The 144179-nt window shown below is 40.8% G+C and overlaps 3 protein-coding genes and 1 long non-coding RNA gene across 4 annotated transcripts in view; 2 read left to right on the top strand and 2 right to left on the bottom strand.

The window, feature by feature from the left end:
* Positions 1–17208, bottom strand: part of dachd (dachshund d) — a 134562-nt gene extending 117354 nt beyond the window's left edge. The window contains 1 exon segment of the mRNA XM_088010401.1: positions 16520–17208. Coding sequence (XP_087866527.1) covers positions 16520–17070 — 551 coding nt within the window. The 5' untranslated portion in view covers positions 17071–17208.
* Positions 1–18181, top strand: part of LOC148160390 (uncharacterized) — a 143210-nt gene extending 125029 nt beyond the window's left edge. The window contains exon 2 of the long non-coding RNA XR_015764662.1: positions 17214–18181. This is a non-coding gene — a long non-coding RNA (uncharacterized LOC148160390). The remainder of the gene's footprint in view (positions 1–17213) is intronic.
* Positions 18182–79596: 61415 nt separating this feature from the next.
* klf5b (Kruppel like factor 5b) lies at positions 79597–85355 on the top strand. Its single transcript, XM_015003933.2, has 4 exons — positions 79597–80422; positions 82202–83078; positions 83168–83227; positions 83615–85355. Exons 1-4 carry the CDS (start codon positions 80246–80248, stop codon positions 83791–83793), a joined length of 1293 nt encoding a protein of 430 aa, XP_014859419.2. The 5' UTR covers positions 79597–80245; the 3' UTR covers positions 83794–85355.
* A 3590-nt stretch (positions 85356–88945) lies between these two features.
* klf12b (Kruppel like factor 12b) lies at positions 88946–143190 on the bottom strand. The gene is made up of 6 exons (XM_015003917.2): positions 142773–143190; positions 123306–123388; positions 114031–114580; positions 107161–107296; positions 96179–96336; positions 88946–94835 (listed from the first exon to the last, which is right to left on the bottom strand). The coding sequence occupies exons 2-6, from the start codon at positions 123369–123371 to the stop codon at positions 94654–94656; spliced, it is 1092 nt and encodes a 363-aa protein (XP_014859403.2). The 5' UTR covers positions 123372–123388; positions 142773–143190; the 3' UTR covers positions 88946–94653.
* Positions 143191–144179: the final 989 nt, after the last annotated feature.

The raw sequence follows: 144179 nt of genomic DNA, 5'->3' as shown, positions 1-144179 counted from the left end.
CTGACAGAGTTTATCTCCGGGGGTCGCCTCCACTGTGCAGAGACCCACAGACAGACAAAGCGAGGCCCGATAAGATGTGAAATTAAATACAGTTAGCAGTTTGAGACAAAGGAGGGAGAGTGTCAAACCGAGCTTTGTACGCCGTAAACGGCTGCCTGTATAGTCAGTACAAACACACACACACACACACACACACGCGCGCGCGCGCGTACATGCATTCCAAGCACTCACAAACGCCAAAGACAAGCCAGGGTGATTCATTTCAGGTTTCCTCTCACATTTAGCCTCATTTGCATCCTCCACTGTCAACATATCGCCTCTCCCAGATATGTTCAAGAGCTCTCATTAAACGTCCAGGGGATGACATCCTTTTTCTTTTCTTTTTTTTTTTTTTTTTTTTACCCGGATGCGCCATTATTAATCACCGGCTCCACTCCTATGCGGACTCATCTCCATCACGGATCAAACGCTATCTTCCCGTGTTTCCTTTCATTCAGCAGATATCCCTGACACCAGTCATCACCGCAGCTAAGGGAGACTTATGGGAGCGCGTCGGGGCTCCGACGACCTTATGAATGCCGTGCATAAGCGTTTAGCACAGAGAGGATATAAATGTGGGGATTTGCTCAGATCTGTCTGCTATAACCTCCCGCCTGTGCCGTACGGGACACGATATACCTGCCCCGTTCGCACTAACCCAGATATTTGGCAAAGCAGGAGAACTTTCTTGCTCCGTTTATGTCGACCAGCCAAAGTTTTCTGTGACAAAAGTAGGTTTGCAAAAAAAAAAAAAATCTTTTTGGAGAGGAGCGCTTCCTTTAAACTTCTGAACTAAGCTGAGTACAACAAAAGAGATGCATCGAGAAACTGGCAAGCGCATGGAACAAATTAACAAATTCTACCGAACCGGATGGTCAGAACCTGAAAAATCGTGCTACGTTACAGCAAAGTGGCTTAGTTTTGTGTTGAGCCGCAGCAGAATAAAGGAGCCTGGGATCAACAATTGACACTGGAGAAAATATCTAAGAATTTCATTCCTTCACAACTCTGGCAATACAGTGTGACCATCATGCTACTTCAAGGCAATTTTTCAAGCGTGTGTAACATTTTGCAACGAATACTACCTCTCCTAAAAATGAACATGTGCTTTCTGACTCAACTGCACAGGTGAGGACCACTCAGAGCTACAACAATGAAGGAAAAGCAAACCATCTCTGCATGCCTCACTCAAAAAACAGTTGGGAAGACGAAAAAGTAGGCATAACCCAGATGTGACAGTCTTTGTTTTGTATTATAGCAAAAATACTTCCATGCTTTAAGTGAGGTAGCCTTCTTTCGGCTATCAGCAGTGCACAGAAATAAGTTGCACTTCTTCTCTCCGTCACTCCGACATTTCTCTGTCTTCTCATTCAGTCGGGTTTAGACCGTTGGGACAGTGCGATATGGGACATCCAGAGCTTTTCAGAGTCTCACATGTGTTTGAAAGTGATCCCTGTGGGCTCACAATCAGCCAACTGGGTGGATCTGCTGATCAAGCGGATCAATACAGCCTGCAGAGTCAACCAATGTAACATCAGCATAGGAAAGGAAATGGAAAGAGTTGCCATTTAATATCTGCTAACAAATGGCTGCATTCGACTGACACAAACATTTTGCGTTTGAGTATTGCTGAAATGTCTCCACAGCGAAGTAGGAGCATAAATACAAGTTAAGGTACTGGGTACATTTCTTTGCGTGTTTGTTTTCCTTTGCTAATTTTTGACTTTAATATTTTCCTAGAAACATTACTAGAAAGTTGCCGATATCCTCTGGAGGCCATGCCTCTAGCAGAGAACACACTTACAGAAGTTGTGCTATAGAACAATTAGTGGCACTTTGAAAAATGAAACATGCTCTGTGTTATGAAGGGGGCATGATTGCAATGCCTCCATATGAGTGCACAGTAATATTCTTTTCAATTAACTGAGGTCTCCAGTTCACATCAGGATATGGCCGACCTCAGCTTTTTAAAGCTGTTTTCCTTTTTTTTTTTTCCTTTATTTTTTTTTTTCTCCTTCCCTCCCCACTCTGTAGTTAAGAGAAAGCACAGTCAGGTTTCCAGGAAGACGTAGCGCTGGTCACTTAATGGGCTTAGCCTGGTCGGCGGACCTGACCTTTCGCTTTAACAATGCCGAGGCCAGCGAGGCTCGCGGCCTTCTCTGGGAACACAGTGACCCCCGGGTGAAGCCTAATCTCACTCCGACACCGTTCTCCCTCTCTCTTTCTCTCTCCGCTGTCCAGACAGACAGCCTTCATCCACAGCCTCCCTCTGTTGCTCCGACTGATGCCTTCCTGCTGAGACAACAGTGCCAAGGAGCTGTCAACAGGCCGGTGCTCAGCGGGCCCCGACAGGGTCTCACACGCAGAGCCCCTCGGGGTCCGCGCAGGCACTGACACTCTGCGCTCGGGCTTTGAGAGCCCCCCCCCCCCCCCGCCTCCCCGGAAGAATGTCGAGAATGACAGGAATGTCGGGTGCCATCGAGAATCACGATAACGTTCTACCATCTAAGAGCATGATTAGCGCGTTCTGTCGTCAGTCCGTCTATGGATGAGAAAGGGGGGACAAAAAAAAAAAGAAGAGGTTTGCTGGATACTTTAAGCTTGTCAGTGCTCTGCAGTAGCTTGTCATTTTAAATAACTTGATCCTGCACCTCCCACGTCACACATATAACCATCAGCCACACACTGGGCGCCAGTTAGCCATACTGACAGACATTGATTATTTATTATTAGTAGTATGTGCGTTGTGTGCATTTGGGCTTCAAAACTTAAGCTGACAGTTCCAAACATTCCCCAGTTCCATTCAGAGAGCCTGCACATTCACTTCATCTGCTGCTCTTTGCTTCGGCTTTTCTCATTGTGCATTTTGAAAGGCCATTTGGGTAACAGCACCGGCTGGAAATAACACCAGTCCACATAGCACAATAGAAGCAAGCGCTGTGCTAAAAAAGATTTCTATGGCTTGTCTGTAAGTGAGAACAAGGAGAGCAAACAGAACCTTAACCGAGTGTTTACACATGTGCAAGAACACATCCAGACCGGGCATGAAATCCTCATGCTACGCTAGTTTTAGCTATGCTAAACAGACAAGAGATTTTCGGGTTTTCTCTGTAGCTTCTTAGGGGGCGACAACGTGCTGGTTTGTATCCCGTCTACTCAGAGGTGGAGAAGAAGAAAAAAACCGAATTGAAGGGAATGATTTCACACTAGAATATCAAGAACAGTGTTTGTGTCTGCGTTGTTGTTGATATTTGAATTATCCATAGTGGTTAAACGGCAACATTTTTAGAATACGCCTCATTGTTTTTCTTGTACTGTTGCATATTGTTAATGTCCCTGCTGGCGAGTCCCGTAAAAGTGCTACCAAAAAAAAAAAAAATCACAAACCTTAATGAGCGGGTACCAACGATGAAATTGACTGGGACTTATGACTTCGGCATTACTGTTTGCCGAAGTCTTAATGACAAATCTAGTCACTCCAATCTAATTTTCTGACATCTGAATAAATATACCCAGTGAAACAGTAGTAAAAATATGACCAAATTTCTTATCGATTTCTACTTTTTTTAAGAAGTTATTACCCGAACCTGGCCTGCGCCTAATAGAGACACATTCACACGGCTCGCCAGAGCCTTCCACCCCGAAAACAAGACTTACTTTTCCATCAAAGAAGTTTATTCATCTCTGAATGTTTTTTTTTTATTTTAATTTTTTTTTTCTCCTGATCAAATGATGTCCTATGAAAGGTTGCTCTTTCTTCTCCCTTGCAAGTAAACCATACAAAGCAGTGTTTGATCTCCGAAATCCGATCTGTATTTCTAGTATTGTCTCCAGTCCTTACTGTGGCATCTTAAAGGTCAGGAGTGAAAGGCCATTTGATAACTACAGAAAGACCTTTCGGCTTTATTACGCTGCCTTTCATCTCCTTTCCTGCCGAGGTTAAAACAAAGCACGGCATCCTTTTGAAAAAGAAGGGATAAAATGGATCACTTTGGAGCCCCGAGCATTTTTTTGTCACTAGGGGAAGTCTGGCACCCAGTGCATGAGGGAAAACTCTAGTGGGATGCATTTCTGGAAGAGATGATTCTTCCCAAGCAGAATTAGCATATGTCCTCTCAACCTTCCACCAAACCTCTCAAAGAGACCCTGAAATCCTATTGAGATACTATTACCACTCAAACAAGGCATTATTAGAGACATCTAAAGCAGGTGTGCGCACACTAATACGGGCACACACGCACGCACGCACACACACACACACGCACACACAATCACAGCTCAATGACACCCACTTCCCTCTGAATATTCCTTTCTTTTTAATGGTAACCTTGGGAGACGGGGCCGCACCGGCGAGACACTTAACAGCCACTAGTCTGAGAAAAATGTTTTTGATATGCTCGTGTCATTTAATCATCCGCCGTTCTGCCGAGGCCGGGCAGGACAATTTTGCAGGATATTAACTCCAAACTAAACCCCTGGCTTGTATCATTTGTGGGGCCAGTCAAGCAGGAGTCCCAGGAGGAGCGGAGACTTCCTCCTCACAGTCGTAGTAATCTAAGCTTGACTGGCTTGCGCACACACAACTAATCGTCAGGTAGACTGAACCGTAGAGAAATAAAGGAATCGGCAAACGCGTGGCACAAATGAAGACGGTAAATGGAGGATGAGTGGATTTGGGACGCTGGCGAAAAACAAGCCAAAAAAATAAATGAATAAATAAAAAATTACACGCATGCGACAACGCTGCGCATTAAGCTGCAAGGCGATACTTCCACACCAAAGTTGGAGATGCGAAGAGCATTTGTACAAATGTCATCTTGGCATGATCCATTTGGACAGCCCCACATTGCTTAATGGGGTAGGAAATTCATTTCTTTCCCTTTTTTTTCTGCTGGAGGAGATGCTGCGTGATGTGATTCTATGCAAAATATATAAAGCTACTGCAAGAAAAGTGATAGTTGGAGACGGAGCAGAGGTGGACAGGAGAAGGAGAGAAGTGTCTTGTGGCATGGATGCTCTCTATTCTTCGGCAGGCAGGAGCCTCACATGTGCGCAGACAGAGCGAGAAGAAAGCAAAGGCAACTGATGAAAACCATTTTTTGTTCCTTCACAAAGAACTAGGTCACCCTCTCATAATTGTCAATCATGCAATAAATCTCTCTGTGGCACAAATGAATACAGCATTGGGAATGAGACAAAGCTTATTGGCATGCTATGTCAGCTTGACTCAATTCATCCTCCTTTTCACACAAGACCATTCATATGTGAAGTTGTGCGAGGGGGTCTCTCTCTCTCTCTGTGTCTCACACACACACACACACACACACACACGTGCACACGCACACACACACACACACACACACACACACAGCTTCTTTCTCCAAACCAAAGGCACGCCGTTACACCCAACATGTAAGTTGGATGGGGGTTAATGTCTGTTGACAAACCATGGTTTTGTCCCTACAGAGGAGATCTTAGTGTGTTTTTTTGCACAATTTAGGAATAGTAAGAATTAGGCACAGGCTGGTTATGATATTGAGGAAAAACAAAGTTTTAAAACCCACAAAACTTTTCCGCCGTACAGTTCCTATGGTTTAGATTATCTGATCATGTTGCCCAAAAGGTTCACAAAGTGACTACAGTTTTTGAGCCTTAGTGTCCGGCAGAGCCGCACTTCTCCCAACCGTTGCGACAGACTGCTGGCCCGTCGGCTACAGTTTCCATGGGATCACAGGAAAGGCTGAGACAAAGATTTAAAACTGTAACAAATCTTTTATCGAGCAAAAGCTGTTTCAAAGCTGGTAAGACATGAACAGCAAGTCTGTTAAGCTGCTGACTGCAGACTGGCTACACGAGCAGATAGCCTGACTAATCAACCAGCTAATTAACCTTTGTCTTATGCTTGTGTTATCCAATCAAAACAAGAAAACATAATGCACAATAAGCACACTGCTACTAAATTTAAATGTTTTGATACTTGTCAAAACATTTTGGGCCAAAAATACACCGATTCCAGTCAGAGGACAATGTCTCGGTCCGTTCCTATTGTTCTACTTGTGTTATTCGCTCACTTGTGTCACTAACTTTACGTGTTCTTCCTGAAGTAGGCATTGTTGTTAGCACAACCTATGAGTTATGTTTGGCATGGTGCATTCAGTGTTTGGAAAAAGATGTGATTTTTGAGTTTATGACCAATCAGTGTCAGGAAAGTTGAAAATCAACCAATTCCCGTCACCTACCAATCTCTCTGTGCATCCCTCTTTGCTATGCGGGTTTTGCGTTTTAAATATGAGCAATCAGATTGCACAATTATGCATTTTGATTTTCAGACAACGAGAATCCCCTAGTTGTAAAATCACTAAACTAACTGTTGAAGACATAAACACTGCATAGGCCAAGTAAAGCATTTACAAGTTGAAAATACGACTCCAAACTGTTCAGACCAGGCGTACTTGGTCTACAGTACAGTGCTCTGCTTTTCCTGCAGCCTGATTGGCTGCGAGCGTCAGATTGACACAGCACTACGCGGGGCTCTATCCGCGGAGGGTTTGTGTCACATCTCCGAGGACCCGACTGTCACTCTTTAAGAGGAGGGTAATAATAGCCAGGCGCCACAGCGAGTGGTGGCACAGGCGATTTTAGAGAAACATCAGGGAGACGGTGACATTTGAGTCTACGAGGAGAGAAACCCAAGCGGTGCAACCAATAAAGACTCCCGCCGATATTCTCACTTGGCTCGCCCAGAGAGACGCACGCAGAGGCAGAGAACGGGGGTGGGGGGGTGAAAGGCACAGGGAGATGTCAGTGTTAGATGAAAATGTGTTGACCTGGTGATATTGATACCCCTCCCCCCCCCACCCCGCTCATAACCTCTACAGGTGTGCGGAGCCGTCGAGAAGCAGCTCTGGGTGCGACTTTCATTGGATAAAAAGCAAGAGCCGCAGACCTCCAGATGAAGCAAGCTTCAACGCTTAACTTTAAACTGCAAGCAAATAAAAATCTGACAGCAAATATCAAACCAAATATGTCGGTCTTTCTAATATAAACGGCACCGACGGAGGCTTTTCAAGGCCGACACAAAGTTCCAGCTTTCTTTCATGTCTGACCTGTTTTTTTTTCAGTTTAGTTTAAGGACTGGACCATGCAAAGAGAAGAAAAATGTTCTACAGGTTAATTGATAGAGTTGGTTGTTCAAAATTCACAGTAAAAAAAAAAAAAAAAAAAAAAGGAAGAATGACTCATTGATTCAACTTATGAATCAAATGCAAAAATCTCCGTATTTGACCTATTCACTTATCAGAGCATTAAGGGAAAAACTGGACAATTCCAACCTCCACTTGATTGATCGGTGCCTTTACTTCATTAAAAAAAAAAAAAAAAGCTCCAAAATTCTCCAACGACCTCAGGATTAATGACTTCATTTTGATTGATTTTTAACTTGCAAAATGATTTTTTTTTTTTTTTTTTTTTTTTTACTTGTATGAAAGACAGATCTGGAGCAATCTGACAATCAGAGTCAGACTTCAAACAGTGCTGTAAGACATGTTGTCTAGATATGACCTATTTATGTATCTAATGAAGACTATCACTCACAGATATGCCATGTCTGGCAGCATTCAGAATTAGAACATGAGGACTTAACAAATATCAGTGATGACCATGATCGCGCTTCACTTCCTGATCAAAAGTTTTATTCCTTCTTTTTCTTCTGCAATCATCCGCATTGGAACCTTATGGCCATAGAGCTGATTTTTTTTTTCTTTTTTCTTTTCAGTTCGCTCATCTGATGAAACTGACTGAGCAATAGGCTTTGAACCACCTCAGAAAGTGCTGTGAGTCTCAAGTGTCATTAGCTCCAGGGCTTTTTTTTTTTCTTTTTTTTTTCCAGCTAGCACCAGGTAAAGATTAGATAACGATCAGCGCTTTAATAGATACCGTTGGAGCCGTTCCCGCGCTGTGCCCAACATCTGAAGTTTAAAGAAGAAGAAGTAGTCCCTTTCTGTGCTCTGATGTCCCACTGAACCGGCGAGGAGAGCGGCTGGCGTTAGAACCACACACCTCTTGCCCCCCCTCTCCCCGGCCCGGTTGGAGTACAGTGAGTCTGTGCTGAGTCAGATCCGACCACCGTTTAAGAAATGTCCACCAACAATGGAGATCACTTGACTTTGACAGAAAAAGATCAGCCTTCATAATTATTTGCAGCGTAAGACTACTTTTAAAAAAAAGCATCTTTTCTCACACTGAAAATCTTGTTGAAGTGAAATTGAGATTTGATTTTTTTTTCTACTTGTTGAAAACATTGCAAATTAATACTCTGACTGTAGACATGTGCAGCACATGTTTGCTTATGATTTCCTCATGTAGGAACTTTGTTGCGTGTTATCTAGTCTTTCCCATTTTGAAGAGTGACGGAGAAACAGGCCTGCTTGTCATATGTTGTAAAGGCAGCTAAGCAAAACTTCCTAAACACTTTGATCAAATTAAAAACACTAAAGTAAACCAAAAGATAAATAAACAAATGATAAAATGAGCATTCATTATTTTAATAAAGCCTTTTTAGGGAACTTGATAATTTCATCATCTGAGATTTTGCACAAAGAAAGATTTAACCATGGATTTTTTTTTTTACCATTATGCAGTTAAAGGTTGAATTCCAGCTTCTGCTATAAAACCAAAATGTATTTGAAGGTTTGCCAGGTATGCTAATAAATTGTTGCATTAAATTCTGATATTTTATCACATTAACTTAATTCTGTCTTCAGTCATCAATGCATATAAACAAAATCGAACCCTTGTCAAAATCAAATCTAAGCCAAAAGTTTAACTTCTAGATTTATCAAGCAATCCCTTATTTCTGTTCTATTATTAATATTTTATTGTTTCACTTTTGGGAGAAATGAAGGAAAAAAAAAAACCTGGATGACATGATGGGATTTAGTTAGCTGACAATCCAAGAGTACAAAGGGGCTTTTTGTTGGATGACATTCCTGTCTTGGCATACTTTAATTATTAAGAGGGACTCCTTTTGTATTGAGCAAAGAGCTCCAAAAACATTGACACTGGAGGAATAACATCTGCATGTTTACTCAGGAGAAGATTCATCCCTGATAGGCCCGGCGAAAACGACGAGGGGGAGAAAAAAACAAGGAGAGGAAATTTGTGGAATCCCATCTGAGATTGCTTCCCTGATGGATTCCTTTTCCTGTCAGCTCAGACGAGAAATGAAGCTGGGGAAAATTAACTCCTGATACAGCCACGCTGAATTAGACAGAGAAGGGAAAAGAGAAAGGAGGGGGAAGGGAGGGAGGGAGGAAGAAGGGGAAAAAAAAAAAAAAAAAAAAACCTCAACGCACTTTTTAAGGATTCCAGCCTTGTCATTTTCAATTTTCTGCTCTTTGGACATGCTTGTATTCAGATTCCCCAACATCTATTCGCCATATCAATCCTAATTAGACAATCTGGGCCCACGAAGGATGTGAGCGGAGTTATTTGCATAATTTAATCATAAATACTCAGTGATACATATTTCCAAATGCATTTGTACAATTATCTTTCATCCTTGGGGCAAAAGTATTAATATGATTAGGCAATAATTCTTTATAAAAAAAAAAAAAAAAGAAAGAAAGAAAAAAGATGGGGGGAAAAAATAGAATACCAGCAAGTATGCAGTCTTTTTTTTTTTTTTTTAAACTCCAGCTCTGGGCTATATGAAAAATTAATTAATTTCTGAGGAAAATCAATTTCTCCATGTGACCATATTAGACAGAGCCCAGCAAGGGCCGGCATTCCTTCTCCAATCAGGAAATCTCATCTGCTCCCTCTAACTTCTGTCAGTAGCGTTTAACGTCCTGGTACAAGCGGCGGCGACTTCCGCCAGTGCTCCCTAAATGTGCCGTAATGTGAAGGGGACCCATAAGGAAAGACCCAAAGTAGATGAGAAAAATCACTCTTTAGCATCTAACAGTGGATCGGCCATACTGGGCAGTCAGCCGGCATGGGAGAACTTAGCCCATGCCGGCTATAAAGTTATAAAACAAACAGAAGTCGTCTGATTCAAATCTCTGGTCTATTAGTTATAACTTTACTTTCACAAAAGTATCAAGCTGGGTGATGCCCTTAAACACATTGCCTGTTCTTAGTTTTGATGCTCGAGATTATTGGAAGGAAAATCAGGTTGTTTTTTTCCCTTCATCCTTTGCTCTGCCGATCACCGATCAGAGCTGATAACGGGGAAACCGGCCAATCCCAGCCTCTCCGCTGATTGATCGGTGCATCTCTGTTTAAAACCATTTGATTTCGCGCAAGGAATTAATTGGCAATTCAATCACCGCTGCGGATCCAGTAAAGGCATGCAAATAAGACAGGAGCACGGACAGCTAATGCATCCACAAGGCAAATTAACAATACGGGGGCCTCTTTGCCATGCAAATAGCCTCCAAATCCACAAACGACATTAGACAGTGTCAAACAAAGCCTCTCTAACAAGTGAAATCTGCGGTTTTTAAAAGAGTCTTGGCTCGGCTTCATTTAGAGCTACAGAAATATGATCCTGAAAGAGAGAAAAGCCCGAAAAAGGGGAGAGTGTGTTTGGTTAAACAAGCTCCTTTATGGAAGTTTTCCCAAAAAAAAAAAAAAAAGAAAGAAAAAAGAACAGTTTTAATTTGCTCTTTTTCCAGCTCAGTGAGTGTCAACTCAATAAAGCAATTCTGATTTTCAAGGAGGCTATTTGTTTGCACAAAAATAAATAAAGAAAACAAAACCAAACACCTTGCCACCATCTGCCAACTGCACAGTTGACTTGAGCACATGTACTGTACCTAATCAAATTTAGCAGATCCCCACTGAAGGATTAAAATGTGGGAAAAGAAGAAAAAAAAAACTTAAAATGCTGTTTTTTTCCCCCCTCTTTCTCTCTCTCTCTCTCTCTTTACTCCAATAAAGAAAAAGACGATACGAGAGCCAATTTGGCTTTTAGAGAAAGTACTTCAACAGATTTGGATTTTAAACAGCTTTGTATACCATTATCTCTTGCTCTCTCTCTCCTTTTTTTAAAATTCTGTCCATCTTTATCTGTCTCTCTCACCTCCTCCGCTCCTCCTCCCTCCTTCTCCTTCTCTAATCAGGCATCTGTCACTCTGTTTTTGAAGTTATTATCGCCCGAGCCTCCCTCTTGGATGTGGTTGCCCGGTGACGGGGGGTATCTTAGCACCCACTCTGACTGGGAATGATTTGAATGGAATCCAGAAATCTCCCCTGAGTACCTGTAAACACATCCGCGCCTTGTAGAAAACAAATATATTATAAGAGAGCTCAGCAGAGAGGAGAGGAGAGGAGAGAGGAAGAGGAGAGAGACAAGCTGGCACCCTCGGTGGCAGCTCACACTGAGCGCTAAACAAAACAATTACCGTCATTTGCAAATATGTGTGTTTAGGCATAAACACTCCTGAAGTAGGAACAAGAGAGGTGAGCGCTCTCGCTACACATCCCAGTCACATCAGCATCAATTATATATTTATATAAGTGCGTTTAAAAAAAAAATAAAAAAAAAAGCAAAAACGTGGCTTTTGCTGGGACCTGACAGAAACGAGCTGAGGAAAATCTATTTAAGCGGGGCGTGTAAGTGAAAAAAGCCGGGCCCGTTTCCCCAGCGGTGGGACACCGTCGAGGGCGTGCAGTTAACCTTCAAGGGGTAGACAATGATTGTCAATTAAAACCGCTGCCCCAGCATCGGATAGCCACACACACAGACGCAAACACACACGAAAAAAAAAAGGAGACCAATGAGAGATATGCGATATCTTCGCGCCGCCCTCGTGTTATAATAACCTTTCTGAGAGTTCAAGTGTCACGCAGCAATAAGAACCTCTTTTTTTCTTTCTTTCCTTTTTTTCCATCCCACCGCGGGGAAAATGAAAAGGGAAAACAAGTAGCTGGAACACGGGGGGCTCCTGCGGGGGCTCTTGGAGGGGCCACAGTCATATAATGTAAAAGGGGGGAGATTACTGAACCCGGATCAGTGTGGAACACTGGTAATCTGGCACAAGAGCCCTTCAGAAAATAAAGAGGTTAATAGTCACTATATTTCTGGTAGTTTTTTTTTTTTTTTTTTTTAAAGATTAGCTGTAACGACCTGTAACTGAGCTCAGACTGTTCAAACACACATCTTCGTTTTCATGGTTTTAAGTTGGGATGGGCCGCTATCAGGCGAGCAGGAATACCACCACCACTTCACCCTATTTGCACAATCAAGAGCAAAACTTTCCAGCAAGTTATAATCAGTTTTATTTCGAAGAAAGACGCTGCATTCACTACTGCTGCTCAAATAAAATAACAATAATCACATTGATTGCATTTACTTATCACGATCTTCACTTTGATGAATATAATTAAGCAAAAAAAAAATAATTAAATGAACACCTGCTAGAAACCTTTTTTTTTTGAGTTTTCAGGTGTGGACATTATTACACACATTTGCTGTTCAGTTCTTAAGAAGATGAAGCAAACAAAACAACAGAGATGCACAAAGAAATCAGCTGGAATCAGTTTTCAGCTTGAGCAGGTCTGACTGCTGACTGAAAAGCCACTGAATCACTGAACGCAGCTAAGCGCCAACAGGTCGAGTTCGTGCCAACACTCTTCAGTGAAGATGGTTTCGAAGAGGGAAGACTCAAGATTAACTGTGCTTAGAAATTTAGATGTTTTTGCTGCTCTCCACAGAGTAAAGCAAGCATAAGCAAATGATGTCAGCCGGTTTATTACTTGTGCTGTCTGCACATGTAGCCAGCCAGCAGTCAACTTGCATTTTCAAGTGATTACTGGCAATGTTTTCATAATCAGAAATGTTTCAAGCAGCCTGATTTGTTTTTGTTTTTTTTTTAAAGTCAAAACGTTGAGGATTTGTTTGAGCCAGCTGGCTAGCAGTGCACAGCAAAAGGCGTAAGAGCAGAAAGCACAATGTTAGGAAATATCTGCTGTCTCCTGCTCTTTCTCAATCATCTCTCTCTGACAAAAATGTTTTGCTTCTTAAAATGATAATTAGGTTTAAATTATTCACGCAGATGAAGACACAGCAGAAAAATTACTGCTATGAATATTATGATGGTTTTCCATGGTCAGAAATGCTTTAAAAAAAGCCAAATTTCTTGTGAGAGGAGAAATTTTATTTCAGCCAACTGACCAGCAGTGTGCAGCAGCAGCAGCAGGACACTTCAGAGCAAGCTCCAACGGAACCGGCACCTTCTCTGGCATCTCATTATATTTATTTATTTATTTATTTTTAACTTGGTGCACTTGGTTAACTTTTTAAAAGTCTTGAATCAGGTAAAACTTAAGCTGCTTAAACAAACCAAAACACACACACACACACACCACACACACACACACACACACACACACACACACACACACACACACACACACACACAAAAAGAATTCCAGCGAACAATACACTCTTTAAATGTGTTTAAACAGCGAGCATAGCAGGGAACAACTTGGCTTGTTTGTGTCCACATCAAAACTGAAACAGCAGGCTGCAGTGGAGCTCTGTGATGCTATTCACATTCACACAGTGTGCACAAAAAAAAGAAAAAAAAAAGAGAGAGAGAGAGACCGGTGTTGTTTTAGCACAATAGGCCGCCAGAAGGAGGGGGATAAACTGCATGTGAAATAGTTAGAGCCATTGTATAGGAGTATTATTCACTTCATTGTTATCACTGTGCCACTGTATAAAAAAAGAGCAGTGACACTCTGTGTAATAGAGGGAGAGGGGTTGGTGGGGTGGTGGGGGGGGATGAAAAGCTAAACTATCCCAGGCAGCAGGCTGTTGTTGTTGTAACCTGAGCGGGGTAAACCCGTGAACTCGGATACTTTTCCTTTTCTTTTTTCTTTTTTTTTTATTAATCTGACTGTAAGTTGGTGGAAATAGAGGGAACTTGTTTTCACCTCCGGGGTCAGTGGGATGTGGGTGTTTTTCTTTCTTTTTTCTTTTTTTTTTTTGAGGAGGAGAGGGGAGGGTTTGCAACCTGTGTGCTGTTTACTCAAAGTGATCATTTTGTCAGCAGCTGTATCAGCGGGGCGAGACGGAGCGTGAGGCGGCACATCCCCGCAAATAAAATCAACTCTTTCCCAAGCAACAGAAGAAGCCTTTTATCCCCGCGGATGCCTCGGCCCGTTCCATGATGTAATTCTCCAAATGGGGCAGGCAGGCAGGCAGGCAGGCAGGCAGACCCGGGTCTGAGTGATTGATTTCAGCCCAGCGCCGGGAGAACCTGGCTGCTTTCAGAGACAATTACAGTCCTGTCCGTGTGCCCGTAATAGCCCAGCACTTTAGCGTCATTAAAGCGACGCGAGGCACTGCATTATCCTTTAACCCCATCGCTGGTCGTCCCTCTTCCCTCCCCGCCCGGCCCCACCATTGACAACCCGGAGAGTTCAGCCGCATACTTTGTCACCTGAAGCTCCACGCCGAGCTTCAGAGGAGGATCTGTACAGTAGATAAAGTGTGGGGAGGGGGAGGTGACGGGGTGTTCGGGTCCCTTGATGCTTTATGTAAATGATGCTTAAGCACCAGGGTGCACAGGTGAGCTGTTGAGACAATTGCTGCTAAAACGGGAACGTGAAGCTTGCAACAGAGAGCTGCACGGAGGTGTGTGAGGCCCACAGGTGCAAAAACACAGGGTGCAGGTTATTCTAAATGTTTAAATGCAGCAGCAACACAACCGTGACGCGTGTGACGTGGGGAAAAAATGGCGAATCTGACAAGATCACTCTGAAAATTTCTAAAAAAAATAAAAAATTAAAAAAATTAAAAAAGTCCTGTCCGGGCCGTCGGGATATTTGCATTTAAATTCTGCACAGCTCAACTTACTTCATCTTCCCCCTCCCACAATAACTCGTCCGGTTAATTCTGCTACAAAAACAGAAACTGCACACTTCTAAACTAAACTAAACGTGCACTAATCAGGCTTTTCTTGGCCGATTCCAGACGAGATTTTTTAAAATTATTATATTCTTTTCTACTGTCACAAAATTAAAAAAAAAAGAAGGAAAATGTCCTTCAGGTTCTTTGAGGAATGTAACAGTTTTCAATTTAGCAGAAAATGAAGGAATAACAAGATCATCCCCGCTCATGCATGGAAACATCTATCTGTGACATTTATCTGAAACTGGAAATTGTGCACCGCCTCGCCTGCTGCTGACTGATGCATTTACAGACGGAGAATAGGAGGAGTTATCCGTTTTGATGCATTAAGTCAACAAGCGAAATGTTTTCCAGCCTTCTGAACTCCTCGACTGGTGCTTCTCTGCTCTAAACCCAGACTCAAAGTGACTTTAACTGCTTTTATTTTGCCGTTCCCGCCTCACTTGTGGGGAGGCTTTCCATCATATTTGCATTTCCAGCTCATCTCTGAATGCAAGGGGGAGCGATCAATATAGAATCAATCACAGTGACAGGTGAGAGGGTAAATTTGACCAGGCTCCACCGTCCTGAGAGACTTGAGCGATGCATCACAGACGAGGAGCAACAGGACAATAAAAAATGGCTTTTAATCCAGTATTGATCTGTGCTTAAATCAGTCGGTTTTCAAAAACAGATCAAGGTTATTTTTGCTCGAGTTGTTGCGATGCATTCATTTGTTCAAACCATTTTTGCTGTTATCATTATTATTATTCTATCACAATCAATGATGTTTAATTGAAGTAGAATTATTTGCATCGATAAGCAATAGCTTGCTGATGAACTCTTGCTTTAATAGGAGTGTAAAGTATTATTTTGTTGCTACCAGAAAGTAAGACAAAGTAATATGACAGAATTGTTTTTTTTTCCTCTATTTGTTTACATTCAGCCAAATTTTAATTATCCTAACTGAAACCTTAGTCCCACAGGACTTTAAAAGGACGCCTACCCCAGTTATATTTCGGTCAAAATAAAATAAAAGGAGTTGCGCAAATCTACAGGGAGAACTTGACATTTCAAAAGATTGCTAAACGTTTTAACATTTTCTAAAAAAGAAAGTGGTAGAGTTGGATCTGCAGTTTATTCAACGCCCCACTGTTATCGACTTACTGGCTCAGCAGCAGACAGGCTGTATCCATCATGTCACAGCTTTTGCGTTGCACGTGTTAAAAACTTTCACTTAACTTTTTAACTGCCGAGGCGCACAGCAGATCCTACGATGGCACTTTATCTTTTTCTTTTTTTTTTTTACACCCCCCACAACCACCAGCCAGCATTTTCAATTTTGACACGCATCCACGATCATACTCAAACCTTTCACACGTATACACAGGAATCATCAAATAGCAATATGAAAAACGCCGAATCCAGCTTTTTTTTTTTTTTTTTTGCATTGAGGTTGGAGGGAGGAAGAAAAAGAGACCGTCTTTCCCCCCCTCTCGCATGCATGCATGCCGCTGCGCCTTTACGCACGGCTCTCTTGCTGGCGAGGAGGGCGCGCGCACAGCGGAGCTCCGCACTCACCTCGCGTTGGTGCAGTCGTTGTAGAGCGTCTCGAAGTCCTTCCTGGAGATGAGCTTGCAGCGGTTCACTCCGGGCTGGATGGCGCCGAGCCCCCTGAGGATGCGGACCTGCTCCACGTTGCACACGACCGGCGTGATCTCCAGCCGCTTCAGCTTGGTGTAGACCGTGTGCAGTCCGCCGACCAGGTGCTTCAGGAACAGGTCGAACGCCTGCGGGAGGCAGATGAGCTCGCAGCCGTCCACGGTGAACGATGCCACCTTGGCGCCGCGCAGCTCGACCATCTTGCACTCGTTGTTCTGCGGGATGTTCTCGACGGGCGACGGGGTCGAGTAGACGGGCTTGCTCGGGGGCAGAGCCGCGGTCGGGGTCGGGATGCCCGGGCTGCCGGTGGCGAGGAGCTCCGACCTGAACAGGTTCTGGCCGGGTCCCGTCGGCGGCACCAGGGACGGGGACGAAGTTGTCGACGGCGGGGACGTGGTGGCGGAGGGAGTGGAGATCGGAGGCGGCGGGACGAGCGGAGTTGGTGGGATTAGAGCAGCCGGTACGGCCATGGTCACCTAACGAGAGGAAGGGGAAAAAAAAAAAAAAAAAAAAGGAAAGCAGTCCGAAGTTCAAAGTAAAAAAGCCAGCCTGCCGAGACACCCTTAAATGAAAGAATCCTTCAGAGTTTTAGCTCCTCAGTTAAGTTGGGAAGTAAAAAAAGAAAAAAAAAAAAAAAAAAAAAAAAAAAAAAAAAGCGCTGGAGCGAAAAAAGGCGTGCTGAGTGAATTTTTTCTCTCGTTTTTTTTTTCTGAGAGGGGACAATGATCAAAGATAGGAGGAGGAATGACAGGAGGAAAATGAGCTGAAAAGTGCAGCACCGCTCTGTGGATGAGTTGTTGTTGTCACACGGTACAGAGAGGGAGGAGCTAGGGGACAGTGGGAGCCTTTGAAGAACATAAAACTAACTGTTCTCTCTGCTTTACTGAAATGTTTCAGCTCCGCTTTAATAACTCATTAACTCCACACACACCGAACAGAGACATTTTTTTCTTTTTTTTTTTTTTTTTTTTAGATCAGATGGAGATGTTTTCCCCCGGCTCATTTCTTTGCGGCTGCAACAAAATAGTCGCTCCTGACTGATCCATCATTCTGCGAAGTTTTCTCAAATTTAAAATGAAAATTGAGAATGAAATGACCTTTTAATTTTTTCTTTTTTCTTTTTCTTTGTAAACAATTCGTGATGTCATAGTTGATAACATTCCTCATTTAATTAGCCTTGGCTTTTATTGTTGTGCTGACAGCCATTGTGCTTTTTTCTGTTGAGAAGCAGCAAAACAAAGTAAAGAATCAACATAAAGCTGGGTTGTTTTTCTGTTGTTGTTTTTTGCACTAAATGTCAAAACTGTTCACACCTCCTGTTAAAATGCTACTTTTTATGTTTTTCCACCTTTACTTTGATACATACTACATACAATTCAGCTGAATTTAAAATAATGACAAATTTGTTCAGGGGAAGATGAGAAACGGAAAAAAATGGTTTGATCTTGTTGCATGCTGCACACTCCTGAACTATATAAAACTATATTTTCATTGAATTAAGCAATCTGTCTTCTCAAGTTTACGCCTGCCATAAATTTTTGTAAATCTGTCTAATCTGAAATAAAGTTCAGCTGTCCAACACTCTGACATTTGGTCATTTGCATTTAGTTATTCTATTGTACTAAGGTATCAATAGTAGTAACTATACATTATATATATATATATATATATATATATATATATATATATATATATATATATATATATATATGTATTTTATCTGAATATGTGGCTCTGGATAGAGATGTATCTGTCTTTGGAGAATCTATTGGACAAAAGTGGAATTGCAACAATCTGAGTGTTTTTTCTAAATTTATGAACAGAAAAAATGGAAAATTGAAAAGACTGCACCAATGTCAAAACTCAATGCTAAAAAAAATACATCACCAAAAGGACACCGCACTCACAGTGAAACATGGTGGTGGCAGAATCATGATTTGGGGATTTTTTTTTTTTTTTACCTCCAGTGGATGTGGGGATTTAAGGTGAATGACATTATGAAACAGATCCAAATTCTGAGCCTGAATCTTTAGGTGTAACCTAGAAAGCTGAGGATTAAGAAGGATTTATGTTTTTTTTTTTTAGCCCCACACTGAGGCAAACCATACATCAAAATGACAAAATAATGACTGAATGAGCAGAAAATTTAACTTTTGAAATGGCCAAGTCAAAATCCAGAGGGAAAACCTGACTGATTAACTCCCCTGAAGAGGGATATGGACAATTAACGTCCTCACAGTCTGGCAGATTTGGACAACTTTAGCATGGTAGCGTGAACGTAAACTAAAGATGTAAAATTAGACTCAAATTTTACATGAGTAAAATTGTAAGATCCCTTAACAAAGTACTCGTTAGTGTAACCTGATTGTTGCACTCTTTCCCCAAAAGACACTGTATGTTTTTTTGCTTTTTTTTTCTGTTGCTTTGTGCAGAATAAATGTCCCCAATTCAACAGTGGTGCGTGTGTGTCTCTGTGTGTGTGTGTGTGCACTTCAGAGATCTTGCTTTGCATAAAATACAAGTAAGTTTTGTGCATGATAGAAACATATTCTCCAGTGACTAATTGTGAGCTGATGCAAACATGAGATCACTAATTAAACATGGACTTCAAGGTTTCGTTTCCAGAAGATTGTTTCATTAAAGCGCCGCGCAGAGCATGGAGCGGCATCGTTCCCCGTCACCTTCTGAAAGATTTAAATTCACATAATAAGAGTTGTAACATTGTGGAGGAATTAAAGCTGAACAGATGGATTTATAACGGGAGGAGACTTAACATTTAAGCGACAGGCAACACCAACTTAGTGTTTTGGGGGAATTTGAATCTCCTAAAAAGAAAGAAGAAAATCCATATTTCTGTTCTTAATCAACCTGATGAAGCTGAGTTTTGAACCAAACTTTGACATCATGGAAGAGTGTATAACGATTTCGATAGGAAAACCGAGTGCCCCATAATGGAACAGGTTCAGATCTCTGTACAGTTACAGGTCTTATAGCGACAATCAGTGTCACTTTGACAAACAGTTATCCTGGCTTCATTTTTCAGAGCTCCGTGTTTATAATGTCTCTCAGTCAGACGCATCAGATGGGTATATACCCCCCCCCCCAATCTAATTACTCTCATTTTTTCCACTTATATTTAGTGTATACATACATCTGTTTTCAATTACTTCAGCTAACAGGTGTTTCATATCAGACGGAGTGAGTTTGGTCCAGATAACGTTCCTGTTCTCCCCTTTTCCCCGTGTCCAGAGAAGCCTTAAGATAAGCAGGGTGCAATTTCCAAAAAAAAAAAAAAAAAAAAATTATCATTCAGAGAAGAGGGGAGCTTGTAGTGTAAAATCAATAGCTGCTTAAAATTCATTGCCAGGCAATCCGATTGCCCTTTATGTTGCTAACCTTTCACTTAAATATGCACCATATTAAGATTTCATTATATACAATGAATGTCACAACGGTTTGCCCACCATTTCTCCCGTTTGCGTGGGTCAGCTGCAAATCTTTGCACTTGTAAAGTCTGAAAAATGACAACTGCGAACAATTATGCGGCGCTTTGGCAACATGATAGGGATGAGAAGGCAACACGGGACGTATGTGTGATGTTTCAGATGCAAAGGGCTTCAAGAATACTGAGTGGGCCAGAGACCACACATCGACTACAACGCACCATCCCCTTGGTAAAACATGGTGGTGGCAGCATCATGCTGCCACCACCATGTTGGCAGCATGGTGCCACCATGCTGCTAATGTACATTAGGACATTAGGACATAATGTCCTAATGTCCTAATGTACATTAGGACATGACATATAACATGACATATAAACTCTATGTCATTATGTACATAATGACATAGATGTCATTATGTACATTAGGACATAATGTCCTAATGTACATTAGGACATTATGTACATAGATGATGATACGGGGAAAAAAATGTTTTTGTCCACTTTGCAATAATCTGCTACTTTGTGTCGGTTTATTAAAAACCTCAGTGAAACATTCTGTGGTTTTAATGTGAGAGAATGTGGAAAGCTTTAATGAAAGCAACTAGGCCTCTCACAATAAACGATAAATAGATAATGATAAATTAAAACGAGTTCAATAATTCTCATTTGCATGATTTATCGTTTTTCTCTTTCTACCTAAAACTGGACGATAAAAGTCTTCAATCTGGTGTTTTGGTCGCAATTAGCATGTTTTTTGTTTTTTTTAGGACAATTTTGTTTACACAGACTTCATAATTCATTTTATTTGTTTTCTTTTCTGTTGTTTATTTTGGATATTTAAAATAAACAACAACAGTTGCAGTGTTACACGTTCATTCAAATTTAAAGTTTATTATTCATCCCTGTGAATGTGTTCTTGCATTATTATGCCGTTACCATTATATTGCTTGAAAATTGTCTCAAAGCAACAATATTATCGTTTATCGCAATAACTTCTGGGACAATTTATCGTACAGTAAAATCGTGTTATCATGACCGGTCTAAAAGCAACTAAACGTCTCAATCCAGGTGGGTAAACACGCCATAACACAACACAGTTCATACACTGCTGGCACATTTTTCACCATCATCCTTTGCTGGTATAATTAAACCAAACTATTGCTGCATGACAAAAAAAAATACATAGGAACCTATATTGCAAACAGAACCAGCCTAGTGAGACAACTTTAAGTATAAAGTTTAAAAAAAGCAGTTTTTTTTTTCCAGAAGTACAGTACATGTGGATGAGATTGCAGTAAACAAATGACCATGTCAGACTGTAATCACCCTGCGTGATGAATGAGCACTGGAAAAGTGTTTGAAAATGTATGGATATGGGACAGGACTTGTGTATGATCAATGACACAGTATATTGTTTGATGTAATAATTTATTCACCCCATAAAGCTTTGATAAAACAATGTTGAAAAGCAATTTAAATTGAATTCATTTAAATGTCAATTCTCATGGTTAGGATTTTTCTATAATTGGCTATTTAATTAAAATAATTTTCATAGTCATTAATACAGCCGGCAACTTGTAGCGCCCTGACGTGTTTTAATTACATGGTATTAACAAAATTGATATGCTTTAGAAAGCATGGTGAATAAGAAATAATTAGACCAATCATACATCATCCTCTTATGGACATTAAGTGTATCACAATATAATTGATGAACTTAAAAAACGAGGGAGATAAATAACTTTAATTGTGCCGAGTTGGTGTACAGAGCTTGGAACAAAGAATCCTACTCACGATGTATTATATTTCAGAGGCAATTCATTATCTGTACCATCACTTAGCTCTCGATGCCCAGCACTCTCCCCTAACCTATGATTACATGACATTTGAAAGCAGTGATACTAAGTAGTCTTTTAAATTGTCCTTTTACCTCGCCTGCATAAATCTTTCACAAAAAAAAAAAAGAAAGAAAGAAAAGACCCCGCTTCGGACGGACAAAGAGAGAGCGGCGGAGATAAGAATCATTTAAATGCTCAGAATAAAGCCCTTATTGATCATGAATATTTGTTTGTCCAAGGTTATACCGCCGTGACCCTGTCTCTCCTCAGACAACGGCCAACACAAACATGCCACCTGGGTTGAAAGGGGAGATGACAGAAAGCACTCCGAAGGTGGAGGGAGTGGGGCGGTGTGGGGTGGAGGGTAAGGGGGGTTTCATTCCACACAACAGGTTTCTATTTGCAATCTTAAATTACGGAGCATTTAGTAACTGAATCCGTCACCTTTTGTAGACAGCAAAACAGGACGGATTGAATCCGCTACGACAGATTTCTTCTTTTTCAACAAAAAGTCTAACTTTGGCCTTTTTTTTTGCTTTTATTTTGTGCATACACTTTTTTTTAACAAAGAATGTGTGACGTCACTCCAAAAGTAAGATCGTATTTCAGCCGTTAATATCTGCTAATTTTTATGATTGCGTATTGCAGGTAATGAAATTCATTTTCTGGGAAAATTTTAATTGTACAGCCATAAAGACAGGATGTTTAATACGGAGATGTTTATGGCCGCGTTATGGACAAGACTGCTGACTTGACAGTTGTCTGGCAGAGCGTCACTGACACTCTCCGCAGGCAGGAAAGGCCACAAAAGGTCATAGCTAAAGAAGCCGTTCGCAAAGTGCCGGATCCAAACATGTTAATTAGATCTGCGCGATATTAGATTCCATGAAAAATAACAGTGAAGGTTGTGAGACTTGCGATGAACAAAACACTTCACTGGTGTTGATATCGTTCTGATTTGAGTTCATTGCAACCATAGACCACATTGTGGATATCCAGCTAATGGAAACATAAAGGGAAATTCATTGTTTCAGTCTCAAAATGGTCAAAATGATTGAAAAAGTTACGTCTACCCCGTGTCGACATAGAAACAACTCTGTTTCAGTTTCCTTAATGACATCACCAGAACATGTTGACGCTCTTCAAAAAAACATTTTCTGCAGCATTAAAACAAAAAGCATCGTCGAATGAATTATTAGCTCAGGAAGCTTGAAGGCATTGTACTTACATAATTAGCTCATATTTATTGCCTTCCAGTATTGTGTGCAGTGATAGTCCGACAACAATAAATTTCCATTACATTGTGCGGCCCTAATATTAATGGAGAGTTTAGTGGGAGAAGAAAAAAAAAAAGTTTGATAGAAGGATTGCTAATGTAGAAATGTCAGCCCACGGAAATAAATTTCCGTGCACCGGACACTGTATGCACTCAGTAACTGATCGGAGATACTTTTGGTTCAATGAGGCATGGGATGGAGGCAATCAGCCTTTGGCTCTCCTGACGAAACCCATGTTGCTGTAAATGCTTGGGCTAGACCCGCTCATCTCCATGTTGACAACACTCCACAGAGTTAAGCAGAGTGAATATGTCTGTGTGTGATAACTCTTGAAGGTATGAATTAGGGCTGTTGTAAACGAATATTTTAGTAATCGAGTAATCTATCGATTATTCTTACGATTAATCGAGTAATCGGATAAAAAAAAATATAAAATGAAATATTGGTAAATCTGGCATAATACCGGTGTTACTATCAGATATCAATATCAGTCCAATTTTTCATATTTGAGCATCCCTAACAGTTGCTTTTTTGTAGTTTAGAAAACTAACCTGTAACAATAATAGCTCACTTTCTAAGTTAACCAGAAGAAAAGTTATAGAAAAATCTGAAATTATATTGAATTTAATAACAAAGAGGCAGGCTCCCAAATAATGCTTATAAAAAATGTCTACAATCCAGCTTTTAGTTTATGTATTCATCTTCAGTGAGTTTAATAGATTAATTAAACTCACCTTGCCACCTAACCTGTCACGCTTTGGGTTTGAAAATACGGGAAATGCCGCCTGGAGTGGGAGGAGAGGGCGAATGAACGAACGTAAGATGGGGTGGAGGGGAGGAAATAGACCAGCGGACTGACGAACCGTTAGACCGGGGGACGAACACGGGGGGAAGCAATACGGGACATTTACGACACCTTCACTGGTCACACTCAGAAACTCATCTACCAGCCATGTACGATGCGCTCCGCCACCCGTTTCTTCAGACCGGGATATGAAATGTATTGTGCGGTTCGTCGGTAAAGCTACATTTACACGGTAAGCATCAGCTACTCAGCCGCCCGCCCTGTTCAGGCTATCCGCTCACCTCAGCGCTCTTCCCGCCGTTCGCTTTCAACCAGCAGCCCCGGAGGAGAAATGCTGCCGTACTCCAGGCATTCCCCCAGTCATTTTAAGGATGCTTATTGGTTCCCCAAAAACGATAAAAAGTCGGGCATTATCATCAATCAATAAAATCCCCACGGGCCAATCTTGAAGATTGGACTTTATGCCGCTCAGACTTAGCTTTTGTCAACAACTCAGAGGCGGAAGTGAGAGCTCCGCGCAACGCAAATGAAGTCCCGGCCGGAACACGGTGCGCTAACTAATAAAACATAAATTAACGAAGCTTCGAGGCAGGAAAATTTTCCTCGAGAAATTTTAGTAATCGAGGTACTCGAATCATTCGAGGAATCGTTTCAGCCCTAGTATGAATCCAAAACAGAACTTACAAGTTTCCCCCAAACTCCCAAGCGTGCTCTGTCTCAAAGCTGTGGTCCTCCTTGTTGCCTGTGCATCTTGCTCAACCTCACTTTTTCCCTCCATTCAACTTTCCGTTGACATGCCTTGAGAGACTATTCTTCAAGCAGCCGGCTTATTTAACAGTGACCTTTTGTGGCTTGCCCTTCTTGTGGAGGATCTCGCTGCTGGAAAAACGGTTGAGTCAGCAGTCTTCCCAGTGATTGTGTTGGCCGCAAAATGGCCCCATACATAAACAGATCACTCTGTGTGCAATGAATGCATTCATAAGTTTTCATTTGTATTCCAATTGTTCTGTTCCTGTTGGTTTTGGGCAGATCTTGAGCTTAATGACAAAACGACACGCGTCTGGCGCTACCCGAAATCGGTCGGCTCGAACCGAACTCGTTTCCCGAAGAGTTTAGCTATTTAGTCGGACGACCCACTTCCTCCAGTGTTTCGCTTGACGACGCCTTGCCTCCGATATACCCGGACTGCGAGGAGAAAACTGAGAGATTTGTGGATATCTAAATTGCTAAAGCAGAAACCTGTATAAACAGCGGTAATTACCGGCCCATTGACAGTCTCTCAGTGTTGTGCTCATTCTGCCACAGCCGCAGTGATTAAAATGAATCCTCATCGACTTCTCCATTAAAGCGCTGGCAGGAGCGATCCCGTGACCTTTCCCCATTGATTGAACATAACAATCACAATTCAATTGTAATGCAAAGAGAACATTTGTTATAATGTACATGAGATGCATGAGCCATTTCCTGGGAGCGGAGAAGGGTAATCAATGGAGTGACTCTTGGCGTGATGCAAGGAGAATGAGGCTGTTTGCAGGCCCTAATTCATACAGCCTGCAGTGTATGATGGAAAGCAATGATATGCATGTAAACACCCTGATTTCTCTCTGCTTGTCGTTCAATAGGATAACATAAAAAGCTTGACTTATGTAGCTGTAAAGTCCAACAGCCCCGAGCTGCCATGGCTGGTTATGATATACATTTCTGTTTAAAAAATAAAAAATAAAAATAAATAAATAACAAAATGATTGCAGTAGTATTATCACATACTGAAAAATGTAGGGGAATCTGAATGTTAAGAGTGTGGGGACAAAATTCAGGGTGTTCCCAATGTATCATAAGCCTGGTGGGCTACCAGGCTTTACTTGTGCCCCCACCAGGCTAAGCATTGCTTATTTTTTAAATGTTTGCATTTTTTAAGACTCTGTAGTTGGTGTTCAGGTATTAATCTTCCAATCTTTCAATAAAACATAATTATCAAGTGATATTTTCAAATTTCATGTCAAATTTAATTTTTTTTAACTCAAAAACACGACGGGCCGCTGGATGAATGTCTGCCGTAGCGCCCAACCACCGGGCTTAGAAAGTTTTCTGGGGGAAACCTTGAAATCCAACGTCAGCGTTCAATTTGTTTTTAGCAAAATTATAATCCACTAACAATCACCATATATGCAACACATTTTTTTTAATGTTCTAGTTCACCAAAGATTCCAGAAACTTCCAATTCATGATTTCCTATGTCCCTATTTGACAAGGACCAAGACAATCTACAAAAGTTCTCTGTTCACTGAAACACACTTTTGTTGACATTTCACTGATTTATGTAGCTGGAACACATCAAAACAGAAATTTATCCCCCCCCCCAAAAAAAACAAACAAAAAACAACATACTATTAAAATGAAATGAAAACACAGTGCAAACATCAGCATGAAGGCAAGCATTTCTTCCAGCTGCCAGGAGGAAGGATCTGCGATAACGCCGCTTTGATCATGTAAGATGCAACAGTCTGTCGCTAAAGGAGCTCTGTAGCCAAGATAACCACACCTATGCATTGGTTACAATAAATATGGCTGGAGCTTTCCACGTACACACAGCCTGACTCACCTGTGATTCAATGTGAGATCAAAGTTTGGATCATATATCATCATGTCACATAGAGATATTGCCAGTAAGGTAAAAGCAGGAACTGCTTTAGCCCTATCTAACACGATTCTAATAACAGCTGCAACAATAATTAAAGAACTATGTACCAGCACGTAAAACCATTAGCTGATCAAGCAAACAGCCACATACCTACAAATATGGCATATGTGATGTTATGTGGTACGTTACAATAGAAGCAAGGACAGGCTTGTAAAAACATAATAACTAATGATTAGCCAAATACAAGCAAAGGAAGTGACAACTTGCACAATCCATGTTGCACAGAGGAGGAGGGAGGGAAGAAAGAAAGAAAGAAAGAAAAAAAAAAGCCAGACAGACGCAGCAGCTCCACTCCTTTCAATATGGAGCTTAAAAGCTGCACTCCATCACGTCTTTCAAAAACTGTCTTATGAAGGGTGCATGCGAGTGATGTCCTTAAGGGATTTCTTTTTTAGAAATGGGAGATTATAGTTTACACGGACATTAAACAGATTAAACCAGCCGGCTCTCTAAAGGCAGTTTATCTAATGGAGAAAATGTGGTATGCTAATTGAGAAATTCTGATGGTAAAATTATATTTAAACCTCTCTCTCTCTCTCTTTCTCTTCCTCTCTCTCTCCTCTCCATCTCTCCTGCCCCTTTCCTACTAGAAGATTCAGACTTTGGCTTGATGAAATCAAAAGACTAATCACGGCCATAAGCTGCGAGACATTAGCCGAGTGAAAACGGTGTTTGCCATGCTAAAAGGTAATTGTCTCGGAAAACTCCATCGATGACAGATTCAATTCCATTCGGTAAATGTTTAATAAATGCTGTATAAACAGGCGAGCCTATCTGGCAGTGCTTAGAAAACAAAGGGAAACTTTAATTGCTTTAATCATCCCGAGCTTTGACGTTGTTATTGGCCTTAAAAATAGCAGTTAACAGAAACTGTCCCGCGCAGGAAATTGAACCACATTTGGAAAAAGATCCACAATTAAGATAGAGGGCATCCCGAGCAGACGGAGCCCCGGCAAACTGTTGTGGCCGGGAAAAAACATTCCAAGTCATACAAAGCTATTCAATTAACAGAAGGACCCAAGGAAAACAGCCCTCCCCTGTTATGTATCACTTACTTTAATCAGATTGGAAGCAATTGTGCTCATTTTGGAAAAAGAAAAAAAAAATCCCGTAATGCAAACACGTTAATTAACAGATAGAAAAGTGGAAAGATCTATTTTTCATTAGTGGGGTGAAATAATCTTCGCCTTTAACATCAAGGAAAATCAACTGCCTGCTGCAGTTAAACCAGTCAGCGGTGTAAATTCCCTGCCAGCATTTTTATTTAAAACCTCATTAATGTGTTTCAAGCCCAGCATTGCTGCAACTTTAATCTGCACTAAAAGGAAATAATGCGTTTCCTGCTTTATTTACCAGCCTTACTTAACAAGTGTTCCTGTACAATTAGAATTGTTAATAGATCTGGAAACAAAAGGACTTTGAAGGTGGGAAAGTGCTGACATTATTTCACAAGGGTGGGGGGAAAACACACACTCTAGAGAGAGCGACAGAGAGAAAAAAAAAGATCTGCTGTAAATGTAGTTTCCTGGAACACAGGGGTACTGCAATGTTGGTCCCACTCATTAGAAAAGCCACGCAGAGGACATAAATCAAGCCCCCCGTAAAACATTTCATTGCCACACAGCACTAAATTACACACTTGCCGGTTTGCCACACTGATTGTGTTTAAACATTGTAATTTTACTGTATTCCCATTAAATCCATGCCGAGCTTTACAATCCATAAACCAAGTATCTGTAATAAACGTTTATAAATGTCAGAATTTGCATTTGGAGAGGAAGGAAAAAAAATAAATAAACCACCCGGCTACATTTTTTTTTTTTTGCAAATATCAATCTATGAACCTTTCAACATTTCATCAAACAAAATGCTAATTGTACCTTTAGGAATTTAGGAGACAAGTGACAAGAAATGAGATGCAATGTCCTTTGGAATTAGGATATCAGCTAAACTGGAATAAATTAAAGGTGAGGGCGAAGCAAACTGGAGGAGGACTGTTTGGGCTGAGAACAAAAGACAATGACAGGATATACCAAAAAAAAAAAAAAAAAGAAGCTTAATACAAAGCTAATATGAAGCTTGAATGTTGAACAATAAAAAACAATTTTACCATTTCACTATACTATGTCTTTATTCAAAACATAAAAGTGGTAGGATGGGATTCATCAAGTTAAAATGGATTTATGTCAACTAAAACTGATGAGGACTGATGACTTATAATTGCTTATTTACTCATTAAAAGATTGTAAGTTTAGTAAGAAAATTCATGCTAAAGCTAACTGAGGTTATCAACAGAACCAATTCAGCTGAGAGCAGGAAAGCAGAAATGCAATATTTCTAATAACTTCACTATTAAACACCAACGTGTTTCCCCCAATTCAGATCTTTAGTTTGTTGCAGTAAATCTGGAGCTAAAGTACATCAGTAGCACAGGAGTTACAACTAAATAAAGAGTAGCACTTAATTTTCCACGCATCCTTATGAACTGTAACATCAATGTTACAAGGTTCATGATTCGACAATGAGGAAAAGACTGGGCGACAATTGCATCCTGGGAGTGTTTCAAGGCTAAAAACAGCAAAAAAAGATTCCACATTTACCAAAAAGCAGACTTGTGGAAATTCTATGGATTGGTGAGAAAAAAATGTAACTTTTTATAAGGTGAGCATCCTGGTATATATCTGGCATAAAAATTAAACCAGCATTTGAGAAAAGCAACATCCTTCAGTCAAATACAGCAGTCTCAACGTGACGGTTGGGGCATCCTTGGTCTAATTGATGACAACATTCATTCTAATCTCCAACGCAACATCCTAACAGAGAATCATCAGCTCAAGCAAGCCTTGGTTAAGCAGCAGGAAAATGATCCAAAGCAGTAAAAGAAATAAAATAAAATCCAGTTGAGATGCCGTGGCCTGACCTTACACAGTCGGTTCACCCTCTAAAACCTTTTAATGTGGCCGATTTAAAATAATTCCCCAAAGAAGAGACGGCCAAAAGTTCTCCACAGAGTTAGAAAAGACTCGACGCAAACACTGAAGGCAGTTTCTCCCTCCATGGGTGGCACCATCCGCTATTAGGGTTAGATGGTGATTACTTTTTTTTTTTTTCCCTGACACATGAAAATCGTCTTTTAAAAAACAGCTTTTTGCATTTACTCTGGTTACCACTGATATTAGAATTAATGATCTTAAACAGCTATGGCAGACAAAACAGGCAAAAAAAAAAAAAAGAGGAAATCTTTGAAATATCAGAAAGTAAAATATGAAAAACAAATTATTTCTATGGATCCAATTGAATTCTATTAAAACCCACAGTTTTACTGCAAACACTTTATGTTTAAAGTAAAGCAAAAATACACGACTTATGTCTAAATGTGATCTTATAGTGATTGCCAAGAACTACAATTGCATTTCCCTCCACAGCACAAAAACACAAACGCATCTTTCCAACACCCTTAGCAGTTATTTAATACATCAGAAAGTCTTGACAGGGCAGCACACTGTGTTATAATATCTCTCAGTTAGCAGCAGGTCACGACGCTCGGCTGACTTTATAAACTATGAATCAAACAACAATGATTATTCATGTCATTCCTCAAAGGTCCTTGAGAGGATCTTGATGCAGCAGTGATTCAACCTTTCGTATTAATTCAAGCTTGGCTGAGATCGGACCATCTGGGCCCTTGTATTCCATGATTAATGCCAAAGTGTTGATTCATATTTGCAACTGGGGGTTTAATAAACAAGGATTTCTGAGCTAAATGGCACATACAAATGCTGGGGATGAACTCATTCACAGCGTCTCATTTGTGTTCTTAGTAATAAAGCCAACGCATAATTGCTCCCCGACAATCATCTTCCAGATTCACAAATATTGGGATTTTGTGATTAACATAATGCGTTTCTTCCACAGAGGAAATAATCCAACAACTGTAAGAGGCCTTCAGACATATGTACATAAGATTCTTTATTTGGTCCAAATTAACTTACCACTGCTGCACCGTGATTAGGGCTGGCAGAGAAAAACAAAATAATTACTGTTCATCATTGTCCAGATTAGGCGTCAACAAACTTTTCCCTTTTAAAGTAATGTTGTTTGCTAAACACAAAGGCTTAGCAAACAAAATTAACTTTGTAATCCTTCTCCCACTGACATTCTTTTAGACTGTTTCAATGTCACAGCTCTTGGTGCAAACTTCATAAAGGAAGGCATTAGTGTGGCTGAGTGTGTTACATTGTGACACAGAGGCAGCACGCAACAGTGACCTCTACAGGAGCAAAGACAGACATCAGCCGAGGTCCTGATGGTCACTGAGGAGAAGTTGGCAACCTTTCTACACGGTTTGTCTATGTGAAGACTAAGACGAAATGAACGTGTGGAAATTCACGTTTAAATTAGCTCATTTTTGAAGGCTAATTCAAAAGTGGGAGGTTAAACTCTACACATTTATGAGCTTTTACTGTCTTGTAAAGGTAGCCATAACCCATTTTTGGCGTGGGAATTTTTTGTGATAAACTAACACATGTACATGAAACATAGTTTTCAATTTGTTCCGTTTGTTCTACAAGTAAAAGTCTGGCTCCACATAAAAATTCTGTGGATCCACCTTTTGCTGCAATTATAACTCCAAATCTTCAGGGAGTAACAATTTGCACATCAAAACACACAAAAATATGCTGCTCATTCTTTTTTTTTTTTTTTTAGAAAATACCTAGACTCTCTGTCAGATTGAGTAAAGAATGCCTAAAGGCATCAATTTTCAAGTTTTGCCAAAGATTCTCATCTGGATCGAGTTCTGGACTTTGACTGGTTTTTTCTGACACATGAATATGTTGTTCTGTTGGTAGGTGAACCTCTACCATATTGTCAAGGTTTTTTTTTTTTTTTTGCTTCCTTCAACACATTTTCCAGTTATCCATCTTCCCAATGAACTCTGACCAGCTTCCCTGTCCCTGCTCAAGATAAGCACCCCCACAACATAATACAGCCACAACCATGTTTCATAGTGGAGATGGTGTGTTCAGGGCGATCTATGTTCTCTCTCTCTCTCTCTCTCTCTCTCTCCATGCAAATTTCAAGTAAAAATTCTTATAACTTTTTATTTTTAATCAATAGCTTTCTTCTTGCCAGTCTTCTGACAAGATCCCTCACTGCCCCCATGCTAAAGTAGAGCAAATCTCCGTCAAACAAATGTTATAATGGCAGAGATGGTTAAACTCAATGCCTTACCCATACCAGTAGGTGGCGGTAACGCTACTATAAGTTTTTGCCAACCGCCAATAAAACTAAGAAGAAGAAGAACTCAGCGCTTTACCCCATAGACATAATATAAGCAACCTTATATTATATAACCTTATATTATGTCTATGCTTTACCCGATACATGTTTTGAGTTATTTTCGCTTTATTGGCCAACACTGAGGCAAAGACACTGAGGTAAGAAAATTCTCCAAGTCCGACTTCAGTTCTATAAGGTTATTTGCGGGTGTGAACGCTGTGTAGATGTATTTTGTATGTGTAAAGGCAAGTGAGTGAACGACTTAAATAATACCAGCTTGTGGAAATCTAGCTTTAGCAAAATGCTTAAAAATAAACATTAGCATAAAAAGGAGCTTAAACGTAAATACCACCGTTAGTGCATCAAGTTTTCATGCTCGCATGGAGCTACTACAGGAATTTACGCACATAAAAATTAAGTAGAATTTATAACTACCTTCACTTATTTATTTTTGATTTGACAATCATGCAGTGTCATCATGACAAAAAGAATGGTATGTTTACTACCAGTTACCTTTGTGGAGATGGTAGTTGCTGTTTCATTCAACTGGACATGAGGTGGGCTGCAGGCCTCGATCCATCTCTGGCATTATTCCAGACTCCCTTTGGGTTCTGGAAATGACATAAATTGTATTTCTACCTTTAAACGCTCAGGTAACGTCTGTCGGGATTGCATGTTCCTCCACTGACAACATTAAACAATAACTTCCTATTATTTCCCTAGAAATCTCTATGACCGAAGCGCGTTAGCAATGACGAATCCCGCTAACGTTGATGTTCAGTTCCTCCAGATAAGGGGCGTGTACTTCGGGACAAATAGCGACCGCTGATTGGTCAGTTGCTAACAAACCCGCTAGAATGGGTGGCGTCACGTCAATTGCCAATGTACAAACTTTAAAATAAAAGTGCATCCATTTCTCTTTGTGACAAAATGTAGAAAAGATGAAGGACTATGAAAGCTTTCACTAGGCACTGTACACATTTACCTGTGTGCAAAAATATCTTATTGGTGTAATTTTAAAACTTGCGTGGCACTCATAGGTACCTTAAAGAAGAAGATGGAAAAATAGGTGAGGTAAAATGTAAAAGAACTCTGCTTTCCATCTCATTCCAAGAACAGAGCGAACCAGTGTCTTTGGTAGCATGGAGGAGAAAATGGGTTGGTGCCAAGCCACAGAGACTACAGCCAAATGCAGGATCAGAGCAAAGGAATGAATGATGCTCAGATAAGGGACAAAGTAAAAAGAGGGCAGACCAAACAGGAAAACTAAGACGGGAGAATGTGCGGGGCGTTGCCTGTCCAAGCATGAGAACGTGGAGATATGAACTTGTCGCATTCCTCTTGGGTTTTGGTGTGTTTTTGCTACAAAAGGACCACAGGAAAGCAATTGATGTATTTTACTGCACTTTTATTTAACCAGGATAGACCCCTTGAGATTAGAGATCTATTTCAGTAGATATTAAACACATAACTCAATTTAGAAATAACAAAATATTTAAGCTCTACACAATCCTTAACTTACTTACTTGATGTCTATTTCAGCATTTTAGGAAAGTTTGTTGAGCTTGTGAGTCATTTAGCTGAAAAAACCTAACACTGGGAAAATGTTGCATCCTGGGAGGCAGCATCATGCTGTGGAGAGGTTTTTCTTTAGAACCAATGTCCCCTATATATTACAAAGTAAAAGTGGAAGAAAACCTGTCACAGGCAAAAAACAACAACAACAACAACAACAACAACAAAAAAACACATAAATACATTTCAAAATCTTGAGACTGGTTTGGAGGTTCTCCTTCCAGCAGAACAATCCTAAATACAGTATACATCCAGAACTATAATACAATGTTTCAGAGTGGACCAGTCAAATCTAAATCTAAAACTAGATTTCGTGCAGATCTTAAAATTTGCTGTTGGGGAGTGGTCCCCCGTCCAGTCAGCCTCAGCTTGAGCTATTTTGTAAGGAAAAAATGTGCAAACGAGTTTGGACTCTAGCTGTGTGGATTTGTAGCTGTAATTGTGCTACATTGTGTTTGTATCACATAAATCCCCATAAAATATCCTGTCTTTGTCATGTAGTATAAAATGTGCAAAAAGTTCAAAAAGCAGGAATACTTTTTTTTTTTTTTTTTTTTGCTTGCAAGACACTGTAGCACCAATGGCAGAATTGTAAAGCTTAAAATGCAAAATTAGTGGCCGTGAACAATGAGAATAGGGAGGGGGAAAAAAGGGAACTTGCGGGCCAATCTGCCTCCTTTCCCACACAAGAAACCAGGACGACACAGGCAGTGTTGAATCCCCCCCTTTTCCTCCTTACCCAAGTTCTCCTTTATATATTCAAATTCACTTCAGCAGCATAAAATTCTCCCAAGAGACAGCATTGTCCTCCTGCTTGTCCCTTGGGCTTCCCTTCTCTCAGTAACATCTCTTCACTCCACACAATTTAGCCCTATAACTAGAAGACAGGCTCCCCCCGCCCCTCTCCAACCCACACACAACACCCTCTTCATAAATAGTTCAGTGCAATTTAATGAAATTAATCAAAACGTCTTTAAAGCCAAGCACTGAATACATGATGGTGGATTTCAAACACAGCGCACATTATTCAAGTTTTCAGTGTGAAACAACTGCAGTGAATGGCTCTGAAAAACCCAGAGTAACAATCTCGGCCGTGTTATTATGTGTGAAAACAAAGGTGCACCCACGTTTTCTTCCCCCCCCCCCTCCGTATCTTATTGCCTTCGGGAAAACTTGGAATGGCAAATTTGACACCGATGGCTGAGTTGCAATTGCAGTTACGAATGTATGAACACTATAGTTTTATAAGCGCGCGGTCCAAATGTTTCAAAAAGCGCATAGAGGTCTGCTCTGATGAACTTGAATGTGTGATTCTTGGTGCAGAAAGTAAGCATAATGCCAACTCTATAGCGAGGAGGCTTTACTGAGTGAAATGAAAAGCCTAAGGCATTAATACAATAACACAAGAGAGGAACGGAAAGATAAAAAAAAACACACAGAGCTGAATGAGTTGTTCAGTGCAGTCTTTATGTTTCTGAGAAGTATTTCATACAGTGCCTTGTGAAAGTTCTTGTGAAAGTTCTTAAACTTTTATCAAATTGACACATATATATTTTTATATACAAACATACATAAAATGTGGTAAGCAAATAATTATGACCGTGTATTTCGCTCCATAACTCCGTCAATCCTCCTTTCTCCTCTGACCACCTTAAATGTCCTACTTACGAAGAGCACCCCACAGCATGATGCTTCCACCACCATGTCGTTGTACATTCTATTTGTACTTAAATGTTACATTTTTAATGCTTCCAACTGAAAACACAGCAAGAGTTTACCGAACATGAATATGTTGCTTATCCGTTGTAAAATACTATTGTATTTGTTTTTAATGGTTTGTATGCTGTAATTTGCTGTTTGTCATTTTAAGACTATTCTAGTTTAATCATGTTTAATCATTTTACACCTTCTTTTTCAGACACTCTGTAAAAGGTGGTATAGCAATAAAATGTCCTTATAAACTTGTGTTTTCCCGGCGCTCCCTGAAAATGGCTGCATCGCTAATGTAGGTCAGTTGCAATATAAAGTATTTATTAGCACATCTGAGAGTTCGTTTTTTCATTAACCCAGTGTCGCACAGTACCACAAAAACTGTTAACATGTTCCTTTGCTGTTGGAACACTTAAAAAATGAGAAATTTTCATTACCAACTCGCATTGCTAATCGCAGTTTGCACCAAAACAAATGCAAAAGAGGCTGAATATAAATGGATGCCATTGTTCTCAGATTTTTTATTTGGAAAAGGAAAATGCTAAAAGTTTTTTTTTTTTTCATAGTTATGTGTTATTTTGTGTTAGTTCCTCATATATAAAATTGCAATAAAATAGATTGAAGTTTATTGTTGCCGTATTGTGACAAAGTGTAGAAAAGTCCAAGGGATGTGAGCACTTTTGCAATGCACTGTAGTTTCCAATCGTTGGTGAAAAAGCAGATGAATAGAAAACTGCAGAGAGGACTGATATTGTGAGTTCTGCCAAAGGGTTTTAACCAAAGAGAGAAGGGGGTGGGGGAGGAAAAAAAAAAATCATTATCACATGAAACCACTTTTGTGTGACTGAATTTATCACACTCTAAATATCCCAATATTATCATATCTATTCACTGCTGGCATGATGCAAATAGGCTCAATGACATGCTTGCCGCTACAAAACTCTCCCACAGGGTTCTAATAAAACAGAACAATTTCCCCACTCTCCATTCTCCCTCGGAAACGGAGCAGTCTGCGAGGCCCTGTGATCTGCCGTAGACAAAATGAGACGCAGCAGCTACAACAGAACCGAGACGCGGGCAGAGTATTCCCCCGCGCTCCCTGAATAGATAATGCTTCCCTTCACATTCCTTTTATTCTTTCAAAAAGCAACGCATCAGAGGCCAAATATTAATTCTTCTCGTCATATGGAGGAGCTACACAAGTGGCATACTAGGATGGGGCCTTTTTGAATGATTAAGGGAACACATAAAGGGTTTCTTGTGGCGCTTTGAACTTTCCGCGGAGTTCTGAGCACCCTCGACCTATTCCCTCGCTCTGCAGGAGACTTGATGTTAAAAGACAACATTAATGAAAGCTCTGTAACAGGTAGAGACAGAGGGATTAATGCAGTCTAACCACAGGAAGCCTCTCACAACTAGCTCCGGCCAGCAGGTAAATAGAGAAACACTTTTCCTCACTTTGCCTCCTTCCTCCCTCCATGAATCTTCTTTAAAGAAATGCCAATAGATCTGATTGCCTAATTCTCTATTCCCTCCCTCCCCAGGCCCATAAAGATGCACATGTGGATGGAGGAGAGAGAGGGAGGGGGGAGAGAAACACTTCAAGGAATGACATTGACTGGGGAAGTGCTGACTTGCACCGCTGTTTGTCTTTTGATGTGAGAGATCAAATCAATGTACACGCCATTCTCGGAGCAAAGCGCAGGCAGATTAGCATTAGCCTGAAGGTGCCTGCTCGGCCTCAATCATTAGCATTTACATGTGACTCTCCAAATAAGCAGCATTTACTTGATAGGTGCAAGAAAAAAAAGCAAGCGTACCATTTGGGCTGGAGGAAAGTGTAACGGCTGTCATAATGAGACCTTAGCCAGACACAGGCATTTTTTAAAACAGTTTGAGCTGCATTATTTGTCACTGGTCTTGTGTGCAACGGTGCCTTCACATGGAAAATACAATGATGAGATCTCCTGAGTGCTTAAGTCAGATGGATTGAACGCTCTCGGGGCGCTGATAAAGGTTGATTTCGGGTTGGACCAACATTATTGTGGCAAAACTAGTGCAGAATAATTATCATATTTTGCCTTGTCAAAAGCCAGAACGATGACATATTTAATGCTCGGTGTGCAAGAAACGCAAACAATAAGCCTTGGTGCTTGGTATCTTTTGTAGCTGAATTAAGAACTTTTTCCTGGTACAAAAGGCAGTAGTCCTCTATGTCCTGACCTTATGTAAGGATGTGTCATCAGGGGGATGGATCTATGTGCTTCTGCAACTGATTATTAAAAGTAAATGTCTTCAATCTGCTACACTAGAAAACACAATTATTTTTGTTATTCACAAGTACACAATGAAAAGCTAAAGTTGGAGTAAGGAATGAGGGTTGATGAAGGGACGAACTGAACCTGAGTCCTAGCATGTGAAACCTTGCATGGCTGTATCTAGTCAGGATTTGGAGGCTCCCATGTTGTTTTCACAAATGCATGTTTTACAAACACATTATTTTGCATATTTACATAACACCTCACTGTGATGACGTGTTTTAATTTATTACATTTTCAAGTAGACAACCAGCATATTTAAAAATGATTCACTGCCGCACTTCTAACCTAATCCTGTTATATGGAGAAAAATATTACAAGAAATGATGCTGTATTTATTCGGATCTGCTTTTGTGATGACAAACACGAAAGTCATAATTGAAAAAAAAAATTTTCACGTAAACCTCATATCAATTTGTTGCACATTTCATACAAAAAAGTTGTATGGCTGGGGCACCAAAATGGACTCAAGCCCTGCGGCCCATGTTCTTCTAAATACGGCCCTGTCTGTTTTGAGCTTTGAGATTATCTTGTGTTTTCTCACAAAATAACAAAAACACAATGGTGAAACAAAAAAAAAATCTATTAAGAGGTGAAAGTTATTAGATTAAAAGGGCAAAAAGATCTTGACCGGGCATTTCTGCTACATTTGAATTCATACTGTTTGCCTGTAGCTTCATGCTAATGATCAAAGTTGCAAGGGGGGCCGGGGGGGAGTGATTCTCCTGAGTGCAAGTTATGAAGATGAGATGAGGAGAGAGAGGGAACTGGTTAGAGAGAGAAACGGCTTTGCTGCCCTGCTTTGAACACTTTTACACTTTCCAACAAGCTTTGTTTTTTAATTGGCTGAAATTAATCTTAGGGATGTAGATGCCTGATTTGCATTCATTAAAACCCAACCAAAAGAAAGTCATGCTTAATTCCAATCAAATTTGCTTAATTATGCATGGCGAGATATTCCCAAATGAGCTGTGGATTTTTGTTCTAGTCCTTCGTTTTTTTTTTTTTTTCCTTTTTTTTTGTTTTCTATAGCAAATAAAATGTAATGAAGCTGTCTTTTTGTGTTTCGCTGAATGTTGAAGAGCACATGAGGAGCACCTTGAGCCCGGGCTGAGACAATATTACTGCTAAAGTAATTATAAAGAATCTGCATTTTTCATTGTTAATTGTGGATGTCAGCGTCATTAATTTTAATTTACGGCAGGCAATAAAATTAAGAATAGTTTGTGCTGATGTTTTAAATCATGCCTGTGAAGGGGACACATAATGCAACTTAAGTCTCGAGCAGATATTGATTGGGGCCGATGGTCTTTTCTATGAATCTTAAGCAGGCAGTCGCTGGGAATCTGCTTGAGACTTCACTTTTACGAGTTAACTCCGGCAGCAGATAGCGCGGGCGCAATACAATTAAAGAACTGTCAGTTTATGCACACACGCGTCCGTGCGTGTCCGCACGCGCACTTAATCACTTAACTGCCTCACAACAGAAAGATGTTGAACAAGATAACAGCCATCAGAAAGGAGCAAAATGCAATAACAACACCATCTAACTAGGGCTAAGTTCTTCATGAGGAAATTTTGAATTGGTCGACGTTTCCCTTTCTCTCAGTAAGTCGTTTTGACAGTCGTATTAATTAGATTGTCGGACATTGTCAGGGTGTTTGCACAGGCAGACTCAAAGCAGAATGGAGGAGTTGGAGGTATGTGGTCTACAAGGGATGACATTATGTGTTTCTGCTCCGACACTTGATTTATAGCTTCATTTGGACCGTGCCCGTACAAAACACATCCTGCTGCTGCGGGAGCTTTAGTGCATTGTAGTTTGAAAACAAAGGAAGAATAAAATTGATCTTTCTGGACACACACAAAATCAATGAATGGCTATTTCCTGTTCCACGGCGTGTTAGTCCGACTGACTTGCTCAATCCTTGAACTTTCTGTGTGTCCTCGTTGCTGGAGAGGAAAGGTCCTCGGATATCAGAGAGAAACTCCAGATGATGTCATTTCAGATGAGTTGGACTCCTCCGACTCCCCTTGCCTTGACCCCGAAAAGACAATATTGAAAGCCCCTCAGGTTTGGTCGACATGCACGCAGTCCTTGACTGCCTGAATTCCTCCCGCTCACCTTTTATTCCAAAGGATGTGTTTGTACCTGTTGTACAATGTGTTCTCCTGCAAGGTGATTGTTTCCAGTGCAGAATGGTTTTACAACGATGTTCAATTGTTCTCCTTTAAGCTGGCTGTTAGCCAACGACTCCTTCATGACACATGGCGCTGGTACTATCAGCCCCCACCTCTTCTTCCTGCCCGCTTTCCTGTTGGTGACTGAAGCAAGTCACTCTAATGCAACAATGATGGTGATTTCACTCTGCTTATCGAAGCGAGTAAGTACTTAAGCAGCTGCTTGTACTTTGATCCAATTTACTTCCCGAATGTGTGCTTCCTCAGGCGCGGTAAACAGGCCTGCCTAAGTTGTCGTTAGTTCAAAGCCAAGGCAAATAGTTCACATGATTATTGTTTGTGCTGTTTTCATGGAGCTCTGTTAACAGAGGTGAGTTAATGCAGACGACAGGCCGTCTAAATTTAAAGCATATTGCACAGATCAGCTTGTACGCTGCGGCGGCAGCGGTTCTAATTCAATATTGTCATCGGAGCTCCGGAGGTTGAACACAAACGCCATACGCCGAATCCCCCAACCTTTAACATCGCTGTGCGCTCGACTCATCCCCAAGGACAGGACAGATAAAAGATGATCAGTAAGAAAATTGATAGCACTGATTTAATAAACATCCTCCAAATGATCTTGGTGACCTGCAGGTAGTGCTGCAAGTCTCTCGTACTTTGCCTGGGTTAAAGAATCAAGTGAGATGATTCATTTGAGTGACTGAGGTAGTTGAGTTTGATGGATCATTCCTAAAAGCATCATTGCTAATCTTCGGCTCCTCTTTTTTAGGTTATTCACAGATCAGTGAGTTTTCCGGCTAATCCTGCACCTGACGCCGCTCTTGTCTGTGTACATGGTATTCATCATGCGCTGACAGGGAGAGTCCTTCAGACGACAAATAACCTTCAGAGGGAAGAGGCAGGCGAAGCAGTAGGTGTGCAGTTATTTTGGATACATTTCACAGCGGAGTGGGAAAAGCTGCACAGGGAGATGTATGGTGTCCTTGCTGGATGCGCAGAGATGGACCCCTCCGCGTTTCCTAGCATAATCATTCTGAGCCTCAGCCATGCCTTCGACAACTCAATCAGACAACCCTCTACCTGTAAAGTGGCTGGGTTGATTTGATTGCCATTTTTATTGGATCCCGGTCACATAAATCAAACCAATGGGGACGGCTGTACAGACGTGACCACTCGTCATTCGCCAGTAGCCTTGGAAACATTGTTTCGGGGGGCCCGCATGGCTGTCAACGGAGGTAAATCAGGGGATCTGAAGTTTCTTTCCTCCAACATAAGAGCACGGAGTTAAATCATCTTGAAAATTGATGTCACTGCGCGCAAGTGTTTTCACCTATCCCTTAGATAGAGTCCCATCAACTGGTGACAATGTCAGCACTTTCACCCTTCCCTCAAAGAAAGGATGTTTCCTGTCTTCGGGCCTAAAGGCCTGTGGTGCCAGATAAGAGCTGTCCCGAGTTTTTTCTTTTTTTTTTCTTTCTGGAAGTGGTCCGTCTTAATTCTTAAAGATATGCTTTGCTGCTTCTCCAATCAGCTTGAATATCAATCATTTTCCACCCCGGTTAAGTCCTGCTCAGGGTCACTTGTGCCAGCTGTTTAAAGGAGAAGAGGCAGAGTACACCCAGGACAGGTTTCATCTGTCCATCCTCATTGTTTATGCTTATTTGTAGATTTCATGTTTTAAGATTGATAACCGTTATAAATTCAAAATGGATGCCATAATTTAAACATGAAGAAATTTAATTATGTCATTTTTGGTTTTCATAGATGTGCATAAACGGTGCCTAAAGTCATATCAGGCAAAGCATTTCTAATATACAACAATTAAACAAGATATTTGGGCCACTTTGACCTGTCGGATCTTGTACAAAAACAAAAAAAGTAGGACACCTTTGTGGGTGGTAAACTCTGCGAACGTGTCTTTCAGAGTGAATACATTGTTCACTGCCAAGCACTGGTGAGCATTTTGATTCAGTGCGAAGTGATTAAGTATATCATGTCTACCAGCGCTTACAGTGGGACTATATTAGATTAAATACAGGTAGCTAATTTCCTCCTCTGCATGGGTGAGTGGGAGTATGAATGAAAGTGATGTAAAATTAATTTAGACCTCTAAAATTTTGATCGCAGTGAGGCTATTTTGGCTCTCATCATGACAAGTAATAGCGGGCTGTTGCTTTGCAACCCCGCTATATTAACCGTGTTTGCCTATAGGGCTTTCAGGATCAATTTCATTCAGCATAAATATCGCTTGATCTGTGAAACAAATTAGAAATAATAAAAGCCATAAATGGGCCCAAGCTCTATTGAGATGTCCCTTCCAGCCATGTGTCAGAACTGAAGACATTAATGATACACGGAGGAGAGAAAATTACCATCTAGGATACGTCCGAACCAGTAAACTGGTAAACAAGCTGGCCGTTAGGAGTAGGGATGATTTGAATCAACAAGGGTGAACAGATATGGATACTCGACGCATTAGTGTTAATAGGAATAGATTATGGAGGGATTTCGTGGAGTGACCTTCAGTGCACTAATTGAAATAGTATTCCGAGTCAGCAGTGGAGTAATCAACTTAAACACAGAATCATAAATCATCATGAATAGCGCTGTCACAACCAAGCCATTAGCCTCGTGTTTTTTCCCCCAGCAACCTCATGAAAATATCTGCCACAACGATCTGTAGGTTAATAGGAACAGAAATGGCATTTAGAGTCTATTTGGATCAAATGTACTGCGAGCTTGAAAGTAGAACTTTGCTAATTTGCAGGTAATGTGAATTGATGGAGTAAGGCTTGGAGATAGTTCAGGCAATGAGTCAACACAATATGCAACTCTGTTGGAAAAACGCGAGGGCTTGATAAAGCCTCGATCACAATACGGCTTTGTGACAAGTCCTCAGCTCTTTCTGTGACCAGGGCACCCAGCAGCAGCCAGATATGTTATCAGGCAGGGGTTAGGTAATCATGTCGGCTTACTGTGACCTTTGCCTTTTGTTATTAATTACAGCTGACAAAAAATGCAATAAATTCTGGGACCAAAGAGCTGTACTTGTTTCCTCCGAGGATGTGTAGGGAACGTCTATTGTGACCACTGCACACTTCCTGACATAAACATGCTTGGCTGTGTAATAGTGTTCAACTGTCAGTAGCACGTAAAGCAGTTTGAATTGCCCCGGTACTGAAAATTATGCTGCACAAATAAATTGCCTTGCCTAACTAGAGTGGATTTCAGAAGTGTACCTGCCCTGTAATGTTTACATGATGTAACAAAAACCCACTAGTATAATTGTGCGCACCGTTTCATAAGAATATATATTTTTAAACACTTTGTTGCAGCTTCAGTAAATAGTTTTGTTTTTGCCAGGAGTCTACAAAAACAGACTCCTGGCACACATCGAGCGTGACTGCAGGACAACTGTGATACTGTAGCTAGAAATTGCAGTGGTGACATCAGTTACGATTACTCAACTTTTTGCATCCCAGCCTCTAAAAATACACATCAAGTGTGGACATTTAGGACTGTTAAAGTCCAGCCAACTTTCAAAATATAAAAATGCATCAACAGCACCAACAACTGCATTCAAACTTTCCTTACAATTGCAAATATTGCACATTTATATCGCAATGACTATTATGATTTGATGTATTGTCCAAATCTTATCATGATTTCAATCCAAACTACTTTGACAAAAGTTTTCCAAATTTATCATAATGTAAAGACATCTCATGCCTACAACCTTCTTCAAGCGGCCCTCTTCCTAGCTCTTGTTAATTGTTTCTGCAGATGGTACACTGGACGGAGCCAGAGGAGCTCGATTTCTTTGTTTTTAGTTTTTTTCACAGATTATGTGTCTCATGTTAAACTGTCAGAATAGTGACAGTTTTTTTAAGGTTGTATCAGCTCTATTGGCCATTGTTTGAGAGAGGTCAGACAGGAAATCGGGTTGTGAGAGAGAGGGAAGTTCAGCCAACTTTCAAAATATAAAAATGCATCAATAGCACCAACAACTGCATTCAAACATTCCTTACAATTGCAAATATTGCACATTTATATCGCAATAAATGAGGCAAAGGTCGTCAGGCCAGGACTCGAACCCATGACAGCTGCGTAGAGGCCTGAGGCCTTCGTCTGGCGTTCATGTGCTCTCTCTCTCTCTCTCTGTGCCGCTGCACTGGCCTCGTAGTGACAGCTTTAATAAACGTGTCAAAAAACTATTTTTCTTTGTTTCATCAAAGGTAGCTTTTGCAGCTTTAATCGTCCGTTTACTTCTGCTACCAATTTTCTTTTTTCATATTTTGACCTTCCCTTTGCTTGTATTTTTTTATGACTAATGAAAACATATTAATTGTGACATTTTCGTAGTGTTTAGTAACTATTATTTTGATCATTTCTAAAAATGATTTTATGCAACAAAAGCCCGGCATTTTGAACAGGGGGGTTGAACACTTTCAGGATGAGACTTACAATCTTTAGCAGACATGATCCTCGTAATGAACGTTTTTGTTCCCATTATCACTTAATGCCACGTCTATTTCAAACATCGACACAAAGTGCTTTGTCAAACTTAACAACATCTATATTAATATCAACAAGTGTTCTCACGGTAAATAGCTTTTTAATTGCATCTAAAGTGAGCGAATTAGATACTAAACAGTCGCTTAGCGTCAGTAAAACGTCTTTCACACAACAATACACAGCAAACTTGTCAGAAATGCTGATAAGAGGGCCGATCCTGAGCGCTTACACTGCATTAATCAAATAGAAGGTCTAATTAAAAGCGCTTTAAACAAAGATTTTTTTCTAAATGTTGCTCAGGTATGGCAATAATTTTTGATCAGCCAAGCCTGGAAGACAAATAATTAGAACTGCCACGGCGGCCTGATGAGTGATGTCAGCATCTCCAAGTGACCTTCCCCTACTAATTAATTTTCATTCCAGGGGAAAAAAGGCCCTGTTGTTGCACATTATTAATTGAGTTCATGAAAAGATGCACCTGATTAATTTTTGTTGATAATACTTGTCATTCTGGCCGCCGTTTGCAATCATTTTATGGGTTTTCATCTTAGTGTTTTTCAAAGTTAATCTAAGTCATCTTTGCTGGAGATTAATTTATCCAAAGTAGAGCTGCCCTGTCCCCAGAAGACAGCGGCATTTCACTATATCTCACTTAGATACCTGCTAAACACATATTTCCTCTTTCACTCACTATTTTTCTGTGCTTTTTTTTTTAAACACATTTATTGTGCAGACACTGTCAGCCTGCCGAAGAATATTTAACTTGAACAATTAATGAATAACTTTTCTTACTACACCACTTGTGACTGTATTGATATCTCATATCAACACTTACAAGCACTGAGGTTACTTACAGCATAAAATAAGTAAATAAATTATATTCAGTTCATTAGCTTAAAAAAATGAGTAAACAGTACTTTGCCAAACATAAACTGCCAATTTTCTTGTATTGTGCATTCTACAATGTATCGAAACACAAATGCACCCCAAACTTTTTACATTTGTTTTTGTGAAAAAATATTGAAAGAGTGAATTATTTTCCTTTTAGCATCACAGTTATGCACAAGGCTATGTTGATCTTTAAAATTCCCATAAAATTCGCTGAAATGTGTGTTTTTAATCTGGCGAAACAGGAAATACGGTATTCTGGAAATGAACATTCCCATCAGAGGACTTGACAAACTTCATCCAAACTTACAGAAAGTTTCCGAGCTAATGCTATGTTTTTTTTATGGGTATCCTAAGTGTTGTGCTGATGATGTTGTTTTCCAGCTGAAAACCAAGACATCGTTTCATCAGGTAACAAGCGTCGTCCTGCCTATAAGCGGCCTTGTCGTGTTATTTTTGGATATTCAAATTTATGCACCACTCCATGAGTAGAGAGTTTGTGCTGGGAAAGCTCTCCACACAGCGCACCGTGTTGACTGCACTGTAAATTTATTGCATCTACTCCCATTAAGCCGGTATAATAAACCACATGTCAGATTTAAACGTGAACACGTACGGTAATAGTGATCTAATTTGTTTTTCTTTTCTCAGTTTTAGTTCCAACACATTGTAAGCAATAGAGCAGGAATAGAAAATGCTTTACAAACTTGTCCATCGTTGTAGAAATGATTTGGCAGAAAGGTAAAATAGAGAAAAGAGCGCAATCTGTGAATAACTGAATAAATAAGATAGAGTTGTCAGCGGCAACGTGAGTGAGAAATTAACAAATTCATACACGCCAGCAGTATTAGATAGCATGCTGTAAATATAAAGCCGTAGCTCATTGCCCTTCACTATAAATCTGTGGTTGTTACATCGTCTTCATTTTGTGGTCACCGTGACACATTACGTGATAAAGTCCAATTTTAGAATCGCTACTTTCGGCCAGCGTTGGCTTTCCGTAGTCCAACAAAAACCTTACATCTGTTAAAGTGCTCGTATAAAATAAATGACACTTTCAGCGTATTTACCGGTCACTTTGTCAGGTGCATCTGTTCAGTTGCTCGAATCAGTCAATCACTTAGCAGTAACTCTATGCATGTTGGCATGTGGGCCAGGTGAAAACGACCTGCTGAAGTTCAAAGCGAAGAAGAACGGGAACTGAAGCGACTCTGTGGCGTAGTTCACACCAGACGTGCTGGTTTGGGTATTTACGGAAGTGCTGATCTATAGTTATTATCACTCACAATCAGTGGTATGATAAAGAAAAAATGTGGCCCTTATACAAAGAGTCTCATTTTCAGGTGCAACATTCCGACAGCATAGTCAGAAATTGATTCAGCTTGATGTTAGAATATTTCTTTGGCACCTTTCTGGCCACTCGGTACAAATTCAGCAGGATTTAAACACCACAGCCCTCCTGAGTATCATTGATGACAACATCCGTCCCTTTCCTGAGTGAGCTTTTTTTTTTATGACGTTAGCCTGAGAACCCCCACTGTAAAGCATTTGAGACGCAATTAGTTGCGTCTACTATCTTCTACTCTTTCAGTCAAATAAATTTAGCAACTTACAGCAGTAAGTCGTGTTAACTTTTTTTATTAATTTTGTCAGACCTCCAAGAGTGGAATAAACTAGTGTTTAGGTTAGCACTTAAAAAACAACTGAAAGAAGAAAAAAACAGGAGTGGGAACTATTTCCCAGAATGCTTAGCAGCATGTTGTTGTATCCTGAGATGGAAGTGCGTCACATTGATGTGACTCTTCAAAATGTTCATTTTAATGCAACCGACCGTGTGCAAAGCTTGAGGATAATATCCTGTTCACACTAAATGATTTTTTAGCGGAATTCATGGTGATGTTTAATAAAATTCATTATCGGATCAGACATTTTGTTCATGCCGTTTGGAACAAGAATTTAAATTACTCTAAAGTAAAATAAGTAGTTATTTTAATTTGATATTGTGATTGAAAATAATAGAGAAATGGGGCTCTTTAACTAGGAGAGGGAAGTTTTTTTCTTGCAAATTGTGAAATTTGGTTTAAATTGCAGCATTAAGTTAAAACTCGCAATTCAAGATTAATGAACTTAAAAAAACAATGTTTAGACAACTTGACTTTTATTGACAAGAATTCAGTATTGTAGTGGTCCAGTTCTAGGCTGAACATCAAACTGTAATTTTGCAGGACAAATTTATTAAAAATAGTCTATGGCATGTCTCAAATAAAATAAGACCTTCTAGAAAAGTCCCTTTCGTCCTTTATGTAAGACTGATGTGTAGTCTCTCATAATGTCATCCACATTCCTGAACCGTAGCCAGGTCAGTCACAATGGGTTTAAATGTAACAAGGGGAAAAAAAAGAAAAACGGGGCAAAAACGTCAGAATACAGCTGAAAGAAAAATAAAATGTTTCTCAGCCAGCAGATTTATGATACAAATTCAAAAATTAACTGAGACGAAAAGATCCTAAGAGATGAAAGGAACACGTCAAGGTTTGCTTGTTTGGTTGTTTTCAAAAGTTCAGTGCAATAGATTTTCCACCGTGGTTCCCATGTCTTCTCGAAATGCACAAACACGTTGGCACAAATTAAACTCTGAAGGGGTGGCAAATTCCACCAACACATAAAATGTAATTTGGAAGAACTGAGTTGAGGCCCAACAGGAAATTTGACTTCTGCTGCTCTAACTGAGATAGCATTGTTTCACTCCGTGATTAGTCTGGTCCCTGGCACGTTCCAACTTTTTCTTTTTTTTTTTTTTTTTTAATCGTGTTGATGTTGTTGATTTAACATGAGGTGTGCACATAATTGTTTCGAGTGGATGAATATGCATTGTTGTAATTATTGCTGGTCTGAGCTGCTGGCCAGGAAACTCTTACAAAACAAAACACTTTTGAAATGCCGTTTAGGTGCCATTCCATAAAATACGAAGCCTGCTTATGATTAAAAGAAAAACAAAGTACATTATAAATTAATACAATAAAATAAATAATGATTTAAAAAAGAGACTCTTTGCAAGTGTTAACACCCGTTGAACTAAATTGCCATTTGTTGTGAATTGGTGCTATATAAATAGATGGAATTGAACTAAATTATTATCATTTTGTGACTGTGAGACTAAATTAAACAGGTGGATCATGAAGTCTCTTCCGGTTTGCAATTACGGACTGGGTTTTGTTGTTATATGACATAAAATCTCAGTTAATTAAATCACTGAAAAAATTCTTCTACCTTTATGCAAATTTAGACAATATTAATTATAATACTACTAATAGTCTTTCCACTTTTTCGTTTACTTTTTCCCTTTCACTTATTCTCCAGCGTGTTTCAATAAATACACTTTTAGGATTCTGTGACCAGAGGAAGCCTCTGAAAGCAACCGTTTTTCACAAATCACAACCGCATAAGGCGTTTGTAAGGCGTTACCTTCACATAATTTATGGTGTTTACGTTTTGTGTCGCCGTCTCACATTTTCACGTATTAAAAAAAAAAAACACAGAATCCTTTTCCCTGACAGTGCAGGGTTATTTTATTCATCTTTCACTAAATAGGGGGGTGGAAAAAAACACCTTTACAGCCCCACAATGGCCTGCTTTCCTGTGATAAGCTGCAAACAGAGAGGAGTCTGAAAAAACCATTTAGAATTAATAACACCAAAAGCGGCCTTGTTAATGAAAATTTGTAATTGATCTGAAGAGGCACGCAGTCATCTCTGAAACGCGGGATGTCACCGAGCCGGTATAAATGCAGCCTTTAATGGACACGGTGACAGCGCCGCAGCATTGTTCTTGACAGTAGAGTTTCATGCGAATGGCGTCGCCTGTCATTGTTGTGAAACTATTAATAGATCCGTAATTATGGTGGAGGGAAATGTTGATCTCCTTTTTTTTTTTTCTTCTTTTTCCTTTTTTGTTCCTCCGTGGTATTTGATATGCTCAGCACAACGAGGAGAAGAATTAGTACTAATAAACAGGTCTCATGATTCCGTGTTTAATTGGAGGATCATTATGTCTCTTCCAGAGAGATGCCCACAGCTAAAGCCTTTAACAGCACTATTTCAAACAAGACACAAAAGGCCTTAATGAATACTCCTGTGACTTCACAGTATCTCTCACAAAGGAAATCACATATACTGTTTTTTTTTTGTTTTTTTTTGTCTTACATATGCTGTAATTGTTGGACTGAGGTGCTGGATCGTCCCCGCTTCTTTTGGAAATCATGCTAATTATACTGGGGTTGGATGTTAAGCGACAAAGCTGAAAGCATTTATTTAATGGCGTGTTAGAAACTTAAAATGGATGCAGTGTCATGATGCACCCTTCCACACTGCCAACCCTGATGAGATGAGTAAAAAGCCTTGGAATAAATTCGTTGTTTGGCGGGGGGTGTATGAAAACTTATGGGGTTCTTTACCAGTGGATTTTGGGATTTAAAAAAAAAAAAAAATCTGTCTCGCCATCCTCTTCACTGCCCTCAGTAAAATCATAAAGTTGGGTCTTTGTTAAACCTCGTCTATCAGCTCAGGTTGTTTTAAGCTATGTAAATATTCCTCTGACTGTATGGGCAAATTTAGTAGAGATGCACCGATTGGACCTTTCCTGACTGATTCTGATTTTTCAGTTTTCTGGAGTTTTGACTTAAAACTTTAAACTTAAAAAAAAAAAGAAAAAAAGAAAAACAGTACTGCAAGTTTCTTGATAAAGGTTTAGTAAGGAACTTTGAATTGCCTTGTTGAAAATGTGCTATATAAATAAAATTACCTTACCTTAAGGAATTACGAGATTCTCCTAATATACGCATGAGCGCATATGAGTCTTTAATCTTGTTCTGAATTTTATTAAAAAGGGCATCAAAGGATGAGCTGCTGGTTGATGATGTGTGGTAACCTGAACACAGGAGGGTTTCTCTGTTTTGACTAATTCAACAGAATGCAAATAATGTTTTGTATTTAAACCTGCTGATAATAAATCAGAGCCAATCAGGGAAAAGAAATGCTACTGTTGCCTTTTCCTGACTTGTGAAATTACACATATTTGCCTCACTTAAACAGCATGTTCTCTCATCTTTTCAGTTTTGAAGAGCGGCTAAGAGAACTGGACCTTATTACTGAATAACAGCAAATTGCTGATTAACAGTAAAAACGATATTGTTCTGTCTGGTCATGCACTAGAACCGCATCAGTTAGATTTGCTGTATAGAAATGATGGAAAAAGATTTACTAATAGTTGTAGCTTTGCAAAAACTTTGAACAGTTCACCCAAAAAAAAAGGATGAAATTTACTTATTTTGGATCATAGCGATAGAATATTCTTCATTTTATTCATAAGCTTAGTTTGAACCACGTATGAAATAAAACACAGTAAAAATATAATAAGCAATTCAGAGTTTGTGGGAGCCCTGGAGACATGGTGGGGGAAAAAAAAGTATTTTAAAAAATTGATTAACTCTAAAAAATCATCCATTTTAAATGAGTAGCTAGTTTGCTATTTCCTGATGTATGAAGATTAATAAGCCTTACCTTGCTTGAAAAGCTTGTTCTCTTTTTTTTCTTCCTCATTTTGTGCGGAAGCTTGGAGAAGCTGATCTCTGTGTCATATCGTACTTGTGCCTAAAGGAATATGACATGACATATGGATTGCTAATTTAAATGTCCAAGAAACTTAGTTAAACTTGAGGAAAAATACATGCAAACTATGTAATAAGGTACCTATACCACAGGGGGATTTTTTGAGTCACAATTATCACTAAACCACTGATTATGAAATAAGTTTAGAAGTGGTTGAGTTTTTCTATTTTTAATTTTATTTTAAGAGTTTTCTACTACTATAAACAGATTTTTTTCTTATTTTTTCCCCCCCACTCATTTCTGCCAACGTAACCAAGAAAGGCTGAACTCCTGTACCACGTTCCGTGTTCAAACAGGGCTGCTGAACAAGAACAGAGAATCTGTTCGTATCTGTTGAAATGAGTTCTTTCACAAAGCGCACGGATGTGCGTGTCGAGCAGATATAATGCAAGTGTCGGGAATGTGCTTGACTCTCTCGGCGCCATTTGTCCCCATCAGTGTCGCTGATGGAGTCATTAGAGGGCTCCGGCAGCACGGCTCTGGAGTCTCTCTCTTGCAAAATAGCTCTGCTGGATCGGTGAACAGCCTTCGTGTGGTTCTGTGGCCGCGCAGCACTTCAGCTCAGCTAATAGGTCACGGCTCCACAGACGGGTCGACAGAAGAGTGAGGGTTAACAGTGGTTAATGCTGTAAAAAGGGTTGGACTTATCTGGAGTTCCCAGTGAGGGGAGGGGGATAGGACTTCTTAATTTGAGCCACATCGCTTGTCGTTATTTTTATTTTTTCTGCTAAGTTTTAAACAATTACGCACTTCTTCCACCCCCCTCTCTTTTCTGTTCTCATGCAGAAATAAAAGAAAGAAGGCCTCCTCTTTTAGCGGTTTCTGAATAAAGTGATCGCTCTTTAACAGCCGGGACGCCAAAAGTGCTGAAATCGTGTAAATGGCGAGCTGAAGGATCGGCGGGGGGTCTTTGCGCATCGCCCTCCGTGGCTTTAAGTGAAAAGGTGAAAGAGGTCAGCTCAATCTGCATATAATTTGGGGTCACATTTGAAGTCCGGGTTTTAAGCCTCTTTAATGAAAGGCACCTATGAATAAATGTAATCTCTTCTCCCGCATTTGGTTTCTTATTTCCAGGAGCTTAGGGCGAAGAAAAAGTCTCGGCGTATGCATTTTGCTTATCGATACGCTTTGTGAATGATCGTCGGCTCTCAAGGTTTGATAAGACGCCAAATAAATAAAAAAAATAGCCATTTATTTAAGATCAATTAAGAAAGTTTCCTAGCCTTTATGGGTGGGGGTTATTGGGGGCGGAGGGCGGGGGGTGAGAGGATAAATAAAAGAACGTAAAAAGTTTAGCTACGATTGGGGAAACTTATTTGTTGAGCAAGGAGAAAGGGAAGAAAGAAAACAAGAAGACGAGGGCAGACTGTCAAAGGATTGAATGGCATTCATCTGCTAACCTGTTCAAGGTGTGCCTGGTTGATGTCCTCCTCTGTGGTGGGGAACATATGTCCACAGCAGCTGTGCCACCATGAATAGGCTGTGATTGTGTGCTAGCTAGCTGCATTCCTGGGAGCCAGGCCAAGTCTGAGTGGAGTGAGCTGTCCCATTTTTTGATACCAGCGTTCCACCTGATTTTCATGTCTCTCTCTCTCTCTCTCCCTCTTTTTTCGTTATTTTTTTTTTTCCTCTGAAATAGCGGACATTCATTCAGGCCAAAATATGCTGCACCTGACTTGGAAGATCCAGCGTTTCTCAGAACAAGGATGCTAAAAAGATGATTGCGTGACATATCGGATGAAGCTGCGCGAGAGAGAGAGAGGATTTGTCCAGCTGTGTGTCTTCTCTCTGTGACGCGCTTTTCCAAAAAGCTGAAGTACAGCTTTTTGGATTTTTTTTTTTTGTCCCCCCCTCTTGCCTCCTCCAAACACTTGAAAATCAATTCACTGTTTGTCCTTTTTAAGGTCATTTTCAGCTGAGAAGTAGCTGTTTCTATTCAGTTGTGAAAATATCTTTACAATATGGCTGTTTTAGCTCATATGCTGATTTTGCTTAAACAGAGATGGAGTAAAATGATACGGTATTATCAGATATGATACCATATAGCAAGGTAAAACACGATAACACAACGTGTGACAGCAGCATGTAATGTGACACAACAAAATGAGATCAAATGCTCTACAGTACGGTCAAATGTTGTACAAAAACACACGATGAGATGCAGTGTGGTGTCATGTGACACCCTGTGATTCGATACTGTAAACTGTGACCTGATGTGTTATAACACAATTTGTTATAGTGCAGTGTGATGTGGTGGGACAACATGATGTGATGCCACAGGCACAGTGTCTGCTTATGCTTCAGGCCGGCTGCCTGAATGGAGAGAAATGAACATTTGCGAACTCCTGACTGTCAAAACCTTTTCAAAGTCTTAAGTTTGAATTTCTATAACTGTTTAGTCTGTATTTGCTTCATTAACAAGTGATTGCGTTGATCATAATAGGAAAAATTATTATTATTATTATTTTTTTACTTAGGCCTCAAAATCAAATTATATATTTCTGAGTTTGGGTTAGGGAAAAGTTTCTAATGATGGTTGTAATAAAATGGATCCTTTTCCCATAAAGACACATTTTTATTATGGTTTCATTCAACAACAGCTGGTGACAACTTTTACGGCATCGGGCAGTTTACCAAGGAACCGGTGCCATTTTTGAAAATAATAACAAAGCCATTACATACCACTTTAGCTGACTGAATCCAATAACTGGGGAAACAAAATACTGCACCATCCGGCAGCTATCGACACCACTGGTAAAGATTTGTAAACTCTTCACTCCAGGTAAGCTCTTTTAGTTTTTTATTTATTTTTTTACCTGTGTGGCGGGGTCATCATCCAGTCCAGTTTGTCACAGTTCCAGTGGATTGGAAACGTTTACTGACACAAACAGAGATTTAGGCCATCTTGAACGAGTTACGCATCTGTATTTTTTCACAGGATTGTAGAGATTTTGTCACAACCGCGGAGAACGTTCATTTTTGCTGAAAACTGATCTGTGAAACGTTCCGTCCGGCGGCGAAACAAAATGAGTCAGAGCTCTTTGTTTTGAACTCACTTGAGCTAATTGCATGAAATAATCGCGAAAATAAAAGGGGAGAAGAGATCCCTCCGATTGTTTTTTTTTTTTTTTCGGGTCGGACGTTTGTCTTCGGGACAATGAACCGAGGCACCTGTAATTGCTATCAGACAGTTGCACAGGAAAACAGGAGCGCTGCGAAGGCGCTGTAAGAGCAAACATGAAACGGCGTTTGCCAAATGGAAAAAGCGTCCTCTCTGGGCTTCTGTGGGCTGATGTCTGATCACAAACAAACAATAGACATCTGCAATATTTCTCCGTCCTATCGCCAGCCTCCATCCCACGAGGAACAAGGTCAACAGAGGAGCTCCAAATGGGATGGTGATACCAAAAATAACAACCCCCCCCCCACACACACACACACACACACTCCCCCCACCTCTCTCTTAAAACACAATCACACAATCAAAGCCTTACTGCCTTTCCTTCATTGTTTAATTTCTGCCGGTTATCTTTGATATCTCTGTGGCTGTTCTTATCTTTGACCTTCAGCTTGTTGCTTTGTCCCCCCCCACCCCCGTCCCACACCTCACACACACACACACACACACACACACCCACACCCGCACTCACCACCCCTCACCCGTCAACCCACCTGCCTGCCCCCACCTCCCCAGCCCGGCGCTCTGCGACCTTCAGAGGGGTGTCATTACTCCCCTGACCCATTTGACGATCCTCTCATGTGGAATGTGCATATGCCGAATCGGCGTGGATCGGCGCAGTATGGGGTGAGGTGAAGTACTTACAGAAATATGACTTGACACGCTTTATCAAATGGGGAAAGATGAAGACGAAACAGCTGCTGGTGCTGTCGTAAGCAATCTGGCCGTGATTGAATAAAAGTGTCAGGAAAAGGGCCGCTTGATGGTCTTTTGTTCTCCCCCATCCAGCTTGATGTTAGTTTGAGCTGTCAGGAGGGAATCACAGCTGGGTGATTTATCAATACTTGGAGTGACCTTGTAGCCGCACCGCTGTGTGTGTGTGTGTGTGTGTGTGTGTGTGTGTGTGTGTGTAAGTAAGCAAGTAAGCGTGTGCGTTTTTTTTTTTTTTTTTTTTTTGAACACGCTTGAATCCATGTGTGGCTTTCATGTATTAAAAAGACACAAAGTGGAATATTTTGAAAATAGTTGGCACACGCAGACAAAGACTTGGCTCGACTTAGAACAGAACTCTCTCTTCTCTTAAACGCAGTACAGTAAGTGGATTGTTCTGCCAACACGATAAGGGTATTTTTCTCAACTTCAGAGCAAATGTTTGGTAGAAGTACGTCTCTTTTAACTAACTCTTCTTTTGAAAATGTTCTTTTACTCTCTTTATTGCTTCCCCCCCCCCCAGGCCCCCCTCCGGCCCCCTCTTCCCCAACCTGTTCACACCGGCTCTTTCACCTCACTACTTTGTTTGAGATGTACTTTTCATTGATATGGACAGCCTGTTTTCACAGCAGCCATTGGCTGTCTCTGTTGTGATTAAGCAGATGTTTTATTGCGGACTGGAACAGTCATTACTGCCATAAACCCATCTGTGGGATTGCTTTTTATGCAAATTCACAAAGCATGTGCATAAATAAAGTTCTAATTAATACCTTTCTGGAAAACCTCGGCGCTCTTTGATTCCTAAGCGTTCTTAATTGTGGTAGAAGGTACAAACCCGCGACTGCAGCACGGAGAGGTTTTCCCCTTTTTCTCCCTTCTAAAAATAACATAAAATACATGCTTATATTTAATATGCGCCACGCATTTGTACATCATAACAGGTGCATCTGTACACATTAACAACATTGTGAAAAAGTTCTCTATATTTAGTGATACATTTACCACAGAGTGGTCGTTTTTATGGATATGGCTTAGAGAAAATGTAAACATGAATGAAAATCTTTTTTTTTTTTTGTATAATGTTCTTTTGCTCTCGGCATGTTACGGCCAATAATCACATTGATTGTGATTTGACAGTTGTCCGTCTGATGCTCTCCACAAAGAGGACAACCTACGAAAGGTCTTTGTTAGAGTAGATGTCTGTTTGGAGGCATCTAAATACATCGATGGAAAGTTGTTTGGAAGGAAAAACTGAAATAGAGAAATGTTCGCAAACAACAGGAATGCAAAAGAAAAGCCCGCTGAAGAGTTTGGGGTCAGTTCACCGGGCGGGGGTCAGAGGTCAGAGCCTGCAGCTCCGTTTAGTCTGTATCCAAACGTAGCTGCAGACTGATCGCCTCCATGCCACGCTGCACTGATGCAGTGATCAATGCAAAAATTGTCCCAGGCAGCACATGCACTTACCTCTCAATAGGTCAGCATTACTGTACAAAATGCATGTCATGTTTCCTCCCAACAAATACATTCGAAATGAACCAAAAATAAACGCTCAGAATATATCAGTGGGTGTGTAATAAATATAACATACGAGTCTGACTGCTAGAACTGAATCAATGAAATGAATTAACTATTTTTTTTTTTTTTTTTTTTTTACAATAGTCTAATATATTTAGACGCACCTGAACATGTTAATTATTAACAAACCCTCGGTAAAGAAGGAGCAGCCAAGGATTACAATCATGCAAAGTTGCAGCGAGCAGCACTTTGCGTCTCCCGCTGCAGGTTACAGGGGAAATAAAACAAAATCTGCTGCTACCGGTTGATTGGGAACTACTGAAGAGTAAAGTTTCCCCGAGAACATTAAGGCTGCTTTATAGATCCCTTTGTTGTGAGGGTGCCAATGGAAGCTCATTAATTTCCCCAGGTTTTTAATGGGGAGTGTTGAACATGTGGCAAAGCTTGTCTTGGTGAGTTGCTCTCCTGCTGCTGAGAGGATGCTAGACTTGTTAATTGTAAAGGCGTCCCTTCGCTAAGCAATCAGGCACATTTTTATTGTTTGGAAACTGGACAAAACAATTTATTTAAGCCTGATTAATTGCATTCCTGATGTTGTCAGTTTGGAAATGATTAAATTTTTTTTTTTTTTTTTTTTTTTAAAAGATGTTTTTTTTTGCTCTAGAAGCAGGGTGATTTTCAAAATGATATTTGCATTTCCCCGTTTCGTCGTTTTCACCAGGTGTCAAAATAACAAATGAAAGAATGCGTGCGATACTGTAAAACACAAAGGAAAGCTCGATAGCGTTCAGAACGGATAAATGTCGTGTTCCGAGTCAAAAAAAAAAAAGAAGAAGAAAGAAGAAAGGAAATTCCTGAAGTGCTTTGTTTCATGATTAAAGGAAGGTTGTGAGCTGTGAGGGAAAATGGTGCGCTGTCTGAAAATGGCTTCGGAAAGCCGCTTTAAATCTAGACATGACGTTCATTTCGTCGAAGTCGGGGAGGAGAGCTGGATTTCAGGATTAGTTTTCAAAAAAATGCTGTTCACTGTGAAACAACAAATCCTTTTAAGTCCACTCACTAGATGGCAGCATCACTTTTTACTCACATTAACACCAGGTTTCACAAGCACCGTCCTTTTAATCATGAGGTAACACCAGTGAGATATCCACGCTTTTATTTGAGTGAGTTGTCAGTGTACACTCTGGTGGGAAAATATGTGTGTGTGTGTGTGTGTGTGTGTGTGTGTGTGTGTGTGTGTGTGTGTGTGTGAGAAATCTGTGTCAGTTATCACCTACAGGCAAGAGAGAGAACGAAAGAAAGTTGTAACTTTCCATTTAAACTCAGTTATTGATTTGTCTGTCGAAAGGTGAAACAAAGAAAGCTGAATAAGAAAAGGAAGCTTTAGCAACTTAATGCGGCTGCACTGTAAATCTAGGTAATAAATGGTAAAATCTATTGGGATTCAAGTGGAATCTCAATTCAACTTGAAGAATTAACTCCATGACTGGGTTTGATGGCTCTTCTGATCATGGTAAAATATTTTTTATTGGCTTTTGAACTATTTTTCTTACAACATGGAAAACTATCCTTGATGATCAAAGCCACCATGTTAATTCTGTTCAAGGTTCGATGCTGTACTCAGAGTTCACCGTGAAGGTTGTTTCACTTGCACCGAGTACTTCAGGGACGAAAGGCGAAACACTGATTCACGCTGTCAAACAAAAAATTAAATATAGAGTAAATTCTGTTCCACCAAAGGGGACAATTCATCCCTTTTTACACGTTTCTCCACTTAGACCTTTACAATATTAGTATTTTGTGATATTGTGGCATTTAGAGGAGTTATGAACTCTGCTAAAGCATTTTGAATCTAGAAACTTACTTCATACTTAAATAAAAAAATTTCTCATTGTGTTTTATATATATAAAATTATATATATATATATATATATATATATATATATATATAGACCTCCAAAGCAAAATATTTGGAAAATGTTGCAGTTAGTTCATTTATAGCCACAGGTGGAGCATCAAAGAAATCGGCATAAGACTCCGCAATGCCCTGTGAAAACTATACAATTATACCATAATTTAAATAAATTAACAGAATAGAGAAAACTGCTACTGTTTCTGTTTGAAACTTATAAATTAGATCCAGGTTATTAAATTATATTGAGGAATCAGAATGTTAAAACTCAAAGTGTGAGTTTGGGTTTGTTTTTTTAAATCGCAGCCAAGCAGAACTTGATTCAGAGGTCCACTCACAGTAAAGACCGGCCACCAGCACTAACCCTAACATCTCAGTGTGACTAGTGGTGTGGACTAGTTGTCTTGCAAACAAAAAGGTTGTCGGTTCAATTCCGGCTCCTATCATGTCAGTGTGACGCCGGGCAAGGCACTTAACCACAAGTTGATCTGCATGTTGCTGTATAGATGTGTGTGTGTGTGGGTGTGTGCGTGTGTGTGTGTGTGTGTGAATGGATGAATGTGGCTTTAGTGTAAAGTAGTCATCAAGCTCAGTCCATTTACCACTTTAAATTGTCCAGGCGTCATTGTTTGTGTGTTGTAGATTTAACATATCCATTTTCATGATTTACTTGTCATTCAAAAATGTAATTAGTATGACCATATGCATTTTTCTTTTACCCAGCAATTAGTCGCTTCACAAAGTAAATAGCAATAAATCCACTCTTGTAGAAGGTTTATTTCTCCGACTGCCTCGTGGCGGTCATGGCTAATTTGCAATTTATATATATATATATTATATATTATAGAGTCTGAGGAGTAGCGAGGAAAGTGACCAGATTTAATTATCTGTGCTCACAACATAAAAACTAAATAAAATATACTTAGAATGTATTTACAAAAAATGCATTTGCAGTTGTGTGATTCCGGCAGGAGAGATTAAACTTAGGCAATTAAAAAAAGGCTATGAAGAGTGATTAGATTAATTATGCTTTGTCAGTTTTTGAAATTTGTTGCTAATTGACTAAAGCAACTTCCAAAATTTGCTTATTGTTAATAATTGTAAACACAAAACTGAAGCTTTGGGATTTATATTCTTTCTGAATAGTCATGCAATCTCAAAGGCTAAGTAACTAGTATGACGTACGCCATGTTTTATTAGCTTACTTAATCGATTCAGTTACTTGCTTTGTTGTTGTGTTTGTGATTTTTTATTTTTTGTCTGTTTTATCAAAACGTCTATCTTGTAAATGAGATCCTGGATCTCAATGAGACAACCTGTACAAATAAAAATGAATCCAAAACATTCACCTGGGTCTGCTAAAACCCCTCAATGATCATGTTGTGGTTTAGACATACATGGGTTCCAGTGGGGGGGGGGGAAAAAACATAAATTTTTTAATCTTAAATGCAGCAGGAGAGGTTAATTATGTGCACAGGTCCATGAGAACTCTCTCAAATGGACGAAGCTCATCACCAAGGATTAAAATAACTCTAAGTGTGACAACACGTCCCACAATTTGGAAATCAAAAAAATATATATATATAAAAAAAATTGCGACTTGAAATAAAAACCCAAAGACAGAAGAGCTGCCTTCACGTGCACAAACGCAAATCATATTAAACGGAGCACCAAATCAAAACACCGCAGGTTACGCTACGCTTTCTTTCAGCTGGTGAGATCTAGCAACTTTTAGCATAATGAATTTAGCAGGGATCCCTTTACCACGCAGTCCATCAGGCCTGCCATCTCGGAGATTAAATTATGTCTGTAAGCATTAAAGCTTTGATGCTGTATTTGGGCAGCACGCGTGCATCCATTTGCAAAATTCCTTATAACAAAATTAAAAACATGGACACCTTATAGAAAATGCATTGGCACTACCAGCACTTAAAGCCAGCCTCTCCAAACATGCTGCTGACTAATGCATTTCTAATCATTTCTCTGATCAATGTTAGCCACTGTGCAATAAGATTAATCAGCCGTATGCAAAGCCGGGATCACCTTGAACAGGGCAAGATAAAAGTTAGAGGAAAAAAAAAAAAAAGAAAGAAAGAAAAAGAAAAACAGGAGATAAAAGGAACGAAAGAAGGCGCCTCGCTCTTACGTATGATAAGCACACCGTGCAGAAGAGAGACACACCTGCATTATTCAGCTTGTCCGTGGGTTTTATATGTGTTTCTGCGGTATTACGCCGTTGTGCTTCCCTCAGCTGTGCTTTGGCATCTGTGCACGGCCATCTCGCCCGCTGAATAGCCGCCTGATTATTCCAAATCGGAGGGAATATTCAGACAAGGCCGATAATGCATTCTTCCATATGATTCTCCAGAGCTGGGACAGCTGTTCGCCGGCTTTCAGTGCCACGCTCAGAAAGGGACAGATTTCTCCGCTCTATTAACGGGCCCCCATTAGAAAAATCAGGGGGAAAGCAGTGCTAGCATCAAGGCGCCACTGTAAGATCGCCGCCCCGTGAACAATGCCGTCTTGTGTGCCTAATGTTTTTACGCATTCGTTTAAGAGAGGGGGGCGGGGGGGTAAAAATGACAAGCTTTGGCTGAGTTGCTGCAATCGTTCATATATTTGAGATCTTAGTGCCACTTTTCAAATGTCTTCTGGGCCCAAATGGCATCAGATCAACATATTTAGGTAAAAAAAATAAAAAAATAGAAGTGTTAATATATTTTGAAGTCACAAAGACTGAGAAAGCACGCTGTTACAAAGAGTGCTGGTTCTGGCATGAATGCCACCCTGGAAGAGCGCCCCCTTTTGGTGCTGGACATCCTGGTGGCAAAGGCCACTGTGGGCTGAGGCAGTTCTTTGTTTCTGTGCTTACAATGTCATCTACAACTGAAATGATGAGAAATAGGACATTTATTTGTGTTTTATGTATCATTACTATTATTATGCTATTTTTTTGGAGGCTCCTGCCACCGTGTGACAGCAGGGCAACTACAAACCGGATTCCAAAAAAGTTGGGACACTAAACAAATTGTGAATAAAAACTGAATGCAATGATGTGGAGGTGCCAACATATTATATTTTATTCACAATAGGACACAAATCACAGATCAAAAGTTTAAACTGAGAGAATGTGTCATTTTAAGGGAAAAATATGTTGTTTCAAAATTTCATGATGTCAACAAATCCCAAAAAAAGTTGGGACAAGGCCATTTTTACCACTGTGTGGCATCTCCCCTTACAACACTCAACAGATGTCTGGGGACAGAGGAGACCAGTTTCTCAAGTTTAGAAATAGGAATGTTCTCCCATTCATGTCTAATACAGGCCTCTAACTGTTAATCGTCGTGGGCCTTCTTTGTCACACCTTCCTCTTTATGATGCACCAAATGTTCTCTATAGGTGAAAGATCTGGACTGCAGGCTGGCCATTTCAGTACCCGGATCCTTCTCCTACGTAGCCATGATGTTGTGATTGCTGCAGAACGTGGTCTGGCATTATCTTGTTGAAAAATGCAGGGTCTTCCCTGGAAGAGATGACGTCTAGATGGGAGCATATGTTGTTCTAGAACCTGAACATAGTTCTCTGCATTAATGGAGCCTTTCCAGACATGCAAGCTGCCCAGGCCACAAGCACTCATGCAACCACATACCATCAGTGGTGCAGCTTCTGAATGGAGCGTTAACAACTTGGGTTATCCTTGTCCTCTCTGGTCCGGATGACATGGTGTCCCAGTGTTCCATAAAGAACTTCAAATCGTGACTCATCTGACCACAGAACAGTCGTCCATTTTGCCTCACTCCATTTTAAATGACTCCTGGCCCAATGCAAACGGCTGAGCTTGTGGAGCTGCTTAGAAATGGCTTCCTCTTTGCACTGTAGAGTTTCAGCTGGCAGCGGCGGATGGAACGGTGGATTGTGTTCACTGACGATGCTTTCTGGAAGTATTCCTGAGCCCATGCTGTTATTTCCTTGACAGTGGCATTCCTGTTTGAGGTGCAGTGACGTTTAAGGGCCCGGAGATCACGAGCATCCAGTAGAGTTTTACGGCCTTGACTAGGGCTGAAACGATTCCTCGAATGATTCGAGTACCTCGATTACTAAAATTCCTCGAGGAAAATTTACCTGCCTCGAAGCTTCGTTAATTTATGTTTTATTAGTTAGCGCACCGTGTTCCGGCCGGGACTTCATTTGCGTTGCGCGGAGCTCTCACTTCCGCCTCTGAGTTGTTGACAAAAGCTAAGTCTCAGCGGCATAAAGTCCAATCTTCAAGATTGGCCCGTGGGGATTTTATTGATTGATGATAATGCCCGACCTTAAAATGACTGGGGGAATACCTGGAGTACGGCAGCATTTCTCCTCCGGGGCTGCTGGTTGAAAGCGAACGGCGGGAAGAGCGCTGAGGTGAGCGGATAGCCTGAACAGGGCGGGCGGCTGAGTAGCTGATGCTTACCGTGTAAATGTAGCTTTACCGACGAACCGCACAATAAATGTCATATCCCGGTCTGAAGAAACGGGTGGCGGAGCGCATCGTACATGGCTGGTAGATGAGTTTCTGAGTGTGACCAGTGAAGGTGTCGTAAATATCCCGTATTGCTTCCCCCCGTGTTCGTCCCCCGGTCTAACGGTTCGTCAGTCCGCTGGTCTATTTCCTCCCCTCCACCCCATGTTCGTTCATTCGCCCTCTCCTCCCACTCCAGGCGGCATTTCCCGTATTTTCAAACCCAAAGCGTGACAGGTTAGGTGGCAAGGTGAGTTTAATTAATCTATTAAACTCACTGAAGATGAATACATAAACTAAAAGCTGGATTGTAGACATTTTTTATAAGCATATTTGTGAGCCTGCCTCTTTGTTATTAAATTCAATATAATTTCAGATTTTTCTATAACTTTTCTTCTGGTTAACTTAGAAAGTGAGCTATTATTGTTACAGGTTAGTTTTCTAAACTACAAAAAAGCAACTGTTAGGGATGCTCAAATATGAAAAATTGGACTGATATTGATATCTGATAGTACTATGCCAGATTTACCAATATTTCATTTTATAATTTTTTTTATCCAATTACTCGATTAATCGTAAGAATAATCGATAGATTACTCGATTACTAAAATATTCGTTTACAACAGCCCTAGCCTTGACCCTTACTCACAGCGATTGCTCCAAATTCCCTGAATCTTTTGATGATGTTGTGCACGGTTGATGATGATAACTTAAAAGTCTTTGCTATTTTACGCTGGGTAACACCATTCTGGTACTGCTGCACTATCTTTTTGCGCAACAATGGTGGAATTGGTGATCCTCTTACCATCTTGGCTTCAGAGAGACACTGACACTCTAAGAAGCTCTTTTTATACCCAATCATGTCGTCAATTGACCTTATTAGTGTTAATTTGTCTTCCAGCTGTTTGTTATATGTTCAATTTCCTTTTTCCAGCCACTTATTGTTACTTGTCCCAACTTTTTTGGGATTTGTAGATACTGTGAAATTTTTAATCAACATATTTTTCCTTTAAAATGTTACATTTACTCAGATTAAACTTTTGATCAGCCATGTTCTATTACGAATAAAATGTTGACATTTGCCATCTCCACATCATTGCATTCAGTTTTTATTCACAATTTGTTTATTGTCCCAATTTTTTGGAATCCGGTTTGTAATTTATGTGAAATAAAGTACTTGAAATCACAAACTTCAGCTTAGACTGCCTAAATTTCAATTTCTGTCAAAGCAACACAGATAAATAAAACTTCTTCTGTGATTAAATTTGCCTTTGATTATTATTTGGCCAAATTTATTTTTTTATTTTTCTGGAGGGAAGTTGAAAAATGAGGCGAAAAGGCCATTTGTCTCAGAAAGAGTCTGACCCGTCACATATACGTTATGTATTCTGAACTGTTTTCACATTTCTTCACATCACAAAACCATAAACTTCACTGGATTTCATAGAGATTTTGTGTGACAAGCCAAATAGTGCATAGCTTGTGACTGGAATCAAACCACCCAAGCCCTCTACCTAAACCGACAAGCTGGGAAAGGAGAGGACTAAACAGAGAAGCAGCTTAAGAGACCCAATGCAACACTGGAGGAGCTGCACAGATCCACCGGCTCAGGTGGAAGAGTCTGTCAACACCCCAACCCTGGAACACTAACAAAAAAGGAAGGCGTTGTTGTGAGGTATTCATGAGATAGTGACTTAAAGTTTGCTGTGAGCCGTGCAGGAGACTTAGCGAACATGTGGAAGAAGGTGATCTGGTCAGAGGAAATCAAAAATACGACCTCTGTAATGCATAGAAAATGCCATATGTGGTAGGAAGACCTTCCAGCCAGTGGAGAGGTTTGGCCAAAGCACATTTGTCCAGATTTAACTTCAACTGGCATAGATTAGAGATCACATGTGAAAAGCTGGTACAGAGACACCCAAAACGTCTAGCAGCTGAAAATTGGTCAAGAAAGTAATGATAAACGGGTGCTGATCCCACACTTTCAAAAAAAAAAAAATGTTGTGAGACACTGCAGTGTATTCTCTTGCAAGACCCTGTAGCTGATAAATAGCTACACTTTAACGAAAAATATTGTAGGAGAGATCAATGTTTAACCCAGTGATCAATGGCCGCACAGGATCTTGGCAGTAACGCGAGCAAACCGAGACACACAAAGCGGCGCTCTTATCCGAGCGTTTACATTTCCGGACAATAACTGTCAGTACGTTTGTCACTTTATGGCCATCGGAATTACACAGATTACAAGCAGACCAATTCCACAAACCAGGGCGACAACACGATAAAAAGTTTAACGACAAGAATTTGTCAGCCGCAGCCGACAGGAGGAATTACTGGAGATCAGCGTCTCTTTTGTTCGTTTCGCTCTCACCCCTCGACGATCTGAGAGCGCCGAGCGGTGCTGCTGTGTGGGGTGCCTTGTAAAGTTTCAACTGGGCAGATGAATTCTTCCAGACCACCTCTTCCCCCCCCACCCCCTCACACACACATACACACATCTCCGGCCTCCCCTTCTCTCCCGAGGACAACGGGGAGCTTGTTCTGGCCAAGGACACACCTGTAAGGTGCGGGCCCTCGCCGGGGCTTACCTCAGTGGCCCCTGCCTCTGTACTCAAAAGCCAATTATTCCCTCCAGAGAAGATATTGCACTGTCAACTTCAAACAGAGGACATTCTTTAGGCAGATTAGACCCAAAATTATGTTTTATTATTTCGGGCCCCGAAGAATGAATTGGACTATTTGGGGGGACGTCTTTGCGGTGAAATCCAAGACAGTTTTAAATAGCAGAGGTATGTTTGGAGTCAGGAGGTAATACTCTGCTGTCGTTATGAAAGGGCAGCGGAGAGGATCAGATTAGAGGCCGAACAGCGAGAGTCTTTCAAAGCGGCTCCGTATCATCTCCCGTCTTCTTGTCCCTGCCTGTAGAGAGGTTAAATTAAATGGCTGTAATAAATGTTTTGGTGCTGCTGATGCGGTATGGCCGGCTATCAAAAGAAAAGAAAGAGAGAGAGAAAAAAACTGCGCGGAGAGAGACGGCACGGTGGAAAGATCAGAGACAGGAACAAATGGCGGGCGGGGAGAACTATGTCAGCACATTACCAGCATTAGAAACGGACTTGTTTTCACTTAAACCTCAATTATGATGCCGGCTCCAAAAACAATTATATTGATGAATGCTTTCTAAGTTACTGTAATTAAATTATTCCATTTAATTAACAGATTATATTGAATTTCTCCCCAGAGGATGGCATTAGCCTCATCTGCTGTTTTACAAACAGGAGTGCTCTAACGTTGTGTGCAATTGAAATGATTACTAATGTCTAATGAAACGGTGTCGGATCAGATAAATACTGAAAGCCAAGCTTGTAACTCAGCAGAAAAAAAAAAAAAAAACAGCTTGAGACAAAAACTATAAAGTCACAGAAGAAATCACTGAATGGGATTTTTTTTTTCCCTTCCCAAGGGCAGGCTTTGTAAAACTGACATCAAATGAATTATAATGCTGAGTGCCTACTTGATGTTTTACAGAGAACACAGAAAGCCAGATGAAATATGCATTAAGCAGGTTTCAAAACATAATTGTCCTTGGATCAACCTGTAAGTGCTGATGTGAATGTATATTGAAAATGAGCGCTTTAAAATGAATTTGTTTGACTCACGGAGGCACATTAGTTTTGAAGGGAGCTTATATAAAACTGCATCATGTGCACACTTAGTAGTTATAGAAGGTAATTATACTCAATATAAAACCGTGAAGCACATGTAGCAGTTCTGGTTCACCGTTTCCGTGTGCAGGAGGAAGAGTCAGGACTGCAGAAAGCGAGTCACCAGTAGCTAACTACTGCCATCTGCTGGAGGAGTGAGGAAGCTGCAGGAAGAGTGTTAAATACTGAACGATAAGAGGAGTTCTTTATATTTTTTGCGTTACAAAAAACTTACACTAACCCCTACCCTCAAACAAAACCCAACCCTAACCTACGACTCTAATATTCATCCATAGAAAAAAACATAGATAAAAGTTAATAGATTAGTAGATTCAGAAACAGAATTATTTTCCTCAAAACTAGGATCTTTGTTCTTCACAGTAAATGAGAATTATATTTCTCAGAAGATAATTTTTTAAAAGTAGTGATAATTAAAAAAAATCATCATTAAAAAAAATATTAAAGCACTTCTCAGATATCAATAAAAGAAATAAAAAAAAATCTTTATTGGCATCATCAATCAGTTGCTGGCCAGGTTTCTTCATGTTTCTACTTGTAATTTGGCAATTTGTCCTTCGTGAAGAGCTCAAAGTCTTTGAGTTTGGAAAGGATTTTCTTCCCATCAGCTTAAATCTTTATCTACCTCCGTCATGTTCAAGGTGAGCCGCTCCAAAACTAGAAAATGTTCTCCACAGTCAGATGAAACAAATAAGAAGATTACTTTAAAGCAAAATCTACATGGAAGTGACAACATTTGTTCAGCATTGATTTATGTGTAACTTTATTTATTTTATGCAAGTTTTGTGTCCAGTTTTTGATTTTTAATAACATTTTCATTTCATTAAAATATTTACGTGGGTTTTTTTTCATTTATTTTCTTTACTCATACTATTAATTTGTTTGTACTTTATGTTTTTTGTTAACTTTTTGTAGTTAATTTGTTCTTTAGTCAGTAGTTCTCGTTTACCTGTTGTTTTTTTAATAGAAATCCTTCCTTCTTTCTTTCTTTCTTTCTTTCTTTCTTTCTTTCTTACTTTCCTTCCTTCCTTCCTTCCTTCCTTCCTTCCTTCCTTCCTTCCTCCCTCCCTCCCTCCCTCCAGGCCCTTGATCACTCAAGAAGCCACTTAAAGAATCAGAATTTCGGTTCTCTCAGTAAATTATGTTGTTTTTTTTTCATCAATATACATGAAATCACGCAATCTATTGATTTTTGTTTTGTTCTCTTTGTTTTTCTAACTGTCCCCTCTCTGAAGAAGAAACAGCAGAAGTAGAGGCTTACTGTCCCGCTGGTCGTGTTTATTGTCCAATCCCCTTCTGGCCCGGCCATATTAGTCCATGCGAGAGGAGAGATGAGTTGTGATGCTGTAAGCACATACCGAGCATTCTCCCTCCTTTGCTGTGCAGTTGTTGGGCATATTGTGAGATTTTAATACCAGGGGGGGCAGATACGGAGAAGGGCTCGAGTCACATTCGCCGCACAGGAAAGAGCGGCGGCCAAGAATGGCAGTTGCTTCTCCTGGAGTCGAGACGATCGTGGATTTAAATTGCACTCTGAAAGGTCAGCACATGACGGGGCGATCAGTCAGCTTCCAACATGGACATCTGAACTCGAGGGGATGATTTCTTTTTCTTTCTTTTTTTTTTCTTCAAATTGCTTTTTTACTCTGTTGTGAGAAAAGATGAACATGTAAACATTTTGCTTAAAGAGACTCAGCTTCACAGTTCCTGAAAAGTCTGAGTTTTTGAGCAAACGTGCCCTTCACCGGAACGTGCAAGTTCGACGACGTATGTCGGCATCAAACAGCAAAAATGCATCAGCATAAAAAGTAGGAAAGCTAATAAATTGAATTCGAATGAAGCCATTGAAGGGATTATTGGCACCCTACAGTTTGGCTAAGGCAACCCGAACAGTGCGTTCATTTTACGTTATGCAAATAAGGAACAAAACAAAAAGATAAAAAAAAAACTGCTATTATTCAAAGGCTGTACGTATTGTGAAAGCAGCAGAGATGTGGAAACGCCTGCGTTAGCAGCCTGTGAGCTTCAGAGTCTCAATAAAACTGTCCGATGTGTTGCCAAGTAGAAACCTAAAGAGAGAAACTTGTGAATGTTGCCAATTGGGATAGAAAAAAAAGGAAGATAAAAGGAGATGTAGCAGCAGATAAGACATGTGAGAAGCTTCAGGCTGAACAGAGTGCTGCTTTTTTACCGCAATCTAACACTTCAGATTGAACCAAGCAGGAGTCTGTGGGCGAAGGCCAAACACGCCGTAGAAATATTGATGTTATTTTCTGAAGCAGTCTTTCAGTGGGGAATCTCAGCACATTGATGCCGTGGTCCATCTGAGAATAAAAAGTGTTCATAAAGTGACATATTTCTGACATAGAAGCTTTTCAAGAGTGAGCTGCAAAGAATAACCCATAAGATGAATTTCAGTTAAAATTATTCTTTTTCAGTTTTTACTACAAATCAAATTTATCCAATAAGTTATTTTAGAAAAGGACAGCTTCAAATAATACCTAATAGGAATTTAATTGACGGGCAATTCATTTTGAGAAACTCATTTGATGTTCAACATGCAGATGCACCAATCAGAGGTTTCCGATGACCGGTTTTTGTAAAGCTTTAACATGATGATCCCAATTTCAAGAACAGGGAAATATATTGTTTTTGCCTCAGGCTGACAGAACAAGAACAACGACTTCAGGCCAGGAGATTCTACACTTAGCAAGAACTCCATTACATAACTTTTTTTAAAATGCCCCACCACTTTAGTCTACCCAGAGAAACTCCTTCTAGCTTATAAATTATGGAGTACATGTACTTATAACAGGAGCATCTAGTTTATATATTCAGGAATTAGAACAAACTTAGAAACTCCCATTAGTGTATCTAGAAAAACTAGTCCGTACCTACAACATTATCAGAACAAGAATACAGAGAAACCCCTACTAGTTTATATGTCAGAGACTTTTTTTGTTTTCATTTTTCTTCTTTTGCTCTTTGCTTTGGTTTGTTGTTTTGTTGTATTTCCTTCTAATTCATGTAAAGCACTTTGAATTGCCTTGTTGCTGAAAATATGCTATACCTTACCTTATCTTACCTTTCATACTTCTTTGACACTGCACAAGAAAATAGTTTCTCATTAGCCAAACAGTTGCAGAGCAGCTTCCCCTTCTGCCTTTCTAGCTTCATCACATCTAGCTATAGCTAGATTTGAGTCTGAACAAACACAACTTCCACACCAAAGAGTGTTTTAGATAGCAACTTGGTATCTCATGGTGCATTTAGCGACTGTGAGAAGATCCAGATTTTGACTTCTCTGCCTGCTTGATCTCTGGTCATCTCCGTTTGACATCATATAAGTATTGATCAATTATTTGGGTGAAGTATGAGCGTAATAGCCTGTGCTAAATATGTAGCAGACAAAAGGCTAATCTGTCTTAGGTGAACCAGTGTGAACTAAAGACATGAACACCATCCACTGACAATAACATTACAACATACAAATAATTTTACCATCCTGTCCTGTGGAAGATGAATGTCAGATTTTTATATCTGGTCAAATGATATTTTATGATGCTTCGTAGCATAAACACAGCATCTGGGTTAAAGTAACAACCTGGCAGTTTTTAGAGGGCAGAGACAACTTTGGTTTCAGAAAGAAACGAAGCTGAAATTACAGCAGGTGTCAGACTGGGACGGCTGACAGGAACCTTTTAGATGACTACAAAAAAATGTCACTTGTGTTGTCGGTGATGTCAAAAGGTCTGGAACCATAATTACAACATACAAGAGGGTGCACTTAGTTCTCATATGTTTTTTTTTTTCTCCTTGTTCGTTTCGAGTGTTTCATAAATGTTGTTTTGCTACGACCTTTGACATTTTAACATTAGTGCTTACAAATAAGAGTTGTTGTTATTTGAGCAGCACTTTAGATGCTTCATAAAAGCTTGCTCATGGCAGGAAGGAGGGAAAATAAGTAAAAGCAAAAATTGGAACTGTTGTTTCAAAATGGAAAATAAACTAGATTTTAAAGTCATAAAGACACCAGATCTGATTAGTTGGGGGGGGGAAAAACAACAAAACAAAAAAACAACTTGTTGATTTTGAAAAACAACATCATAATATAACAAGCAGTGGTGAATCAACTCATTCCCAAGCAGAACTGAACATTTTGTTTAATTCTGATTTTTATTTTCCCCACTGCCAGTTTGTACAATTGACCTTATATAACTCCAGCGATGCCGATATCTGAAACGTGTTCATTCAAGCCCGCAGTGGGTGCAGTTACAGTGATTTAATAAGAGGACGAGAACTGCCCGAAGGTGCATGTGGTTAAGAGCGGCAGTATAAATGTCTCATGAAAAAGATCTGACATACACACCGGGTTTCCATGTGTACCCAATCAATGAAACCTGGCTCAGTCTCATTCTTCTGTCACTGGGACACACCGTTCCGGATTGTTACTCTAACACCTGCTGACACAATGTACAGTTTCGTGGAAAAAACATTAAGATCCGCAAGTCGATTCTGTTTTGTTATGATGTTCCAAAAAAAAAAAGAAACCCTTGTCAACGGGATCCAAATAGGAACAGAGGCTTGTTACTGAGAAACAGAAACACTGTGAGGAGAATTGGTAACACTTTATTTGAAGGGGGGTGAATAAGACTGTCATGACACTGTCATAAACATGACAACACCTGTCATGAACATGAATAAGCCTTCATGAATATTTATGACTGTTGTCATAAAGCGTCATTCGGTAAATTATGACACTTTTAATACAAAGTTGACATTATTCAAAATGTCTTTGTTATGACAACTTGACATTAACCAGGAAATCATTACTGTTTATACTTTACCTTTAATAACATAAAGTTACCTAATTTTTAAAGTGAAATCAGTAATACTTTTATAACAAATTTATATCAAATAAAGTGTTACCGGAGAATTTCTTCAAGCCAGTCGGTAAAAGCTGAGAGCATCATGTGCTGTTCAGCGGGACAAACTTCCAACAACTGCAGACGCATATCGGATCGGATCATTCTAGTCCCGAATGTAAGAATGAAACACAATGTATTTGCATGAGAGTTTCGCTGCAGGCTCAGGAATGTTGGCATCAAGTATGCAGCCATGACAGACAGCTGCACCGCTGTAGCGTTTTTAACATGCCAGACCAGGGATCCGAGGCTTGCTTGATCATCAAAAAGAAAATCTGAAAGTGAGCCAAAAAAAAAAAAAAGTGTAGACTAACATCATTTAACCTCTGTGAGAATGTTGTTTTGCTGTTCTAACTACAGGTAATGTGGGGAAGAACACGACAAAACCAACAGACAGCCCACAAAGAAACAAAGAGTGAAACTTCCAGCTCCTACTGAAAAAGACGCACAAAAAGTGTGAATCTAAACAAAAGTGTTAGTGAGTAATGTGGAAGAGAGGAATCACATTTTCTTTTTGATAGGGGTGAAACAGCTTTGAGGGAAAAAAACGAAATTCTAAACTTTCTTATAAATATTTCTGGATTATGCATATGCATGTATGTATAAAAAGCTATGAATATTACTATAAATTGATATCTCTCTGGTGCTTCATGTTCCCTGAGCAATTTAACATTTTGGTGTTGTGGAAAAGGCTGTATAACAAACTGCCATGCTGAGCCTTTAAGGGGCGGGGCTTAGAGCAGCTGCAGCATGCAGACGAAGAAAGAGAGAAAAAAAAAGGGGTAGAGTGTAAACGAGTATAGTTTATGTTCGCATTTTGTTTATTTAACTTGCCGTTTGCCGTTTATTGTTACCTTCCTTGATGTGTGTGCGTGGAAATACAAGTAAGTGATGGTAGATATTAATAATATTGTTTATTTAGCAGAGTATTTTAGTTTTACCCTTAATTAAGAGCATGCTCTGTTCACGTGCACACTTAAGAGTTATACACGGTGGATATTGCGTCGTGTATATATGTAGAAATGTGATGTTTATAATCATTGATAGTGCAGTTATGCAATATGTCTGATGTTACTTCAGTCAGTTCATTCAGACACTGACTCTGTACTGTTGTTTATTTTCTAGAACCACACACAATTACCTAAATAAACGGCAAGTACGAGTTGAATCACCTGGCGTACGACTCTGCGTTCTTTGGAGTTCTGACCGACTCACCACAGTGTTCTGAATATTCACACCAGTAAATGCAACCTCTAATTTTCAATGGTCCTTCGAGCCGGAGAGCAGACTACTGTTTGAAGATGCAGAATTCAGAGTCAAAGGCATTGGACACTCGACCCAAACGAAGAATGTCAGTTCCTTCCTACCTGTCAGATTATGACCTAAGTGGACCTGGAGCTCAGAGTAGATCCCGGACAGCAGCTGCAGGGGAATCGTCAGAGGAGCAAAGCGGACTAGTGCGTCCAACTGCCAGATCTCCATCACCACCCATTAGCCAGAGCTTCGACATGATGGATTTGAGGGATGATATGGAGCAAGAACAAGAGCTTTGTCGATCAATGGAGCAAGTAACCAGGGAGCAGCAAACCAGCCAAGTTCCAGAGTTTAGTGTTGCTCTCGAAGAGATGCGCCAAGAAAACGCTGAGCTTCGTAAACAGTTTCAGAGCCTGATGGTTGCTTTACAGTCCCAGCCAGCAGCCCATCAGCCTCTGTTCCCACCTCCTTCACCTCAAAGTGTGTACAGCGGTGGTTATGGACCTCACCAACCCCCTGCCAATTCTCTAGCATACCAGCAGCTACAATATCCAACATTCAGCTCCCGAAGAAACCTGCGATTAGATTTCACTAATCCTAGAGTTTCCCAAACATCTGGTGGTCTGCATCAGAGCTTGTATTACGCAGACACACCACAGCAGAGCGCACCTTCCTATTCACATAGAGATTCTTCATTTGTCCAAGTTCCCAGGTTTAATGAGCCACAGAGAGAGACCACATACAGGGGGCCGAAGCCCACTATCCCCAGATTTACATCACCAGATCCCAGAGAGTTTGCACGCATGAAGATTGCCTTAGAGAATCTATTACCAGGCGATGCTACGGAAAGATACAAGTACCAGATCCTCACTGATCATCTCCAGTGCGAAGAAGCTTCACTTGTAGCAGACTCCTACTGCAACTCAAGGCAACCTTACACTGATACAATGTTGGCTCTCACGAAGATGTATGGACAGCCCCACAAGCTTGCAGTGCAACGGATTGCAGAGTTAATGGATGGTCCAAATATACGCTGTGGTGATGTGAAGAGCTTTCGTCTGTTTGCCCTCAACGTGCGGTCACTAGTAGGCATGTTGGAACAACTGGGGCAAAGAGGTCAAATCGAGTTAGTCTGTGGCTCTCATGTTTCAAGACTTTTAAGTAAACTTCCCTATGACCTCAATGCCAGCTTTAAGAGATTTATCCATCCCCTGAGAGTAGCCATTCCTACCCTCATTGACTTTGCTGATTGGCTAGAATATGAGCTGGAAGTTCAGGAAGACAGCATGAATCCCCCGAGGAGAGAGGAGTCGTTTAACAAGAAGCCTGATACCAAGCGCACTTCCAAACTCTCAAGTAAGACTGCTACTATCCTCCTGGGTACTGAGAAGGTATCTGGATCAAATAGTGTAGCAGCACCACCTACACCTGGACATGTTGTCAACAAGTCAAAGGGAATAGAGAAGGTTACGGCCTACTGTCCCTATTGTGACAACGACAAGCACTTCCTGAACAACTGTTCTAACTTTAAGACTTTGAGCAAAGAACAGAAGGTGGCATGGATCAAAACGAATAATAAGTGTTGGCGTTGTGGACGTAATCACCAAGCGGCGAAGTGTACACTTAAAGCTCCCTGCAAAACCTGTGGTAGGAGACATCTGCTAGTGCTGCATGAGGTGAATGAGAGAGCAGAGGAGGAACCAGCATCAGTTTCATCTTCAGCAGAAAATTGCCTTGTTAACACTGCCAATAAAGTCATGTACGTTGACCGACCAGTTTACAACTGCAAAGTGCTACTGAAGATCAGTAAGGTAGTCCTGAGAAATGGTGACAAGTCCCTTGAGACGTATGCCATCTTAGACGATGGCTCTGAGCGGACAATCCTGCTTCAGTCTGCTGCCAAACAGTTGGGCCTTAAAGGAAGCAAAGAGGTGTTAGCTCTTCGTACAGTCAGACAAGAAGTGGAGAAGCTCCACGGGGCGGCTGTGTCTTTCACAATTTCCCCAGCAGCCAACCCTGACAAAGTGTACAGCATTCAGAATGCCTTTACAGCCGAGCAACTGAGTTTAGCAGAGCATTCCCATCCAGTTGTCTCACTCCAAGAGAAGTATAAACATTTGTCAGGTTTGCCTCTCCCTCCTTTAAACAGAGTCCGCCCCATGTTGCTGATTGGCGCCGATTACACACACCTCATAACACCTGTGGAGCCAGTCAGACTAGGACCACCTGGTGGGCCGGCAGCAGTGAAGACTCTCCTCGGTTGGACACTACAGGGACCAGCACAAGCCATGGACTCCATCACGAATGTGAGTCACTGTCTCTTCGCATCTACATCATCACCCACAGAGCTGTTCTCCTGTGTAGAGAAGTTATGGCAGATGGATGTGCTCCCTTACCGCAGTGAGAAGTTAGCAGTTAGGTCACGACAAGATCACGAAGCAGTCGGGCTCCTGCAAGAACAGACGGTGAGAGTTAATGTCAGTGGTGTTGAGCGATACGCCACACCCCTTCTTCGAATCAAGAACATGCCTCTACTGAACTCCACACCAGAAGCAGTGTTGCCTCTCCTGAGAAGCACAGAGAAGCGCCTAGCTAAGTCCCCAGAACAAGCTGCTGCTTACCAGATAGAGATTGAGAAGCTTGTAGAATCTGGCTATGTAGTGAAGTTGGTGGACCATCAATCTGAGACCCCAGGTGAAGCTTGGTATATACCCCATCACATGGTTCAACATAATGGGAAGAACCGGGTGGTGTTCAACTGTTCATTCCAACACCAAGGCTACAACCTAAATCAACTCCTCTTACCAGGTCCCACTCTCGGCCCTGCCTTGTTAGCGGTGCTCCTACGTTTCAGGGAACATGCTGTGGCCTTCAGCAGTGATATTCGTGGCATGTTCCACCAAGTGAGGCTCCTACCGGCGGATCGACCCCTGCTTCGGTTTCTGTGGAGGGACATGAACCGAGACAAGCCCCCTGATGTCTACGAGTGGCAAGTACTTCCATTTGGAACTACTTGCAGCCCTTGTTGCGCAACGTTCGCGTTGCAGAAACACGTCACCGACCACAGCCAACCAGAAGAAGATGTTCGTGTTGCTATCAACAAGTCCTTCTACGTGGACAACTGCTTACAGAGTCTCCCATGTCCAATAACCGCCAAGACACTCATTAACAAACTGCGCCGCCTTCTGGCCGATGGGGGATTCGAGTTGAGGCAGTGGGCCAGTAACAATCCAGATGTCATCTGCCATCTTCCTCCAGACATCAGGTCATCCAGTTGTGAGCTGTGGCTCAGTCAAGGTCAGTCCGACATCCAAGAGCCAGCCCTTGGACTACACTGGAACTGTAAGTCTGACACCCTCACTTACAAACACAGACGAATTGATTGCTCAGTGGCTACTATGAGGAACATCTATAGAGTTTTAGCTAGCCAGTATGATCCTCTTGGCTACATAGTGCCTTATACCACCCGAGCCAAAGTTATTGTACGCCATCTGTGGGAGAAAAAGAGGGGTTGGGATGACCCACAACTCCCTGAGGAGCTGCTGCAGAAGTGGCATGCATGGGAAGCAGAGCTGGAACAGTTGCACAAGATTACACTGCCTAGGTGCTACACCAGCCACAAACTAGACCAGCCCAACTGTATGAGAGATATCCATGTTTTCTGTGATGCCTCCGAACAGGCATATGGATCAGTGGCTTATCTCAGAACAGAGAGTCCAGAAGGAGAAGTTGAGGTTGCCTTCCTTGCAGCCCGATCTCGTGTTGCTCCAAAGAAGCAACAATCTGTTCCTCGGTTAGAGTTGTGTGCCGCTCTAACAGGTGCTCAGCTCTGCAAAGTTGTCAGCTCTGAGTTAACTCTTCCCATACGAAGCTGCACCTTGTGGTCTGACTCAGCCACAGTCCTAACCTGGTTGGGTTCAGACTCCTGCCGATACAAGGTTTTTGTGGGCACTCGTGTGGCAGAAATACAAGATATGTCGGAAGCTTCCACATGGAGATATGTGCCCTCAAGAGACAACCCCGCAGATGATATTACTCGTGGCCTCACTATCCAAGACATCTGCAAAGGCAGTAGATGGACAGATGGACCTGAATTCCTGAAACTAGCTCCAGATTACTGGCCTGACCTCTCACCTCCACCCCAGAGTAATCCTGAAGGTGAGCTGAAACGACAAGCTGTTTGTCTAACTGTGTCCAGCTCTAGTGTTCCAGATCCACGCCAGCACCAAACTTGGGACAGCTACTTGGAGGCCATCGTACATCACCTTCACGGGGCGGCTGACCCCAACCACCCTATCACTGCTGATTCCTATGCTGCTGCTGAAATGGCAGCTCTACAACAAGCCCAAAAGGAATCATTCTTGGAGGATATCACCCTGTTAACGGCTGGTAAACCTATTGCCAAATGTAGTCGTCTTCTTTTACTGGCACCTGAGTTTGATGAAAAAACAGGGCTCATCAGAGTAGGAGGCCGTCTACGCCGGAATCCTGACCTGGCTGTAGATGAAGTTCACCCCATTGTTCTGGACCCCCGACACGCTCTGACCCAACTTATCATACAAGATTATGATAGGAAGCTACAACATCCTGGGCCAGAAAGGGTGTTCGCTGAGATCAGAAGGAGATATTGGGTGCTACGTGGACGTGAAGCAGTACGCCGCCATCAGAGATCCTGCACTGAGTGCAAGAGGTGGAAAGGTCAACCTAACCCACCCCGGATGGCGGATCTCCCTCCAGCCAGACTGCGTCTATTCAAACCGGCATTTTATTCCACGGGAGTGGATTGTTTTGGGCCATACACCATCAAGATCCGACGCAGTCATGAGAAAAGGTGGGGAATCCTGTTTAAATGTCTGACTACAAGAGCAGTGCATCTTGATTTGATCCCCAGTATGGACACAGATGCCTTTTTAATGGTTCTGAGACGCTTTGTGGCCAGGCGTGGGAAACCCAAGGAGATCCTCTGTGACCAGGGGACAAACTTCAGAGGAGGAGAACGGGAGCTGCAGGAAGCATTTCAAGCTCTTCACCCTGACCTCAAAGAGCAACTAGCCTGCCAGCAAATCAAGTTCATTTTCAATCCTCCTGGTTCCCCGCACTTTGGAGGTTGCTGGGAGCGTGAAATTCGCTCGCTAAAGACTGCTCTTCAGGTCATCATTGGAGCCCAAATCGTCACTGAAGAGGTGCTGCACACCGTTCTGATTGAAATTGAGGGGATGCTTAATTCAAAACCCCTAGGTTACATCTCATCTGAAGTAGCAGATCCTGACCCGGTGACCCCTAACTATCTCCTCATTGGACGGCGAGATGCTTCGCTGCCGCAAGTCATCTACGACAGCCCGGAGATTCTTGGGCGGAGAAGATGGAGGCACAGCCAGATTCTAGCTGACCATTTCTGGCAGAACTTTCTGAAGTACTACCTGCCAGGACTCCAAGCCCGCCAGAAGTGGCAGACTGAATCAGCAAATCTACAAGTAGGAGATGTGGTCATGATTGTGGACAACCAGCTTCCGCGAGCCCTCTGGCCTGTGGGTAAAGTCTCTCAAGTTTTTCCTGGACCAGACACCCGGATCAGATCTGCTGAAGTGACTGTAAAGGGACGAACCTATATTCGACCCGTGGCAAGGCTTGTCAGCCTACCTGCCCTGCCTAATGATGATTAATCACCTCTTTTTATTCAGCCTTTTCTTGATATTCGTATTCACAGGTGAATACGGGGGCGGCTGTGGAAAAGGCTGTATAACAAACTGCCATGCTGAGCCTTTAAGGGGCGGGGCTTAGAGCAGCTGCAGCATGCAGACGAAGAAAGAGAGAAAAAAAAAGGGGTAGAGTGTAAACGAGTATAGTTTATGTTCGCATTTTGTTTATTTAACTTGCCGTTTGCCGTTTATTGTTACCTTCCTTGATGTGTGTGCGTGGAAATACAAGTAAGTGATGGTAGATATTAATAATATTGTTTATTTAGCAGAGTATTTTAGTTTTACCCTTAATTAAGAGCATGCTCTGTTCACGTGCACACTTAAGAGTTATACACGGTGGATATTGCGTCGTGTATATATGTAGAAATGTGATGTTTATAATCATTGATAGTGCAGTTATGCAATATGTCTGATGTTACTTCAGTCAGTTCATTCAGACACTGACTCTGTACTGTTGTTTATTTTCTAGAACCACACACAATTACCTAAATAAACGGCAAGTACGAGTTGAATCACCTGGCGTACGACTCTGCGTTCTTTGGAGTTCTGACCGACTCACCACAGTGTTCTGAATATTCACACCAGTAAATGCAACCTCTAATTTTCAGGTGTGTTAATTTAAAAAAAAAAGTTCTTCAGTACCACAAAAATTGTGGGGTTCTTTTGTATTAAACCAGGCAGTTTTCAAATCTTGCCTCCGATTCTCAAGTGCATTTAGATCTGCACTTTGACTAGGCCATGGATATGCTGTGATCTAAACGCCTGCATTATGCCTGTGGCTGTGTGCATGTCTGCTGTCCTTCTGGATGGAGGACCTCTGCCTCACTCTCAAGTTTTTTTTGCAGCCCCAAACAGTTTGTTGTTTTCAGGATTGCTCTGCATTTATCTCCATCCATCTTCCTGTCAACTTTGACCATCTTCTCATTTATGCAGCAGAAAAAGCTGCATAAATGAGAGGAAGGAAAGATGAGGAAGAAGTTCATGTGAAGTGTCACTTCTCCACCACAATATGTGTTTGGTTTTTTTTTAAATGCAGAGACCAAAAATTCAATTTTGTATCTTCTGATCTTTGGTGTGCTTTTTTTTTTTTTATTTCATTCAAAAAGTGTACACATTCAATAAATGTGTACACCCACACTTTTCTAGATGTTCATTTGAAACAAAAATCTGGAAAGCCTTTCACTTCAACACTACATCATACCACAAAATATAGATAAAATAAATTGAAATTTGTTTTGAAACAGAAAATGTTGAAAGACTTAGACGTTATATTTTTTCGATGCACTATCTATCTATCTATCTATCTATCTATCTATCTATCTATCTATCTATCTATCTATCTATCTATCTATCTATCTATCTATCTATCTATCTATCTATCTATCTATCTATCTATCTATCTATCTATCTATCTATCTATCTTAATTCTTAATATTATTGGTGAGAAACAGAAATACATTGTCAGAGGAATGAAAAAAAGCCTTTTTTTCAAACTGAAATAACTTTTGTCTGTGTGGAAATTTAAGGTCTAAACTTCCCATTTAAACGAGGAGCTAAGTTTATTGTGGGAATTGAACCATAAGAATTTATTAAAAAAAAAAAAAAAAAAAAAAAAAAAAGCTTTCCTTGTGTGTGCCATATTTCTTGGTCTTGAACACAAACAACCTCATCATAAACTTAAAAAAAAAAAAATCCCAACCCCAAGTTTATTTCTCCTCCTAATCACCAAACCGCTGCATTCATTACACTCGGTGTGTTAAGTACCGCCTAGTTGTCCTGTTTGTTTTGCACATGTTCGGCGCCGCCCTGCAGACGCGCTGATATTACGCCGTTGCGTAATTTGACAAGCCAGTGCAAACCAGAGGAGGATGAGCGTTTGACAGCTGGGTCGCCTGGGATTGTTTTCGAAAGCAACAACAATTCATATATGCTAGATTAAATCGGGCATTTTTATTTTTTTTTATTTTATTTTATTTTTTATTTTATTTTTTTGTACTATCGAACGAGTGTAAGGCTATCTACGCTTTTAATGGCCGCAGCTGTGACGAATTCGGTTTGGGTTGCTCCGGGGCAGGACGCGCAGTTTCTCCACAAAAGCCACCCAGCGGCGCCGCTGACATCATCCGACGGTCTGAGGGGTGAGGATCATGGAGAAGTGCTGTGCAACGCCATGCTGGGAATTTCATCTTTCCCAGATTATAATCTGGTAGGGTTGGTTTTATTATCATTATTATTATTATTATTATTATTATTTTATTTTTGCATTTGCATTGCCTCTCAGCATCACTGTCTCGCTATTATTGAATTTAATTTTCTGTTGCGTGCAGATTTGGTATGAGGAACAGATTTGTTTCCATTTCAAGGGTTTGATCCTAACATTGAAGGCTGCTGTGAGAAGAATGCTGAATAAAGACGAATTTAAGATTGCTGATGCGGACATTCATTGTGGTGTGTTGGGGGTGAATGGGATGTGCACCCGTCCCTGAAAACTTGTCCTGCATAGTCCTGTGGAGCAACTGGATGTTCTAATTTCAGCTGTGCATTTGGAAAGAGCTTACATGCAGGCAGAAGCCTTTGCACGGAGCGACTTGTAAATCGGAGCTGTAGGTTCAGCTGATTTTCTGTTGTGTTGGTACACATGCATCCCCAAAGTGGAGCTACCAGTCCAGAATGACATGTGGTGCAACCAGTGATGCAAAGTCCAAGACAGGAAAAACAAACAAACATTGGCTTCATCAATACAGAGACAATAATAAAAAAAAAAACCTCTTAAAACCAATTTTTAAGTCACATTAGGAGCATGATTCAGTTTCTTCACTCTTGAAACTAAAACTGTGAATCCAAACATGAACCAGGCCATAAATTACATTAGTTTGATTCCACATTTTGGGTTAGGTTTTAGTCCAAAAAATGGATTGAAGTGACCAATTTTTAACACTTATTGGATAGTTGAGAATTTGTTGAAGTGGGGTTCTGTGAAGAGGCTCACAGCAGTTGCTATCTTATCTGCAGTACTGAGCTCTCTTGCCATCTTAATTTAGCATGAATACTGATTAGTTGGTCCATAAGGCCGAAGGTAGGAGGGGCAAAGCCCAAACTTGACTTCTACCATCTTGAAAACCGCTTGGTGGTTTATGCAAATTCAACTTGACCAACATTTTAAGCTGCAGTTACATTTGCGTTCAATTCAGATTTACACAGGAAATGAAGGTAGGAAGCGGTGTGCCACTTACTTCTTCCTGTGTGAAATGTGTTTTTACTGAACATGCTAAGCCGTTTCAGTCAGAGAACTGACCAAAGTTACAAATGACCTGGGTGGTTGAATAAGTGAAATAAATGGAGGTAGAGTAAAAGATTTGTAATTTTGGTTTAAATCTGCCTAAATCATTATGAAGCTACAGACAAATAAAGTCATCAGTTTCATTTTGTCCAATACATTTTGCTATTTGAGACCAAAAAGAAAAAAAAAGAATTTGAATAGCAAATTTGATACTTGATACATATTACACCAGAGGTGCACTGATCAGACTCAGCCAATTTCCAGGTTTGACCTGCCAGTATATATACATTTTTTTTTTTCCCTGGTTCCAGTTTGTGTTAATATCAATATTGATTTAATGACCAGTTCTTTGGTCAAAGTGTGAATATTAATCATGGCTAGCAGGAGCCTCTGCTAACTACTTAATAGATCAAATCTGCTGTGAATCAAAGCCTTTGACACTTTGTAAACATTGTCATACACCGTCATTTCACAAGCTTACTATTTTCTATTTGATCCTGTGGAAAGTTAAGTGAGGATATGTCATATATTTCAAAATGGCTGCCTGATCCAGTCTTTCTTTGAAAAGCTGGATAACAATTTTTGGTTCAGTGTTTGCTTAAAAGTTACATCTGAACAGCGTAAGCCAATCATTTGAGTTAAAGAGGTAGCCATGCAGTTTTTGTGTTGCTGACCAAACCACTTCCCTTTTGTTCTTTCTATCAGGGTAAAACTGAGATGGACACCTACCTACTTCATGATGTAGCAAATTCAAAAATGCTTGACAAGGATAGCGCTCCCATGCTGGAGTCACTTTTCCCCGAAGACTTCACCTCTTCTTTCAGCGTCAACATGAGCCTGCTCCTTCCCGATGTCGCCTACTTGCAACCCGGCCTCTGCCGGACTGTGAAGCAAATCAAAGCGGAGCCACCGCAGTCCCTGATGCACTCGACCTGCCAGGGCAACGAAGCACCAACGACCCTCCCAGAGTACTCAGGAATGTTCAAAGCAGCCGACACTCCTGGTGGTAGCTTTTTCATCAAGCAGGAAGTGCCAGAATTCCAAGAAATTCCCCAGTTTCAGATGCTGAACACTGACTTAGAGCAGAACTCTTTCCCCATCACGCTGCTAAGTCTTCCAGTCAGGAATCTCCATGTGGGACAACTACCAGACGCTTCACAGGCTGAATGTTTTTCATTCGACCAGCTCTCTGGCCACCAATTTAGATCAACCTATCTGCCGCCATCTCCGCCAAATTCTCAGCCTCCGAGTCCAGACAAGGGCAAGGAGATCCTTCATAACAGCTCCCCTCCCCCCTCCTACGAAGCCAGCATTGCCTGTAAGACAACACTCCAGACCCACACCGATCCCAGACAGACTTCCAGCGATCCTTCGACTCGAACCCACGACCAAACTTACGCTCCTGCGTTCACCCAATGTCCACTTGGCGGACCGGTTCAGGACTCCAGCCTGGCACCAGCTCAGATGACACCAAGCGTCGGGCCTCTGTCTCCAGAGTTGGCGCAGTCGGCTCCGGCCAAATACAACCGGAGGAACAACCCCGATCTGGAAAGACGCAGGACTCACCACTGCGATGTTCCAGGTGCGATTACAAGTCCTTATGACTAGCAGTTGAGATAAAAGTTGGCAAAACGTATACCTAAAAGATGCTTATTGATTCTTTTTCTTAAGGGTGCGAGAAAGTCTATACGAAGTCGTCTCATCTAAAGGCTCATCTGCGAACCCACACAGGTAAACTTCTTGAAGTTGCACATCTTATTTTGGGGGTGAACATGAGGATGTTGCCAGGCAGAGAAGTTTTCTTGGCTTGCATATTCGTTCTGTCTGGCCCACATATCGCTGCTGTCAAATCACATAAACCCTGCAACTCTCGTAAAGCGGGAGAAGAGGGAGGGGAGGGGTTGGGTAGAAACATGCAGTGATTTATGGCCTGCAGATGAGGCATGCTATCCTTTTTCTTTTTTTTTTTTGCCTCCTTTTCCAAACTCTTTTATTAGATGTGAGCTTTCAACAAGACTCGATGATGTCCTAAGCCGGGTGGGGTGTAGATCCACAAAAAAAAAAAAAATGTTGTGGCTGTCCGCTGTAGCTTTACCGTGTGGTTTCTGCCCGGTGCAGGTGAGAAGCCGTACCGGTGCTCCTGGGAAGGATGCGAGTGGCGCTTTGCCCGCTCCGACGAGCTGACGCGGCACTTCAGGAAGCACACCGGGGTGAAGCCCTTCCAGTGCGGCGTGTGCAGCCGCTGCTTCTCCCGCTCTGACCACCTGGCCCTGCACACCAAGAGACACCAGAGCTAAGGGACGCCTCAGCTCTATCTGTCCAGTCTTTTTAGCTTTTCCTTAAAATGGACAAATTACTTGGGGGGGGGGGGGAAAAAAAACAAACAAAAAAAAAAGACTGCAATTTATCCTATTTACTCTCAAAGGATACAGTTTGATGTTCTGACCTGCCTCTAAATGTTTTTTTTATTATTATTATTCTAAGAATATTAAATCTGATCGTTGCCTTACTTTCTCATCAACATCAGATATTTTCAGATGTATCGGTTCAATCTCTTTTACCAAATTTGTCCTTTTTCAAGCCTTATTTTTTTAAACGGTATACCACATGTTGAACGTTTGACAATTTTTATATCTGAACTGTCGATTGTGCAGATCCTGTCAGTGTTTATTTATGAAAGGTCCTGTGCTGCCAACTGAAAGGGAAAGGATGTCGTTTTAGCCTGCAGGTCAAAGCACGATTGTGTTTGCGGGCTGTGGAGAGCGTCGGAAAAGCTGCACATTTAAGATGAAAACGGGAGAAAGAAAGCTCTCCGGCGTAGAGCAAAGCTTGCGTCACGCGGTCAGTGTGTTGCCCATGGCATGACTTTGAAAACTGCCAGGTTTACACTTTTAATTAAAAGAGCATTGTTCATGTTTTTTCCTCCTTTATTCTGCAATAAAAAGATTGTTTTATTTTTAGACGGTAATCGTTTAATTTAGAAAGCACAATGATTACAAGGGGGGAAATGTTAGCCCCGTTACAGTTTTGGTTTTGCTTTTTGGTCGTCAGACACATTTTAACGTCAGACCAAGATAAGCTAAGTAAATACAAAGGGCATGTTTTCAAATGATGTGCTGGTTTTCATCCATCTATCCATGTATATAGCTGTTTATTCAAGCAGAGTTATGGGGGATTTGGGGGGCAGCTACCGATCTCTATGGGTCATTGGGCAAGAGGCATAGTACCTCATATTCCAGTTCATCACAGCGCAGCACATAAACACACACATGCCCACACACACACCTAAGGATAATTTAGGGTATATAATAAACCCAACATTTATATTTTTTTGGCTGAGTGAAAACTGGAATACCCAGAGAGACTCTATGTATGCTAGAGCAGAACGTGCAAACTCCATGCAGAAGGAACTGAACGGTTAAGTGTTTGTCACATTTTCTTGGTTTAATTTGACGGGCCTCACCCAAACCCGATTGCTGCCTAACCTGTAGAATCGAGAAATCAAGTCTGACAGCAAGAAGTTGGCAAAAAAAAAAGTAAATAAATAAATCTCAAAAGGCGTGACAGACAGCATTCTGCAATGAAATCCAAGAACAGATGAGAAGCAAAGTCATTAGCATGATATCAACAAGATTGCAAAGCCTTTTCTAAGTCGGAGCCGTTATCTGCAACTGAAGTAAACATGGAACAATGGTGGATCTGCTTCAGGACTGAAATACAACATCAACGATTCATCCAGGCCACCAAAGATGTACACATGTACAGCTCTGCACATCTCACTCACCTTAAACACAGAGTTCAAGATTAAACAATAAGAAAAAAATGTATAAGCAAAAAAATAAAAATATGCTATCAATGAGTCCTTTTTGTTTGTCTTTTTTTATTCACATTGGGTTTTTTTTTTATTGTAGATCATTGTGTAATGCAATAAAAGAAGCAATTCTTAATGTCTGTTTTAACTTAAAACAGCAATGTCAAAAGCAGAAAGTTTTTAAAAGCTCTTGACCCAGCAGCACAGTAGCTTTACATTGAAAGTCAGAAAAACATTTATTTATTTCTCAGAAACTAAATTAAGCAGTCAAGCATTATGTGTACGTAAAATATTTGCAGATGCTTAATAATTATTTTTGCTCCTCTGCATATTTCAGAATTAGGAAAATCCAACCTTGGCTGACATGTTGTCACACATGTAATCAAAATTAAGCCAAAATGCAGATGCAGCGTGTGGAAACTACGCTGACACACCATGATTCAGCCTTCTGTGGAGCTATTCTTAGCAGCAGCCAATTGAAGTATTTTCTTTGACCTTATTTCGCTTTTATTTTATCGTGGCAGAGGACTTTTTGTTTGTGGTTAATTAAAGATCACCCTTATGCTCCCAGCGCATTTTCTTTTAGATTTAGCAATAGTTTTTTTTTTGTTTTTTTTTTACTAAAATGTAACTTTGCCAGAGTCATATTTTGGAAATCTATCCTCATTTTAGCTTTAGTCGGCCAAGTCTTAAAACACGATTTGTTGTTTTCGCTAAAAGACGAAGTCAGACAGGAATTAAATCTGGGGTCTCTTAAATCTTTGGAGAATCTTCTTCCTTTTACAACTAGAACAAAATGCACGCAGAATTACTTTACTTTAAAGCTAACCAATAAAGTGTAACAAAGTCCCACCTTTTCTCACCGCTAACATTACATCTGATTGACTTTCATTTTTCTCCATTATTTTTGCCTCTTTTTTTTAATTGGATAACAAATAATGTCAGTCATTTTTGTCGTGGGTTCCTGTTTGAGATATTTAGTTTTAATCTTGAGAAAAGAACCAAAAAAAAGTCTGAAATTCTTTTTGCTTTTTCATTTCTGTCATTTTGAGGCCCAGAGCTTTGATTGCTCCGCCATGACAGAACATCTTTCTCTTTCCAGCTGTTTCTATTTCAGTCATGGATTTTCTGGTGTTATTGTCCTGGTACAGCATCCGGTTTTTTGGGGGAGGCTTTAGCTGCCACACAGATATCCTCGCTGATCTTTTAAACACTTGGCCACATTGAGGAATTAATATCAGGGTCAACGACTGCGAGTTGCCTACGGCTGCAAAACAAGTCATAATACGCTGTGATTGTTCACCATCAGCCGTTTTAGCTTACCTGACTGTACGACCTGATAAGAACCCAAAGTTCATGGCGGTCATGCGCATGTAAACAGAGCGACACCTCGCTGTTTTTTTTTTTTTTTACTTCAAGTAAAACTGAAAGCACACACACACCATCCTCCTGTCTGATCAAGTCGCTTTTTAGTTTGACCTGGAATTCCATAATTAGTCCTCCAGGTACACCATCATTAGAACCAGTTTTAGAGTAATTGTGGCGAACAAAACGAGATGTTCTTGTCTTTATTTACAGTTCGCAGAGCGTACGTTTGTGACATGAGTCACAGAGAAGGTTGCCGACGAAGGGTGCCAAGAAGAGTCCGCTGAAACCGCAGAAGGTGCCCGAGCTTGTTCCGAGAGCAAAGGAGGTTACCTGCATGTAGGAACGACACTAATGTGGTCTCGATTTTTTTTTTTTTTAACCCCCCTCTTTTACATTCGAAGTGATAAATCTTAAAGGTGATATTATACGAACGGAGGGGAAAAAAAACGTGGTGGAGTGAGAATGGCTTGTAATCATGTGAATTCTTTGGCATGATTACAAGCTGACAAAAACATTCATCCAGATCCAGTTATGATGCAGTACTGTACATGATGTTCAGGCTGTTTCCTCTAAACTGTAACCTGTTCTTAGAAACTGCATTGGCTTCATGCAGGGTCGGAGCATACCGGAGCTTAAAATATCACTCTCTGTTGGTGGCCGGATTAGAGCAACAAAGCAATGTGGTTTTATTTTGGAGAGATGTGATGTTTTACGTGGAAGTTTGAATGAAAGCAGAGTAAAAATGCGACTTTCTGACGGGTTTCGCACACATGCTAAAAACATTAAAGAGTATCACCACCGGACCTCAGCTATGGTTTTAAATCGGTGGTGTCAAACTCCGGGTCCTCAAGGGCTGCTGTCCTGCAGTTTTTAGATGTGCCACAGGTACAGAAAGCACTGGAATGAAATGGCTTAATGACCTCCTTCTTGTGTAGATCAGTTCTCCAGAGCCCTGATGATGACCTAATTATTCTATTCAGGTGTGGTGGCACATCTAAAAGTTGCAGGGCAGCAACTGGAGATTGACACCTGTGTTTTAAATGGTTCTGTTCAGGCCTGCAGTGGGCACAGCCAAGCGGGATCATGGGTAATGGCGACTAGTAGTGGACCGATTTTCTTCTGCCAATTTCAATACTGGAAATTTAAAATTCAGTATTTTGTATGGTGACTGATATATTTAATTTAGCTGTTTTTTTGTTTTTTTTTAAGCATTCTTTATTGTTAATTTCTTCCAACTGTGATTAGAACTTCTTTCAGATGAGACTCAAAGTGGTGAGCTGAATTGAGCAGGCTGACCAGTGGCTTTACGCGCTCAGTCGCAGACTCCGAATTAAGGTGCTTCTTTGTCAGTGGGAGTAATATTTACACATAAACTTGACATTTTCATCTCTGGGTTATAATTTCCTGCTGCTACAGCATCATTAGCAGGAGGAGATGAGTTGGACCAGGGCCCGCATAGACCTGTTTAACAAGTACAAGTCCTTGTGCAAAGCTAATGAGTGCAAAGATATTCTGTGAACAGACGAGACAAACACACTGTACGGTACAGTGTGCTTTCTTATTTATGACGTGAAGCAAACAAAGCACCTCAGGAACAGAACATCATGCAAACATTCAAACATGATGTTCTAGCTCTAATGGTTTCCTTTTTTCAGGACAATGTACAGTACGTTTAAGGAACATGTAAACAAGCAAGCCCTTCCAAAAAAAAAAAAAAAAAAGTAGATCCTGGCATGGCCTATTCCAAGTCTGGAATTAAAATTCAACTGAGATTATGCTGAATGTTGCGAACTCTGGAGAGGGGAGCTATGTTTTCGCATAGGGTCATTAAATCGTTTTCTTCTCCTAATTAGCAAAGTAATCAATTCGAAAACTGTTTTTTTTTTTTATTATTATTTCTGGTATAAAAAAAAAAGTTCTGAAGATCTGAAACGTCTAAGTGGACTAAATGAAATGAAAAAAAAAGAAGAAGAAATCTATATGGGGGCGGGGGGAATACTTTTGCACAACACTGTTGATGTAAATTTGCTGTCTTTTGTGAATTTTCTGTCGATTTAAGCTGCTTGTGTCCGTCAGCTGGCTCAGGGGCGGCCCTGCAGCCCCCCAGCATCCCGCTAGCTGCGCTCCGCACTAATGGTTTCCCCCAAATCCAGATTAGGTTTCCGAATGCCGGCGTGAGCACGGCTCTCAGATGTCACTCAAATGTGTCACCGAAACCACATTCCATCCATCCCAATCATAGATAGCAAAGGGGTTCCATCCCAGTAGTGTTACATACAAAATGCAACTTTATTAACCTTCATGCCTCCATTCATTTCAATATACATGTATATGTTTGAACTTATCTTAATTTCACAGCTCCATCCATTTGAAAAAAAAAAAAAGTACAAGAAAAAAAAAAAAAAAGGCAAAAAACACTGACTTGTTATTCAAACAACCTTTGGAGAAAATAAAACTGTAACAGGAAAAAAAAAAAAGGAGAAAACAGAAGGACACCTGTTTTTAAAATTATTCTTTTTAAAAATACCAGGGTTAAAAATGTCTTTTTTCCCCCCCATTAGCAGAATCTCCCTTTTTGAAGCATAATCACATTTTTTTCTTGTTTTTTTTTGTCCTCACGGTAAGAATGAAAAGATCTGAATATATTTACACAACACTCACTTTACATAAATACAGGAACAACAATTACTGTACGTAATATTAGCAAACTTGAAACATAGGCATTGGCTTCACTACTTAAGTTTTCAAAACCAGAAGAGAGAGAGAGAGAGAGAGAGAAAAAATAATCCAAAATCAGATGTTACACAGAAATTAAAATATTTATTTAACCGATCGAACGTCTCAAATCGCCAACAAAGGCATACACTACCAAACCGTGGATTTGATTCCTCATGGCCTAATTTGAAATCACCGTGGTGAAGCTGAAGCTTCCAGAGGCCTTCGTAACTCAGGTGTACCGCCCCTGAGGACGGAGGAGGACTTATTGCAGCCAAAGCTAATGACGTGTGCTTCAAACCGGTGAGCGTGTTGCGGTGGGACGCTGCGTTTGACCCCGTGATATAAGGCTCAGTGCGAAGAGAAGGTTCAATGTTAGAGGTCCGACTTGCATATTGTTGTCTGTGGTTTCTTCTGTTTGTTTTTTTTGTGTGTTTTTTTTAAAATTATTCCCAAATAACATCCATAATAAAAAGAAATCATCATTTCCCCTTTTGAAAAGTAAGCAATTGAAGAACACGTGTTGGAATCGAAACGTTTGCACAGGGCAGGTGATGTTACAAGTTTGTGATATGAGGCACTATTTATCATTATTGCATAACTTTGACCCTGGTTACCGTAACAAAATTATGCTTCAAAACGAGGAAAGAGATGCGGTGTGTAGAAGGGGGAGAAAAGGGGGCAGGTGGGGGGTGCATGCGATAAACACCCTGTCTCCATGGAGACGTCACCTTCAAGTCTAATTGAATTGTTTAAACACTGGTGTATTAAGGCATCCAACGTCATTTGTAGAGATACTGAATAAAGAGCACATGTTTTGTTGATATGTGATTGATTTGTCTAGTTTTTTTGTTTTGTTTTCATTGTTGTCGGTCAGGTACAGCTGAAACCAGATGTTTACATACGCTGTATTAAAAAAAACAAAAAGACACAACCCTTTTTTTTTCCCCTCCTCACCCTCTTGTGATTTGGACAGGAGAAACTTGACTTGTTTTAGGAAAGTCAGTATTAACAGAATTATTTCCATTTCCTAAATTCCAGAATAATGATTTGAAAAAAGAAAAAAATTATTTTCTTTAAATTCTGAGATTTACATGCACCAAACAACGCTGCTTCCATGTGGACAAATCAAATGAAATCAGCCCCATCTTGTGACAACTAGTCTTATATGAAAATAGGCTGAAAGGCCACATGTGCCAAAATATGTCTGAAAAAATGATCAAGAATTGAAATGGTTATTGTTATACTTTCTGGAAAAGTTTACGGGATTGACAGCATCATGTTGCGGGTTCGTTTAGCTGCAGGAAGGACCGACCCACTTCACATTAAAGCAGACGTGTGGAAATAACTGCAGCAGCATCTCAAGACGTCGGCCTCAAAGTTAAAGCTCGGGCACAAACGGGTCACCAGATCAGCTACAATATGACTCAAAATCAACAAAGCCAATGTTCTGGAGTGTCACAGTGACATAATCCTGACCGCAGTCCCATGGGACGTTTGGGAAGAGCTGAAAAGTTGTGTGTATGTGTGTGTGTGTGTTGACTCGGTCAGAACAGTTCTGTCAGGAATGGGACAAAACGTCCAGCAGATTACCTTAAGAAGCTTCGTATCAAAAATTAAGTGAGTTTCTGATTTATTGTCATTATAAAAATATATGTATAATAATGATCTCATTATTCTGGCATTTAGTAAATAATAATAATAATAATAATAATAATAATAATGTTAACCTTAACCGACCTAAAACAGGAAACATTTGATCATATTTAACATCAGAAAGTGAGCAAAAATATGCGTATGTATGTGTAAATACCTGGTTTCTACTGTGAAAATAGCAAAATACAGGCATTCAAGTACCTTAATACGGTCAGCGTATATAAATCATTTTGTTGTTTATAGCAAACACTGGTGCAGCCTTGTAAAATAAAAAATAATAATTTGATCGTGAACTTGTTTAACCCCGAACCAGAACAGTAATAATAATAATAATAATAACAATAAAAAAGAAGCTGTTTGTTATAACAACATCACATAATGATCATATACATGATGAACACCTTTAGCCCATTTTCGCTGTATATCAAATTAGATAAATTACGGTCTCAGAAAAAAGACTTTACGCGTATAAATGTATCTCCTGCGTCTACGAATCGAAAGCCCTATTTCTCCGTTGTATGTACAGGTTGTAGAACTTTGTAATAGCTTTGTGTCTTCACTATCACATATATTACAACATTTCAAAAGATTTACAAAAAAAAAAAAAGTTTCTTTTTTTTTTTTTTTACATAAGAGAAAGAGTTACAAGCCGTCACATGAAGTGCCCCTCAATCACAAAAAAAAGTCCTTATACATTATACGGATGTTAAAATATGACGAATATTTGCTTATAAATTGACATCTGAAATAAAATTATCTGAAAAATCATCTCAATAAACAAAGAAGGTGCTAATATGCATTTTTTTTCTTCTTTTTTCTTTTGCCAAAACGATAATACGACTGGGCGTAATGACATGTGCACAAACAATATACATAAATAATGGTGACATACGAGAGGGCCGCACGAACTCCGCATGTGTGGAAAAACTGTTCCCTGGATTTGGCTTCTTTACTAAAAGTGAGAGCTTTCGGCGTGTGTGTGTGCGTGTTTGTAGGCGTTAGTGTAAAAGCGTATGGATTTCAAGATACCTTAATCAAAAAAAAAAAAAAAAAAAAAAAAAAAAAAGGTTGCTGTGTCTTTTTACTGGCTTCTGCCCAATAACTGCATTTGGCAGCGCTATGTCGTATAACATCGGCTGGCTCGGTACCTGAAAGCTTTTAAACGGCATCAAGAGCGCTGGAAATAGTTGCAAAAAAAAAAAGAAAGAAAAAAAAAAAAGACATTTGCCTTTAGGGCTATAAAAATATACTTTTAATTGAATTCCCTGATTGAGGTCAAGTGTGATGTTTTCTGAGAGACATTTCTGCCAGTAACCGCATCTCAAGCGTTAATCTTCTGTGACATGATGTTACAATTTCATAATAACATCTGTATCATGTGCGGTGCTTTGCAAAAAGTTTCCAGACACCTGGAACTCGTTCACATTTCACCACGTTACAACCATAAACTTTAATGTGGTTTTTGTGGGGATTTTCAAAGTAGTGCCGCGATTGTGGAGTGGGAACAACAACAACAAAAAAAAAAAAAAAAAGATGTGCTTATTTTTTTTCAGTCCCCCTTTACTCTGATACTTCCAAATGAAGAGAAGTGAATTTATAAGCTCTTAAAAAGAAGTCCACCGAAATCTCAGGAAGCAATGTTGCTGCTCTGCAAAAGGCGTCAGACGTTTAAAGAACTGACTCTGGGATGCTGAAGATGTATGCGCTCTGCACTTTCCAGATTTCCACTCGTTTGCAGGGAAATAGAAATGTATCAAAGTGTCCTCCCACTTGACAAGCTACGCACTACGACTGCTATAGATCTACCACATAAAATCCCAGGATCACACATTGAGGTTTGTCATTGTAGCATGACGAAATGTCAAAATAGTTCAAGGATCAACAGTTTTTGCAAAGCGGTGTGTGTGTGTGTAACTAGGTGTGCAACTCCTGCATTTTAATCACCAGACTTCTGGTGACGACCCACAAAACCGCCCACAGTGAGGTGAGAACATTTCAAGTGATGTTTATGAAAATAAAAAAAACCCAAACAAAACGAAAACAAACAAACAAACGGAAGATGCTGCGGAGTGAATGACCAGCTGAGAGACCTCACATCGGCGACTTGGAGCTGCTTCAGAAACAGAGCGCGGCTGACCTTGACCCTTCGTCTCTGATTTCGGACACCGACGAACACTTTGATCAGAATGTATTGCTCTCCTGTGTGTGCAGGTTTGTCTCCGTTCAAGTCTTCAGCTGGCGTCAGCGGCGGCCTGCGGTCGAGGGCCGCCTTGCCGTACAAAGACCAGCACACAAAACTCCTAGTTTTGGCTCAATTTCAGAGGAGGAAACATGAGTTGACTGATGAGTACAGGTAGATGTTGACAGAATGAAAGTCTCTAAGGTGCCTCTGTTGGGTTTTTATTTTTTATTTTTCCCACATACTCTCCTCTGATTGTTTCAAGGTTCGCTGTACATGAAGGGGGAGGGGGGGTCGTATTTGTCAGAATCAAACATAAGCGATAAGCATGTACTTTAAAAAAAAAAAAAGCAAGATTCAATAAAGAAAACATTTTCATACTGAAAGTTTATATATATTTATATATTTATATATATATTCTTTAAGATTGCACTTTACTGATTGCTAATCACAGCTCAAAATCCACATAAGATTTTTTTTTGTTTGTTTTTGAAGAAAATGCTTTAAAGAGGCTCAAAATAAAGAAAAGCACTGATGAAGAATGGGGTTTGTCTGAAGTCCGTGTGATAACGTGGGGCTTCTTTGCTGGTGTGATGATGATTTGGTGTGTCCAGTTCCTGCAGTCAACAAATGGCTGAGTGAGCGGGTAAAACTGGATCCATCCTTGTGAAGTTGTTTGCACTTTGCTGGCTTCGGGGAAAAAAAAGGTGAAAGTCCAGACCTCATTCAACTTCTCGAATGAAACGCCCTAGATGTGACGGTCCAAGTCCGAGTAAACCTTCCGTGATCAAACACTGCCCTCTGCTGGTCAACTCATGGGAAGGCAAGACAAAAAAACCCCAAAAAAACAAACAATACTGTCTGTAAATCCAACTCTGGCCAAGTCTCTTCCTGTTAAAATCCACACCAGGTCGAACTTCCCGCTCTGATTTCAAAGGGGTCTTTCACATTATGAACGCTGGAAAAGCAGCTGTAATGTAAAGTGAGTAAAATCCAAATTTATAGAGTGCCACTTCATCCTAAAAAAACCAACAAAAAAACAAAAAAACAAAAAATCAAAGCTAAACATCAACAAACAGTGCTGTTAAAAGCAGTTCCCGATCATTATCCGATGACGGAGAAGGATCCCGCCATTCCTTCCTTCCCATCCAGAGAGGATCCGGAAGTCACCCTGTTTTCTGCTCCGACCGTCCATCCAGCTTCTCCATCTCCAACTCGAGTGTGTGTGTGTGTGTCTGTGTGCGTGTGTGCGTGTGTGTGTTTGTGTGTGTATGCGTGAGTGAGTTTGGGCATCCAGGCCAGCTGAAAAACATTCAGAGGGAGATCCCGCTCCCCCGGCTGCCTGCGTGCGTCTGCGTGTGTGCGTGTGCATGTGTGTGGCTGCGTCTGCTCTGTTTGACATCTTCTCTCAGTCGCTCCCGTTGTGCTTCACACCAGCATGTGCCTCCGTCGGTGCAGGGCTAAGTGGTCGGATCTGGAGAAGCTGCGGTCACAGTCTGCGCATTTGAAGGGCTTGACGCCCGTGTGTTTCCTGTAATGCCTCGTCAGCTCGTCGGAGCGGGCGAACTTCCAGGTGCAGCCGTCCCAGGTGCACTTGTATGGCTTTTCCCCTGCAGAAGGACGACAGCAGACGCACGGGTCACATCTTCCACACCATCGCAGACAATACAACTGATCTGCCAAATAGTTTTTCCTGCACGGACTTTCACGGGACGGATACTTCAAGGTTATTTTTAAACAAAATGTTTCCATGGGAGTTTGCATCTAGCAAAGGGGTTAGAAAAAATGTGTCAAACTATTCTTCATCACGCTCTTGTTACCAAAGAGAAAAACAACTGGTGTGTGAAATGCTTTTCTTTTTTTTTTTCTTCTTTAAAGCCTCGAGCTACTTGAATAATTTATGACGATAGCTTCCTCTGACCCACTTATTGTAGAAGTCGTTACAACTGGATAATAAATAACTTCCCAACAGTTTAAATAAAAACTGTAAAAAAAAAATAAAAAAAAAAAAAAAAAGGAATGAAAAAAACATCATAAATCTTTGGTTGAATATACGTGGAGTGTCTCATTTCACCATCACATTTACTGGAGCCTCATAGTAAAGATGTCTATAAATACTTAAAATGAATACATTATTTATTGCTTTGCCATCACCCTATACTGAAACTTTTGATAAATCCAACTTTTAACTTGAATGCATTTATTCTGTAAGAAAAAGTCCAACAAAAATAAATATACCTGAAGCATTTTTATTTTTTTTTATCGTTTCTTTACTTTTTTAGCGTGAGGAAGTTTTACTTAGTAATCAGTAATCTCCTGTTAATTCGGGGACACATTTATCTTGGCCACAATTTTGAGACATAGTTCTTTTTATTATTATTTTCATGAAACGTCCTTTCTGATAACGGGCTGTTTGAGTCACTAGGAGAAAAAAGACGGAGAAGAAAGTAGACGAGTTTTGTAAAAAAAAAAAAAGGAAGGAGGAGAAAGACCAAATATAAAGTCTAAATGCTGAAGATAAATTTCAGATACTTGGAGAACAAACTTAAAAAAGAAAATCACTAAGTACTATTATAAACAAACAAATTCAACACTGGCTGTAAGATCTTTAGCTTTTTTTTTTTTTTTTTTAAGATTTCAATTTTAAACATTGGATAACATTTTGACTTTTTGCTCAAAATGCTGATGTTTTCTCTCACTTTTTGATTTCATTCTCGATATTTGTTTGAAATGGAATGAAAACAATAAAAACTTCTCATTCTTCTCATCTCCTTTACTTTTCACAAGCATCATTAAACCTCAGTAAATCTCAGCGTCTCTAGCTTCTAATAGGGTTTCAACAAATGCAACACAAAACGCCTTTCAGAAAACATTCATCTCAGCCACATTTAGACCTGAAGAAAAACAACAGTATTACGCAAAATGACATCCTTTCCAGACACGGTGAACTGACCTGTGTGTGTCCTCCGGTGTGCTTTTAAATGTGAGCTTTTGGTGTACACTTTATTGCAACCCTCGAAGTCACATCTGTGGATTCTTCGCTTCTTCGAGTCAGGAGACTCTGACCTCCGGGGGCGTCGGATGCTGTCAATACTGAACGGCGACATGGAGCTGCGACACACAGGGCCCAAGAGAAGTCGGTATAAAGACATAGAAAGCTGTGACAAGAACGCCAACATGACAGCAAAATCCAATACACTGGCAACCATCGAAATACGTTGAATCTGATCAACAAAGACTTAGACCATTAACTGGAAAAGTGGCCAATTGCTGGACGACAAATTTTCCTGACAACGGTGACGCTAATTTTCCTGGCTGTCCTCTCGGAAGCAACAGAATGTGGGTACAACGTCGCTATCGTTGACAGAAAACCGAGCTCGACACGTTCTGCTTGAAAGATTCTGCATAACTTACAGCGATGGAAGATTGTAAGAATGTGTAAATATACTGTGTACAATTATTCAAATGTGACCTTTCCATCTTCTTTCAGTCGGTTGCGCTCTTTTCTTTGTTTGATCCGACTAAAGTGCTTTTTTTCCCTCCTTCCTTTGTTCGTCTCTCCACCGCACAGATTGACGAATGTTTTCAGCTGCTTCCTTCATGTTTCTCAGGTAATCTGTTTACAGCTTCAGTAGAAATGTGTTAGTTTGGAGGTTTTAAAAGGTTAAAAGAAAAGAAAAAAAGACATTATATTCTAAACTTGTTTGATTGAAATAGGGTGTTTTATCGCTAACTTTAACCGGCACATTTTGACCATTGCACAGAATGAATATTAATACTGTGAATCCCAAATGTATCCATACAGCTGGAAGATTTTCTCTTAAAGTTCATTTTCCAGTTTCTCAACACGTTTCCTCTGACTGGAAGTAGCATCAACATTTTTTGGAGGAGCCAAGCCAGAGTCCTGAGAAACTTTGAACAAGAAATGTTTGTTCAAAATGACATTTCAACCTTTTACGTACCATTCAAAATATAAGTAACAGCAGGTAGGCTTGTGGTTTTTGCTAATGCTTTTTAATTGTATTTAAATAATTTATTTACATAGAAAAACTGCATTTACCAAGCAAACTTGTGTTTAAAAAATTTATTTTTTATTTCTTATCTTAGTTTGAAAATGCATGCTAACAGTGACCTTTTAAAAAAACTAAATAAAAGTACTAGTAAGACTAATAAATTGTTCAAACAATATATGCATTTTATTTTAATCATTTTCATGCTGCTTGTGTAATCTTGTCTACCATAAAATTATTTATATAGAAAACATTGAGACTGAGAGGAAATCTATAGATTTTGTAGCACAGAGAAGCAGAAACATAACTTTGCCAGCAGGTGGCAGTGCAGCTCTACAGAAGCGCATTTGCAGCGGCAGCTGAGCAGAGAGGCATTTTGGATCATCAGAACTTGGAAAATAAAACTTTTTTTTTTTTTTTCCTCAGTCTTATCCAGTTAATACAATAATTCCCCAGTTAGTTCATGACACTAAATTAAGTGCTGATTTCATGATTCCTCACGGCCAGAAATGGGAAACCCCGAGTCAGTAAATGCAGTTGGAGCACAGCATTAAACTGTCTAACTGTCCTCTCTTATTATTTGCAGGCCTCATCAGAAGTCGCTTGAAACAATAAAGTTAGAAGAAGAAGAAGAAGAAGAAGAAGAAGAACCCAGGGGTTGTAATAGTGCGGACTTCATTCCTCTCCCCAGACTGTTGACTGCAGAACAGGGAGCACCTTTCATGAAACGATAAACACATGACTGCAGCACACACCCAGCCCAGTGCCCAGAGGCAGGAGATACGCTACGCAGAAACAACAAGAGGATCTCTGTTTACTTAAGAGGAGGAGTAATATCTGTGAAATATATTTAACGGGGTTCTCGGAGCAGCGGTGGAGTTTGCTGCGCTGCATTTACGGAGGAAAAGGTGAGGGGGGTCAGAGAGTGGGTTGTGGGGAGGGCATGGGGGTTTTAAAGGAAGAACAGCTCTGATCATGTTAAAGGGATTTGAAAGAGGAGCAGAGGCTGCCAGACAGGCCCTCCTGTGAACTGTCTCCGCCACACACAACCCACTTCCTGTCTCGCTGTCTTTCACCAAAAGCATGAGCTGTCAAACGCAGGCTCAGGCGTACTGAACAACCCTACAGTGAGAGAAACGCACACAGAGAGAGACAGAATTACAGTCATGTACCGAGCACACACACACATCCACACGCATATGATTACAAATCACCTGTTACTGTTGGCTTCCTACCAACCAGAAGCCATACAGGAAATGAGCACACGGGTCAGATATGAAGCAAACTCATACTTCCCTCTCCCTTTCTTACTCTGTTGCTCTCTCCTCGCTCGCAAACAGCGCTGCGACCGGATGTTGAAATTTGACTTTTGGACAAAAACACGTGAATTTATGATGTTTTTCATAAGCCATCCAAGTTAAATAACTCGTACATTTACATCAGCTTTCATAAGTATCCATACACTTTGAAACACTGACACATCCTTTCACTTTACCATCACAAACTTTAGAGTTTTCTTTGGGACTTTATGTGATAGAAAAACGTAAAGGGGTGGTTAATTGTGAAGCGAAAGAGAAATGATGTATTATATGTTATATGTTGTGTTCAGCCCCTTTAATCTGATGCCTCTAAATTAAACCAACTGCATAAAATTGCCTTCAGAAGTCACAGAAATACATTGTATTCATATGGGCATAGAAGCACAGCTAGGCAGGCACTCCACAGATTTGAAGGACGAGAAAAATAAAAGTTTAAAGTTTGCCATAAGCATGAAGGGAGCGCAGCTGACATGGATGAAGGAGCTCTGGTCAGATGCAAAGTGTTGCGGAACTAATAAAACGGCTCGCCTTGAACGCACCATCCCAGGTGTGGGAAATGGCGGTAGCATCATGCTGCGGGATTGCTTTGTTTCAGCAGGGAGAGGGAAGCTGATCGGACGTGAAGACGTGTCAAGTTAAATGCAAAACATTCCCGGAAGAAAACCCAAAATGACCCTAAAGGTACAGCCTGAGCTACAACCGGATGATTTACATCAAGCAATATTTGTGTGTCAAAAAGACCCGAGTCTGTGACGAGACTTGAAAATGAATCTTTACAGATTCTCAAGAAGTTTTAATAGAAAGGTGACGCGAAAAGCTGGTAGACATACCCAACAGACTTGCAGTAGAAGGTACTGACACAATGAGGCTTAACACATACAGAATTTTTTATTTCTTTGCACAAAATGTAAAAAAAAAAAAAAAAAAAAATGCTCGTCCTATCCCCTTCCTCTTCTCAATGTGCTACGTGCTCAAATTTAAGCAAGTTCAAAAGGTATGAATAGTTTCTGCAAGGCACTGCAGGCCACCATCTAAAGCGTATGGGACCGTCTGAGAAAATGCGTCTGCCAGGGAAAAGTGAAGCAGAGCGCCAGGATTTACAATGGAAACACTCTGGGCTCAGACATCGAACAGATGAGGCAGATGTTTACATTCTGACTTCATCCTGACTCTAACTTCGTGATTATAATATCATCCAGAAAAGTCTAAATCTTTCTATTCTGGTTGCTCTTTCTTACAACAAGCAGATGCATCAATTAATTAACTTTTTTTTTTTCTGCAGCTGATTCTGTCATCACTGAAGAGCACAGTGAGGATGTTCATGTTTGCTCATTTTGGGTATTGATGAAAATTTGTAAAATACTTCAGTCCTTGCAGACACAACAGCTGCTTTGTGACAGCACTTAATATAACCGTATAAACAGTGGTAGTAAAAAAAAAGTGACTTTTTTTTTTACAAACTCGACAACTTCCTAATTTCTGTTTCACATTATGAAAAGTAAAACATTTTAATTGCTTAGCATTATTGTTGGCCAGACAAAAACGTACTCAGCTTGATGGAAAAACAAAGACGGGAGACGTTGTGCAATCCAAAAGGGGAAAAAAAAAAAGAAAAAAGATGAGGATGGTTTGTTTTGCTCTTTTATGACCTCATTTAAGAATTTTCAAAAGAAATATTTCACAATCTCAGATTACATCACTACACATTTTGGGGATTTTAATGACTGAATAACCATTAAGTACTAATATAGTGGTGATTTCATAAAAGCGGGGGCTGAGGTCAAAAAGCCAAACTGAGCGGCAGGGATGAACAGTATTTCAGCTCTGTGGTCACTACATGAGTTTAGAAGCACGTCTGACAACCACTGACCCTCGCCACAGGTTGACGCCGAGATCACGAAAAGGTGCGTTGCTTAAATAAACATCTTCAAAAGGAATTAACTAATGACTTTACGTCTGGGGTGTCCAAATCCCTGCCGTAAGGGCCGCTGTCCTTCAGCTTTTAGATCCAACACAGCTGATATAAACAACTGAATGAACCAGGAAGACACCTAAAACATGGACACGAAATATTCCATTAAAAGATAAAAGTGAATTCCTTAAGAGCAGTTCAATCCATGGACGAAAAACAGAAGGGCTTGACAAAACTGAAGCCTTACCCATGGACTGTGTAGGAAGAGCATTAAACCCTTCTAGGGCAAACTGAGCGCAGGCAATCCAGCCAGATTTGCCGTACCGTAATTCTGCAACACTCTGAACAATTCCAAACGTTTCCAGCCGATATCGGGTTGTTACGGTAATGTCACCTCAGCTGCAGCAGGGAGTGAAATTAATCTGAGGGGCGCTCTTTTAATAGGCGGTAAAGTGAGAAAATAACTAGGTAGATATTGAAAGTTCCAGTTGTTACGGATAAATGGGTAAATATATTTACTCACAGGACATTGAACTGTGTACAATTAAAATAAGCAAAAGTATCCGGGCGGAGAGTTGAAATTTAGGCCATGAAGGGTTAATCAGAGAAGTGGCCAAGGGGAACTCTGGAGGAGCTGGAGAAATCTACAACTCATGTAGGAGAATGTGTCAACGGTTCAACTATTATTGCTGCTAGTTTAACCTGCAAATACGGCCTAAAAGAAAGCCGTTGGAAGAAAACAAGTCCAGTTTACAGTTTGTCATGAGCCATGTGGATCACATGAGCCTAAACGTTTTAGCCTACATTCAAAAACACTGTGGTGGAGGGGAAATCTAAAACACACCATCTTCATGGTAGTGGAAGCATCATGCTGCGTGGATGATTTTCTCCATCAGCAACTGGTCAGAGTTGATGGCAAGATGCACAGAGGTAAACAAATCACGGAGGAAAAAGCTTAACAGTCACCCACTTTGTTTCAGTTTAAATAATAAGATTCCAGCAAAATACGGTGATGCTTGTGGATGGAACGTGGAAAAAAAAAAAAAAAAAATGTGACAAAGTTCAAGGGGTGTTAATACTTTGGCGAAGCAGCGTACGCAAGAATAAGTTGCATATAATTGTCTTTCTATTTCCGTCTCAAACTCTAGTCAAATCGCAGCTCTTTTGGAACACAAATTTGATTTATTTTCTTATGAGATTCCAGAGGCAAACTCTCGCTGCTTCCAAACTTGTGTCAGAGTAACATTTTTGGTCGAATGGATGTGTCTGTTTGCATCGCTCAAAGCAGAAGAGGGAAAAATAGGAAGTGCAGATGAAACTGATTTCAAACAGAACTGACCTCTGCTTTAGTTCATCTGCTTCTCCAACCTTTCCACCGCCCCCCCCTCCCTACACCCCCGTCATGTCCTCACCTGTCACCTGAATACTCACAACCCAAACACGGCGCCTGTTTTTCACGGGCAGCTGAGGTCAAAACAGCTCTGACACACAAAACTGCTTTTCAAAGAGAGTTGTGGATTTATCAGGAAAACAGGAAAAAAAAAAAAAAAAAGGAGCGTCTGACTCGATGTGTGCCTTGGGAGACAGCCCGCCCGGCATTCCCGTACCTGTCGGAGGACACTTACCCCACGTCTCAACAGTCCACCTGCTCTGTTGCGTGGCCACTGGGTCCTTGGGGACCGGCCAGGCTTCAGCAGAGGCTACTCCTCCCAAACGCACACGCACGCGGTCGCACACTTCTCTGTCTCTCTCCTTCTCCCTCCTTCACCCTCGCTCTTCCACAATAGCCCATCCAGCCGTCCCCAAGGAAACGCATGAATATGGAGGAGGCTGCCCTAGAAGAGCATGATCCACTCACACACACCGTAACTCTCTCCTTTCACTCAGTTATTTATTTATGGATACCTGGATTGGAGGCTGCAGGCACTCCCATCCTCCACCCTAACACCTCTCCTCCCTGACGCACTCTGAGCGGGGCCGCTTGTGTAAACGCGGGGGCCAAATTAAAGCATATAAAAAAGAAAAAAAAAAAAGCTATAAAAGTGTGGAAAACAGGAAACACAGCGACACGGCGGAGTAAAATTCTGGCTTCGGTTGCTGTGAAGATGTCCAGGGAGCTCGTGTGCTGTGTCAAAACGCAGCGCACACTCTCTCCTTTCCTGTCACCAGGCCGGCGTGTAACTCAAGAACGCAGCAGACTGCTTTGTTTTTCGCAGACAAACACGCGAGTCTGTGTTCCTGTTGACAATGGCCGACCACCCCCTGGAACCAGCTGTTCCGTCCACCGTGCAGAGACACGTGCAATCAAACGGCACAGAACACACACATATGCCGCGGATTAATACTTACAAGTGTGTGCGCATACTTTTTTAACCTCCCCACCCCCCTATACACACACACACACACACACACACACACACATGCATACACGTATACACACAGCATGCACACAGTTTCCACACAGCTTGCACTTTGCACATAGAGAAGTGAGCGTGTGGGCAGGCCCTGGCAGGGTATTGCTTATCCAGGGTGGTGATTTATCTCCATAGTGAAAGCTTGGGCAGTGCAAGGTTGGGTTCTGCCAACCTCTGTTGTCCTCTGACCAAGCCAGTGCCCACGTGTGGCACTCTGGGGCACGCCTGTCCCTTTCAATAACCTGCGATGAAACCCGAATCCTAGAGTGAGTCCCTGCGTGCATCGGAGAAATGGCAACCTCTACTTCTGAGCAAAGTGACCCTGCTATTTTTTTTTCTTAAAAAGGCCTAATGTGTCGCACAAAAGCTCATTTGGTTTAATTAGTGTACGTTTTAATAGAGCTAGTGTACAAACAAATGTCGACCCTGTAAGCTGGAGCATTACCATGAAAAAACAAGCCAAGCTGGGCTTCAGCCTTGCTAATGATGTTGCATCATTAGTCGAATTTTCCCTCCCTCCTCCAGTAATTTCCTTACGGTTAATTCTACAAAAATCCTCCTGGAGTTTGACTACGTTCAAAGTTTTGACTGTTCAGGCTTTCTGGGCAGCGGCGGCGGATGGCGGGACCAAGCCAAGTGCGTCTGAATGCTTCTGATTTCCTGCTTTGGATCAGAATGTTATAAGCTGTCATCCACTGGAGAGGAAGTCTTTTCATTTCGACACAGATGGACTGGCACCGCAGGAGCTGATGTCTGCAGGCCGAACAGGGCGCAAAGTATGTCTGAGCCATATGCACACAGTCTTATAGATTCACACCCACACAGATGCGTCGGAAAGTAGAGGAGCACTCGAGCAGCAGGTCGTGAAGTTAAAGCTCCGACAACAGGTCATCGAGGAAAACGTTTAAGCTACCGAGGTACCTCTTTACGTACATATTTTTGTTGCTTTAAACGTGCCAGACGTGTTTGACATGTATTAGTGTATGATCGTTTAGTCTTCTTGGAAATATTTCTCTTTTGTGCAAGTCAAATGCTCAACAACTCTACGGAAATTCAAGTTTTCGTGTCCTGCGAAGATAAAATTCCTCTGGAAAAAAAAAAAAAAAAAAATCCTGTTGGAAAAAAAAAAAAAACTGTCTCTTTATTCTAGGGATGCAACCATAAATTGTCTGATGATCAAAATCGGCTTCTGGATGCTCAGAAACTCAGAAATTCAGTCTTTTCTGATCTGCAACAAACTCAGTGCCACTAGACAGCACAACACTTTTGAGTGTGGTTGCTGGTACTGAGCGAAGAAAACTCACAGATAGCTCTTTTCGGTTTCCATTTGAGGAGTTAAAACATTATGTTGAACACAAGCACGAAACCTGTAATCTAAAATGAAGTTGTACATTACAGAAAGATACGTTAGCTGTTCACTCAGGCTGCTACAACAGACCTAGACTTTGACCGGTGTTTGTCATTTTGCTACTGGTATAAAGCTCACTGGTTTGGTACATAACAACACATAGCCTTTTAGTTTTTCTTGTCTTGCACAGGACTTCTTTAGCAACAAAAGGAAGCCAAGTGAGTCAGCTATTTGGTAAGATTTTGCCTAAAAATAGCAACTCGACCTGGAGGTGACTCCAACATACCTGGAAGGGTAACCATGTTGAAGCAGGAGTATTTCTATCATTAACCATCTTTTTGGAAACCATAAAGCTAGGCTAACGGTCTGCATTAAATATGAATAAACAAACGGAGAGTAGTGTTTGCATTCAGTGAAGCTAGCCATACTGTTTGTAGTTACAGTTAACACAGTGTGCTGATAAACTGCTTAAAAGGCCTACATTCAATATTTTTGACGTATCTTTAGATATAGTGAAATTTTGACTTGTGAAGTCAGAATTTCAGATATGATGTTTTGTATTTTGTAACAAATATCAAATAACACAATAAACTATTGTCAACGGTTTATATATATATATATATATATATATATATATATATATATATATATATATATATATATATATATATATATATTTATTTATTTATTTATTAATATATAAATTTCTAATTTCAATGAACTTTTACCAAATTAAACTAGAAAATGTGCACGTCTTAAAGAGAAATCTCAACCATTTAAAATCTGCCACAAGTGTTTTATCAGTGCAATCTCAACTTGGTTGTAATGTTGTAAACCGAGGCTAATTACTGAAGACTAATGTCGACTAATGGGCTCTTTGCACCTCAGCTTCCGCGTTCGGGGTAAAGCGGCTGGATTGTTTCCGATCCAATACAAATATCATTTACATTAGGTGCTTGCAGTGCTTGGCCAAGGTTTGTACATCGATCCGAAGCCCCAACAAGTCAGCTGGAGAAAGGTTTTAAGATGTTCGCCTCGTTATACATTCACTGACAGGAAGGTGAGTTTTACTTAAACTTTGTGGCTAACATTAACGTTAGCTTATGCTAGTAGGCAATATTCTCGGGCATTGTTCTTGTAAAATGTGCTATTTAAGTATCTAAACATTCTAACGGACAATGTATTTATCTTATTTTCAAGTATATTATGTGTGTTTATTGTCGTTAGTGTCACAGACTAACGGGGAGGTCACGGTTCGGGCTTTTTACTTCCGAAGCCTGACGGAGCTCAACAAGCCTCATAGCTTAACAGTAGCGCAGCTCTGGTGTCAGAGATCTGCTTCAGCTGTTCAGGTTCAAAGTTGCTGCTTTTAGAAAAATATGACCGTGTTGCTTCATGTCTCCGTGTTATTTCGTTTTATTACCTTTGCATGTTTCTTGTGAAGAGCTCAGATAGGACGGTGTTTACAGCAGTATGTACAGGCGGATCAGTTGCTCGGCTGTCTGGCTCTGGTCTGCTCTCTCGTTCCCATAAACTCTTTCAGGCTGAATATAGAAGTGATTCCATGGAAATAGCTCAGGGAGGCTCCTTTATTTACCATCCGTATCCCCTGTAGTTTTAGGCTGATCTGGAGTGAAGTGAAGGCTGCAAACTTTGCTGTGCGGCGTTAGCTGGTATAGCGACAGATATTTACAAGCCAGGATCGCTTGGAAATTAACGAAAACTTAAAAGCCCATTATATTAGGAAGACAACAATGTTAATAGTATTGTTTTTTTGCATCTGAAATACGACTTGGTCTTTTCTACCAGTCATGGTAACTCAAAGCGGAAAAAAGTGAGCCGCATTAGCTCCTGGAGATGTGACGTCAACGCCTTAGGTGCAAAGAGCCCATTTGTGTGAGTCTACCACCATTTACAAAACACACACCCCAGCGGAAGAGAGCCGAGGAGTCAGACCTCTGAAACAGAAATGCAGCTCTAGACACAAAATGATAAAAGCAGCTTTAGGATTTTATTGTACAAAGTTATGTAATTATCTAGTTCAATTGTACAAAATCTGTTACCACACACTGCATGTCAAGTCAAAATTTCCAAAGCAAAAGCGGGCCCATTGTGAAGAGGTTTGCAAAAAACTAAGTACACCCTAAAACTTGAGCCAAAGAAAGCACATGAAACCCTAGAATTTTGAATTTTGAAGCCCAGTGAAATGAATCTCTTACTTCTCTGATCCATTTCTCTCACACTTGATGCCATGCACTCTAGGAATGTGGCATGAAGAAACACCGGGTTCAAAAAGACAGAAACCGTGATGCAATAGACTCTCTGTGCGACAATGTTGTTGTTGTTATTGAAGTTGTGAAAAGCTATCGTTAGAATGGACGACCAGCTAGGGACGGTCAAAGTTCACCTTAAAGGCTGGAGTTAAAAATGTAATTTGAAAGAAAAGGGGAGTAGAAGTCACAAAGGAAAACAAAACGGTTCATTGCTCGTGTTCATTTTATGTCAAACACCAGAAGGCACTTTTTATTTGATTAAAAAAAGGTAAAAAGAAAATTACATTTGACACCAACGCAATTTTAGGATACTTGACGGAAAGCCTCTAACAAATCTGTAAGCCCTCCTCTATACGATGTTAAAATGGTTTCATTAGAAACATTTTTAATAACTTTTGGTTGCTAAGAAACTGTGAGGGATGTGATGCACCTCTTTTGCAAAGACAGTTGGAAAAAGGGTCACAACAGCAGGCAAGTCTGGGCAAGTTCGTTCTGAGGTCACCACTATCTTGGCTCAACTTCCTTTGTGGCTGTTTGCTCTTTTGCCCGCTCTCTTCCTTCCAAAAACAACAAAAAAAAAAAAACCTGCTAAACTGACTTCACCTTTAGTTTTTGCAGAGCTCTGCACGGCACGTATCAAACGAGACAGCGATACTCACTCTTGCACAGCCCGGGCTATAGACAGCGCCGTGGAGCCGGTCTCGTTAACGCTGTCCAGGGTCACGTTCGGCAGGTCATCGTCATCGCTGTCACTTTTGATCTGCCTCGGTGACAGGCCGTTGGGGTCTGTGTGTACTGCAGGGACACACACACACGCACACACACACACACACACACAGGAGTCAGACACATGACACCCGAGCTGTAAACTTATAAGCCGGATCACATCGTCTGTGCTGAAAAGCATTATTAAGTGTAATGAAATAATTCAATTTCTTTCAGTTTAAACACATCCAGTCATTTTTATCACTGTCAAAGAGAATATGTATGCCTTTTGCAGAGCGCTCAGTCCTGGTATATTTCCAGTGCCCAACTTGTGGACAGAGCAGCCAACCATGACACTAAACCCAGCGGCTGCACACTCACAGAATAAAGAGAGGGCATGAAAAAATACACACACATATAATCTATACTAGCCTAAACCCTGGGAGATAAGAAGAGGGGTGGAGCACTATTTGGCTGTTAGTGCAGTTGTGGAAACATTAAATGAATCTATCATTGTGCCAGTGTAAAAAATATTTTATAAGTCTAACAAGAAAATGCATGCATGACCATCATTCTATTGAGCGCCTGTCCTTGCAAAAATGTTCATTCCCACTGAAAATCACGAGATTGTCACATTATACATCCTAAAATTTCAATGTAACAATGTATTTAGTCAAAGCCTCAGGCTTATTAGAGAACATTAGAAAACAGCCAGCATCATGAAGACCAAGAAAAGCAGCAAACAGGTGTGTTTGCTGTTCGCCCACTTCCACAGGTGGAAGAGGTCCAATTTGCAACCTTGTAGGGTGTAAAAAATAAGATGTGGAAGATGCTTTGATCACATCTGACAAAAAAAAAAAAATACTTTATACCTAAGACAACAGGCATAGGTAAAAACATCATTATGCTTCCAGCAGTGAAACATAATGATGGTAGCAATAGATTTATGCAGGGACAGAGAAACTGGTTGGAGATGATGGAGATAAACCAGTCAGAATCTCTAATGACCTAAAACATACAGCTGGAAGTAAAATTCAATGATTTATAATAAAGTATAGTCGTATGTTAGAACAGACCCATAACAGAGATGCTTTAGAAAGACTTGGAAAAACTAACTATGCTCACAGACACTCTCCATCAAATTACATACAGTTTGAGAAAAATGGCAAGAGTTTTAGTCTACATGGCAACAAACACGACACATTTGTCTGTTTGTTGCACAGACAAATTAAGAAAAACTTGCATCTGTAATGTCAACAAATGGCCTTCAAAATTTCAGAATTTTGCACTAATGTTGGTTTGTCACACAAACGTCAAATAAAATCTGACAAAATGTGAAAAGATTCAAGCAGTATTAATGCTTCTTCAAGTCACTGTGCTACTGTACACATCTATTTAATTTACTGGATTCAAGAAAAAAAAAGTCTCAAGTCACTGAAGCATGACTCTTTGAATCGGTAAGATCTGAAACGTAAAACGATCAAACGTCTACAAAATCTGAAATCAAACTTGTGGAGCTATATGAAAAGTTGTCCTTGAGCAGAAATTCAGATTCTTTGCCAAAGCTCACAGAGATACTGTCCCTTCTGTCTCCATGGACACAAGCAGGGAACATCCTGGAGTACTCCAGAAATCATTGTCAAGAAAAAAAGAATACATAAATACAGACGTGCTGGGGAGTACTTGTCAAAGGAAAGGTGCTAAAATCTGCAGGATTGGAGCAATTTCACAATTAAGCTGGAAAAAAAATGAAGAAAAAATCAATCCTGAAATAACATGGCAAAGATTTTCTGTCTGGAGATAAAACACCCAGCAGACAGAGCATATATGGTGATACATATACAGTGCTGCTCACTAATGTCTAGCTGCTGTGAAGCTTTGAGCTTTTATAAGCTATCAGGACTTCACCTCCTCTGCCCTCTCAGCTGAGACTGTGGCCATAATGGTTCATAATAATGGTCTTGAGTTAGGAGCAGACATGGTGTTATTACTGAAGGGGCTGGGGGGGGGGGAGTGGGTGGTGGTAAAAGGGGGGGGCGCGCACAAAAAATAATGCTCAACTCTGCTGGACTTTTGCTTTTAAAGGTTTTGTGCTCTTGTCACGGATGAAGACATGCAGAGTGGTCAGCAGCCCCGTCAAAAACCTGTAATTAGTTCGAAATGCATCACTTGGAAGGGGGGAGAGCGAAGGGGGGGGGGGGGGGGGTTGGTTGGTGTGTGTGTGTGTGTGTGGGGGGGGTCATTCTGAACGACGGACACAAAGGAGGAGTGGTGGAGAGGTGGGCAGAGCACCGGATTTCTTTCTTTCGCTCCTGTTGTTTCCAGTCAAGCCCTGTTTCCATGGAAACCTCCTGCCGGAGACAGGGAGACAGCAGTGAAAGAAAAGGGTAGCCACCCTCACTGAAAGCGGGTGGCCAACCTGCGTTGTGCGCGTTTGCACAGGAGAGTGTGATTGAGTGTGAGAGTGTGTGTGTGTGTGTGTGTGTGTGTGTGTCTCTATACGTCTGTGTTGAGAACTTAAAGAGAACAATGCTGACTTTAAAGTTAAGCGGGATTTGTTTATTCACACAATGTTTAACAAAAAAAAAACAAAAAAACTTACAATCTAAAATATTACTTAGGAGTGACGAGGCCAAGCTGACAGCAAATCAAAAAGCCACTAAAATCGAATCAATATATAAAATATACATGAAGAACTTTAAATAATAAAACACAATCAATAAAACCAAAGAGAAAAACACTTGTGATTTAAGATCAGTTATTGGATAACTCATCAGCTAAAACATTTATATTCCAAGTAATATTGATGCTCACAGTTCTTCGAGTGCTCTCACTGACACTAGTTGATTCGAATGCTGCTGATATCGGACTGCATTTCACAAGTTTGAGCCAGAAAGTTGGAATAGTTTTTTCCACAAATCAATACAAGAATGTTAGTATGATTAACAACAACTGTTTATGTGAATGAATTTGATGATTCCCTGCAGTTGTAGCACATCATAAGATGTTATTGGTGATGGGTCAGATGAACCAGTGTGCCAATACAAAGGAGACTCAACACTCAAACACATTGATGAGTCCATTTTTTAATACATTTGTTACGTATCTTGACACATAATAAGCTATATCAAAAGCATAGCAATGTGACGAAGCATTTATGTCAATTGCAGCAGCATAGTCAACGGAAGATGAGGAAGTTGCTGATAATAATGTTTTCTTAGTTTGAAAGAAGACCAGATTCAGTCAGTTAGATGACAGGAGTTTGTACCAACTGTTTGATTTCTAACTCATTCTGCAAAGGACAGCAACAGAAGAAATCTTCAGAGACCTAATCATCTATGTAGATTGTGTTTTTTTTTTGTATTCAATTTTAATTTGGAGTTTCACAAAGTTTTACTGAATATTACAGTAATGTTTAAGGTGGGACATGGTGCCTGGTAAAGAGGCGATTTGACAGAATGCATCAGGAGGTAGTTTCGCATGAAAAGTAAAAGTAGAAGTCAGTAATATGGAGTTCAAATCCCTTATATACATACAGACAAAGACGTGGCCCCAAGACCCAACCTTATTAAAAGATGTACCTGGTTTACACAGACATATATTTGTTAGAAAGACACCAAGATTGTTTGTGTTTGCAATTTTTTCAGCAAACTGGCATTAGGCTTAACATCTCTAATGCATTCAAAATTATTACCCATCCAAACATTGTCCATCTCCATACGCTCGTCCTTGCAGCGTTGCATGGGAGCTGGAGCCTATTTCCAGCAGTCATCAGGCTGGAGGCAGGGTACACCCAACATAGGTCAGCAGTTCATCACAGTATTATCCAACGTGCTGTTGGATATTTCACTTTTTCAACATTAAGTCTTATTATGTAAAAATAGCCAAATGGTTTAATTGTCTTGCTGGCCCACTACATCAACCACACCCGAGACGCAGCACTGATTCCCTCCACCCCCACTATTTCCTTGTTTGGTCCTATTAGAAGCGGTGCTGAGCTGTGTATGTGTGCATACATGTGTTTGTTTAAGTGCCACACATCTTCAATATCCATCAACATCCACACCCTTTTGTGCAAGTTTTGTTTTTCCTATCCTTTCCCCCGTCTTTTTTTCCCCCCCTCTGCTCTCCATGGGAGCAGATAGACAGCATTTAAAACGCCCATCTCTGAGGACCACCCCACCCAAGCAGCCAAGTGTCTGTCTGAGCACATGCTCTAATTACACATCTTTGTTGTTTTGCCTGTATGTACAGAACATACTGTACATGGGCGTTAGTGGAAGTCTAAATGCGTCTATCCATTTTCTGCAGGGAGTGACTAGGAGTGACCTCTTTTGCAACCAGAAGCTGCCCTGTGTACAGCGCGGGCTTGGACAGAAACACCTCCTGTAGGCTTTCTTCCAGCGGCTGGCAGTAAAACCACACCCAAAGAGAGAAAAACCAACAACACAGTCGAGGCTGTGCCACAGAAGTCTAATACTCGCACTATCCGAGATATCTGTTTTTCAGAGGAGGAGAAGAAACCGGCGCAGCAGGCTATTTAAGATAGAAAAAAAAACATTCAAACCGTAAACCTTATCTTTGCTCAGAGGGTGCAACATTTTTCCATCCGAGGGCCATTTCTGAATGCGTAGCGGTGTTCACGGCACTGAATCTGCAAGTAAATTGACTGCAGACAATCAGAGAAGTGAAACCTTTGCACACCTCAGATTAGGATATCCAGATTAGCAATCCGCTATATGCTGTGACATTTTCTTGTTAGCTTTCTGACCCACAATCAGTCTAAATAATGTATGTGCAAAATCAGTCTAAGTAATATATGTGCAAAATGTATTGTCTATCAGAATAATGGTTCACAACACAGATGCACCTCACAAGCTCACAGAAAATATTTTTTTCACAAACTTAACTCATCTTTTCTCCATCTTTATCTGCAAGTCTTTTTCCTTCCACTAAGCTTTCCCTTAATATGCTTGGCTGTGGCGCTCTGTCTTTAGTGCAGTCAATGTCTTTAGCAACGATCCTTTGTGACTTTCTTTTGCTGCCGAGGGAGTCACTGAGTGTCTGCAGAACAGCTGTCAATTTAGCAGTCTTATCCATGATCATGTATTTATATGGAAAATCTGTTTTAGATAATATTTCTGTAAGTTGGCTTTTCAGAAGCTGAAAGCCATAAGCATGAAAATGAACAAAAGTAAAAGCTTAGCATATATAATTTTGTGTGTAATGAATCTCTTTATATGGATGAGTTTCCATTTGTGAATTGAATTACAGAAATACACTAAATGTTGGATGATAACTTAATTTAATAATTTACTGAGATGCACCTGTCAGGACTGTTAGTGTTTATGTTCTGGGACGTCTATGCACTAAGAACACTTTCAATTATTTGGTGCAAGAAAATAATTCATTTTGGAAAAATATCTGAGGTTGCCAGCTGTATTAATCTGTACCCCTGACATAGATGTGTAGAGATCTCAAATTAATCTTTTATATCAGTAACATAATCTCACACTTAAAGATTAAAAATAAAAAAAGCTTGCCACTATAAACACTGAACGGCATAGGATGGGATGTATAATATCTTCAAAACACGCTCTTAGAGTGGCTTCCCTAGCTGGAATTTCCATGGCAACCTGTTGCTGAGGAGCAATGTAAAAAAAACAACAACAAAAAAAACCACCCTTTTCTGACCTACCACAGCAAACGAAAACGTGGAGTTTGCTAAACTCTGCTGGAACTTTAATTGGGGCAGTAAGATGGGACTAAAAATAATAAATTTGTTCAACATTAAACGCTCCAGGAAGGTCTGCTATAAAAAAAAGGATGAACATGTGAGAAAAAAAACATCTCTTGTCCCTTTCAAGTATGGCAAAGGATCAGTGATCCTGTGGGCCTGTTTGTATTCCAAAGATCCTTGGAACTTTTTTAGAGCGCAATTTACCGATCTGAAATTGAAATCTGGTGGCTGGGAATGTGAATATGGGTCATTACTGGATACATCAACAGCATAATAATCCAAAAGATATGACCAAATCAATAATAGTCCAAAAGATATGACCAAATCAACAGAGAGGCGGTTCAACAGACTTAATGCATATCTACAGGTTAAAGTAGGATTTAAAAAAAAATACAGTGTGGGATCGCGCTACTGCAAGAACGCATTCATTTATTTTGAAGCTCTTCAAACATTTTGCCACAAGCACTTTTATATACGGTCAACACCGTATATAATTGCCTCTTCTGAAAATGTAGCAAATGGTGTAGTCGCTTTGAAAGCTGCTGGTTGAAGCTTTTGTGAAAAAGTTAGGACGTTCTTATGCAAAAGTCTTAAGTGAGTCACCATTTCTTTTTTTATTCGCGTCCATGAGGCGAGACTTTATTGCAACAAATCAAAATTCTCTGCAACAACATTGCTTTAAATTTTGCGACTGAGGGGAAAAAAAGCAGCCAAGGTTGAACCGCGTAACTTTGAAAGCACTTTAAAAAAGCCTGAAGAAACTGGTCGAGACTCAACCTATATTGACTCAGTACTAAAAGTTTACAAGGATGTTTGCTTCTTGGAAGCAAAGTGGAAAGAAATTAGGGATGCTTTAAAATTTCTACACTGCACTGCATTAAAGTTTTACCAAGTCGACAAATATTTAATAGTCAGGTAGCAGCACAAAATCTGAAACTCTCTTTCGTTTTTTTTTTTCTTTTTCTGGGGTCTCTGATTACATAACTGCAGGAAAACCACAGTGAATTATTTTTTTTTCCTACACTCCAAAAAGAACAAAGTCTTCCTCATGAATATGTAGTAAATCCTAAGAGCATGGTCTCACCTTTGCCCTTGCTTTTGGCCTCTTCCAGCAGAGGTAGCATGATAGCGTTGTTGAGGCTGGAGGGCGATCGCACTGCAGTGGTGTACATGAGGGGCAGTGACTGCACCACAACTGGGATGCGGTGAACATGGCCGGCCAGCTTCCCGGCTCCCTGCAGGCTCAGGGGGCTGGACGGAGGCGGCGGCACAGACTGCAGGATGTGCAAATAGGGCTGACCTCTCACCCCGCTTCCGGGGGCTACCAGGGGGCCCGGCGTGAGCACCGAGGAAGCCGAGGTGATAACCGACGGAGAAGACGAGGAGGACGAGGAGGACGACAGCGAAGATGGGGAGAAGGCGGATCTGTGGGGGGGCGACGACGAGGAGGTTATGCTAGCTGCGGTGGTGGACAAGGAGGAGGGGCGGGGCTTGTTGATCGACAGGTCCACAGGTTCTGTCTGCGTGTGGAAGTGGAGGTCATGGGCGAGCAGATCCTCGGGGGGTTCCGACTTTACTCTGCTGAGGAAGAAGGGGACGCCATCCATCGCAGAGTAAGGGCGAACTTTAGGTGACTGTGGGAGTAAAAACAAAAAGGATGTTAAGAGTTTTGTTATTTCAGAGCCGTAAAAATGCATTAACCTGTGACACACGGGGAGGGAAAAAACAAACAAGCGAAACCGGCGGCATAGAAAGCCAGCTGAAATCTAATCTCTCACCCATCGGCGAGGCCAAAAAAGGTGCACATTAACGAATTAGGTTCAAAGATAATTGTTTCTGCCGATATTCCCTCTCCAGAAATAATCACTCAGCACGATAGCAATGTCAGAAGAGGGATATGTGGTGACATTTATATAGAAAGGAGCAGCATTAACTCAAGCAAGATAAAATGCAAGAGGAAAGATAGTGTCGCTCACGCTCGCCTCCTCTAGTCTTTCTTTTCTCTTGGCGTGGGCCGAGCTCTCTCCCTCTTCCTCCTGTTTTCCATGACTCCCACTCAAATGCAGCTCTCTTGGCTACCCACGTATCTCTCCTAAATCTCCCCTTTTCGACTGTGGAAAAACATCATATGGGCTCAATTTCCTGACCGTCTCCCTGCGTCTCTCAGGCGAAGGGCCTCCAAAGGCCGACGCTGGTGGCTCGAAGGAGCCCTCAGCACATCTTTGACTTAACGCCGAGCAGATTGGGACGCGGCCGTTTCGGGGAACGGTTTTAACCCGAGCGCAATGCCCACTGTGTTTTTATTTGTTGCTATAAAATTCCAGACGTCTTAGCCCCTCCTTTTGCATCACAGTTTTGGTGAGGAAACGCATTCATTTCCTCCAAGTCTGATGCGACTAAAAGCCTTGAGTCACTTTGTTCGATATAGAAGCTGTGTAACGTCTCAAACTAAAAAACTTTTCAAAATTTTATAAAAGCAGCATAATCTTTGCCTTGAGTATTTTGAGCATGTTCTTTTTTTTTTGTAAACTCACGCTTCTTTCTTTGTAGATAATGCTATGACTTATTCTTGTGGTGAATTACACATCCTTTTGATGGCGTTGGTGGATGTGTCTGCAATTTTTACGTATTACTCACTTGCACAACTACTGACATTTTTCTAAATTTTACCATCTTAAAATCACAAACTTTAATATATTTTATTGGGATTCTACATGATACTAGAAGAAAAAGAAGGCATCTTTGAGATTTGTTTCTTTTTACAAATAAACATCTAATAAGGATGGATTATAGCAGAAGTGTTTTGGGGAAAGTCTACACTGCCATTGTACATCATTAGATTAAAACTTTTGCCAATTATTGTTAGTTCAATAAATGAAGCTCAGTGGTCTGCAACAGTTTTCATGTCAAGTCAACAAGGCAGTTCAAAGTGCTTTATATCATAAAACATCATACAGTCGTCAACTATGAAACAAGCAATAAACATTAGATTTTGTCAAATGCCATCAGATGTGGCATTCGACGTTCTTAATATGAGTTAGGATTACTAAAACATCAACCATTATTTATACTCCCAAGGTTATGCAGACCCATACCCTAATTCAAAAAGTAGTCAGCATTTCCAAATCTAACATGTTTCCTGACAGGTAGACAGGATAAAGCTAATCAACTTTGCTGTATTACGTTCAACCTTCCCGTTAACTGCTAAAAGTCTTGCTCTCTCTCACAGCCTTATTGAAGCATTGTCACCTCTGACTGTTAGCAGGCAAATAATGTGTTAATTAACTGGGAAAAGATAATCCTGTTTAAAATTTTTGCTGACCAGCTGTTCAACGGTTAAAGCCAGTCAAGGTGAAAATTGTCTGATTCAAGTCATTAACCAATTTGAAACAAAAGCATTGAGATAAATTGTCATTGCGGAAACTTGGTGCTACCAAGATGGCGCCGTTGCAGCAGTTCTATAGTAATGACTTTTGCTGATTTTTTTTTGCCACCTTACTATCGTCATCACTGTATATGGATGGCCAGGCCAACCTGGGTGCTCATCCAGATCTGTTTGCCATAGTTTTAGTTGTTTTAAATTGTGTTATTACTGCTCTGACAATTGATACAAACTGGTTTATTGATTTGCTAATAGTCATATCCTGACTTATGAAGTTCATCTGCTTTATGTGAAGAGCATGTTCTCTGAACTTTCCCATTTTGAAAAGTGGTTGAAAGATATGGAGCCCATGTTTTACTTGTAGCTTGGGGAAGCAGGGAGTCAGTGATTACTGATTAACAAAGGAAATTGAAAATGGTACAAACTGAATAAAATCCTTTAGTTTATTTATCTTTGAATATTTTTTTGGTGCCGGTATTTGCATAAACAATTATTTCTTAAAGTTGCATTTTTCTCCCCATTAGATAACTGCCCTCAAATTACAGGCTGGATTTTTCAAAGTTTTGCATGTGAGATTAATGACTCTGGGCAATTCTAGTGAGGACTGTAATTTTTCCTCAGTACAGTGAAAATGTTGATATAATGTTGCAATAACTTCCTATAAATTAGTAGATATTTCAAAACAGCCCGATAGTCAGTCTTTCTGCATGTGATACAGTATTCACTCGCAGAGAGTATATTAATTACAGTTTTTCTAAAGTAAGTATGAAGAAAGTTAATTTGTAGAGTTTATTTACAGCTGAATTGTAGGTGACCTACAGCAAGTTGGGTCGTAATACTGGATCTGTTAGGCTGCCAACTGTCTCTCATTATATTCCTGTGAGACTGAACCAATAGCTCAAAACCCTGTTTCCATTTGTTTTTATTTATTTTAGTGGCCTCAGTTACACAAATTGCTTGTTTAAGAACTGCTTGAAGTTTTAGATGATTTCTAAAGCTTCATTTTAGCAGCTGTACTGTTACTAAGTACTTACAAATTCCTCCTATTGAAATTTAGGCTTGTGTCTGAAATTGATCTAATTGTTAGGAGTGCCTTATTAAAAAGGGTGTTTGTTCTCTCAAACCTTCATTGATGTTCTGTTTTTTCTGAGAGCGACCTCTCAAAGGAAGAGTCTGCTCCACCCATTATAACTTAATAACTATTGGCTATAAATGGTCAACTCCTTCGGAGGAGCCTCTGACTGAACCGCACCGCTAGGAGAGAAGAAGTTCTGCATAGGAGAAGAAGAAATCTACTGTCTGATTTTAAGTTTAACTTCACTTATGTTGTGATTCTTGCAGAATAGACTTAACATAAAGTCAAGTAAATATGGCTCCATTTGGAAAGTGCGTTGTGGGTGGTAAATATGAACCAGACCGTCATGTACTCGGAATCTCGACCTGACAGCAGTGGCCCTGAGCTGAACCCCACAAAGGTCCTGAGGCTATCGGAGGGCAGATTTCAGAGGGCACCATTTGTTTTACAACTTGGGACAAGTTATGCAGCAAGAAGCTCCAGCAATTCCTTCCGGCTGAAAAGTGACTAGTGAAATATACAAATCTGCACTACTAGTGCAGATCCTTGCAAACGTATTCACACCTCTTGAACTTTTTCACATTTTGTGACATTACAGTCACACACTTCAATGTATTTTATTGTGATTTTATGTCATTAGGCCAACAAAACCGCTACATAACTCATAGTAAGTAGTGTACTCCATAGAAAAGGAAGCAAAGGATACACAGTTTTCAGCATTTGTTGACAACTGGGTAAATTTCCCTCAGATGTCACAATGCACTCTTTAATAAATAATCTGAAACATTAAGTATGTCAGTCTGCAAATCTACCCAAATATAGCTGCCCACTTAAAATGAAAGGCTGAACCAAGATAGATAGCGTTGATGAGAGACGTTCCAGCAGGAAAATGACCTTATATATACACCCAGAACTAAAGTGTTTAAAAATCAAAGCATGCGTTGCAATGCCCCGATCAAAGACCTAACTATACTAACAGTTCTTATAAGAGTCTAATAAAGCCTATTATAAAGGCTGGTCTCTCACACACAGTGTGACATTGTCTCTGCTTGTAAAATAATAATTAACAGCAGGAAAATTAGAAAAAATAACCCCTTGAATGTTACTCCCACATATTCCTAGATCATTACAAAAACTAGAACTGGGTAAAATAGGTCTAAGTCAAAGCTTTACAAAAACCACAAATCACAAATTCGCCACATATTTGTGATCAGTGCGTCTCCACTTTTGTTCACTTCCTTCCTAGCAGGAACTACAATTGTCAACTGATTTCAGTTAGCCGTCAATAACAGTATGGTATTAATGTTGTGTTTTTTGGGGGTTATTTTATTTGTTTTACAAATACAAGTACAAATTGACAGGACCAACTTCAACAAATTTCCCAGGTAATCTTTGCTGGCGGTGAATCTTCTTAGCCTACTGTATGCCATGTAGTCTTATCTGTTTTAGGGATAAAGCTGCTTCAAAAAGATAAAACAGTGAAAGACAGTAGGCTGAATTTGTTAATCATGAACTAAAATGAGAAGGAAAAAAAAAACATTGCTGGTTTAGGACCATAAATGGACATACTAGGCAAGGCTGAGTTTAGGCTGAGTTTGCCTTATATAAAGTGAAGCAGTGAAAGAGAGGGAAAAAAAAATCAATGCAAGCGTAACTCTGTTTAAGTGAAATCAAGCAAATAACATGCAAGTTAAAATTCAACTGGGTTCTCTGAAAAAGTGTCCGTCCTGCTTCCCAATGGGGCTCTACCGTGACTAACAAAGTCTGGCTGTTTATTTCTTTCGTTTACTACTTATTCTCAAGGTTTAGAGTCGTTTCTGCTGTTATGAAAGACTGAACAACGGCGAGTACTGAGAGCATTTTCCATGTCACTTACATAGTGTATGTAAACAATAGCAATGCTGTGTTACACAAACCAGAAACTGGGTTTTTTGGGGCTTGGTTCACAAACAACTCTCAACCGACAGAAATGGAAAAACTGAAGCCACCTCCAGTCTCGATTTGACAGATGCAAAACACACACAAGTGCAAAACTCGGCCCTGCGCACACGCTGACACACACATGAAGATACGCCCGACCTGCCCGTCTGCCTCTGTCCTCACGCATTGTCTTTATTAGGGGATACCGGTTAGCCGGGCAGATTTTCCAGCCCCTTGCAGGCGAATCGTCTAACGAGGCAGACCATTTCCAGCAAAGGCTTGGCCCCGTGCCACTCAAATGAAGACCACATTTCTGCAGCAGTCTGAACTGTCTGTGTCTGCCATCTAAAGGGGAAGCTCAGTCTGTTAGGGCGAGATTGGATCTCGAAGCACTTCAAAGCTGTGTGGGCTGCGGCGCTCACATCCTGTCTGTGACTGACATCACTACAAGGAGAATGACTTCAAACCCCACGTATTAGGTACCAACGCAGGAGCACAGCTCTCGAAGCCTTGAGCCACAGCTGAGATCAGGACACCCAGAAAAGCAACCACCTGCTGCAGTCTTTTCTCAACTTCTCAGATGTGGGGAGGCAGATGAATTTCTTATCAACAATAGGGACCCCTGCAGCCAAACAATTTCCCTCCAAATCTGCGATAACCTGAGGGTTTATCAGAAGACGGCATTCGTCTAGCGCTACACTGTTCTTCCATAGAAATCTGTTGGTTATAAATCAAGAGTAAAAATATCATTTATATACCCTGTGATGGACTGGCAACCTGTCTGAGGTGTGCCTCGCCTGTCGCCCAAAGACTCCTGGAGACAGGACAGGCACCAGCCTCTATCTCCAGATTGATATTTTATGAAGGTAAATCGATCAAGTCTGAACACTAATTTATCACGATTACAAATATTAAGTGGTGTGCGCCCACTGAACACAGCTGTGGCAGCAACACAGAGCCACACAGGCCTGGTTTCCAAGCAACAGCTTCACAATAACAAGACCACTTCATTTCTAGGTATGTCAGAGCAGAGAGCATGGATACTGTAGAGTATGTGAGCCATAAAAGCAGAACTAACGGCAGTACATGCTGAGAAATAATACAATATGTACCTTGGCAGCTGAAAACCTGTGATAGAATTTCTGCATAATATACCCATCAGCAGATTTTCTTTGTTCTCCATCCCAGTGGTTCCCTAAGTTAGGGTTGCCCCCTCCCCATAGGGATCCTCAGACACTTTAATATTGTTGCTAAGAGCATATTTTGTCATAATTATTACAAGAGATAAAAAGAGAAACCCTAAGTGGCTAAAACTAGATTGATGGTTGTGGTTGAGGAGTCTGTTAGTCTTGTCATTGTTTCCTCACTTAATTGGCTTAAGTGAGCTAATTAAGTTAGCTATCACTAGTTCAACTATCACTTGGATCAGTGATATTTGGGGTCACAAGTCTGTCATTGCTATTTTATGAGCCAAAAGCAGAAAAAATGTTGGCAAAGTAAGTATTTTGAATGATTTAGACGGCCATTTCAATATGAGCTTCCTATTAGGAAGGTACCAAATTGGTTTTGTTGAGAGAGTGGGGAAATCTATGAAAGTCTTAGCATCACTAGCAGCTAACATTAATGTTAGGACCAACAAGGCAGGAACGCTTAAAGTGGAAGCTCAGAATATTTTTGGTTGAAACATTTTAAGGAGTTACCATTTCCCCAGTAGGTAACTTATTAGATGTCTTAAACCAGTGCACAGGAACTAAAGATAGGAAGTGGTGCGACACCAATGATCTTCCTGTCGGAAACAGACACTGAAAAGAGAACTTAGAAAGTTTTATTAAAATTACTTAAAATACTATATCGTTTAAGTCTTTTACATCTATACCCCTAAATCAGACATCTACTTTAACCGGATATGCTTTACATTTTCTTTCCCCAGTGAATGTTCATTAGAAGATTACTAGTGGTGTAATTCCGCCTACCTTAATTTCCTGTTTAAATAATTGTAATGCTTTTTTATTAATAACCACCCGATCTAAACCTGATCTCAATTAAAAGGTTCAGGGAGTCTGTTTTGGTCTCAGACCAGCTATTAGGGTCAGCTTCCAGATCCAAGCAGTCTGGATCTAAAAAAAACAAAGATACGAAAAGAGAGCTGTCGACAATGGGTAGGTTGTAGCTTACATAACATAAATTCATTTTAAAAATCCTCAATTATCTTTCATATATATCCATGGTAGGGCAGAAGGAAACAAAGTTTTCTAGAAAACATCATTGTTGTCCATTTGCAGTTGTTGGAAAATCAGACAAGGACTCCCAGGCAATGCTGGAAGAATTTTCTGGACAGATGAGTACCTAATAAAACTTTTATTGTTTAAGACATGTTAGTTTTGCAAAGAGGACATGGCTGGTATTGTGGTTGGCGTTTGATTTGCTGCATTTTCTCCAGGAGGTTTTGGTAGAACAAAACTGTGCCAGTATCTGAATCTAGTTAAGAAGTTTGTAAAACAGCAAGACAATATCTGTTTCCATTGCAAATGTGTGCAAAACTTTGTTGATATTCCGCTAAAGTCGTTGCTGTGTGCCCATTAAAATCACATTGTTCACACAATATGTCAGTAAAAAGCATGCCGCTCTATCATTTTCCTACTTCCTGTTGCCTTCTTTGTTTTTTCCGCTAGTAGTAATATCCGGTTGTTAATCACATGACTCATTTGATACAAAAAAAGTGTTGAAATTGCAGTTTTGTGAAATACCCTAATTTTGATACAATTTGAAAAACACCTCATCCTAATGCAAAAACTTACTGAAAATTGTTGGGTATTTTCAAAAATTGCCTTATTTCCATTAATCATGTATTTTTGTAATTCCAACTTGCACAATTTTACGGTCAAAGGAAATGCAGCCGTTGACCCAAACACACAAAAGTCACCAACCCAAGAGGCAAGAAATACCATTAATGTTTTGAAATTACCGGTTAGCTTACCCGAACTTAGTCCCACAGAAATGCTGGGGAGTAAGCTGATGTGAGCAATTCGTGTTATGACTGGAAGGGGGTCTGCATGGATGAATGAGCTCAAATTCTTTCAAGCTGATACCCAGGACTGATCAACAGTTACAGGAAACATTTAGGTGGAGTAAATTGTGCATAAGGGAGTCATACTACATGCCAAATGGAAAAAGCCTCTTTTTCAGGCCGTCGGTTTTACATTACTGACTTATTTTACTATCTATGCATAGATCGTGCTTTAAAATTCTAAAGTTTGACATTTAAGGATTATAGAGAAGGTGTAGAACATTCACAAACTTCATCACCGTCATCACTTGGAAGGCTTGTAGTGAAACTGTCTCTGTGGGACAAATTTGCATTAGGTAATAATGCAGACAGAGAGATAGATTTCTTTAAGTAATATACGCCCAAGTCCAACAGCAAATAAATATCTAAATATACCTTTAAAAAGAAAAAGGTAGAACTTGTAAGGTTTGTGTGCAATTCCATGTGAGAAACAAATATTATTCATGTGTTTGTAAGAGAGCCTGGCAAAAGAGGAATGAAGGGAAACTGAACGACGTAAAGATGCAGGAACAAACAAAGCCAGATAAGATTTGGAGTTTCCCATGCTAACCCTCCTCCCCAGAGCAGTGACTACATCTGTGCAATGATCCCCCACCCAAATCCCCCCCACCCCCCTGCCTGCTTGCATGGACTCTGTTGGCCCCAGTCACCTCCCAAAAAGACCCCACTGCATTCCTGCTCCAGCTGTGGCTCTCCTCCTCTCCCCATGGTTTGTCTCTCTTCCCTCTGCCTACCACCATGCTCCCCAACCACTCCTCGTAGCCCCCAAACTCACTAGCTCAGGCCTGGGAGTGATTATCAGCCCATTGCCAGGAGGAGGAAGAGAAGAAAAGGAAAGCAGAGAAGAAGAAGAAGAACAAGAAGAAGAAAAAAAAAGAAAAAGAGGAATTGTCTGGAAAATAACTGCTCTCTTACCCCTTGTTCCGATTCCAGGGGCTCGGCTTTGACTCGGACTGCAGGCATTCCGTCAAGCATTAACATCCTGTTTCTTAGGCTGCCTGCGAAGGAACACAGAGGAGGTGTAAGACGGGTGTTTTGGCGTGACTAAGCAGGTCCCACACTCAGTTATTCACACATGGACATCTACAATGTAGTGCCTGCACCCAATGGCGAACGGGCGCGTTTTTAAATAGGAATGACTTTGGGTTGAAAGTCATTACACCAAAGATGAGCACAAATTGTGGAAAGCCGGAACGTACGCAGCGTGGCTTTCCTTATGTCCTTGTTTGCTGGTGTGAGGCTTATGCAATAACACTGATTACAAACCTCTCCAGACATTTTTGGAATACAAACTCATGCCCTGACATCATCTAAAAAAAAAAAACTACAGAAGCAGAGTCCACTAAGATAAAGAAAACAACGGCTACATACAATGAAAACTTTTGGTAAAACTCATAAGCATAATACACACAACCATAATATTTGCACATCACTTCATCCCTTCTGCCTAGTCACGTTATTTAAAGCAGGCGGCCCAAACCGCCTCCTCAGTTCCACGCTGCGGCTTTAAGAGGGATACTCAGATGGAGCCAATGACAACAATGCGTGCGCTGTATCGCCTCAGTTGGAGCCGACCTGAGGTAACCCTCCCTCTTATTATTTTAGCAGCGCTACATGGAGGAATGCAAGCAAGACAAATAGACTCTAAACATCTCTATTACTCTCCGCTGCTGGCACCACCAGACAAGAGTTTGCGTCTCGGCTCGGCCTTTGGAATAGGCAGCAAACGAGATCATTTTGATCACAAGTGTAAAGCTAGTGATGGAGTGTTTAAGCTGTTTGGATGTGGCGCGTTGCATCGGAGATTTTCGTGCGTTAAACTTCTGGCGTTTTCTCGAGATGTCAAGTAGAAGTCCAACACAAATGACTGCAGAACGGTGAAGTGGAGGGAAAGTGATAAATGCTTTCAAGCATTCTCAGACCCTAACTCTCCACTCTACTGTGTCTCAGACTGAACACTGATTAATTGTGTCTAAGGGGGTTGGGACTTAGCTCCATCTAGGCCTGTCACGATAATTTTTGCTGCATGATAAATTTTCTCATAAGTTATTGCAATAAACAATAATACTGTTGTTTGGAGACCCATTTTCAAGTAATATAATGGTAGTGGCATAAAAATACAAGTACATTCTGTCAAAAACTAAATTAAAACAAATTTCTAACAAACAATTTAACATTAAAACAGGAGGACATTTTAAACATCCAAAATAAATAAACAAAACACAAGAAATAATAAATAAAAATGGACACTGAAGTAAACAAAATTGCCTTTCGAAAAAGGGGCTAGTTGAGATCAATGCACCGGACTGAAGCCCTTTGTCATCCAGCCTTGGATAGAAAGAGACACAAGAACAACAAACAATCACGCAAATGGAAATTATTGAGTTCACTTTCATTTATCATGCAGCGAATTGACGCGTTGCTTATTGCGACAGACTTGGCTCCATCTATCTTCCTTTGACCATCTTCCCAGTCCCCGCAGAATTAAAGCATCTTCTTCATCTGCTGACGTACACCGGACAGCACCTGTTATTACTGAACATCTCACATTTGTGAAACTTCTGGCAGTCTTTTACATTTTTTAAGTAATTTCTTGCCATCCAAGACATCCCAAAGAACTGTTGCAGCAAAAAAAAAAAAAAAAAAAAATCAAGAGCCACAGATTGTTCCTTTTCTTCTCAGATTTTCAAGCTGGAGGCTAATCCTGACCGTTTGTGCGTGAGGGGAGGTAGAGAAAGAGGGCGGATTTACTCCCTCAATCCGCAGCGCACTCCCACCCCCTCCGCCCCTTCAAACCCCCACCAGGGCTGGCCTCTCACATCTAACTCCCTCAGGTACCCTGGCTGTGCCGCTATTGTGTTGTTGTCCAGGATGTCCTTCGGCTTCAGGTCTTGGTAGGCCCAGATAGCGTTGCCATGGTAACAGTTGGCGGGTGGAGCAGCAGCCTGAGTCCAGCCTTAAGCCATGTGTTGAGGAGAAAATAAAAAGGGGGAGTGTGTTCAGGCAGGCGGAAAGTGGGATTTGTTTTTCTCCGATTAAAAGTGTTTTTCACGGCATCAGAAGAACATGTATTTGTTTTGTTTTTTTCTAAAAGGGAAACTTCACAAAACTTATTTTCAGTAGCAGAAAAAAAGTTTTTGCTTTTATGTTAGCGCTGTATGTTCAACCTATTTAGTCAAATCACCAATGTTCATTTCCTGAAAGCAACATGGTTTCCATTAGCGCCTGAAAGTCCAGTTAATCCAGTGGCGTTGAAGCACCTTCCTAATGAACTGGCCTGCAGAGGGCCATTCATAGGAAATCAATGGCAGTTGCATAGCTCTGCTTGTGACTGCAAAGAGCTAACAGCAGTAAAGAGAAACCCAACACTGCGTAACGAGGTAACAGAGGAGGCCAGAATATCTTGAAATCAACAGCTTTTGCTCTTGTAAAAGAATCATTTCTGCCTGCAGAGAATCCCAAATCACACAGACTGAAATAGGAAAAAAGGCTGAAACGGATACAATTTCTACAGGACGACAAACCAGTGCATGTCCAGTGTTATGCATCACATTTTTTTGCGTGTGCTAGTGGCAGGCTCAGGCAACCGCCAGTGAGTTGTCCATCAGCGACGTGAGGCGCTGTGTGTGGGGAGATAGAGATGTTGGGGGCCAGGGGGGGGCAGGGAGGTAGCAGGAAACAGGATAGATTAAGATCACCTTTCCATTTGCTCCACTCCAAAATGAAATGGCCATCCCAGGTGTGTGTGTGTGTTGTGTAGGGGGGGAGTTGATGGCGAGAGAAGGGCAGTGAAGTGTTGAGGCATCTCATTTCTCCCTCCAGCAAACCTTGCTCTCCCCTCAAATATAGTTAAGAGGGGAAAAAAATGAAGTTAAAGGTAGCAGGTGAGGCTCAGTGGCGATGTCAGCTGCAAAATTGCTCCATGCAAGGAGGTTTCTTAAGTCTTTCTGCTAAGGTTAGTGACATCGCAGGCTGATGCCTCGAATCAGGCTGGAACGATCGAGGCATTTTTAGGTCAATGGTGTTGGAAGTCACCAGTAGAAGTAATGATTGTGTCATTTTTATGTGCACAACTTTGAAGGCCGTGAGCATTATTTTTAAATCTTAAAATCTGGTGTTTGTTTTTTTTTTCACAATCCAGGTGATTTTGCCCTTTACACCAGTGTCGATAGTACAACAGAGACTGTGTTGGATGCTGCTGCTGCTCTCTGACTATCTGTGTCACGTGACCTCCTCTACCTGCTACACCACCCACAGAAATGTCTGTGTAGGAGACAGACGGCAGGTGAAACACCACTAAATAATGTTAAGCAAAGCGCCTGGTATAAGGCAGGATTACAAGTTTTCTGTAAGTTTGGTCCACCAAGAATTAACGGGAACCACATTAAAATAAATCGACAAAATATAATGGTGATTTGCCATGATGCAAATCACCAGTACCATAAGAAAACATTAACAATGAGGCTTGTTTTAAGGAAGCCACTGATAAATTTCTGGTGAGAGATCCCCAGCCTCTTAACGATCACCACTTTGTTCCACGATATGCATGTTCTGTACGCCTCAAGGTCAGCAAAAAGCTCCTGACATACAATTGGGAATTGTTGTCTGCCCACCTGTAATATGCACCTGATCTACCTCATGTGGTACCAACCCCTTAACCATAACAACCTGTAAGGTTCAGTATGCTAAAAAGTGCATTTGGACAGTCTATGGTGGCTAGATGATACACCAGTGTCCGTCTGATGTAAGTACATCAATCAGCAAAATGTAATTCAGACAGGAACAATCATAGCACAGGAGGAAGAACAACATGTCTGCTTCTATTCAGTCAGATTTGGGGAAACCCTCATGCTTATCTTGTGCATGCAGTTCTGGTGAATTCTGTGAGTTTTATCCACAAACCTTTGATTCTGCTCTCTCAGGTGCATGAAATGAAAGGGCACCCATCCCATGGTCTCTAGAGATCTATGTGGACTGGATCCGTAATGGAAGGTTTGTGGTTGTATGTGCAGTGCAGACCTGTGATCCAACATGAGCTACTGATATGTTTTGTCTTCTTCTGTTGATTTAAACAGGCAGTGGATGAGCCAGTGGGTTATCATCACCTGATATGCAGGGCTGCATATCTCTGACTCTAACAATATAGCTGACACTAAAACAGGATGAAAACAAGTGTGCACACGTGTTGGCTTTATTATCATCAAGTATGACTTTTGGCTGCTTAGTGATTTGTTCACTTCCACTGTCAGAACAAGAAAGCTAGTTTATACCTGAATTACACAGAAATGAGTTTATATAAGCAACTACCCAGATGAAAAGAGCTTGTGTAGCGGGTGGTGAACATCGCTGTTCGTTCATGCAAGCGTGATCCTGCTTTAGGATGTTTCCATGTTAGAGAAATGAAACACACTTTTGCCAAAATAAAAGTACAACTTAAACAACCTCTTGAAACCAGACTTTAGTAACCGGCTGCACTCTACCGTCTCTGCTTCCCCTCTTATCTCTAGCTCTCATGTGAATGTACTTATGCACAGAAACGGCACAAACCCGGCGCAACAGAAGGGCCCCCGCCAATGCTTTGTTCCCGTGTTGAGTGCCCACAGCAACCGCTTGCATCTGTGTCACAGAGGCTGGACCTGCTGCCACAAGCTGGGGCGGAAGAGGGGATGGGAAAGGGTGGGCCGCAGCGAGTTCAGGGCGATACATGAGTACGGATTAGGGAAGGTGATAGGAAAAGGAGCGAGCGAGGGCGGGGGCCGTGTTGAAGAGTTGCTGGCAAAAGTGGTGTACGGGGGTGGGGGGGGAGCAATCAAGGAGAGTTGAAAGGGCTTGGAGGGGGCTGGTTCAGCAGGAGGAGGGGGTAGGAGTCAAAGAAGTGAGAGTGGGTAGAGAGGGGATATGGAGCCGAGCCAAGGCCTGGTCGAGCGCAAAGCATACAGTGCAAGAATGTCAACAGACCCCCCCCCAACCCCTCAACCCCTTTCTGGTCCCCTAACAAAAAGAGAAAAAGAAAGAGAAAAAGCTGCAAATAAAAACTACTTCGTCGGGAAAAAAAAATAATAAGAAACCATTATGCAGAGCTATTAATGCTATCGCACAAAAACCAGAGGGTTGTTGGGTGATATGAGATGAGCATTTCCTGTGTTGTGCTTGAACTGTCTGTCGCTGGCCTCTTTGCAGCAGCTCACTTCCCTCTTCTGAGCCCCTGGACACCCCGGTGTGACACATTGGCCTGATAACTGGCCTACAACCGCTAGCTCACCCGCACACTACTCTACTTCTTCTCTTTTCAGTTGCTGAGCACATGAACTTTTAGAAAAAGCTGAGTACATTCACAATCACGCTCCCGTCACAAAGGAAAGTGAAGACCATAGTGAATGGCACTTTTGACAATACCGTGAAACACATTTTTAATAAACGCAATTAAACGGATTTTTGTCTCCAAAGCAACAGAGCAACGAAAACATCTGCTTTTCAATCTGATCACGGTTCATGTTTACCCTCCGCCCCACGTATCTCACCCTGCCATGGAGTTCCCTGCAGAGTTAGAGCTTAAAAAATAACTTCACTGAGGCAAAAAATGGTACTTGGTTTGGTCAAAGGTTCAGCATACTTGAGTTCTGAACCTGCTCTTCCCCGTATTGCAAAGCCAAAGGCTTTCTTACATCACATAAATAAAACATTCGTTCTGCTACAAACTGTCAGGGTCTGAAAGGTTCTAGTTTGTTTCTCTTGACTTGTTTTCTGACTTCAGACTGTCACCTGTACGTTTTTATCTCCTCATTTCTATAGCTCCTGTTTCTCTTTTTGTCTTGCATAAGTTTTATGTTGCCCAATGCCATTTTTGGATGTTTTGCTGATGTTCAGTTTTTGCTTTAGTTAGTCTCTTGTTGAGCTTTAGGTTTTAGAAATCTCTTTAAATCCTAGTTTCGTCACCAAAAAAGGTAACAATTGTTGCACGGTTTAACAATCGGTTTCACTTGTGTACAAAAAAATTTAGGTATAAAAGTCCGACTAGTCCGAGGCAAAAATATTCATGGGACTTTAACGTTTCCTTATTTTATTACACAGTAACCAGAAAAATGCCTGTAAAAATGCTTTTTGTAATAAACCAACTCAAAGTAGTGCCTAATAGTTAGATGGAAAGAAAATGACAAATTATTTCTTACAAAATAAAAATCTGAAATACTGTGGTGGGTAACTGCATTCACCCCCCCTAAATAAAAAGCAGTGAAGCTATGTGGCTTTAGAAGTGACCAAACCTCAAAGAGAGATTGCATCTCTGTGTAATTTAATCTCCAGCTGTTTTCTGAAGGCTTCAGAGGTTTTGCTACAGAACATCAGTGAACAAGCACCTTCATGAAGACAAAGGCACGCAGCAGACAGGTCAGGAATAAAGTTGTGCAGGCAAAGTCATCAACTAATTTAAACACCTCAGGGTGGGCCTTTTGATCAATCAGTAACATTTGCATTTTGGAAGTGTGGCTGAAAAGAAAAGTACAGATTATCGGGCATTAGGTGCCTCAGCTGCTTCTATTCAGCTGAGAGGGAACCGAGGGGATGGATAATTAATACAGGATCATTGTGGCAGAAACACAGTTAGAGGCAAACACTTGAGATTGGGGTGGAGGTTCTCATTCCCTGTGGTTGCACAATAAACTAAATAAAAGGGCTGAAAACAAAAGCACAATACATTTACAGATTTTTATTTGCAGAACATTTCTGAAAATTGTGTATCCTTTTGGTTACATTGACATTTGTGGTTGTAATATGACATACTGAAACAGGTTAAGGTGTGTAATTACTTTTTAAAGGCACTACAAGGGGTATTATATCAAGTTTAAAATATGTCTGACTTTAATGTTCTTTCTCTGAGACCCGTCAGAAGCAGCAAGAAGAGACTGAAGAACCTTGCTTTGTTTTAACCTTTCGCATTGAACCCCAATTATGTAAGAGCAGATATTTCCTGTGACACAACTAATAGGTTTCTTTGCACTTCCACACCGTGGCAGATCAGTGTTTTATATTTCACATTCGCATCAAAGCAATTTGACAGCGACTTGTATGAAATATGTCTCCAGCAGTCAGGGATCGTCACGACAGATCATAATGTGACATGTAAACTTTTCTCCAGGGGTACAGAAAGTGTTCTCGGCATTTGTTTTCACACGCTGAGTACAGTAGTTCTCCCCATAATGAGATACGTGACCTTTATGTGAAACTGGCGGAGTTCCCCTTTTATGGCTTTCCAGCCAAAGACAGACAATACCAGGTAAACACCGCTGATGATGTTTGTGACTCTCACCTCTCTGACAATAAGTGTGTTTTCCCGCAGTCAAGATGTACTGACAGTGACATAATTTTTTTTTCTTTTTTTTTTGTATAATTCCTGGCACTCTCAGAATGGTCTCATAATTTCCATTTCATAAGCTGCATTTTCCTTGGCAAGAGCAACAAGATAAAGTCTTTCAGATGCATCTGGGAGACTTCTGAACAGGACTCGAGAGAGCAGAATCCCTCCACTTATAAAAGCGAAGACTTCTCTATCAGATGACAAGCCCAATGGAATCAAATTGCAGCTTATGTGCACTGCACTGTTAAAAAAAACAGGAGGGAGAGAAGACTTCCCTTTAGGGATAAAACCCCCTTAAAAAATGCACTCAGCTGATGCTTTTACCTCAAAACACTCTAGACATTTCCTCAGAGAATAGCTGCAGTCCAGAGAGGACAAACTTTCTGCATGAACACAGCTATTAATAGAGAGAACACACTCATCATGTGTTGGGTAATTTAATCCTACAAAGCCTAATCTGTGGACAATTTGGATAAAAAAAAAAAGTTTGGGGCGTTGTAAAAACTGTAGTTAGGTAAGCAGATGAAACTTTTCTTGACGACTGCCGCAATCTGCTATTTAAACAGACTGAACATTTTGCATAAGCACTGGAATAATTTTAAGTAAGGTGTAAAAAAAAAACTATGGGTTATTATGTCTGCTCTCATTTTTTTTGCTATGCCTCGATGGCACTGATTTCTAGGTTTCTCTGAGGTCTAACTTTCCACGTTTCAGCACCTGTTGCTGCCTATTCAACTTCAGCTGTTTGGAAACATTTCTGGTCAAGAAAAACATCAGCAGTGGTGGCCTGGAAAAGGTGCACCACCCATTACTCCTTCTGAAATAATGATGATTTAAAGCTACAAGCAGCATGTATATTAAGCAAATGACCCCGGATAGCTCCTTACGGTACTCTTCAGCATAGAGCAGGAAAAAGTATAAGTCGCTTTACGAGACAAACATCCAGTTTATATACAAAAATATATTCCACACTGCAGTACTACTGCATGGTCAAGAAAGTAAAAAAAATGCAACAACACAGATCCTTCCAGCAGGTCATGCCCTCTATGGCCAATCCAGGACGTTGTTGGGTCAAGCGTTGCATCGACTAAATGCATGTCAGAAAATCCCAAGGGTATGAAAAGACTAAGCATTTGTTAAAGCAGAGACATAGCACAAAATAGACCGAGACAGATCCAAAGATGAGCTCAGGGTGTGGATGGCTGAAGGCAGAATGGTGGGAAAAAAAATGAGTATTGATTTTATCGATCCCTCTGTCAGAGTACGCATCAACTTCAATTTCGATAAAGTTCATCCTTGAGAAAACCTCTGACTACTTTCACAGACGTGGTCAAACTTTAGCTTTTTCTGCAAAGTTTCACTGAGGAAAAGTTATAATCGTGACAAAATCCGTCTTGTAGGCCTCGAAGCTCAACTAAACTAATCATCATCTTATACCGGCAGAGAAGTGGTGATACTACAGCAAGCGTGGCAAAAGCCAACAGCAGCAGGACTTTAAATGGCTGGAAACGATTTTATCAGGGCTAGTTTTCTTTATCAAAAGACAGGCCACCAACTAAACAGGTCTTATCTTAACCCGCTCTGACTTGAATACTGGCTTACACCAAAAACTGTTACAGTTTTATTGACACCGAGACAAACTAATTTCTTTGAACTTGATTTTCTAGAAAATACCTGGATTTTTTAAAAACATTTTCTAAAGACAGACTACCAGATGTGTAACCAAACATGTGATGCTTCACACGTCTTCAACATAGAGCCGTAAAGCTCTTCCTTCAGTCAAATAGAGCATCTCGTCCAACACAGAACTGGTGTAACATGAGGAATAAGATGGAGTGCCGTCGTTTACTTATCTCTTCAGAACGACGCAATGGGGGTAACTTTCAATAAAAAAAGAAAAAGCTATTGCAAAAAAATCTTATAACAAAGTGATGGATTGTGTTTGAAAAGGATAGACGAGATTTGAGCCACAGAGCTCTGAGAATCTGAGAACAAAGCAGTTCCATTTATAGAGCTGATACTCATGTAAATACACAGATAACACACAAAACACACACACACACACACACACACACACACAAAAGACACACTTAAACAACAGTAAGGCCCACGGAAGTTCCCATATTCTGGTGGATTGCCCTTGGGCCTGTTCTATTTCTGCCGGGGGCAGGGGGATCCTGTGTCAGTAATCCTGTCAGGATGAGGGGGATGAGGTCGCCGGATGCAGCTCAAGTCCACTGCCTTCATCCTCGTAACACAAATGCACAGTCAAACACACACAGAGAGAACGATATTAAGGAACCTGTCGCCGAGTAATGTGTACAACGCATTACCTGAGACAGTTTTTCAGACGACAAGAACAAAAGAAAAGAAAAAAAAACTTTTGTGGTGTGGTTTTATTTTTTTTTCCTTTCCACTTGAAAAATGGGTTCTTCTCTTCCCCGTCTTTCTGACATTGTGAAAGGTCCCCACCTCCACCATTACAATCTTCTGCCTCTTGTGAAACTGTGGGAAATGAAGAAGCTGTTTATTCTGAGAGGAAACACTCAAAGCGAAAAGAAGAGTCGGTCACTGTCTGGTTTGTCTGTCTCCGTCTGTGTGTCAAACGCACTTCTTACAAAGCTGACTTCCTGAGCTGCTGCTCCGTTCTACAATCTGGCACAAACATGCACACGCACACAAACGCAGACACACGCACGCACTCGCTTGCAAACCTTGTGACCTCTTCCTGCACCCACGATGAACCATATTTATCTAAGATTCGGAGACAGACTCACGCATTCACACTAACATCCCCCCTCTGTATTGCAGTGCTGCCCATGAAAGAAGAATATGGATGCCCATTCAACACAAACAGCCACCCACACACACCTACCGCGCACACACTCGAACCGCGCGCAAACGCACACGCACGTACACTCCTCCACAGTGCTCCAGAGAGAGGTAAACAGAAGAGTCTGACATCCTCTTGCATCATGTGCCTCAAATGCAGCAGAGAAGCAGCTAAACAAGCTGTGACTGTGACAGCTCTAAAGTGAGGTGGCTTTACTCGAGCGAGCCCCGGCTTCCGAGTCAAAGCAATTTGCGACACCGTTCCAGATGGTCTACGGTCAATTGGCTACAATTTTGATGTAAGCACGAGAAAGAATGAGTTAAATGTTTAGCATGGTTACAGTTGGAAAAAAAAGCACAATAGGATGCAGCTAAACACTTCATAGAGAGACAATTTAGTGAAAGGGCCTCTTGCATAGTCTGGTCACCTCTAAGAAACACAACACACGCACACACACACACACGCACACACACACACACACACACACACACACACACGCACACTGACCTCATCTCAGTAAATGCTGTACAGTTAGAGGCTGTGTGTCTAAAAAAGCCTCTGACACAAAAACCTCACTCCTAAAAAAAGGAAGAGGACGCAGGGACATATACACCAAGTCCTAAAATCTGGATCTTTTGCCACCAGATCTTACAATAATAAAATGTCAATAGTTGTAAAATCAAAGTCTCTCTTTATCACCTTGCTCTCAGCATATGTCTCTTGAAGTGTTTGTAAGTTTTTGTTATAAACTCCAGGTGTTCCTTAAGCTTGACTTCTTGTTTCTGTATCTGAGACTCTTATTTCTAACTAGCAAAGGAGGAAGTTCTAGAGTTGCCTGGTTGTGCTTACGGCTAAAGAAGCTAAAGACTTCTTGCCTCGAAAGGAAAGATTTATAAGTACAGTTGTATCATTTCTAAACTTTCAATCTCAGTTTTGGTAAGGTTTTCATATATATATTTTTTATGCCTTTTTGTGCTATGAAGAGGTTGTATGTCGTGTATGTGTGACAGCCATGCTACCTGCAATAAGTGTTATAATTGCTACCATTTATTAGTACAATTAGCATGGCGAGGTTTACAATAACAACTCTAGCATGTTCAATGACATGCCAGAGGTTGAAAACTCAAAAACCATAAAAGAGGAACTATGACGGACTACGTTAAGCATTCCTGTTATCGACTACAAAAAATAAAGTCTTGCTCTCTCTCTCTCTGGCTCTAATTGAGCCTGAATGACAAGTAAACATGCGTCAACATGTGGAAAATATTGTCCTTTCAAATAGCTCCTTACACCTTTTGTGTTTACTCTGAATTAAACTTTGACACCTTACTGAAACTTCAACTAGCTCACTTTAAGTCTTGTTACCATGACGTGACTGTGCCACGGTGTGGTGTTTTCACTAATCAGAGAAAGTTCACAAGTTTCTGACTGGTTGTAAAGCTAAAAATATTCCCATTTGACTTGCTGCCCCATTGACACAGTGACTTGCTAATTGCTAGCTACTACCAATGCTGAAGACATCTGCCTCAAAGCTTCCTATCAGTGCTAGACTGAAGGATTGTTTAGTCGCCACTTAGACAGATCAAACCTGAAGTAGATTACTTTTAGCTACTCAGGTTTTAAAATACTGCTTCAACCTATGTGCATTACTTTTTTCCATAAAAAGTAATGCAGAAATATTGTCCGATCTTATAAAATGGATGCACGGATAAACTCCTATTAAAGCCATGTAAAAGTAATGATATATGTAGAGAACCTGGTTGCGCCATTTTTCAGAAAGATACTCTATTCCTCTTTCATCTTTATAATGATGTTTTCAGACTATTGAGGTAAGCTGTGCACAAGAGACAGGGAGAAAAAGGTTAGTTGCAGTGGATCAATAAGAAATGCACTCAGTGACTCAGTACGAGTCTTTTATTTACCCTCAGTTCACAGGTCCCCAACCGAGGTGACTGCAGTGCAGTACTTAATAGTCTCGAACTTATACAGCAACATCGTAGGTAGAACTCTATATAATGTACTAATACTGATTTAAAAAAAAAAAACAACATAAACCCAAGTTGGAAAAACACCAAAACCAAAGCAGTATTAAATATTGACAGAGCATTTTATGATGCAAACACAGCTGCATCTTTAGTACCCTCCCTGCAGACCACCCCCCGTCACCCCCACCTCCCTAGTAGGGCATGTCTGTTGCCCTACTAGAGGATTCTTAGAGCAGGTTTTAGTCTTTTATTCCCCTCAGGCTCTGATCCTGTATGTGTGCTTTCTTGCGCTCCACCGTCCACAGCTGACTGCGATCCCCCCACCCCCCACCCCCCCGAACATACGTTCCACGCTTATATAGAACTCACAATACCTGGTCGTCTGCATGCATCACAGCACATGTGCATCCAAAAGCACTCTCAAAGATCGACCTAGATGTTCTACATTAACTGTACAATGCAGGCGTGAGCAGACACCAATACCCTGACTCATCTATGGCATCTCTTGTGAACAACTCACAGAGGAAAAAAAAAATCAACTCTTTTATTTCCCTCTTTCCTTTATCTTTTTTCTCTCTCTCTCTCTCTCTCACTTGGTATCTCTGGTGATATAAACAGTGGTGAACGTGAAGGCGCACAGCAAGCTCAGGGGCGTTTTAGAGTTCAACAGCCTCGCAGACTCCTCTAGATGCAGCATCATATCCTATCCTATCTAACCTTAGTTTGTGCTGACACAACCAAATCCATTCCAACATGCTGCACATGGAAATGGACAATAATGAACCAACCAAAACATTCCAACACACTGACACTTATTGCACCGAGTGTATGCAGTTATTTTCGCTCAGCAAGTTTTTCCCTTCAGTTTGACCCGTGCCAGGGCTCCAAAGCCACTCCACGAAAGCCAGCAGCTACGTTTACCTCCATTACTCATCCGCTCACGCCTTCAGTTCGATTATTTTTTCTCTCTCTCTCTCTCTCTCTCTCTCTCTTTTCAAGCCAGCGCTGTAGCACGTTGATACCAGGTTGAAAAAAGGTGCGAGATGGACGACGTTGCTCATAGTCTGCACCTACGTTTGCCTCCGCTGCTACAAGTCAAAGACCTAGTGGAAATCTCTAGTGCATCGTTTCATCTGACCTGCAGTAACCTAAAACTAAAGGCAAACTGCGCTTCCTCCTTACGCAGGTCTGCAAAAGCCATCTGCACCGAGGCTAAAGAGAGGAAGCTCCCCAAAGGTTCTGTTAGGGGAAGCTGTTTTAGTAAAACGATCCACAACACTGGAAATACTGAGGTTCGCAGGTCTTCCACAATCTTCTTCTTCTTCTTCTTCTTCCTTGGCTTTCTGTCTTTTCTCCTTCCGTTTGTTATCCAGCCATATTTGGTCAAAATAAAACTCCACACCGTGTACAGGGAGGAAATGCCGATAGACGGCCCTTCTGTTGGCATACCTTTCCATCTGAGCCATGAAAACATGTCAGGCAACTTTAAATCAGAGTCTAGGGGCAAGATCTCTGCAAAGTGAGTCACTTCCTGTAAGACCTGAGAGTGCAGCCCTGGAGAAGGTGTCGTAATGAAAACAAAAAGAATAAATGCATCAATGTTTTGGGATTATAGATAGGTAGACAGACAGACAGATTTTTTTTTACACATTTTCTCTACTATTTGACATCACTTGCTGTTGCGCAACACCTTCTGCACTTTGTCTCTGTATCTAGCAGTCCCTAAAAACACATGCTCCAGAACATTGTGGACAGCCTTAACTCAATTTGGTAAACAAACGTGGACTGGAGACCCAGGTCAAAGGTTGTATCCACAAGAGAAAACACCGAGGGAGGGAACACTTTGTCTTTTTCTGACATGATGAAATAACAGCTCAGGGACTTCCAATTTGCAAGGCGCAAACAATGTTAAATCTTACTGTACGCTGTGGAAATGTAAAATAAGCACAGGTAAATTGATTACCATTTCATATGCAACTGAATAAAGCAGAGACATCCTCTCCATCTGTGTTATAGTTTTATTCAGGAGACCCTGGCCTCCCAGCATCAGGCCAGATTCAACCGATGCTGGGAGGATTATTGAATATTTTACGATTTTATCAACACTTTGTATGAACAGTAATGAAGCTTTATTGATGTTTGTGCTAAATCTGTCATCTGTCATATTTGAATGATTTCTGTATGGTGTGTGTTGTTAATACTTCTTCTAAACGGGTCCCTAAACTATAAACAATAAGCCCTCACTCGTTTTATTTCACTCCACGTTCTTCTTTCCTCTTGTCTTATAGTTAGACATGAATCCAGCCGTGTACTGTAGTACACTGCACTCTATCTGCAGTCAATGCAGATACGCCCCATAAGACCCCCTTGGATCAATGAGCAGTCACTCAATATGTCAGTAGTTAACCCAGATGATTAGGGGGTAATTCGGGGAATTCAATCCCCATGAATATGAATTGGCCCCTATATGTTGTTGGCACGAACAAACCACAGCATCTTCCTTGAAAGATTCAGTCAGCAGGAGCTCAACTTGCATTTTGTGAACTGCGAGAAACAGAGGATGCCTTCAGTGAAGGAATCTCACCCAGTAATTAAACATCCAAGGCAGAGCAGAGTTGATGGACTGATAAAGTCTATCTATTAGATTGGCTTTTACAACTGGCACACACACACATGCGCGCGCGCACACACACACACACACACACACACACACCTGTACAGATCTCTATCATATGTCCTTGGACAGCTAGCTAGTTGCGGCTGTGGGAAAAAACTATAAACATGTGTGAGCCATCATGCTGTTGACTGAAATAAGTGTATTTGTTCACATATATCCGTAAGGTGAAAACTATTGCAACGTGGGTTTAGGGAATAATATAAAGTCTGGAAACGTTGCCATGTGCCTTAAAGATGAAACATGTGTAAACTGTTGGCAGGGTTTCTAAAAGACACTATAAATATCCTGACACATTAACACACAACAAAATTGTTCATGGTTTTATATTCAAAATATATTTCCTTGATATAAAATGTGTATATGACTCTTGGGAGCACTTACACAATTCATTAACTAGCGCTTCTTTCAAGCACCATCATTTACAGCAAGTTATCAAGTTAATTGAGTGTATTAATGTTACTGCTAACTTTGGACCAGTTGCTGCGTAGACACAGCAGAAAGGATGCTCAGACCTGCTATCAAGGAAGTCAAACTGAAAGTAATTACACTCGTGAACACAACCTCATATTTTACATGTTCACGTCAATTTGGCTGTAATTAAGACAAACCCCCGTTTATGTATGAATGATTCCAATTTGAATCTGGTTTAACCTTCTTCCTATAAATCAACAGTTTAGGTTGTAATTATTCCAAATGTTTTGCTGATCAAGGATTCCACCATTAATCTGTCATATCTATGCAAACCCCTGTCGATCCAAAAACATAAATTCTCATGGCAGCGCGCAGATGCCCTCTGCAAACAGCTACAGTAGCATTGTGATCTTGTAAAGCTTCAAATCCCACACCAACACATAGATTTTTAATTGAAATTTGGTGAACACGTTTAATTGAATCTACTGATATGAAAATGACAGGAACAAGTAATGGTGTGGTCAACCGTTTGACTCAGGAAAAGATGCCCTGGGCAAAAATTGAAACCGATATCCTTAAAGAATAATGTAATGAAAGTAACAGATGAGAGTTTCACAGAGAGGTTTTTTTTTTTAAAGGCAGTTTCTGTTTAGTGAATTGCAGTTCCTAACATTATTTTCTTTTCAAATAAACTCATTATTGAATACATACAACTTATCTGAAACAGTTCTGGGCTGTTTTTGTTGCTTGCAGCTGTCACACTAGAGTCAGATGAAACTTATGCCTGTGCAAATACTGCTAATTGATAGCTGAGTTAATGGCTCAGCCTTCTGAGAAACAATTATTATAAGCTAAACAGTTTTCGTCTTTACCACAGCAGATGTGCCAGTGATGTTCTCAGCCTTGAAAGCTGTCCAGCTTTGTCGCCTCAGAATGAAAGAATCCTTTGAGTAAACAGAAGAACTCTATTGGAGGCTTGATTTGTCTGAAACACCGTTCAATCGGCCAATTTTTACTTGACTGGCTACGACTGGTGGTTGATTTATTGTTGTTTTTGTCTCAATACTTCAATGCTAGCAGTTAAAACAATGCGATAATAATACCAAAAAGGAAGTCCATTCCTTTTCATGTTTTTGAAAACATAAAAAAAAAGACTTCATGAATCTCAAACTTTGATTTTGTTTTTTTGGAAGAATTTAACCAAAGATTTTTATCTAGAGTTGATCAGATGAAGCATAGTTTATTGCCTGTTGGAAGCGCAGAGACCGACACTAACTTTTGTTGCATTTGTTAGTCTGCTGCTGAATTATTACTGTGGTCATGCATAGAGATGCAGAGACTGATTTTCAGCTTGAGCTGCCCAGATCAGTGACCCACTGTTCAGAATTTGTTTGTGACCAGTGAATGCACCGTAGAGGCACTACCAGGTCACAGTAACAACAACACTAATTGGTGCAAAAGTGTTTTCGGCAAAAACAAAAGACTCAACTGTAGCTATTTTTAGCATTTGTGCTTATCACTTGTATCTTGACTGTTGATGTGTAAATGTTAATTTTTTTAAGAATAGGTACTTAAAACATGGCCAGAGACAATTTAAAAGTGATGGAATCTTGTCCATGTGGTGGATGAAGACTGATGAAAGGTTTGCGAGCAAAAGCTTTTTATCATAACTCATGGAAACTATCTCCTGTCTTATTTCAAAATAAGAGTCTAAAACTTAGATGCAGGGTGTCAAGCTTAACACCCTCACCTTCATACATTGGTCTCATAATACTAGCTCGCACTTGTTCCACCTGACAAAGTCACACACTGACACACACGTATTCTTTGTCGCAACTACTTCATGTTGAGTTGGAATCAACACTAAAACATCCAAAAAGGACTCTGCAGGGCATTTATTAAATTTTATGAGTTTTTTTTATTTATTTTTTTTATCGCTCAAATAAAACTAGGTTTATGTCGAGGAGACTTGCTAAGATTGGATGTGTGTGTTATTAAAGTTGATAAAAAAGAAAATTTAAATTGGCATGTCAAACCTCAAAACCAGAGGTCCTTGTTGACGAGGCATGAGTTGGTTTCCGGGTATCAAATTGTTAGTTTCACAACCACCAACATTTCCTACTGCTTGAAGTCCTTTTTTTGTAGATTATCAGGGAAAGTACACAAAAAATATGGGAGCTTACAAGAGGTGTGGAGTAAGACAGCATTCATCTACCACGTGCCACTGTGCACTGCTGGTCAGCTGGCTGACAGATTTTCTCGAAAAAGACCAATTTTGGTACTAACAATTTCTTGTTAGTACCAAAATACTGTTAAACCAATACAGCAATGTTATTATACCATGAGAATCTTGTGGCTTAGCGTTTTGCTGGGTGGGACAATTCTTTACTATGATAATCCTTTGACAAGAAAAAATGGTCAGTGTTGCACCAACTTGTAATAAATGATGTTGACAGCTGACAATTTAATATTTCTCCTATGTATCTTTATCACTACGGCATAACAAACAAACAGAAGTAAACTCTTGCTGATGTGACCATCAGCAGTTCAAAATATTGGAGCAATGCATGAATTCTCTAACTTCTTAGCGATGATATCAGCATGTTTATTCATGCGCAAGAAGACGGCCCCTTTGTGAATGGGTTCAAGTGAGACTTTAAATGGGCGCTAATCACCCTCCCTGAACATCCAAGAGCTACGGGGGGTCTGATCCACTCCCGCGCGCACACACACACACACACACACACACACACACACACACACACACACGCTCCCCTGCTGTGGAGATAGAAGAACAGATATATATCTCTCACTAAGCGTACGGGGAAAATTTACTCAGACTCTTGAATCGACCGGGAACATTTATGGGTATTCGACACCGGCAGATGGAAGATTTTAGCCTCCACTGAAAACACACACACACACACACACACACACACACAGTGCATTGACAAATTGACTTTCTATGAATGCAAGAACAGTGGAGCACAAACACCCGACAGCTGACGCGCAGATAAAGACAAGTCGGGGCCTCTCCGCATCGCGTGGGTAAAGTCACAGAGGTCAGAGCTTAGTTTCCACATCAAACCCAGGAGCAGAGGCCAGAGTCTCGGCCCCCTCCAACCTTCCTCTCTCCTACCCACCCACTCTCCTCTGCCCACCCACCCCCTTCACACAAACACACACAACCCACACTCTCCTCCACCTCCTCTTCTCCCTCCTCCCTCTCTGGATGTACAAATGCCTTTGCTGTCAGCTCTGCCCTGGACCCCTGTAATTGAAAATAACAGCTAAGGGCCAGCCCACGGCCACTCTCCCCTGCCCGGTGGCTCTCTGCCGTGGTGACAGCCACCCATCAATACCAATGACTATTGCCCTGGAAGTGAGAGCGCCGCCGATGACATCCAAGACACCACCCCTGCAACACTCCCCCACACACACTAATACACGCACACGCACACGCACACGCACACAAGCGTCCTTCCTCTGCTACCCGAGCCGTCTAATGTTTAACCCGTTGCTAACATTTTGGGTTGGTTGGAGTTCAGGCAAACAAGCCGGGTCTCTCGCACACCCAGAGAAATTGCACACTCAGGCATGAACAACTTTAAGAGATGCAAACAACAGCAGTAAACTTTTTTTTTGCGCTCCCATTGAGACACTGAGCCAGTGTTACTGTACTACAGTGGAGCACCGCTGAGCTGATCCGGACTCAAGACAAGCAGGAGAGCTAAACCACAACTAGCCCCGGCGCAGCTGAAGTCCGGATGCTGCTCTTGTTCACTCTCGAGTGCAATCACTTTTCTGTTTCCTCTGCTCATGACAGCCCACGAACACACACTGACAATGGAGGTTTCATGCCCAGTGACCATCACTCGGGCGGTGTGGGGGGGAGGGGGTCTCTTGTTTCCCCCGACCCCAACACTGACGGACACCAAACACAATGCCATAGGTGATCTGAGATGTCATCTGTTTTGACAGAGCAATGACAGCTGAGCGAGGTGCGCTGAGCTCACAACCACAAAGCACAACAACGTGACGAATGAAACAACACACACACACACACACACACACGTTGACGGAGACGGGCACTGTGAGCAGAGGACGAGAAAAACGCACATACCTTGTCAAAAGCTGCAGAGCCGTGGAGACTAGGAGACTGTTTTCCTTTCCACAGTCCTCTCTGTCTCGTCTCCTCCTCTCCCTTTCCTCTTCTCTCCTCTCACTCTGCGTGAATGTGCGGAGTGTTAGTGTGTGTGCGTGTAGATGTGTGAGTGTGTGTGAGAGCGGCTCCCTCCCCTTCCCTTCTGCCTCTCAGCTGCTCGGCTCGGGCAGTTCTCAGGAAATGAATGGGAGCGCACAGAGAACTGTTGTACTTGCAAATGACTTACCCCGAGTCACATGATCCGCTAAATGTAGGGTGGGCCGGTGGGTGGAGGCTTCATAAGCGAAAAGGGAAGACAATATACTCTAAGCTTTAACAGCGTGCATCGAATTACATGGGGCCCCTCCGGGGAGGTTTCCGACGTGTCCGTTCTCAGCCAGCCCGGACTCCCTCAGTGCGCCCCGGGCTGCGCCGCTGCACCTCCCCGTTTAAAGGGGACGGAGAGGAAGGGGAAGCAAATACACTCAAGTTATTACCGTAACTGTTTGGGTGCTCTTCTTAAACTTTCTGAAGATGATTTGTAATGCCTGTGCTACAATGAATTAACAATAACTTTGATGTATGAATATATTTATCAAATACAATCATCTGATGTCATAATAATTTGTTTGTCACCTTAAAAGTTCCGTTATGTTGCATTAAAATTCATTTAAAATTCCCTGTTCCTACCACTCCGCCCAAAAAACAACCATATTAAGATTATTTACAACAATAAAGAATCTTTAAGGGGGGGAAAAAAACACCTGTTTGTCATATGGTTATCTGCATTTGTTTACATTTTTAGCTAGAGTTGATTTCAAGCAAGTTTGCATATTCAGTGCTTTATGAACTTTTCACCTGTTCAAAAGTTTTGAACAGGTGAAAAGAGACTCCCACTGTAAGGGTCAACTCAAACCTGACAGATATAGGGCTATTTTCAATGTAAACAAATATTTCCTTAATTATGTTCATTATTTACATAATAAATGCAACTGAATATGTACAAAACTCTTTTTCAGCAAAGTTCAGAGAAAGGAGCACGTCATTTCAACACATAAATTAAAGTTCTCAAGTTTCAAGGAGAAAAAAATCAACTAGAGAGGCCCTTACATGGAAACCGTTAGCGAAATATACCTGATTAAATTTAACGTCTACATGCCATCTATCTATCTATCTATCTATCTATCTATCTATCTATCTATCTATCTATCTATCTATCTATCTATCTATCTATCTATCTATCTATCTCACACTAGCTAGCTAGAACTATAATACAGTTTTTCTTACTCGCTTTGGTGCATTTTTCATGCTACTGCAGACATTTGCTACAGCTAGTGCATTTCTCGTAACAATTAGCTTAACCCGCAAAAGTGTGGCACGTGCTCA

This window comes from Poecilia mexicana, unplaced genomic scaffold (assembly GCF_051168715.1).
Source record: "Poecilia mexicana isolate PSO_F unplaced genomic scaffold, ASM5116871v1 scaffold_2, whole genome shotgun sequence".
Classification (NCBI taxonomy): domain Eukaryota; kingdom Metazoa; phylum Chordata; class Actinopteri; order Cyprinodontiformes; family Poeciliidae; genus Poecilia; species Poecilia mexicana.
Note: the sequence above shows the minus strand (reverse complement) of the source record. Positions and strands in the feature narration are given on the sequence as shown.

Bases quoted from the DNA above. Each gene is read 5' to 3' on its own strand.
- klf5b (XM_015003933.2), top strand. From the start codon at position 80,246: ATGGCCGCAGCTGTGACGAATTCGGTTTGGGTTGCTCCGGGGCAGGAC. The intron at 80,423-82,201 runs GTAGGGTTGGTT...TCTTTCTATCAG, and splicing joins CTTTCCCAGATTATAATCTG to GGTAAAACTGAGATGGACAC. The intron at 83,079-83,167 runs GTGCGATTACAA...CTTTTTCTTAAG, and splicing joins TCACCACTGCGATGTTCCAG to GGTGCGAGAAAGTCTATACG.
- klf12b (XM_015003917.2), bottom strand. From the start codon at position 123,371: ATGTTAATGCTTGACGGAATGCCTGCAGTCCGAGTCAAAGCCGAGCCC. The intron at 114,581-123,305 runs GTAAGAGAGCAG...TTACTCCCACAG, and splicing joins CCCTGGAATCGGAACAAGGG to TCACCTAAAGTTCGCCCTTA. The intron at 96,337-107,160 runs GTGAGTATCGCT...TGTGTGTCGCAG, and splicing joins ATAGCCCGGGCTGTGCAAGA to CTCCATGTCGCCGTTCAGTA.